General features: G+C 39.3%; 5 protein-coding genes and 1 pseudogene across 13 annotated transcripts; 3 read left to right on the top strand and 3 right to left on the bottom strand.

Moving 5' to 3' along the window:
• Window positions 1-5,220: 5,220 nt before the first annotated feature.
• Window positions 5,221-6,616, top strand: LOC122655481 (annotated as a pseudogene).
• A 16,352-nt stretch (window positions 6,617-22,968) lies between these two features.
• Window positions 22,969-31,621, bottom strand: LOC122656913 (BTB/POZ domain-containing protein At5g48800-like). Its single transcript, XM_043851605.1, has 4 exons — window positions 31,305-31,621; window positions 28,936-29,002; window positions 24,408-25,586; window positions 22,969-23,777 (listed from the first exon to the last, which is right to left on the bottom strand). Exons 1-4 carry the CDS (start codon window positions 31,376-31,378, stop codon window positions 23,259-23,261), a joined length of 1,839 nt encoding a protein of 612 aa, XP_043707540.1. The 5' UTR covers window positions 31,379-31,621; the 3' UTR covers window positions 22,969-23,258.
• A 5,890-nt stretch (window positions 31,622-37,511) lies between these two features.
• On the bottom strand, window positions 37,512-102,841 carry LOC122656730 (protein ALWAYS EARLY 2-like). 4 transcript variants are annotated; one of them, XR_006332153.1, is made up of 22 exons: window positions 102,639-102,841; window positions 102,398-102,521; window positions 101,110-101,208; window positions 100,650-100,712; window positions 98,555-98,632; window positions 96,002-96,191; window positions 87,211-87,473; window positions 86,732-87,113; window positions 75,383-75,460; window positions 72,986-73,272; window positions 72,585-72,647; window positions 60,585-60,890; window positions 60,316-60,494; window positions 43,816-44,098; window positions 42,415-42,648; window positions 41,425-41,586; window positions 40,686-40,832; window positions 40,353-40,571; window positions 39,444-39,746; window positions 38,406-38,601; window positions 37,762-38,005; window positions 37,512-37,582 (listed from the first exon to the last, which is right to left on the bottom strand). XR_006332153.1 is itself a non-coding variant. In XM_043851362.1 (21 exons), the coding sequence occupies exons 2-20, from the start codon at window positions 102,500-102,502 to the stop codon at window positions 38,437-38,439; spliced, it is 3,606 nt and encodes a 1,201-aa protein (XP_043707297.1). In that variant the 5' UTR covers window positions 102,503-102,521; window positions 102,639-102,841; the 3' UTR covers window positions 37,730-38,005; window positions 38,406-38,436. The 4 variants fall into 4 exon arrangements, 3 of the variants coding, with proteins under 3 accessions (XP_043707297.1, XP_043707296.1, XP_043707298.1); XM_043851362.1 differs by lacking the exon at window positions 37,512-37,582 and having other exon boundaries at window positions 37,730-38,005; XM_043851361.1 differs by lacking the exons at window positions 37,512-37,582; window positions 37,762-38,005 and having other exon boundaries at window positions 38,213-38,601.
• LOC122656735 lies at window positions 101,571-120,943 on the top strand. 5 transcript variants are annotated; one of them, XR_006332155.1, is made up of 4 exons: window positions 111,610-111,810; window positions 111,909-112,027; window positions 113,767-113,864; window positions 120,320-120,531. XR_006332155.1 is itself a non-coding variant. In XM_043851367.1 (4 exons), exons 2-4 carry the CDS (start codon window positions 111,909-111,911, stop codon window positions 120,651-120,653), a joined length of 309 nt encoding a protein of 102 aa, XP_043707302.1. In that variant the 5' UTR covers window positions 111,610-111,810; the 3' UTR covers window positions 120,654-120,943. The 5 variants fall into 5 exon arrangements, 2 of the variants coding, with proteins under 2 accessions (XP_043707302.1, XP_043707304.1); XM_043851367.1 differs by lacking the exon at window positions 113,767-113,864 and adding an exon at window positions 120,616-120,943 and having other exon boundaries at window positions 120,320-120,471; XM_043851369.1 differs by lacking the exon at window positions 113,767-113,864 and adding an exon at window positions 120,616-120,943 and having other exon boundaries at window positions 111,905-112,027; window positions 120,320-120,471.
• Window positions 120,944-123,288: 2,345 nt separating this feature from the next.
• LOC122656734 (pyridoxal 5'-phosphate synthase subunit PDX1.3-like) lies at window positions 123,289-124,362 on the top strand. The gene has a single exon (XM_043851366.1). It carries the CDS (start codon window positions 123,355-123,357, stop codon window positions 124,285-124,287), a length of 933 nt encoding a protein of 310 aa, XP_043707301.1. The 5' UTR covers window positions 123,289-123,354; the 3' UTR covers window positions 124,288-124,362.
• A 4,377-nt stretch (window positions 124,363-128,739) lies between these two features.
• LOC122656731 (cyclin-dependent kinase inhibitor 5-like) lies at window positions 128,740-131,029 on the bottom strand. Of its 2 annotated transcripts, XM_043851365.1 has the most exons (4): window positions 130,997-131,016; window positions 130,379-130,952; window positions 128,971-129,174; window positions 128,740-128,854 (listed from the first exon to the last, which is right to left on the bottom strand). In XM_043851365.1, exons 2-4 carry the CDS (start codon window positions 130,906-130,908, stop codon window positions 128,785-128,787), a joined length of 804 nt encoding a protein of 267 aa, XP_043707300.1. In that variant the 5' UTR covers window positions 130,909-130,952; window positions 130,997-131,016; the 3' UTR covers window positions 128,740-128,784. The 2 variants fall into 2 exon arrangements, with proteins under 2 accessions (XP_043707300.1, XP_043707299.1); XM_043851364.1 differs by having other exon boundaries at window positions 130,379-131,029.
• Between the last annotated feature and the right edge of the window lie 13,150 nt (window positions 131,030-144,179).

Genomic DNA, 144,179 nt, shown 5'->3' with positions numbered 1-144,179 from the left:
AAATAAACACAAATACAAGCACCATCATCATTTACCTCTTCTTCTTTTTCGTTTTTTCTTTTCTTTTCTTTTTCTTTAGTCTTCTCTTTTACTTGGTAATGGCTGGGGCCACAAAGCACCCCAACCACCACCGAATCACAACACACATGGAGAGGAAAGAGGGAAGCTGACCTCCAGCCCTGCTGCAATAGGGCAGCAGCTCCCAGTCTCCATCTCTTCTGCAACACTTCTTATATTTTGTCTCCTTCAACTTCTTCTTCCCATTCTACTCTTCTTCTTTCATTTTCTTCTTTACTTTTTCTCTTCCCTTTGATAGCTATGGTTGAGACCACATGGATCTGAACCAAGCACACTCGTAGCCACATGGCCAGCAACCCATGCAATAACAACATTATAAAGAAATACACACAAACCATACCTACTCCTTGCTGCCCCTACACATACTCACACACTCACTCACCCCCACCCCTTAGGCACATCTTCTAATCCTTTCCACAAACCAGGGCCAGTTCATGGGGGTGGGAGGAGAAGGGAACAATTGTTAGGGACTTGGGTAGAACTCATCCTTAAAAGCTCTACCTAGTCAATCTCGAACAGAGAAATAGACACCAAAGAAGAAGAGGGACTGTGGGGGTGAGGGGAGGAGGGAGGGGGAGAGTAAAAATCAATTCTATACAAGGATCCTTACTTCTACAATATCACTTGCATAATTGCAATAAGGGACTAGAGGTTCAGACACCAAAAAATTGTATGTTAAATTACCTGTCCTCAACTAGACCTACTTAATGATTTTCAACTATTTAGATAGATAGGAAGAAATTTGAAGACTGATCAAAGGGAAGGTTGGGTTATCTTTTGGTCTTTTTTTTTTCTTTTTTCTTTTTCTTTCTCTCTCTCTCTTTAGGGACTTGGAAGATTTACGGGTAATGTATATGGAGTTGTTGGATTATTCTACATCTTTTTGAGCTTTGATAAGAAGATGAGATAAGTTTGTACTTGGAAGTTGTTATTGTGTATGTAAGTGTGTCACTGTGCCTCCTCATGACTACAGGCAATTAATCCAAGAAGCAACCTACATGCCCCTGTTCTCAAATCCCTAAACTCCTCCTTCATTGCCTATGTTTATTCCCATCCTCATTGGAATATACAATTGCTTTGATGTTATAGGATCCTCATAGTATTTCAATACCATATCATTGCTATGTGGACAAATTGCTAATTAATTTGCTATTTGATTCAGTAGTGCAGTGTGTCATAGTTTTTTAGATTTGTGGGAAATTTGGATCTGTAGCGCATCTCTTGAGTGATTGCCTATTTGGTTCACATGCATCTGTTGTTGGAAATCTCTGTTAGCTTAGTTGCAGAATCAGGGAAAGGCTCCTTATGTTCCAATTCCTGGTATTTCTTAAAGAGAGATTCTTTTAGAGGACATAAAATTCCAAACACTTCTCTATTCCACTGCTTAAAGTACATCATAACTACTCCATTTAGCTGAACAATCAAATTTTGGTTACCAAGACCTTACCATTTAGAAACTAGAAACTCATGAAATTGAGGATTAAACCAAGTTGCCTGAAAATGAACTTCTTTTTCAAAGCCCAAAGAAGGGAGAGACTGAAGAGCTGCTTCCCTCCACAAGGAGATCCAAGTTGGATTACTAAAACCCCCCATCCAAGAGCATCCTTGATGAGATTTGGGGGATTTTGTCTATTTGCAAAGTAGAATAGGACACTAACAAAGGCAGTTCAGGTGTGTGCTCAGGTATTGGGCAGCAAGGGGGTGTGTGCTCAGTTGTAGGGCGGCAAGGGGGGGTGTGCTCAGTTGTAGGGCAGCAAGGGGGGGTATGCTCAGGTATTGGGCAGCAGGGGGTGTATGCTCAGGTATTGGGCAGGAAGGGGGGTGTGTGTGCTCAGGTGTAGGGCAGCAAGGGGTGTGTGTGTGCAGGTGTAGGACAGCAAGGGGGGTGTGTGCTCAAGTATTGGCCAGCAAGGGGTGTGTGTGTGCTCAGGTGTAGGGCAGCAAGGGGGGATGTGTGTTCAGGTCAAATTGGGCAGCAAGGGGTGTGTGTGCTCAGGTATTGGGCAGCAAAGGGGGGGGGTGTGTGCTCAGTTATAGGGCTTAGTAGCACTCCCTTTTCTTGGGGTCCTACCTGTTCTCTTATCTTCCCAACAGGGAATTGATAAGCTTAGAAAATCTGATATACTACTTTTATTAAGAGGGTTCCTCACCCTTCTTGAAATCCATGAATGAGTTCTTTAACAGTTTTAAGCAATTGGCATTAATAGTGTATGGATTTGGCATTATATAACTGATTATCAAATGAAAGAGGAAGAAAGAAAGAGATTAGTATGAAAATTTTGAATTTTTCTTTGATGATTAAACATATGGCCCTTTTCTAAGCTCCACTCCTTGGATGGAGGATGCAAGCTTGCAATGACACTATCTGAAAGTGAAAAGAAGACAACCATGCTCCCCTTCTCCCCCATTAGTTTCTTTTTATGGGATCCAAGTGGGGGAATGTGAGTTGGAAAGCTTTCAATTGGGGTATAAATCCATGCACTAAATCCGTTTGAGAAAGTGAAATTGAGTATTAGTATCTTCGTAGGCCTACTTTTGTTTTTATTCAACATTTCATATTCTCCTCAGCAGCCTTAGTACCCATTGAGTTAGCTTGAGACAGAGTTAATTAGATTTGAATGGGATGCAATAGCTATCTCAAAAATTGTTGGAGTCTTCCTTGGTAAGTAGGTTTTGAATCTCACTCCTTGGAGTCTTCCTTGGTAAGTAGGTTTTCGCACTTGTACAGAAGTGTTTGTTTCCTTTCTACTGTTGGAATATATATCATGATTCCTTTTTTTTCATTTTTCTGGTTATGTTGTTTGAACTTTATGGAATTGATGTCGGAAATACAACCTATATTTACTTAAATGTGGTGTTAGTGATTAAAAATGGTAGTTTAGTTTGGTTTGGCATTATCAATGAAATTAAAGTGTCAAGATGATGACTTGGAAAGTTGGATATGGTTTGCCACTTCTTAGTGTGAAGATGATGACTTGTCAAGATGATCTCTTTTTGTTTCTTTTAGTCCTTCAAAGGATTTTTACTTATGTGTAATTTGTTCATCTATGTTTCCTTCAGGTCCAATGAAGTTAGAAGCTAGAAAGTTCCAACTATGAAATTCGAAAGGATGAAAATTGGAAGGAGGACTAGATTATGATGTTCTTGATCTGCAATGTGGACAGCAACGGTGATGAAGTACTTTATTGGAAGGAGTACTAGATTATGATGTTCCTTTGCCTAGAAACTTTTTCTCTCTGGGTTTTTTTTGTTGGTGTCAAGATGATTGAAAGTGAATTTTAAAGGAATACTAGCCTTTTGAGTTTTTTGTGTTAATGGAAAGCAATGAATTAATGCAATGTTTATATGGATTTTGTAGTTAATAGTTTTTCTTTTATGGAATGAATATTATATATAGATGTAAATTGCAGGTGAAAATATCCTTTTCTGAATTATAAATGAAAAAAACAAAAAAATAATTTTTGCCGATGGTAAACTTATTACCGTCGCTAAAGATTTATTTTTACCGACAGTTATTTAATTGTCCGTCGTATAAATTAGATTTTCTCTGACGGTACACAAAAGGCCGTCATCTAATATTTACATTTTTAGTGACGATTAAAACCGTCGCTAAAAATACATTTTCCACGACGCTTTATGTTTTCGTCGCTAAATATATATTTATGGCAACGAAAGCATAAATGTCGCCATAAATATATTTTTAGCGACGAAAACATAAAGCGTCGTGGAAAATGTATTTTTAGCGACGGTAATATAAAACGTCACTAAAAATGATTTTGCTAGACGGTAGCAGTTTTACCGTCGCGATTTTCCCCGACGCCAGTTTAGCCGACGGACTGGCTACGGTTAAATTTACCGTTGCTTATATTTTTAGCGACAGATATCTATTTTTGGCGACAATTTATTACCGTCGCGAAAAATCATATTTCTTGTAGTGAAAACAATATCGAACATTGGAAGGCAAAGAGAACATCTCATTTGAGGAAAAGAAAAATAGACATACAGGTGTTAGTGTACCCATGGTTTGAGATATCGGCCGATCTGGATCGATATTGATACAAGCCGATCTCGATACCAAATTGATCTTGTATCATTGGAATGGTAGGTATCAAAGGTAAAATTGTCCCAAAAAAATAAACTTTTGTTAAAAGAAAAATCAGGGCTAAAACCATCGATTCAATTTAATCCGCGTATCGATTTATGTCGATATCGTATCAATTTCCAAGGTGACACTATCACACCGATCCTCAATTTGATACCGTGCATTTAAATCATGAGTTCCGTGCGCGGTAGCTCAAAAGACCTTGTCCTTTCTTGTTTTAAGTTAAAATCTATACCCTTTCTTAATGCATTTTCTGTAAAAGATTTTTTTTTTTTTTTTTTGCAAATTTAATCGGGATCCTCTGCTACTGCTGCCCATGTGGCCGGCTTGCAGCCTCACACAAGCAGGGGGTGGACGGATTTTAATCCTCTCATTGACTTCTGTTTTGTTTTTTGGATTTGGGATCTTATATATATTTCTTTAAGGGGGGTTGGGGAACTGGGGAGCGGGGGCTACAGCTCACCAACTGAACTAGACAATTGTTATTGACTTCTGTTTTTTTTTTTTTTCCTTAGGCGGGGTGGGGGGTGGAGGGTGAGGAAGGTAACAGCTAGGAGACTAAAACTCGAGACCTCGTGGTGAGCATGGGCATGAATCACATCACAGCTAACCAACTGCGCTAGGCAACTGTTGTTGACTTCTGTTTGTTTTTTTTTTTTCTTGAGCTCAACATTGTTGGATATCTCCACGTGTTGACATCTCCACCCTGAACAATTGCACTACATACTTTTTAAGGAATTAGAGAGGATTATTTTTCGGGGTGGACCCTACATGGACCCCACCTGAGCAGAGGGTGCTCCGATAGTGGATAGGGCTGTCATTCCAGCTCTATGTGTCTAAGGCTACATGCCAGCCGCACGGGAAGCGGCAGCAGAAGATCCAAATCCGTGCAAATTTCATTTTCTTTCGTCTTTGGTTGGTTAGTTTAAAAGCGACACGTCAACGACAAAGGTCGTTCTTCTTTGTGGGACTCGGACATAAATCAGTTCCCAAAGGAAACAAGAAAGGGAATATAACCTTAAACCCTTGCGCTGGTTTCTATGGCTCCTCTATTGCATTTGCATAACGGCGTTGTCTGTCATGACGATGACAATAATGCCGTTTGCAAGATGCAAAAGCTCTCCACTTTCATATCTGAATCTGAAATTCGCGAAGAATTCTTGCACCACCAGTCTGGAGTCGCTCGGATCAACAACGGCAGCTTCGGTTGCTGTCCGGCTTCCATTATCGCTGCTCGTCAAAAATGGCAGCTTCGATTTCTTCAGCAACCAGATGATTTCTCCTACAATCATTTAAAGAAAGCGATTTTTGAATCGAGGACTGTGATTAAAGAACTGATAAACGCTGAAGATGTCGATGAGGTCTCCATTGTTGATAACGCCACAACTGCTGTGGCAATTGTGCTACAACAGATTTGTTGGGAGTTTGTCGAGGGGAGGTTTCAGAGAGGAGACGCTGTGGTCATGCTTCACAATGCATTTGGCTCCGTAAAGAAATCGATCCAGGCGTACGTTTGTCGTGCTGGGGCTTGCGTAATTGAAGTCCACTTGCCGTTTCCCGTAAGTTCGAACGAAGAAATTATTGTTGAGTTTCGGAAAGCTTTAGAGAAAGGTAAATCTAATGGCAGGAAAGTTAGGTTAGCAGTAATTGATCATATCACTTCGATGCCAAGCGTTGTCATCCCAGTCAAGGAGTTAGTTAAGATATGTAGGGAAGAAGGTGTTGATCAGGTATTGGTAGATGCTGCTCATTCAATTGGTTCTGTCGAGGTTGACGTGAAAGACATTGGAGCAGATTTTTACACTAGTAATTTGCACAAGTGGTTTTTCTGTCCACCTTCTGTTGCATTTCTGCACTGTAGAAAATCATCATCATCATCATCATCATCAAACTCGTTGAACGTGCACCATCCGGTGGTTTCTTATGAATATGGTAAAGGGTTGGCCACAGAAAGTGCTTGGATTGGGACGAGAGACTATAGTTCTCAGCTTGTTGTGCCATCGGTTTTGGATTTCATTAATAGGTTCAAAGGTGGAATTGAAGGAATTAGGAAAAGGAATCATGATGCCGTTGTTCAAATGGGTGAGATGCTTGCCAAGGCTTGGGGAACTCAGCTTGGGTCACCGCCTGATATGTGTCCGAGCATGGTCATGGTTGGCTTACCTGCAAGCCTGGGGATTTCAAGTGAAGAGAGCACGCTCAAATTGAGGGCCCATTTGCGGGACCGGTTTGGCATTGAAGTGGCAATATATTATCAAGCACCGAAAGAGGGTGATGAGTGGAACCCGGGACAAGAATGATTGTCTAACCGGTTATGCCAGGATTTCTCATCAAATTTACAACAGAGAAGACGATTACTACAAGTTTAGGGATGCGATAAACAAACTTGTACGGAGTGGTTTCACTTCCAAGATGCTTCTCCCTCTCCCGAACTGACTGATAAGGTATGCTTAATTTTGGTCTTGGAATTTTGGTTTCTCCCCGGCCTTTTTATGCTGTTAATTAGCTTTTTGTTAGATATCTCTTTAATTTCTCTTGCCACATGTTAATAAAAAGAAAGGTAGAACGATTAAGTTTATTTTTGCCGACAACAAATGGATGGAGCTTCAGTGATCCATAACAAACACAGTGACATAATTTATTTATTTTTTGTTGGATGAACAGTGAAATAATTGTTATTATTATTATTATTATTATTATCTGGTATGTGACCAAAGTGGTCATGGGTTAATGTGTTTAACGTCAATGGGTGGTTGGTGCAACGGTTAAATGGCTCAGAAGACCTTTTCCCTTCTAGGTTTAAAAGTTAAAATCCATACCTTTTTAAAATGCATTTTTCATAAAAGAAATTTTTTTTTTTTTGGTAAGAGCGCTTTATGTAGAGATTAAAGAGTAGAAATTTTCTACCCAAAAAAAAAAGAGTGCAAATTTAATCAGGATCCTCTGCTACTATTGCCCATGTGGCCGACTTGCAGCCTCACAAAGGCAGGGGGTGGATGGATTTTAATCCTCTCATTGATTTCTTTTTCTTTTTTTAGAATTGAGAACTTATATATATTTCTTTAGGGAGGAAACAGGGGAGGGGGGAAGTAAGGGTGTCAAAATCAAACCAAAACTGAAATCGAACCGTTTATATCGCAATCGTAAAACCATTTAATAAATGGTTCGGTTATGGTTTCAAAATTGAGGTCATTTAATTAAACGGTTTGAATTGAACCGAACCGTTTAATATTCTTAAATGTACATAAATGTGCCAAAATCAAATAGAAACCGTCCCACCGTACCATTTAAAATCAAATCCGTGAAACCGCTTTAATAAATAGTTCGATAATGGTTTCACAATCGAGGTCTTTTAATTAAACATTTTGAATCGAACCGAATCGTGAAACCATTTAATAAATAGTTCGGTTATGGTTTCATAATTGAGGTCGTTTAATTAAATATTTTGAACCGAACCGAACTGTTTAACCAAAATCAGACCGTTTAACACTTCTACGGACAAGGAAATAGCCAGGAGACTCGCATGGGCATGAAGCACACCACGACTCACCAATTGTTAGGGGTGTCAATCAATTGGGCGATTTTGGTTCGGCTTTTCGATTTCGGTGTGACTTTTATAGAGAGTCATGAATCACAATATCAGTTCCGATATCGATACGGCTGATACCTAAACCATGCTCTACTTGTTTACCCAGTTTTTGAAGGGAGACTTGTGACTAGAGGACCAAATTTGGATTGTCCAAACCTGATCTCCTTTATGTTCCATAGGACAAATCTCCAATTTTTCCCCGCCAGCCAAAAACCACATCAAACCAGGCTTGGATTTAATTTCAATTTGGTGAACCCCACGCTTGGGGAACCATCTTACCCTCCCCCTTAGGGAAAGAAAAGGGCTTTCACCCATTATGGAGCTTGAGTCAAGTGGTGGCCATTAGCTGGTTTTAGTACAAATGTACGCAGCCATACCTTTGCTTTCGCACAGAGACTGTTTTAGTAATCGATATCAGTCTCGATCGATACTGATCTAGATCGGACAAATTTATCTATTTTCTTTGAAAATTTTAAATATTTTTACATTTTTACCCTTGACTGTACAGATCCACCGATATGGGATCAGCCAGGAATCGGCCGATCCAATACTGATTCCTCAAACCATGTTCCAGACTCAAAATCCGTGACCATTTGATCATATTAGAGTAACCTTTACCATTGCATCAAGACCCTCCGATCTCTTTTAATAGTAATTTTCAATTGACAAAGTTTTCTTTGACCAACGGTGAAAGAAAATCTCTTAATCCACGGGTTTTGGTGGTTGGATGGGATTCCCGAAATAGTGCTAAACGCGAAAATTTCAGACTTAGTACAAGGTCAAGAAAAACTTTAGCCAATTTCAGTTGAGAATTTTATTATTTCCAAAAAAAAGAAAAAGAAAAAAAAAAAGAGGATAGTTATCCATGTAAACTAACTATTTATGAATGGCTGAACGGGTTTGTTGCCAAAAATAGCGCAAGGGACACCCATCTAATCCACTCATTGCCCATATATAGGAACCTTATTATAGATTTCATTCAGATGAAGATGGGGCCTCAAGCCCAATCTCTCCTTTCTACTGCCACAACAACAGAAAGTAGTTAATATTTAATAACAGGGCGTTTTTCCCGCCAAAGACAGTTTCACTGTTCATATTTTCATCAGTTTATTGTTACAATAACAGAGTGTCGATGACAATGGCATATTATAGTGGAGCATCTCCTAAATAATATTCTTTGTGGGTTTTCACTTTCACTGGAAGGCAATTCCAGACTTCTATCTGGTTTTGCACAATTTTAAAAATTTTCTTTTCTTGTGGAAAATAGTCTTTTTCTGAAAGCAACAACAAGTTTTCTCTTATATCATCTTCAATTCCTCCATGAATGCTTCCCAGGAGAATCATTCTTTAGAAGATCAGAAGTGATAACCCAACGCGTTCTATACGAAGGTAGGCAACTGTGTTTTATCTCCTCTTTTGTTTCCTTTGTTTCATGAATATCAAGAAACCATGGCAACCAGAGCTGTGACGAGGGAAGATGGTGTGCTGAAATTGGTTCACCTGGGTGGGTATGTTGAGCTGTATTGGGAACCCATTACTGCCCATGAAGTCATGGAGAAGTATCCACATCACAGTATCACTCGTCCAGATTTTTGGAGGTACCCGTGGATCGTCATCCAGCCTGATTCTGTTCTGAAACCAGGAAGAGTCTTCTACATCATCCCCAACCATGTAATATTTGATTTGGTCAAAGCTTATAGAATTCGAAATCAGCTTTCTTCATTGAAACATCGATATCAGTCTCCTAGATCTCCTATATCTCCTAAACAATCTCCTAAACAATCTCCCCAACAATCTTCACCGATTGGATCAGGGGCCAAGGTGAATCCAATTTACAGGGATTATGGTCACTGTGAGGCTTCTTCTCCGGCTAGAATGACTACCACCAAACAGGTTGCAGATCGACGTGTTGAGATGAATGAAGAGCAACAACCCCCCATTAGACATCTACTGCGGAAAATTCGTAGCTGGTCTCGGTCCAAGACGGCAGATACATACCAAGAACGTGACCAATTTCTTAAAGAATTCCAATATGATTCCTGCTGTGAGATGGTTCCTAAGCATGAAGTAAATGAACGATGTCTTAAGCAGTGTTCTTCACAGTCTTCCGCATGGGTCGAGTCATGGCTTGAGCTGACCGCCAAGCATCGACATCGTCCGCAAGATTTTAAAGGAGAATCTGTAGATGACTCTTGGTTAGAGGTGAGACCTCCAAACCCCAGTGAGTACGGTTATGGTAATAATGGCAACCGTGGTAGTGAAATTCCTACAAAACAAGATCCTTGCAGCCACGTCCAGGTAAAGAAGTCATGTTTAAGGACGCAAAGTGCAAATTTTGATCGGAAATTGAGTGCTCGTAGGGTGACCTTCGACTTGCCAGGCAAGGAGCAAAAGGAGAGGAAACTCCAGAATTTTTGAACTATAGCCCTTCATTTTATCAGTCCTACTCATGTCATCAACACTTGAACTTAATTTGTACCTCTTTCAAGTTCCTTCCTCTGATTATTATTTCTGCTATGCATCTTGGTGGTGTTGCTGTAAGTCATGCTTTTGGAATCATATATAACGCAACTTCTGGACTGTCATTGTTAGATTCTTGTACGCGAAGAAGAGGCATCGATTAGCAAGAATGAAGATGGAATGCTTCTTCAGACAAAATGTTGTTTATGTTTGTCAGAAAGCAGCTGTGTGATGAATTTAGTGGAGATGTTTCTACTTATTAGTCATTCTTTTAATGTGAAAATGATCTAGAGTCTGTATTAACTTATGTATTTCTTCTTCCATGTGTTATGTATGACCCTCCCCAGACTCCGCAGTGGCGGGAGCCTCGTGCACTGGTTACACCCTTTTATGTGTTATGTATTTTTTCTTCCATATATTTGTACGACAGAAATTATGATGTATTAGATTAGTAGAACATTCCTTTTTTTTCTTCTTCATGATATTACCACTTCTGGACAAATACTAGGAATCAAGTACACCCTAGTTTTCAGATCATGAAATATGCTTCCTTTTCACAGCCCAAGTGTGTTGAAACACTTCACTTTTAGGTATGACATGCTGTCCACTGCCCAAGGACTTAATGACATGGAAGCAATATTGTCAAAACCGAACCGAATTGTAAAACCATAAGGGAGTTTCTATGAACTAAATCATGAATGCAAATTTCAACTGATTTTCCAAAAAACAGGGAAGGTATGAAAACATGAGAAAAAATGAAATAAACAGTAATCCATGTATTTCAATGCATACACTTTATCATATAGCCATGTATTGTTGAATCAATGACTCCGTTCCCATACTGCGACAAGATTGATAGTATAATCACAAATCACCAAGTTTCATATGCCACAAACTCATAAGCATATAAGATCATTTAGGATTGAACAATTAAGAAGGAATAATTAAGTGCACACATGATACCAAAAATGTATAAAGTCAGAAACCATACACAAAATACTCCAATCTCCACAGTTTAAATAACAAAAAAGAGGTTCTAAATCTTATCCCCTCAAGTCTAATCCATGCATAATTTTCCTAACTGGAGCACAATAGTCACAAACTTGAAGTAGCTGTAATCCTTTTCAAATCTTTGATCTCACATCTTTTTGGATCACATTTGATACAAAAAGCATTGCAAAAACAGAATTAAAAATCCCCATAGTATTGAGAGAGATGAAGATTACTTCAAAGGGGGTTTAAAGATGAAGTAACTCCCCAAATCATCAGAACTCTCTCTCCTAGGGTTAAAATAATTAAGTGATGCTTGGGAGAATTATAAAAGGGGCTTAGATGTCTTTTAGAAGCCAAAAAAAAAAAAAAAAGGGGGTTTGATTGACTTTCTCTGAGTCGACTCAGTCTCAAAACTCTGCCAGAACCACAGAATCATTTAGTAGGGGAGGTAAGATAAATATGAAAGCTAAATTTAAACACATTGCAAGGTAAGAACTTGAAATCATGGAACCAAATGACTCCTAGGCCAATCAATCTAGAAGAATTCACCAAGCAGGAGAGGTTTATGTAGCTGGAAAATTTACCTACCATTGATGAAATGCTAATAAATGACCTGATTCTAAACATTTACAGAATGATATGCCAAATAGTCCAAAGCAAAAGGAAATTTCATATTCGTCATGTATTCATTCTGGTCATAGCTCAGAACCTTTCCCTTCTCTAAGATGGACCATAACGAATAGTAGAAATATTGGCTATTTCCACCATACTAAAAGTTTGTGTTTGGGCTGAAGAACCCATTAGTGATAATTTATACCTTCAGGGATGCTCTTAAATGATTTCCTATGAGTCTGTTAATGCAGCATCTAAAGGAAGTAGAATTCTAGACCGTTGATTGACAAAGAAGATGAATCAAAAGTAATACAAAGTGACTTCCAATAAACGGGGCATTTCAAAAGAGTGTGAAGGCTCAAACAGTTATTCAAATGGGTGCCATTTTCAAAAAATGAAAAGAGAACACTGCTAGTGACCACTTGAGTTCATCAATCTTTGTTCAGAGCTGGGTTCTGTAAAGGTCTAGGAAGTCAGTACACTTCATTTCTGAGATCTTGCTGCATTGGACAGTGTTTATTTCATGTATTGAGAATTGATACCCCATTTCAGTAATTCAAATCTATCACATTTTCTGAGGTGCCATTGCAGGCAACATATATTGATGTTAGGTGCTGACTTCTGAAATAGATAAGCTTGTCTGTACAATATCACCTACTTACTCTGATTTAGTAAATCCAGAAAGGGAATAATGACCCAACCGAACAAATGGATAGCAGCAATAACAGTGCTCATCATGGATAATGGAGCTTCACCCCTTGAGGTGCCAATCCGTGGAACAAGTTATAACTCCAGGCTGCCAATAGAAGAGAAACTTTTAAATGGACCAAAATTCATGTATCATGCTAACACAATGATGTAATTTAGGAGTGGCTCCAATACATGATAAGTTGCGAGAAAGTCACTTGAGGTGACATGGACATGTGCAACGGAGGCCTTCGAATGCTCCGGTACAGAGGGGTGATTTGATTCAGTTTGAACGAGCTAAAAGAGCCAGGGGTAGACCTAATGACTCTAAGAGATGTGGTGAGGAAAGATACGTATAGCTTCAGACTAGTAACAAGTATTGCTTTGAGTAGAGCTGATTAGAGAAAAAGGATCCAAGTAGCCGACCTATTTAGTTGGGATAAGGCTGAGTTGAATTGAGTCAGGGAAACAACAAAATATACTGCAATTCCTGTAAATAAGTTCATCAGTTATTTAGATGGTTTGGTCCAATCACATAGTTTGTGTGTGCATGTTCTTGTGCATTCAAACGTGCATGCTTGTGTGTGTTTGAATAAGCAAGAGATCAGAAAAATAGTAAAAAAGGTCAAGAACTTTATCTATGCAATCATCAAAGAATCCAATGCCTATTGACTTTGGCTAATCTTAGACTCTTTGGATAGGGAACGGAAATTATGCAGGTCTAACTAACCTAGAGATTAGCAATGCATGCTACCAAATGCCTTTCCCACCCTTAGAAGGATTGTTTGGAAGAAAATTGGGAATGGGGTAAATACCTTTTGTTGGCATGACCCCTGGGTCCCAACGATCCCAAACCATTGTATCCCCTCGATCCTTGTGAACACCTCAGTGTGCAAGGTAAGTGATCTTACTCTAAATTCTGCATGGAATACCCAATTACTTTTAAATATTTTTCCTCCATGCTTCACTTCTGAAATTTCAAAAGTGTGTATTTCAGACTCTGAGGATCAGTGGAAATGCTCCTTATCAAAAACTGGGACATTCTCCACTCGACAGATTGCCAATTATCTGCATTCCTATTTACAAAATAGACCGCTTCTTTCCAAATGGTGGCGTTTTTTTCTGGAAACTTAAAATTCATCCGAAATTTAAGATGTTTTTTTGGCGTGTCTTACACGCAGGTTTACCTGTCAAGGATACTATCTCACAATGGTTGCCGATCAAGCCTACATGTATTCTCTGTGGTGCTCGTGATGAAACCCAATGGCATCTTTTTATATCTTGTGAATGGACTAAGCGTGTCTGGGCATCTAGGCCCCTCGGCCTGAGAACAGAGCACCTCAGCAGCCCCAATATTGCACAGCTCTGTGCTTCCCTCCTCAATTCTAAAGCCTTGGATTTTCATTCTGCTACTTGGTTTTTTTCTATGTTTATTTTAACTTGCTACTTTGTATGGGATGTAAGAAACAAAGTATCTCGTGGTTTAGCTCTGGCTAACCCAAATATGGTTTTATTAAATATTTCCTGTTGGATGCATTACTTAGAAATTTGTCCTCCCACTTTAACTGCACTCACTATAGATCATGACCAGGGCACACAATGCACTCCTGTTTTCACCCATTTGCCTAACCAAGAAGTATACTTCCCTGTTCTCTGCTGCGCAGGCCTTTCTGAACCATCACTGGGACTAACTAGATAGGGTTATAGCTTTTTGTTAGATGGCCAGAGTGCTTTAACATCTGCAAGAATTTCGTGTTCATCCGACCCAAAGGAGGCTGAGCTGATAGGAATCTTGCAGGGGTGGAAACACGCTCTCAAGGAAGGGATCCATCTAAAAGAGATCTGGATATCTAATTTTAGTCTTAGTAAAATTTTACAACTTGGAGGACTGCCATGTATATCTTGGACACTAGTATCACCTTTTTTTGAATTAGCTGAACTTACCTTTAACTTTTCTGATGTACCTATCTCTCTCCAACACAACCAATGGACAGCAGCCCTTAGATCTCACATCCCAACAACCGTTAGGACTAATACACCCTCCCCCTCCTTTTTGTATGATGTACAAACTTTTCTTTTAATCTAACTTTGGGTTTTTTCTCATAAAAAAAAAAAAAAAAAAGGCTTTCCCACCCTCCCCCTTTGTTATAAGTCATGAATACATGAAACTACCAACCAATGATCAAGTGTCAAAAAAATAAACTCTAAAGGAAATTGCTCAGAGAAAATCTTCAAAATTGGAATTCAAATTAGAGACGCAAGAGGAGAGAAACCCCTAAAAAACACTAAATTATATCTCTAGATTTAAGACGATTACTCTTCATTATGCCTGCATGATAACCTATGCAATTTGAGTCTAGAACCTAAGACTAAAGGGACATTCAAAAGCTCTCAACTTGCAAGGTGAGGAGGTAAAGGATGGTATGGCACTGTACTCAAGATCAGTGCTGATGCAGATCACATCCTTCGGAAGAAGAATTTTCGGATTTGGGTTTGATTCAGTTTTTGTGTCAAGTTGAACCGAGGTTCAATAAGTTAGACCCAAATTTCAGTCCCCAATGGATTATATGGGTCATGGGCTATGTAATTTTGAGTTTTCGATAATAACGGGCCCATTCTATAAGCCCAAATATTAGGGATTTAAAGCCTATATGGGATTAAGTAGGTTAGTTTCAATTTTTTTAGTTTTTAATTCCATGTAATGAGTTACTTAGTGGTTAAGATAGATATTAAGTAGAAGTTTCTAATTTGTTACTTTGTGTTGCAGTTTTAGACCTAGAACAACCAATAAGAAGAATAAACAAAGTAGATGATGAAGAAGAAAAGAGCAGTAAGGTACTGCAAAGAGAGAGAGAGAGAGAGAGAGAAGACTGCTGATAGAATTGAACTGTCTAACTATTAGCAGTCCTCTCATATATATAAATAGGGAAGAAGAACGCTGCCCGGTTGCATGGGCCCTGCACTAGCACGAGGGCCAATGAGAGTACATGTGGGGGCATCGACCAGGGAGATTTTTCATTTTGTATGGGGGCAGAGCGGTCGTTTCAGAAGGTTGTGTCTGGCACAAGGGCCACGCGACCTATGTGTATTAGCGTTATCTCAAGTTCTCAACTAAATGGGGTCGGCTACATGGATCCTTGCCCTCCAATCAGCTCTCTCTCTCTCTCTCTCTCTCTCTCTCTCTCTCTATATATATATATATATATATATATATATATATATATATATATATATATAGATAGATAAAATATTTCAAGCATAAGGACAAGTATACCCTTGTGCAACTTGAGATAGAAGAAAGAGAGAACAATAAAATAAATCTACCGCAGGATATGACAAGTATACTCCTACGGTAGCACATAACAAATCTCAACATTCCCCCTCATGCTAGAGCATATATATCACACATGCCTAGCTTGGAACATCCTTTAAGAAAAGTAGGCTGAAACAATACCTTGGTAAACAAATCCCCCAATTAGCTACGTGTACTAACAAATGGTGTAGCAATCAACCGCTTCATAACAACATCTCTAACAAAGTGATAATCAACCTCAATGTGTTTGGTTCGTTCGTGAAATACTAGATTGCTTGCAATATAGATAACTGTCTGATTATTAAAGAACATATCAACAGACTTGGTAATAGGAAAACCAAGCTTCTGTAGAAGAGACTTCACCCACAACAACTCAGTTGCAGTGTGAGTCATAGTTTTGTACTCAACCTCAACGCTAGACCTAGCAACCATGGTCATTTCTTGCTCCACCAAGTAACAAGGTTTCCCCTGACAAAGGTACAATGCCCAGTAGTAGACCTCCTATCACCAGTCAACATCAGAATACCCAATAAGATTAACATTTTTATTAGGTTTGTATATAAGACCCTTTCCTGGAGCACCTTTGAGATAACGTAAAATCTGACAAGTTGCCTCCCAATCAGCCCGTTTGGGCATTTCCATAAACTGTCTAATAACTCCAACTGCAAAAGAAATATATGGTCTAGTATATGGTCTAGTCACAGTAAGATAAATAAGTTTCCCCACAACTCGCTTGTATTGATGTTTATCTGTAAATACCTCACCATCATTAGCCTAAAATTTATGATATGAATCAATTGGTGTATCAACATGTTTAGAAGCTAACATCCCAATCTCAGTTAGAAGATCAAGCACGAACTTCCTCTGAGAAAGGCTAATGCCTTTGCTACTACTCACAATTTCAATCCCCATAAAATACTTAAATCTTTCATTTGAAAATTTTGTTGCAGTTAAGACTTAACTTCCTCAATGCCAAAGAGTCATTACCAGAGATAATGATGTCATCAACATATATAACAAACTCAACTACCCTAGAATCACGGCAACGAATAAACATTGGGTAAATCCGCACTGAGTAACAACTATATTGAATTTATCAAACCAGGCTTGAGGAGATTGTTTCAAACCACAAATAGCTTTATGCAGTTTGCACACCTTACCAATACTCTCCCCCTGAGCAACATACCCAAAAGGTTGCTCCATTTATAACTTCTCTAACAAATCAACATAAAGGAAAGCATTTTTAATATTGAGCTGATACAAAAGCAAGATTAACAGTAATAGATGTAAGTATCCGAACATAATTCAACATTGCAATGAGGGAAAATGTCTCAAAATAGTCGAAAATATACGTCTGAGCAGCTCAGCAGAGCCATCAGGACTGTACTTAATAGTATGCATCTAACGACACTGCACAACCTCCTTACTTGGAGGCCAGTCAACTAAGGTCCAAGTCTTACGAGAAATAAATCCTCAATCTCCACATCTATAGCAGATTTTCACCAGTATGACAAAGCGCCTCAAGATGGGTTTTGGGAATGGAATGAGCGGACAAGGACAAAGCAAAACTATAAAGAGAGGATGGAAGATTAAACACATAAATAAAGTTATCAATAGGATAGCCAACAACAAGTCCTTGTGTACAAGAACATGTATCTTTGCGCAACGCAATGGACAGGGCATCGGTTGAAGAGGAGAGAGAGATTGGGAACTTTATCAACAGGAGCTGACCAAGAACAGAGCAGCGGAGAAATAGAAGCAGGAACAAGAGCAGACGGCTTATGGTGTCGTTGGTAGACTTGAAGTGGGGCTGGTCAAGGTAGGGATGAAATATCCGAAAAAGGAACCACATCAAGGATTGATGGAGGCTGAAATATGTCAGTTGCTAGCTCGTGACCCTCAACAGAAAAATATGTACACTCAAAAAACGTAACATTAGCAATGACAATTGTTGATGAGTAATGGGGTTGTAACAGCGAAAACCGGTCTAAGTACGTGAATGCCCAAGAAAAACACATTTAATTGCACAGGAAGATAATTTGTCAAAATCAAGTCGTACAACATGAACAAAACAAGTGCACCCAAAACCCAAGGTAAGGAAAATAATTTTGATTGAGGAAAAACAATGCTAATGGGAGACTTATTCTGAAGAAAAGAAAAAGACATACGAGTAATCAAATGACAAGCGGTTAACACAACATCCCCCCAAAAGGTTTGCGAACATTCATATGAAACAATAATGAGCAAGCAATTTCTAATAAGTGGCGAGTTTTCCTTTCATCGACACGACTACACCATTCTGCTGAGGGGTATAACCATAAAAGAGCAACTAGTTTGATGTGAAATACAATGCTCAGAGCAAAAAGAAGATATGGCAGTTTAGGTGAATTCCAATGCATTTGTCTGAATGAAAAACTATAATAGTCACATCAAATTGAGGTTTTATTTCATTATAAAAGGCTTTAAATACAGATAAAACTCGATCCTTCCAACAAATAATACCAAGTTAGGCAAGAATGATCATCCACAAAAGTAACAAAATACATAAAACCAACTCTTAACACGACACGAACCCAGCACATATGAATGGACTAAAAGAAAACAAAGATGAACTCATAGACACATTCCGTGTTGGAAAAGACACATGATGTTTGCCAAACTCTCAAGCTTCACACTCTATTCTTGATGTAAACTTACACTTAGGAACCATTTGTTGGAGCTTGAAGTGATAGATGACCTACCGACAATGCCAATTAAAGGAAGAACCAGAACCAGATGGCCTTATCCCAACTAAATGGGGTCGGAAACATGGATCCTTGCTCTCCAATCAGCTCCATTTGAAGTCATATATGATACAAGTTCTATGTTATGCATGTCTTTCCTCACCACTTCTCCTATGGTTTATTTAGGTCTACTCCTGGCTCTTTTAGCTCCTACAATCTGAATCAAGTCGCTCCTCCGCATTGGAGCATCCCAAGGCCTCCATTGTACATAGCCATAGCACCTTAAATGATTTTCTCATAGCTTATCCTATATCGGAGCTATTCCCAAATCAGTTCTAATATGGTCATTCCTTACCTTATCCTTCCTAGTTTTGCCACAAGTCCATCTCAACATCCTCATCTCCGCTACACTTAGTTTATCTATTTGACGCTTCTTAAGTGCCCAACATTCTGCACCATACTTCATAGCTGGTCGTATGACAATCCTATAAAATATTCCTTTAAGCTTTAAAGGAATACGCCGATCACACAACACTCCGGACATACTACTCCACTTCATTCATCCTATTTTAATTCTATGAACAACATCATCCTCTATATCACCTTCTTTATTTATGATTGAGCCCAGATACTTGAAATAATCACTTTGTGGGATCTCTCTCTCATCAATATTTACCACCTCATTAACTGTCCTAGCTTTAAGGAGATCAATCTTGGAGCCCATATACTCCATCTTTGTTCTACTTATCTTAAGACCTTTTGATTCCAAGATTGATCTCATTGATTCCAAGGTTGATCTCCTTAACTCCAACTTGGCATTAATCCCTGCTCTTTTCTCATCCACCAAGACAATAAACCCCTCCTGTATGTCTCTGGTTAAATACAACAATAGAAAAAAAATCGTCAATGAGATAATATAGACCATCTTTCTCATGCCTTCCACCAATAATCCTCCCTGTCTGAAGATCCTAAACGACACAATAAGAAGGATAGAAAGAAACAGATCAATTTAAGACTTTAATAATTTGACTAACAGATAACAAATTCAATGGTAACGTGGAACATGAAGAATAGAATAGAAGACAATGATAAAAGAGGAGGCGAGGGAAATAACACCATGACCGGAAACCAGAGTAGAAGATCCATTAGCAAGAATAAACCGAGAGGGATGGCTAGTTTTATGAAGAGAAGATAAAATATCAAACTTAATGGTCATGTGATTGGATGCACCAGAGTCAATCACTTAAGTGGTAGGAGAGGAGGAAAAAGAAGCACAATAGTACCTGTGTGGGCAAGTATGGCAAAAGATTAAGGAGTGGAGACATCAAGTTGCTGAAGACATTTAATAAGTTGGTTATAATCATCTTGAGACACAGATATTGTGGACCAGCTTAAAAAATAGAGGCAGTATTGATGTCATTAGATGATACCACATCAGAAGACTAGTCAGTCACAACGAAATTAGCTAACTGTTGGGCCCACTCGGGTTTACAATATTTCGCCCCACACTTGTCAACAATGTGATTGTTACAATATTTCGCTCAACACTTGTCAACAGTGTGATTGAACTTACCACAATGTCGATTGCTGTCCTCAACCATCAACACCATGTCCTCTCCCTCTACTTGAACCATGACCTCGACTAGGAAAGCCTGAACCTTGGCCACGACCGCCACTATTAGAAACAAATGCAAAACTATACTTGGTCGAAGAGGCAGAATCAGACTTAGCAAGGGAAGGAGAGACAATACGCTGAATCTGACAAAATAATTCATTTACTGATGACATCTTTTCTCTACTGAGGAGTTGACTTTCCACAGAGTGAAATTCTGGATCCAAACCAGAGAGGAATTTAGTAACTTGGAACTCTGCACGATGGGACTTGAGTATTTCGAGATCAGTAAATATAGGTTGATAAAAATTCAATTCTTGCCATATGCCTTTAAGAGCACTTTAGTTACACTTACTAACTTCCCACTCTATTTGAAAGAGAAAATCTTTTCATATAAATCATAAATTCAAGACAAATTTTTATCCTGTGAGTAAATCTCTCTCTTAGGTAATCCGAGACACCTTTAGCAGTGGTGTAGAACATCACATTAGCAGCCACGGATGGTTTCATATTGTTCGACAATCAGACAGTAGTGTATTGTTCTCACACATCCAATCCTTATGTTTAACATCTTTAAGGGAAGCTGGGGATGAAGCTAGATAGTCTAATTTTCCCTTGGCATTAATAAACAGTTTAACAGCATGTGCCCAAAGAAGATAATTTAAAACACTATTTAATTTAATGGAGGTGATTAGGACATTCACATTATCCACAAAACTTTTTGAATCCTCCACGATAACAATATGACAAAAAACAACAATCAAATAACAAGATAACACACCAAGGTAAGTTGCAGAGCACAGGAAGTATTTTTGAGACGAAACAAAGACCCCAATCAACAAGGACTAGGGCCACAAGACACTGCCAGCCGCAAGAAGAGAAGCCAACAACAATACCATGCCAGAAATTCAGTTGATGTCAATAACAAAAATATTCAAATCACAATTCAGTACCACAGACAAAATATATCACAATATCAGTACCGTAACCACAATAGATCACAATATCACTACCTCAGCCACAATAGATCACAATAGCAATACTGTAGCAATAATATTAAACCAATATCATTCCACCAATAGCAACCCACAACCACAATATCAACTTTCAGTAACAGAAAAACAGTACTGCAGGAGCATAGAACAAGCAACAAAGAAAAAAATTGTAGCAGCAAATCTAATCATCCGATAAGACCCAGAATATAATCGAATGTAGTGCAGGATATGAGGAATAACCGGTAAAAAAAAAATAGGGGAATCTAATGCCTAGATGATAAGATACGAGAGGGGCAGCAAAATATATACATAAGATTGCAGAAATAGCAACAATCAAGATACACCAATCTACTTAACTGATCGGCACCAAGCTTGGAGCAATAGAAGAGGCTTGTCTGTATGAATGACCCCCAAAATATCTCAAGCATCCACCCGTATAGTTAGGAAGATATCACCACATGAAGATTGCAGCCAAAAGAAGACAACCCAGCCATGTCGCAAGAATCATATCCCAGCAGTAACAGAAAATCTTCATGTGTAATATAGATACATCAATGTACATATTGGAATATAGAACCCTAGTTTTTCATGTTCCAATACTAGGGTTTCATGTACAATCAAATACAGCAAAGCCATAAGAACAGGAAACCCGAAAAAGACTCGCAAAACAGAATATGGATTGAATCTATTGATTGTTCAAAGCTTTGATACCATGTTGCAGTTTCAGACCTAGAACAACAAATAAGAAGAATAAACAAAGTATATGATGAATAAGAAAATAAGAAGAGAAAAGGGTAGTACGGTACTGTTGAGAGAGACAGAGTAAGATAAAGATGAGGAGAGAAAAGAGAAGAGACTGCTGATAGAATTGAATTGTCTAGCTATCGGCAGTCCTCTCCCATATATATATATATATATATATTACAATCACTTGTGGTAAAATATTTCAAGCACAAGGACAATATACCCTTGTGCAACTTGTGGTAGAATAAAGAGAAAACAATAAAATAAATCTACCGCAGGGTATGACAAGTATACCCCTGCGGTAGCACATAACACATCTCCACACTTTCTATTTTGCATGTAATAGCAATGGATCCTATAGAAGGATTCCATCCTAGTTCCTATTTTATTTGCTTTCTATTTTCCTTGTAATAGCTAAGGATCCTTTCTAGAAGGACTCCTTTTTAGTGTTTGCTTGGCAGCAAGTGGCAACCCAAGGTGGTGAATCCTTGGTTTGGGACTGGTGGTGAAGCATTTCCCGCAGGCCATGGGTGGTGAAGCCTATTGGTCATATATCCTTCTTCCCTTCTTTTTCCAGTACCCTACAAGGACTTTAGAACATGAGATCACTTCTTTAAACTTTAACACAGATACCACTCCCCCAAGAGTAAGAGGAAACATTCCTTTTCTATACATAGTGCGAAAACCTGAACATATTATAACTGATAGTGGTTAAAAGAGATAGAAGTGGTAGCAAAACAAGAATATAATATAACTCTGATTGTAGTTAACATAGAAACGTGTATGTTTGTCCACCCAGAGAACAAATTTTACACTCTGCTAAATTTGTATGTCTGTCCACAAATCTGAGCAGTTGTCATCATGAGATTCTAATATAAATGAGAATGGAAATGCAATAACAACATTATTTTCTCTGCAAGCAAGAGCTGAAGTAGTTTGCCTTAGGTTAATAGCTTTTCATTTCTGCAGTGGATTCGACCATTTTATTTGGTTCTTCTCATTTTGTGCTGAGCCTTTTTCACATGAAATGAATAATAGTAAAATGATTCTAACAGAACAATGGAGGAAATTTGTACTTTGATATAAAATTTTAACACTTGATCAGTTGAGATGACTATACATTCATATTTTCTGCATGTATCTGGAAAAAGGCTTTTCATCATGAAATTCTAAGGATTTTAGAGATTTTCCCACAAACAAAACCACTTCAAAATGAAACAAGCCACCGGCTGGTTTCTAGCTGAAGATATCATCACATAAATAAGGTGGATAGAGAGGAACAAGATCAATGGATTATGGCAGAAAGAGAGGAAGGTTCCAGATAAGTATTTCCTCTCCATAGAAGCCAGCTCATGTTCTCCCGAGAACTCTTGAGTCTGTTCTTTGTGAAAACTTTGAGGGAGAACTTGATGACTTGGAAGAACTATGCCCAAACAGATTTAGCTTACTAATCTTCTTTGAGAAAGAGCTCATAAACTTTCTAGAGTTAGATCTCTCCATGTTCTTTTTCATAAATACATGATCCTTCTCCAGATCATTCAGTCTCATCCGTAATCGAGCAAGTTCCAGTTTCAACTCTCGGTTCTCTCTTCTTAATGATGCATAATTGTCTCGGGGTGACATTGCTGCACTGAGTGCACCACTGCTGATCCGCCATGACTGGTGCATTGGTTTATGGTCATCATCTGGATACGAGCAGCATAAGGCATTCCGAAGCCTTATCTGCTCAAAATATAGCACTTGGACAATTGACTGGAGAGGGAGACGTTCATTTTGTGCTGCATGCGCACCTGCTTCTTGTGAGAGCTTTTGGAAATCAATCAGTTTGCAGAGCTTCTTTTTCTCCAAATCTGATAAACCCTGATGAGCCTGAGACACGAGTTCACAAAGTGATAAATACAAGTGTGGCTTGCACAGACAGACAGGTCAATACCCTATTGGAAATTGGCATGTCAATCCGATTGCAAAAAATGTTCATGGATCACCAGTGGCTCCATGAACAATGTAGTTACAAGAAGAAAAAATTAGCAGGTAAAAGAAATATTTAATAAAAAGATAAAGGATCAGCTACCACCATTTTACCCCCAAGACGTTGCACACCTTACCAAAACTTTGGATAACAACGGGGGCATAACCCTGTTAGCCCTATTAGAGCCTAGAGGATTACAGGAGACCCCCTAAAGCAGGAAAAAGGAATCTTACATGGAATCTGAATCAATCCTTTGGAGCTGTAGTCAGAAATAAACCCCAAACTTTTAAACCCTATTTTTCTGGGGTTATTGATGAATGCTCATTTTGCCTTGTGGTATTGGTCACAGTGCCAAATTATGTGAATCTTTCTCCATAGTTTGTTGAGTTTACTATGGTTCACTTACATTCTACAAAGTAAAATAGAGCTGTCTTTCTCTTTCTATTGTGGTTTGCACAGTTGGATTTTCATTAAAAGAAAAAGGATTCGCTTTTGTCATGTTATACAAGAAGATGAAAAGAGATGCTTACCTTGAGGAAAATATCAATTGCTCGGTAAAGACCATCATGAATAGTGCGTGCATGTGCTGGTAAAGACTCTGCAATGACCATGAACTTGGTGAGCTTAAGATTTGCATCGGCAGCAATTTCGGCAAGGTAATTATCCACGAGTTTTGCGACTTTGAGCAATGCAGTTTGAGAGGGTGAGTGAAGGCCATCAGATTCATAACCAGATTCATCTTCCATATCATCTTCACTGTCATCATGCTGAGAGAAGTTAACTAAGATTCTGTGAACAGTGTCAACATCAAATAAAGTGTCGCCAGCATGGTGGAAAGATGGAACCAGAAGATCATCAAGAGTAGCCATTTCCAGTTGTGACCCAATCCTCCTCTCAAGATCAAGCCTGCAAGCAACCGAACAATCAAGCATCACCGCAGTTCGTAAGATCCCAAAAAGAAAAGTGATGGGGACAGCAGGTTTTTCTACAGGCAACAGGCTGACAATCGTCTCAACCATGAGTCTCTGCTCATGGCCAACAGAACCTGCAACCGGATCAACTTTTGGCTGGGTAGATGCACTCCATAAGCTGGGTTTCTTTGTCAAAAACTTTTGGGCATAATTTACAAGTGACACACCAATGCTCTCAGGACGGACCCCTCGACACCTCATTGCTGCTATGACTCTCTGATACAAGTCAATACGAAGAATGGACAGATCTTCAATCCACCAGTCCCCTTCACATTTGCTGGCCTGCTTATTCATGTGCAGCCTCCCTGAGCTGCTATACTCTAAGCGTGAGAAGCTAGAGGCTATCTGCTCTGCACATGCCTTAGAAGCAATAGAATCAGTACACCTGCTGACTATTTTCAGTTCATCAGCAAGAGGGAGTAGATTCTCACACTCTTGCAAAACTTCAACACACATTTCAAGGTTCTTGCAGACTATAGTATCTAGATATGCTTCAGCACGAGAACCAAGGTTGTCTTTTGCATATTCCTCAGTCATTTCCAGGTAATCAGAAACACAACAAAGTTGTGCGACATTTGAGGACGTAATCTCAAAGTTGATGCCATAGCAGAACTTTGCTGCTAACTCAAATGAATCAGCACCACCAGGTAAGTTAACAAGCTCTATCCTGGAAATATCAGAATCTCTATGCTCTGCAACCAGCTTTCGGATTCGCCCACTTCTAGACACCAGAGGAAACTGTGCTCTCCAAATTAAAATAATCAGAACCTTTGCAACATGAACATACAAATGTGAATTATATCCAAAGCAACACAAAATGGGAAGAGATTTGATATCTTCAGTAGAGATTTAAAGCCAGATGCAGCCTATCTTCAAATGAACAATAATGATGGCTGAAGAGAGAGATATGCCAACAAGGAGAAACATTTACAAATGGAATTTAACTTATTCATATGCATGGGCACACCATATGTCTTAGAATATTGCCAAATATAAATATAAATAAACAAACAAATATATATATATTGTCAGAAATGGAGCTAAGAAGATTGTGGCAAAAGTAAGGGTGAAGAAATATGAAGATATTTATAACAATCAAAGTATAAAGGTAGGGGGAAAAGCTATCTATAAGATAGCTAAGATAATGGAAAGGAAGAGTAGAGATTTCGACCGTGTTAGATGTATTAGAAGTGAAGATGGTAAAGTACTAATAAGGGATGAGGACATTACGGAGAGATGGAAAAATTATTTCTACAGTCTACTAAATAAAGAAACTTCGAGTAATAGTGTCCCGGAAGACTGCATTATCCATCAAGACTCCACATATTGTAGAAATATATGAAAAGTTAGGGTGTCAAAAGAAAAAGAAGCTTTAAGGAGGATAAAAGTAGGCAAGGCACAAGGCCCAAATGAGGTCCCAATAGAAGTGTGGAAGAGCTTAGGAATCTGTGGTTTATCTTGGCTAACCAAGTTGTTTAACAAGATTATGAGCACAAGGAAAATGCCAGATGAATGGAGGAAAAGCATTGTGGTTCGATTTACAAAAATAAAGATTATATTCAGAGCTACAACAACTATAGAAACATAAAACTAATAAGTCATACTATGAAATTATGGGAGAGGGATATTGAAACCCACTTGAGACAAGAAACTACTATTACGGAGAACGAATTTGGTTTTATGCCAGAAAGATCCATGACAGAAGTTATTTACTTACTTAGGAGACTCATGGAAAGATTTAGAGATTACAAAAGGATCTCCACATGGTCTTTATTGACTTAGAAAAAGCTTATGACAGAGTCCCTAAAGAGTTAATTTGTCAAGTACTAGAGAAGAGAAGTGTTTCAAGTAAATATGTGGACATAATTAAAGATATGTATGATGGTGTGGTGACTAGTGTAAGAACTGTAGGGGGTCAGGTAGTGAATTCCCAAATACAATTGGGTTACATCAAGGATCAACATTAAGCTCTTATTTGTTTGCGCTTATCATAGATGATTTAACTAAAGACATTCAAAATGAGGTTCCTTGGTGTATACTTTTTGATAATGATAATGTTTTGGTAGATGAGACAAAAAAAAGGGATTAATGCCAAGTTGAAGATATGGAGATCAACCTTGGAATCCAAAGGTTTCAAGATAAGTAGAACAAGCATATGGTGTGTAACTTTAGTTACACTAGGATACATAATGAGGTGGTGAAAATTGATAAGTGGGAGATTCCACAAAGTGATTATTTTAGGTTTTTGATCTCAGTCAAAAATAAGGAAGGTGATATGGAGGATAATGTTTCACAGAGAATTAAAATAGGTTGAATGAGGCAAAGAGGTGCGTACGGAGTGTCGTGTGATCGACGTATTCCTTTGAAACTTAACGGAAAATTTTATAGGACAATCATACAACCGGTTATGATGTATGGTGCAAAATCTTGGGCAGTTGAGAAGCATCATTTAGATAAACTCAGTGCAATGGAGATGAGGATGTTGAGATGGATGAGAGGCCAAACTAGGAAGGGTAAAGTAAGGAATGATCATATTTGAGCTGAATTGGGAGTATCTATTAATGTAGATACATCACCAAAAGAGGCTTTTTTAATGAGAATAAGTCTAGGGTTAGGTTATACGCATGTTGGGCCTTTGGTCCCATGGGTTTTCAATGTAATAGGTCACTTTTGTGGACTTAAAGTAGGGTACATAGGTTGCATACGGGATTAGCTCTATACTTAGTTTATTTTTATGTTTTAGTGTTTTAATTGAACTGGTCCAAAGCTAGTTTGAACCGATGGTTCAATTTAAGTGACTTAAGTCACCTTTTTTTTATTCAATGTAATTTTGTTTTTCTTTGGTTCCACACCTCCCACGAATTAGTCAAGGGAGGTGATATTAGAGTTAGCCGGCTAGGAGTATTTACACTCCTAGGCTGCATAGGAGTAAGGACATTGGCCACCTATATATACTAACAAAATCGTAGGAGGTGCACATTACCTGTGAATTTTTTAAAATTGCCATTGCTGGCCTGCAACTTTGTTTCTTCTTTGAAGAATTGCTTTGTGTTTTATCAAATCTGGTGGGATTGGTGTTTGATCCAATTGACACCTTGCAGTGTGAAGCCCAGGTGGTTCTTTTGAAGCTCTCTTTCAAGTTACTTGAAGATTTCTTTGAAGTTCTAGTTAAAGATCCAATTTTTATTCAAGTTTCATCCTCAAACAAGGTGCTGCCAAGAGTAATCTGCAACTACAGGAAGTTTGAGACATCCCCATCCCCATTCTTCTTCTTCTAATCCTCTACAACCCCAACCCTAGTTTTCCCCTTCGTTGTTTTCGCTATTCCCAATACCTAAATTCTGCCCAGACCAAATCAGCCCGCAAAATCCCTCCTTTTTTGAATCGAACTCTCCCCTCACCATAAGGAAAACTCGATCCAAGTTGCTCCCTCATCCGACCATCATAAACCCTAAAAACCCATCTTTTCCTCTTTTCAAAAACCCAAAACCATAACCCTAACCAAACCCTAACCCTAATTTCATAAAAAAACCCTATTTTGACCTAGCCGATTCACCTGTTCATAACTTGCAGATCCTGGTTTATTGGCTCCTAGTTGGTCTCCTACCAATCTAGGACTACATTAGCTCTAATACATAATAAACTATGAGAAAGTCGTTTGAGCTTGCATGGCCATTTTCAATGGAGGCCTTTGGATGCTCCAATATGGAGGAGTGATTTGATTCAGATTGAAGGAACTAAAGAGTCAGGGACAGACCTAAAATGACTCTAGGAGAAGTGATGAGAAAAGACATGCATAGCTTAGGCCTTCCATCAAGTATGCCCTCGAATAGAGCTGATTGAAGGGCAAGGATTCATGTAGCTGACCCCATTTAGTTGGGATAAGGCCGAGTTGTTGTTGTTGTTGTTGTAGTAGCAACTACGAATATTTAAGATGGTTTCCCCCACTTTCATAATGGATTTCACAGGAAATTTTTTTCCCGTAGTACTAGGATTCATAGGATTATTTTTATTATTTTTAAAGTACTAGGATTCACAGGATTAAATGGCCACACTAAAATTGAAAGATAAAAATGTAGAGATTTACCTTATGTAAAGAAAATGTTCCTCCACTTACTTCTATGCTAATATCACTAGGAACGTCCGAAAAGATCCTGCAATAAATTAATAGCTAATTATTGACAAAAGATACACACAGGAATTTATTAGTAATCCAGAGCACGCTAAAGTTCAAAATCAGAAAATTTCCACATGGATTCTGATACAACACCTTGGAAGGGATCTTGGTGAAAAAAGAGGGAAAAGGGAAAAAAAATTTTGAGGGGCAGTCACTAGGTGTTTAAGAAAATAATAAATGCCATGATCCCCATGGCATTCATGTCAGCTTCACTGACATTATCTAAATATCATGAATCAAAATAATTCTAAAAGTAAATATTGAGGTTACTTGAAATAAAAAACCCAAAACAATAATAACTAGGACACTGTAGATTTATTAACTTACATTCTATGACTCAATTGTTAATAAAAGGAAAAAAGAGTAGCAAGTAAAAGAAAACACAATAAACTTTCACCAGTAAACTGTACCAACATGTTGGAAGAGGCACACTTGTTTGTTAGGAATATGCCATTCATCTTGAAATTACCACTATCTATATTCAAGTAGGAACAGAAACAACCAACTATAAGGCAAATGTTAAGATTGTAAGAGTCATATGTTTGTCAGTTTAAATGCTCCAATCAGTACACATTTTACCACAGGAATCTTCTGTTGACATCTCCAGGTTGCCTTCTCTTCTTGGAAAATTAAATAGTTTAAAAAAAAATGATGCAGTATAACCAATTTGAACTCTACCTGCTACTAATGTGTGGGTAACGCACCTGTTGACAATGAATTGCACTCACCTTTCTTGTGGGAATAAATTTTTCTCCCTCATGTTCCAAGCACAAACTCAAGTTTCCCACTTTCTCAGCATTAACTCAAGTTCCCAAAATTAGTGAATTTGTGCCAAAGGAATCCCATTTCTCAAAACTAACTCAAGTTCCGAAATAAGTGAATTCTTGAGGAGCTCAAATGAACTGAACGACTATCTCAAAGTTGGTTCAATCTTCAGAAGTTAGCATTTAATTTAACAAAAAAATATAGGGAAATTCAGGATCTTAGATATTCACGAGTAGAAATGTGCTTCTGCAGGTTTTGTATGACCAATCCATAGCACCAAACTGGGGGAGTGTTCTGTAAGAGAACAACATGAATGGTATGTTTTATGTTTGAAAAGTAAAATTATGAAGAAACACTATGTTGATGGTTGACATTGTTGAGGATGTCGAGCTGAATGAGTGGAAAGAACAGCATAGGAAAAAAACAAGAGAATTCTAGTCAACTGGGGAGTAATACCAAAAGGTTATAATTCAAGTGGAATAGTAGATTGTGAAGATTTAGACACATACAACAAAGATCAATCAAAGGATCATTGGGAATTAGGGGTTTGATGTAGATTAAAAGCTCTTAGCAAGTAGGGGGGCATAAAGTAAATGCATTAGTCCATTGTGATGTTGAAAAAGATTGGAGGTATAAGAATCAAGGAAAATAAAATTCCCCATTTCCCTGGTCTTTGAAATCAATCAAAATTTGGAAAGTCTAGAAAGAACTGAGAAGGAAAAGAAGAAAACCAAGAGTGATTAAAGCATGTCAGCTTGATACAAACAGTGCTTCTGGAAGCAAGTTAGCGAGCATGTGCAAACGTAAGAAGTGTTACGGCATTTACAATGGGATGAAAAACACAAAATGAAAAACCATGATATCTAGATGGCTGTGGTTCTGGCATTTTAATTTCTTGTTCTAATTTCTACATCTTCTTCTTTGTCGGCTTCAAGGGATAGGGTTTTTTTCCCCTAAAGTCGAATTAAGGGGGGGGGGGGGGGGTGGATGCCCAGAGGGATAGCAGATAGAGACCAGGGGTGATCTAGGATCTTCGATTTTAAAGAAGGGAACCTAAATGCCTCTGCCAATAAATTAATCCCAACTGTTATGAGTCATCACCAATATGAAGTTGAGATCCTGTGGGGGCACCAATGTCCAGGAGATGGCATTTGTTAAAGAGATCCACGGTTAAAATTGCATCATAAGAACTGAGAAACTACTCCATTGAAAGCACAAGCTCCTCTGTGTTTCAGTTGTAATCAAATTAGCACCAATCCAACTCCTAATTCCTACAACTCATTGAGATGCATTACCTACACTTGGTTAATTTACTTATTCCTCTCAGGTATATTTGGAGAACACGCAAAAGCTTCTTCCTAAATTGAAATATAATTACAAAAAAAACCCAAAGCACCCCAACTCATCAAAATGAAAAATTTAAGCTACCCTGAACAAAACACACAGAAACACACAGTGGGAAGCGCATAAGCAGTAAGAACATGAAAGTAGAGAAGGACCCAGAGAGAACAAACCAGTCGTTGGAACGGTGCCTAGAGGATTTGGACAAGCAAAGCTGCTGTGGGTGCTGCTTGTCGTTGCGGTCCATTGGGCAGAAGCCCAAGAGGTAACAGTAAAGAAATGAGGAGAGAAGGAGAAGGAAAGAGTGAAGTGAAGAGAAGAGGGAAGATGAAGTAGTGAGAAATGAAACCCAATAGTTGCTGTTGTTGGGCAACTGTTCCAAGCCATGAATGACACTGTTGGTGGGTCATACAGAGCTTTAAGCTTTTGCTCTTCCCCTGGATTGTCGAAGCCGCTACCCTTCGTAAAGAGGAGCAAAAGCTGGACTTCTAACACTCTAAAGTCAAAACCGAGAGTCGGTTCATGGGGGTGGGTAGCGGGAAGGAAAAAAAGTAGTTATTTGTTTCTCTTCTTTGCTTGGGGGAAAAACCCAAAAAGGGTCAAAAAGGAACGACAAAAAGGAAAAGGAGATCAAGCAAAAAAACTAAAGCAAAACGGGAGTGATTCCGTTTTATCGTGTAAAAGCCCAAATGATAAAGACTCTGTCTTTTCTCAATGATTGCTTTCCCCACGCTAGACTGGCAATGGGTCGGGGTGGGGGTGGGGCTCGGGCTCGGGCTCGGGCATGGCCGGATCAATCCTGGTGTTTGTTCTTGCACTCTGTTGAATTGTTTTGGTTTCATGTTTGATGACTTTGATCCTTAATTTTTTGCATTATTAAAAAAAAATTCAATGAAATTGACCTCTAGCAGCAAAATCTCCAAGTTTATTGAATAAAAAACTCCCCCCTAAAAAAAAAAAAACCCCTCAAATTTTGGAAAATTTTGAGTTTCTTCTCAATTCAAATTTTTAGGGTTCAATCAAAATCAATGGAACCAATACTATGAACCCTGGTACTTGTAGAAAAAGGTATTTTACCTCCTCTTGAGAGCTTCTAGCTAATTCTCCCCTTCCCCAACTTTTTGATGTAACATTCTTTTGTTAGTTGTTTCTCCTTGGGTATTTGTTTCCATCTCTCTCTGGTTTTTATTGTATCATCTTTTTATTAATTGTTTTGTTTTAGTTTGGAAATCCCTAGATGGTTAACATTTTTTATAATTGTGTTGTATTCTGTTTTTTATTGTTGGCCCCATTTGTTTGGCAGAGATTTATGTGGAGTGGAAAAGTGCTATGTGGCATTTCAAAATCTCATCCTAGCCTTATTTGTTTAATCTGGGGTAATGAACTTACAAAAGCTCAGAAAACAACATTAAATGTCTTATCTACTGACGTAATACTTAAAAATCACACTCGTGTCCTATCTAAAATCTCACAAAAAACAAAAGACTTTGGTTACTATTTATGAGAAAAATAAAAATCAAATCCCTATTCCCCAACCCGCTACACTTTGGGACCCAATCCCACAACATCCCCACCCCATCTTACCCGTCAAACAAACAGACCTTACTATATTTTTCATTCATACAAAAAAAGAAAAAAAAAATTCATATGCCCGAGATCTTACCTAGGTGAGTCAAAGGATCGGTTTCATTATGGGTACGGGTTACATCCTGTGGAGCCATCAGCCATCTATCTAAAGGTTACTATTTGTGTGGGGTTAGGTCAGCCCTGAGCCTACACATATAATAATGTAGGTACAAATGATATGATAGGATATGATATTTTCCACTACTACCACCATTCTTTGTCTAGATGGGGACAAGGAAATTTTCAGGGTCAAACATATAAATAGGGTGTGTGGACCTTATTCTCATAATGGTTTTGCCCTAACTTATACGCATGTAGTAAACTTCATAGAGGAACCACCTTTTAGGGGCCCTACCCTATCACTCCTTGGCTTATCTTGTAAGAAAACTTGGCACTTTTTACTCACTAACCAGCTAATCAGGGAGGACAAAAATTTGACCTACCCTATTTCTTAAAAGGGTATATGGCAACCAAGAAATAAGAAACTGTTCAAGACCAAAGATTAACTGTAAGAAGATAATATAGAATGTTAAGACAAATTAGTGATGTATGATTTGGTCATGAGTCTTTTCTTTTGTCCTTTTTCAGGGTTGGAGGTGGGAGGCTAAAGGGCAGACTAGGCTTTGTGGATGTGTCAATGTTATAGAGGACTACATACTCATCTCGCTAGTCAAATTTAATTGAATCAAACATTGGTAATCATCAAAGAATTAGTCTCAAGTTGCATTGCCGATTATCCTTCCATTGTACCATTAAACTCATTTTTAAGTAACTTGCCTATTTTTGACTTTAATTTGATCAATAAGATAGGTGTAGAATCCTCTAGTATGGCTTCAAGAACTGAATTTTTATCTTATGCAGTTACGCGGTGGCTGCAGAGGCCATGTGCACCATGTGAGACCCGCTGTGCCACATGGCCTCTGCTGCACCGCACAATGCAGTACTGCACTGTGCAGTTATAGGAGAGGATAACGATTCTTCAAGAACCCGGATTTGAACATGGAACTAGAATTGGTCGGAACCCTTTAAATTAAAATCAAGAACAAGAAGCTAAGATTTCCTCTCTCTTTTTTTAAAACTCAATAGACATGAGGATCGTGTTATAAAAGGTGAGTTTCATTGATTTTTTTGCTCTTTTTCTGAAGATGAAACATGAATCAAGAGTTATGAACTTTCCCAGGCTTTATCCACGTTTGATGTGAGAAATTGTCTTTCGATAATCTCTTCTTTTGTTGAAAGGAATCCAAGAGGGGATACCTACCTTGGGATGCTTTTTATGTTCTTTTTTAGGTTATTAGTAAGCATGAAATCAGCAAGAGCCAAACGAGTATTGAGACACCCTAAACTCAATGGTCACCACTAAAGCATAAGACAACTAAATTAAAGGGTTAACATTTTCTTTTTCCCTTGCAAGCTCAAGTGTCAAATTTAAAACAAGGGGGAGGATCTCTAGTGGTTCTAACTTCAAAGTTTAATTTAATGCTATTAAATTTTGATTACTCTCATGGATTCATTGCACTTTATTTGATGTCATACAGTCTCTTTTGTGATGTCAATGGTATTATCATGTGAAATGAATGAGGTGGTTTTTTTTTCCCAACCAACAGATCAAGATGATGAAACATCCTTTAACTCAATTGTAATACCATTGGATAGTGATTTGCAAAGAAAATGGCTTAAAGGGGTAGTAATGAGCCTCAGGCCCTCATGGCATGGGTTGTGATTAGTGGCATTTTTTTTTGTAAATACAGTAAGGGAGAGGGTTGGATATGCCACCGGTTTTCAGTTAGTTAGTGGCATACATCAATCAGAGGTAGGGATGTAAACGGATCGGATTCAGCTTGGATACTGCTATATCTACATCCACATCCGATTAGTTTTTGGACGGATTCGGTTAGTGTTAAACGGATATGGACACGAATACGGATCGAATATTTTATCCGTTTACATGTAAATATAGCTTTTCGGATAGCTATAGCCTATCCGTATCCGCATCCGTTTAACTTTCGGATGAATTCGGATAGTACTAAACGGATACAGACACGGATACGGAAACGGATTTTAGCTATTCATTTACACCCCTAATATTCACAGGGGCTGGAGTGAGGATGACACATGTTGGGCACCGTAGTGGTGTGCCCACTCTTTTCTCATAAAGTAAATAATATTTGGAATTGAGATTCTTGTTCGGCTGCATAACAAATGTGAGAGCTTCTTGTGTTTCTCTCTTTACTCCCACAATAGAGGACAATTATGTCATTTGATAAGAGGGATAATAGAGATAACACATGGAAGCACTAGCGTACACTACGCAACCTATCAACATTCTTTCTCCCAAGACATGTAAATATGTAGAGGATCATTCTCTTCTCTTCTCTTCTCTTCGGGTCAGAGGTGTGGGGAGCACATATTAAAGGATCCTGTCTTCACTCTTCACCAACACCCAAATAACTAACTACTAAACTATCCCATCCATTTATATCAAAAAAACAAAAAAAACAATACAGGAAATTTTTTTTGAGTAAGTGCACAAAAGACAATAAATAACTCCATACAATATGTCAAAGTCGGTGTTTAATATGTTTGCGGCTAAAATCGGTTTTAATCAATACATTAACAATATCTTATAAAAAATAATTCAATTTATCAATTAAATTCTTATAGGAAAAGGCTGAGTATGCTAGTGGTATATTGCAAACTAACATCCTATATTTCTCTCTCTCTTCCTCCTTTTGAGGGAAAAGGAATTCATTTCAAAAAAGAGAAAAGAGAGAAATAACCATATAAGGTGTTAGCTTATGGTATACCGTTAACATACCCATCCCTTTTCAGATTTTTATATACGCAGAGAAATGAAAGTCACGGGAAAGGAAAAAAAAACACACTATACAAAATATCAAAGTCGGTGTCTACCCTGTTTGCGGCTAAAGATGGTTTCGGTCAACACATTAACAATATCTTATGAAAAAAACTCAATTTGTCAATGGGATAAAAAAATAAACTACAAAATGTCAAAGTCGGTGTCTGTCATGTTTGTGGCTAAAGTCGGTTCGGTCAATACATTAACAATATCTTATGAACAATAGCTCAATTTATCAAATGGTTATATAGATAGAGAAATAAAAAAATTCAAGGAAAAAAGAACAATGTTGGACATCGTACCTCCGACCTAGACACAGTTCAGAACAAAATGACCGTTATACCCCATGTAAAATGCAAAGTCTCTCTATTGATGCTCCCATACGTTGTGATTGACCCCACGGTGGCATCGGGCCACGCTAGGATGCAGAGAACCCTCTCCTAAAATTCAATGCTAGAGAGACTTTGCTAGATCCACCAAACAAAAAAATAAAAAATTCAATGCTAGAAATATTTTGGAAAATATTCTCACACGGCCACACACAAGGAAGTAAGGATGGCTTCATTGAATAAACCTACTAAAATGACATTAAGGAGAATTTAGTTCATCTCCAGGGAGCTCAGCACGCCCAGGGTGCATCCAGCAATTGAGTTGCACCACACACATCCCTAGACGTACGTCAAAATATATGCGGCACACCTCAATTACTGGATGCCCCCTGGGCGCTGGGCTCCCTGGAGTAAGGATTGTAGGCTATCACGTCACCGAAAGAAAGCTTCAATTAGGAATAATCGAATGAATGAATTAGCGAGTGGGGGATTTGAATGGAAGTCCCATCATAGTTGGTGTGATAGCAGTAATCGAGGAATTACCAAAAGTGGGATTTGAATGCAAGTCCCATCATAGTCTATGACTCATGACAGTCTATGACCTTATTATCAACAAAATCTAACATCGGACATTGGCAGTTTAGTGGGGATTTTTGCTATGCCAATTGCCATGCTGCCTGCCTCCACACTTTTACTTTTTGAGGTGAACAAAATGGCACTTCGAGATGGGTTCTTGAGAACTAGAAAGTGACTTTGTCGACCACAAAAGCAGAAAGTAAAATCGTTCTTAGGGCGTGAAACCGTGAAAGCGTGAAAGCGTGAAAGCGTGAAAGCGTGAAAGCAGAAAAGCAATGGGTGGGTTGTTTTCTAGATGCAATTGAGATCCTTGATTAAGGTTGGATTTGGGATTTCTTGCTACAAGATAAGCCAGTTTTCGGTGCCTAATCCTTTTTGTTTTTTTACTTTTTTGTGTGGGGGAGGGGGAGAAGGCAAAAAGGTAGGATCACTTTGGCTTGTTTTAAGGGCTTCTGAGAGTGAAAGCAGAAAAGCAATGGGTGGGTTGTTTTCTAGATGCAATTGAGATCCTAGATTAAGGTTGGATTTGGGATTTCTTGCTACAAGATAAGCCAGTTTTCGGTGCCTAATTCTTTTTTTTTTTTCTTTTTTGTGTGGGGGAGGGGGAGAAGGCAAAAAGGTAGGATCACTTTGGCTTGTTTTAAGGGCTTCTGAGAGAGGACGATTGAATTAGTGGTATGAAAGGGAAGAAAGTTACATGTAACAATTGGTTCTTTAGATTTATTAATGGCAATATGGAGACTTGTCAATAAAGCAAGCAGCCACCTTTTTACTCTCATAGCAATCCAAACAATTCACTAGGGCATAATGGATGGACATAGGGATCAGCTTAGCCTTAGGCTCAATTAAGGGTGTTTGCCATCAGAGCTAGGCCACAAACCCAATATTAGGACAAGACTAGTCCTCCAATCAAACTAATTGCCAAACAGGCATGGATTTATGCCTTGGTGTTCTATTATGTTAAGCTTTGTAAGTATCCACACAGCTTGCTATCTCCAGTTAAAATGTAATTCCCATAAGGGAATTCTATTATATAAAGGAACATTGCATTTACTTGGACCTGTATAGTCACAGTTACTCAGCAAAATATTTGGCAGAACATAAAATTTAAGTTTTATTTTTTTTTTTTTTGGGGGGGGGGGGTTGGGGTGGGAGGGGAATGCAAGTGAAAATTTCAATTTGATACCACCAAAGGGGATAAAATAAATAAAGCTGGAACTTGGACGATACCGCACCTACCTTGGGATAGAACGACTAGTGCATTATGTTCTAGATTGAGAAATACCTGGATTTAACCAGCTAAACTTTCCTTCAAGAGCTTGGCTGTTTGTATTGTTTCTGAAGTTAAAAACTCTCAAGTCTGTAAAATGATATTGAACTTCCATTGAAAAATGACAGTTATTGCTGTTTCTTTCCTCCCACGCCTTTATTGGACCATAATATGAAGCATAAAAGGCTCTGATCCATATTGACTAGCCAGGCCCTGCATTAAGTTCAAAACGTCAGCAATTCTCTAATTCAGCCCCAATATTCCTCATCCATAAGCAAAGTGTACATAAAATTTTACTGCTTATATTTAAAATAAGAGCAGCAAGGACGTGTTGCTCGACTAAAACCTATAATGTATCCAAACTGCCTGAGTAAATATCAGAACCAGTAGAAACATCTTCTATCATATGCCGACATGTTGTGGAACACATCCTTAAAATATTTTATTAAAAGAAGAAAGGAAAAGTGGGCTAGGGGGTGGGGGGACAAGAACCATTACATTTAGATAATGTTTTGTTTGTACCTATTAGAGAACAAGAGATGACGGTACCGTAAAAGAGATGAATAGAAGAGTTGAAATAAAATATAATCACTTGCTAGTGTTGAATATTTACAAGGTGGACACTAGTGTTGGATGTGTGGGGTTTATGTTGGTATGAGTGCTAAAATCTGGTTCTTGACAATTCCCATGCACCGTTGTATCTCTCCATAAACATGAAGGTTCTGGGAACAACATGGTTTCAAACTTGAAACAGCAGAATCAAGGATCTGGGCCACCTCAGCTGGGGGATACTGTCGCTCTGTGCATGTCTGCATGGTCAGAGAAAAAAATAATTCAGCATTTGGAGATATTAAAATATAAGAAGCTCCAGAGTATAAACATGTAAAGAAATCTCTACCCTTGACCTCTTGTAGCCCAGAAAGCCTATCCTCAGACCTACCAAACTCTTTAAATGGGCATGTACTAACATATCCAAAAACAGGAAGAAGGCAAGGTGGTGTTTGTCATAAACAATCTATACAATTACAGATGTATCTGTTAAGCCTGTGCTTTGAATCATCAGCATCCAGCTAATGCTTTGTTTGAGTCCTAGGAATTCAAATAGCCATGTGAAGCATTTAGTTTGTGTTGCATCAGTCTTGCTTTTGCACCTTGAGGAGCTCTGCCTTCCTTTCCCCACCACACACACACACACACACACACACACACACACCCCAAAAAAAAAACAAAAAAAGCTATTGCAAAGAAAGTAAGGGAATTGCAGGTCTATTGGTTTTTAACTAATCAAACAGCATCAGTCCTACACTTTGAAAATCAATTCAAATACTCAATTCCCAGAAATCAACTCAAAGTATTCATACTCATGCAATGGAAGAGGAGGATGTTTCCAAAAGTAGGTCCTCACTCTTCTTATAATGAAATGTTCAAACTTCAAGGCACAGCCACATATCTTGGCACAATAATTTCTTACAAACATAACATCATGCCCGCTCAGCCTAATTGGGCATAACCAAGAAAACTGTACCAAGCAGACAAGCTCAAACTGCTCGGCTTCGATATTTGATCTATGATGTATTTAATATACAACAAACAAGAAAAATAGTTGAATATTCGGATAAAGTACAGAAATTCAACACCTTCCCCAGTTTACCTGAATCATGAGCAAAGTAGCGACGCAGGATGAGATAAGCTCCGAAGGTATGTTTGCTTCATATAATTCAGGTCCACCATTCAGCTTTGTACCAGTTGGATGGACAACTGTTGTTGGCTCTGGTGTGCAAGAGGATGACAGACCCTGAGAACCCACCAAATTGGCATTAACTGGCTCCAGAGATGTAAAAGATCTTGTAGCTGGTACGCTCGCATCAGCTCGAAAATGCAGATTTTTTGCAGAATCTAAAGCCTCCCCAATCCTTGCAAAAGCATCATCACCTTCCTTCAACGAGGACATTGCCTAAATTTTATAATGACAAAAAGTTCTGATTAAGATACTGGAATGAGTACCAACCCACCACAATGGATGATTAGACTAATAAATGTACCTTTAAGTGAAGAATGAATTCCAACATCTAAAACCAACCCGCTCGCCCCCAAAAAAAAAAAGAAGAGAAGCACCATCTTGGATGATTCAGCCCAAATGTGCCCGTTATGTGCTTCCCATATCCCAAGGAATCACTCTCCCCCCCCCCCACCTCTTGACGAACACTTCATGAAAAGGTGCTACCATAGACAAAAGGTCTAGTTGGTGGTCAAAATCAAGTTAGATCATTTTTCTGATTTTCTAGCAAAAAGAAGCCCAAGAATGGAAAAGCCAGACATGAGCACACGAAAATATGGAAGATAAAAACAACAAAGACCCACCATTCCCGAGACATGTTATGCAGTCTATATTTTGTCAGGCAGAATGGTTTCAAAATTTACTGATGAAAACTAATATCTGAAACATTGGAGTATAAAAGGAAAATGATGGTCACCAGCTCATACAACAGTGTCTTGTTACATAAAACTGAAGGAACAAAGTCAAAAGAAAAAAAAAGGCAGAGCTTAGAGACCTTCGTACCTGCGTAGCCTTGTCTACCATGGTCTTTGCTTTCAATCTTGAGCCTTCAACAATCTCAGCAATATGAGATCCTGATTCCTGAAAGAGAAATCCAGAATGATCAAAGGAGCTTGGTGGCCCCCCAGGGCTGACTGAATTAGCCATTGACTTCATCAATGGGGACTGGGGATTTCTTGGGTAGGTGTTTCGCTGCCTCAAGTAAAGCAGAGCAGAAGAAACCTGTTCATGAGGACAATCAAGTCAATGTTGCTTAGTGCAACTTCAGTGGAGAAATGATACAGAATTGAAGAGTAAAGGTGCAGATCTGGATATGAGCTCATGGAAGCAACGTGCCTGGTCATTGGCTTCTTGTAGCTGTATGAGTACCGAGGCATATTGCTTCTTAAAAGGCTCAAGATCCTTAAGAAAGTTCTCTCCCGTATCTTTCTCGTTTCCCTGTACTTCGTCATTCATGTGTCTCAGTTCCAACAACAATGCTTCCTGAAATGACAATTAAGTATGATCTCATCTCTAGAATAAATATCAATAAAAAAAAAAAAGCTGCTTCTCATTAAGACGGACCAACTTCCAGAACAAAGAAAGCCACCAGGTTTGTAACAAACTAAAATAACATCTAAAAAACTAATGGTTTCGATTAACACATTTAACATCCAAGCAAACAAGTGCAGAAGATGGAACTTCTCAGCATAAATTCAACTTTAAAAGTTAGTGATTAAAAGGGCCATCTTTTCGTAGCAAGCAAGAAAAGGGAAAAAATATTAAAATATATATATAATTAAAAAAAGGCATTGGAAAATCACCTAAATAATTAACACGATATCACATCATTGAGGAAATAGGAATTGAGCATAACAGTTGGAAAAGGGGGCGGGGGGGGGGGGGGTGGGAATTTGCCAGTCAGAAAAAGAATTCTATATATCTTCCATGAATTCTTCGGAATTTGAATAAAAAGTATCATTCTACACAACTTTGTACTGAAAATGTCTTATAAAAAAATCTAAATGGATTTTTATGAAATATAATGCAATTATCATAACAATAAATCAAAACATACTAAGTACGTAAGTATTACCTTTTTATCAAGAGCCCGAGTCAATTCAGAAAGCGCTCGTATATCAGCTTCCCTTGCTTGAATCTGTGGCAGAGTACAAGGCTGAGTATATGCTGCTTCTTGCGCATTAACAATTTCACTAGCTGCAGCTTTAGGTTGTGAAATGCAATTGACTGCATCGACCTGATCAAAATAGTTTCAATCAGATAACTCAGACAAGAAAACCCATCACAAATTGTAAGTTTTGAAAGGTCCAATTTGAGACTATGTTTGGTGCAAGCACAACCCAAAAAACATGAATACTATCTTGGTCAGTTGTAGCAGGTAAGAATTTCATAACAGAGTATTTCTATGGTAAACAAAAGATGGTGTACCAAATACAACCATTTCCAAAAGATGCTTGAGTCATAAAGTAACATTTCCTCTGTAGAAATGGCAAGAGGTGTCAGATACCATTAAAAAATATCTATGATATCAACTTCAGAAAACTTGAAAGAGAGATACTTCCATTCAATAATATGCCACGATATACATTTCTAAAATTAAGTGGTAGTTGGAAGTGCACAATTTATAAAGAATGTACTTAGAACAAGCAGTAGTGGATGAAATTTTTACAATTGGCAGACATAGTTCATAACAAGAGATGTATGAAATACCATCCAACTAAAGCTAAAGCATGCATCTGAGAAGTGAATTCAACGTGTCGTTTCCCATCATATGGAAACATTTTCACACATTCCGGGTGAAATCTATGATTTTCGCCACAAGATTTGAAATTTTAGGCAATGAGCCAATGACCATACCCAAGGTAGGCAAAAAGGAAAAATTAACACAGTATGTAATGGAAGAAATTGCTTATTTATTCAGAGTACATGAGGATACTCCATTTCATTGACAAGATCTTAAGAAGGGTAGGGTGCAATCTGCACTGTTTTATGAATGTCGCAAACTTGCCAGTATCCCCTTAACATATAATGGAATGTATAAATTGGAAGTCTTGGCTTTACTGACCTTTTCCTGCTTTACTAAGTTGTTAATGGCATAAGATGAAGAAATGTGTGGAGGACCATTCAAATTCTCTTGCTCACACGAAGCAAATTTCATGTAACCTCCCTCTTTGCAGTCACTGGGTTGACTCAATTTAGGCTCGTTGAAGTTCTCACAGAACTTATCAACTGTGATGCTCTTTTTGCGAAGAGCCTCAGGCATATTTTCTAATGGATTTGAAGGCATGCAGTCAATATCCTGGGATGAGAAGAAAATTCCATGTCATTGCTAGAGAAGACAAATAATTCTGCAGGCATTAGTCAGCTCAGGAGCAAAAACATGAATAATTAATACACCATTATGGATTTAAAAATAAATATATTATCACCAAGGTGCCTCAGATGCAGAGCAAATTCAAGAAATGAAACAAGGAACGGCCATTGATGCCACTTAATCAACACAAAATTTGATGTAGAACATGCAAGTAGCATTGAAGACAACAGATCATCACACGGATTCATAAGTAGTGACATCAGCTATTCTCAGAAAAAGAAAAAAATTTTGAAGAACCAGTCGCAAGAATTTAAAAAGAATTAGATTGATGAAAAATTAAGAGACGAGAGAAAATCAACACCCACCCCCCCTCCCTACAAAAAAAAGGGAATGTTTTTATGCAAAAAAAAAATGTACTAGGACCAGAACAAAAGACAATTCTAATATATCACAATAGCACTAAGTTTCAGGATTAAACACATATCCCCACGTACTATCATACAACACAAACCTCTTGGTTGGTGAGCTAATGAAAAGAGAAAACTGAACTAACGACAATGCATCGGTATCAATAACACATGAAAAGAAGGAAAATTGGGCAAAGATGCTTTGGACAGTGCTCTGTTCATTGTTAGAAAACCTGAATATGTGAGGAAGATGTCTTTCCAACAAGGCAAGGCATCATCAACAACAGATTAGGTACAACCGACATTAGGAAGTAAGGTCATCCCCCCCCCCCACCCACCCAAAAAAAAGGGAAGGGCACAAAACTCCGCCTTAAAGCCACACAAAAATTTCCACAAATCAGAGACATAAATACAAATATCACTCTTGATAATATCAGGGTCAAGGGCTCAAAGGCTTTTCAAATTCTCAGAATGATCTGGTATTATATAGCGAAGTTAAGTGGTTATGCAAATATACTAAACCTTGAGCCATAAAAAATTACAATGTTTTTTATCAAAATTACCAAAAAAAATTGATACAGAATCAAAATTTGATTTCCTTCTTTTCTTAAGACATTTTTGCACTAGGAAACATCATTCACAAGGGTTTAGACTTATGAGCCAGAGAGCATAGATTTCAAAAGCCTTCGACTTAGACAATGCGAACGAAAATGTGAAAGGAAGTATATTACTAATAACGCATTACCATCACAAATTCAACCCCTAATTCAGGCCTGTCAAACTGAACCCTGCACTTGTTTCGATCAACTGTTAATATACTCCCATCATGAATTTCTCTTGTCCTGGGATGACAAGCAACAACACGTTGTCCCACTGACAAAGGGCGAGCTAGGTCTGTGGGAAGTCCTTCCCTAACACCAGCACGGAGTTCAGTATAATGAGTTCTGACAGATTCACGATACTGTTCAAGTTTTGCCTTCTCTTCACGTAAAAACTGTTGAGATAACCTCCGAGGTTTGCCAAGGGAACTACATCAACAAGAAGCACAATTTTACAAATTACATAAAGGAGCAATTTAACCAATATTCAACACTGGAGAAGAAATATGTATATTGAATTGCAAAAAACACTTCAGAGGTATTAGTCGATGATGTTTTTGGATAAATTTGGAACAATTGATTACCACATTAAATATGTCTATCCCAAATAGATATAAATTTGTGTAAGAAGCAAGAAAACATATTTCATTTTGTCAATTGCAAATGTGCTAGGGAACTTGGAAGTTTTTTTCTCTATGACTTTCACACCACAGGGTTTTCTTAGCGATATTAGGGCTTAGTCATGGAGGGCGCCAATGCCCAAAAAGGAAACATAAAGATTCTAAGAACATGACATACATAGTTGATATTGATTCAAAGGGCCAGCACATAGAGTTTGTTATGCCACCATGGTTCTTTGAAGAGAAAGCTCCACGCCTTGAAGACTTTATTCTTAATGTTTCTGCATCACCAGAGTATTGTTTGGGAATGGTTAATGCTGCTAATCACATGTTGTTTCCCCCTCATCACTACACAATTAGAAGATGAAGTTTTTCAAGCTGGGGAGAGTTGATGCAGATTTATCACCAAACTGGGCTTCTTTTATTAGGAATAAGTCTAGGGTTGGATAATTTACATGTTGGGCCTTTGATCCCATGGGTTTTCTATGTAATAGCCACTTCTATGGGCCTAAAATATGGGTACTAAGGTTACATACGGGATTAGTTAGTTTCTTTTTATTTGGTTAGTTGTCATGTGATCACTTAAGTGATCATGTGACTTGGTCAAGTGGTCATGTGACTATTTAATTATTATTTAAGTTGGGCCGGATTAGGACTCTATAAGTACAGCCATGTTTTGAGTCTATTTCCTTTAGTATTTCAGTTTCCTAGTCAGTTTAAGTTTCTTAATAGTTTAAGGATTGGGTTAGGCCTTTCCTTTTTAGAGTTGGAGTCTATTTTTGAGTCTTTTATATAAGATTGTAAGGTGGGCAAGCATGGTACACGAATTTTGATACTAATGAAAAGCTTTTGCTGCTCTTCTTCTCCACTGTCTTGTGTTTGATCAAGGCTGGTGAGATTGGTTGATCCGGTTGACACCTTGCGGTGGGAAGCCCAGGTGGTTCATTGGTGGGATTGGTGTTTGATCCAATCGACACCTTGCAGTGTGAAGCCCGGATGGTTCTTTCGAAGCTCTCCTTCAAGTTCTAGTTAAAGATTCACTTTTTATTCAAGTTTCCCAATCAAACAAGCTGCTGCCAAGGAAATTCTACAACAACAGTGAGTTTGAATCATCCCCATCCCCAACAATTCTTCTTCTAATCCTCTCACAGCCCAAACCCTAAGATTCCCCCCCTTTTTTTTAAATTTTCCCATAACCTAAAACCTGCAACTAGTCTTCTTCCCTTCTAGAAGGTCACATGTAAGGTGATTTTCGCGATAATTCTGCCCAGCCAAATCGAACCGTTAAAACCTGCTAAAGTGATTGACTCTTCCTCAAACTCTAAGAGAGACTCGATCAAAATTTCATTACCATCCACCCAGCCGATTGTCTGAAATTACTCTTTTACCCCTCTCTCCTATCTCAACTAGGAAACCTCCATAACTCCAAATTTAACCATCTGATTTAGCTGTAATTTTCAGCATATATTCCCCTCCACCCTACCCACATTCAACCTAAATATTAAGCCCATTCAACCACCTGATTTCCTATTATTATAAATCCTAGATTCCATCACCTTCAACCTTTCAAAACCCTAAACCTAACTTGCTGCCAATTCATTCCAGCATACATTGCTCCAAAACTTAACGTAACCTACAGACTATAGTGATAGACTCCCCTACACCTGCCTAGCATAACCAACACCTCAAACCCTAACCCTAACCAAACCTCAACCCTAATTTTGACCTAAAATCACATTTTGCCCCAATCAGACTACATGTTCATAACAGATCCTGGTGTACTGGCTCCTAGTTGGTTTCTTACCAATCTAGGACTACATTATCATGGAATGCAGGGGAGGCATCAGAAGAAGTCAAAAACTTGAGGGGTGTAAGAGTAATTTAGCCTTCTTTGTTTCACAGAATCATTAAGAGATACAAAGGCCTTGTTAGAAAGGGTAGATTGAGTATTCCCTCATCATCCTCTATTGTCAACAAAGGAAGGTAGTCTTAATTGGGAGGCTGCCTCCATTGTCAAATGTAGGTGGGTATTGGGAGCCTCCATTGTCAATAAAAGGAGGCAGCCTTAATTTGGAGGCTGCCTCCAGTGTCAAATATAGGTGGGTGTTGGGTGACTTTGCTTGTACATGGTTATGATGGACCATCTATAAATAGGTGTATTTCCTTCAAAGCAAGAACATGAAATATATCTCTTCCACTTCTTCTCCTATAGACTTGTTTATCTAGATTCTGGTTTCTAACATGGTATTAGAGCGAATCTGATCAAGAACACGCTTCCATTCCTTTCTCTCGGTCCTTTTATTGCTTATACAATCGACAAAAGAAGGTGGGATAGACTCGATCAAGTTTCAGAGACTTTTGGTTTCTTCTCTGCTGCAGGGGGTATCTTACCCCAGTTTTGAAGGTTTGAAGGCTGCCATGATGATTTAAATTTTAAAGACATCGATCATTATTCAAACTCAGGTTCGATGTCTTTTACATTAGTTTATGGTTGATTGGATTTGGACTATTTTGAAGTCTATTACTTTGATATCGATTTTTGGGACTGTTATGCTGCTGGTTTGCTCTCAGTATTGCTGAGATATATGTTTAAATCGATTTTATCGAATTTTTTCTTATGGACTGTGTAATGTTCAGTTGTATGATGGGCAGTGTGATGTTCAGTTAACTTGCTCCATGTATTTCTGGTGATTGTTTGAGGGCTGCTGCTGTTTGTTTGGTATTTTCTTGGTGTTCTTTTTTTTTTTTAAGACATTCATGGGTGAGACATCAAAGGATACAAAGATGGTGACTGAAGTGGTATCCTCTTCATCAAATTTCCTTACTTCCAAGAAGTTGGAAGGCAGTCAGAATTTTCAGCAATGGCACAAGATTGTGTCCTTGGTTCTCACAGGTAGAAAGAAAAATCATTTGACTGGGAAGAAACCTGCTAGCATGGATGCAACTACTTGGGAGATTACTGATGCCCGTATCTTAGGACAGATGTTGAACTCTATGGATAGTAGTATCGTAGATCTTGTGACTCACATTGATACTGTTCAAAAACTATGGGATTATCTAGCTGTTTTATATTCTGGACACAACAATCTCTCCAGAATTTATGAGCTGTCCCAAGAGTTTTATCGGGTTGATCGGAAGGGTCGTCTTGTTACACAGCATTATGCAAACTTTAAAAGAATGTATGAAGAACTGAATGCCTTGCTGCCCATTACATCTGATGTGACACAAATGCAACAACAACGTGAGCAGTTCACAGTTATGGGTTTCTTGGGCAGCTTGGGCCCAGAATTCGAATCTGTTCGATCTCAGATTCTTGGAGGTGTTACAGTTCCATCTCTTGCAGATACCTTTTTTCGGGTTCTACGGGCGTCTCGTGACATAACTCGAGCTTCTTCTGGTGATAGCACTGACCTTGTTAGTAGTGGCCACGATGGGGTTGTTAGCCTGCTAAAAATCCTCCCGCTGCAATACCTGTTAGTACTCAAGATTCATCTAATAAGTCTGATAAATCTGGTCTTGCGAGAACTTGTCATCAATGTGGCAAACCTGGCCATATTCAACGTTTTTGTTGGAAATTACATGGCAGAACCCCCACAGTCCAAGATAGTAACACTGCTAGTACTGAACCGGCAGCCCAATTTGTGCCTATGGAAGACCGTCGTGTGACTTTGACCATGACAGAGGAGGAATATGCCCGCTATAGCCAAGGAAAGGCCTCTCAGGACATTTCTTCCACTTAGGGGTGTCAACGGGCCGGGTTGGGCCGGGCTTGCCCTAAACCCTAGCCCAACCCTGGGGGTCATAAACTCAGCCCAAACCCAACCCGGCCCTGCTAGGGCCTACAATCTCTCAACCCAGGCACAACCCTGCCAGGGTATACCCTAATCCGGCCCGACCCTGATTGACCCTGATTGGACAGGGCCGGGCAAGATTGATCCTGATTGACCCTGAATTGTATTTGTCCTACTTGTTTCTTTAATCATGTTAGTACTACCCAGATAGTTAGTAGCTATTTCAGCTATATTTGTTTTGGACCTATTGTATAAAAATTGGTAGAAAATGATGAAAATCAAAACGAAATATCAAATACTCACTAGAGAACTTGGACCAAAGCAACTCTAGAACACCAAAAAGGATTAGAACTCAAAAGAACGGTCTCGTTTCTCCTGTTTAGTTAATTTTGATGTTACTTAACCCGTTTTTTCTCCTTCTTTAAATTACCCGCAGGAGAGGGTGATATCGATGAGATAATATAAAATAATAAAGGAAAACTAAGAAGAACAATAGAGAGAACTCAATAAGACAGGTTGAAGCAACAGAGAGAACTGAAAAAGACAGGTTGAAGGAATAGAGGAACAACCTATTATTTGTTTTTTTTTTTTTATCTTAAATCCCAAAAATTCCTTACAGTTCACCAAGCACAATTAAAGAGATACCTTCCCTTATCCTCCCTTCTCCCTTCCCCCGTCCCTCACATATTGATCAAGAAAAGAGAGAAAGAGAGGGGGAACAAAGAGACTTACAAACTTCTTTTCGAAGATAAGTTTCATCTGCTAGATGATGGCTGGGAGGTATGAGACTGCAGGTCTTAACAGTATTTAGCTTGGAGGTTGTCTTTTTGGGAAGTTTTCATAGAAAGAAAAATGAAAAGAAAAATAATAATAAATGGGACAGAAAAGAAGTAAAATCTACAAAGAGATAACCGGAAAAAAAGAATCACAGAATAAAAAATATAATCAAAACTAAAGGGGTTTAGCACAACACAGAACCTATTTCAATACATCAGCTCTAGTTTCATGCTTACAGAACTTCCCTGAAAACCGAGGTCCTGTGGTGCGAATTCTAAAGGGATTTGCTGGGTAGGGTTCCTCCCATTTCAGTTATTGGTTCAAAGCTTAAACAAAGGTTTGGTAGTTGAGAGAGAGAGAGAGATGAGGGCTTGAAGGTCGTCAATGAAGCTTAAAGGAGAGTAGGAGACTGAAGGAAGCATCCGCGGCTGAGCCTTTAGCGATTAGAGATTTTCAGATTTAGGGTTTGGGCATTTGGCTCTACACAATGGCTTAATACAGAATACCATTGTATATATATTTGTTAATTAATGTTATAATACAGGGTCGGGCTGAGCCGGGCCAGGTCAGCACTAGGCCTTAACCCAGGCCCAACCCGGCCCTGCCAGGGTCATGAAAATATTAATCCCAAACCCACCCTGCGGGCTGAAAAACCGGGCCCAGGCCCTGTTCGGGCTCAGGCGGGACGGGCTTTTTTGACACCCCTACTTCCACTGCTACTTTTGTTCAGACAGGTAATGTCATTGCGTGTCTCACCATCTCTAGGCCCTGGATTATCAATTCAGGGGCCTCAGACCATATGTCTGGAACCTCTGGTATCTTTTCCTCCTTACAGACCTCTAATTCCAGTGTTACTCTTGCTGACGGTTCCTTTGCTACAGTAAAAAGCACTGGTACTGTTCAGCCCACTTCTTCTTTGTCATTATCTTTTGTATTGTATTTACCCAAATTTCCTTTTAATCTCTTATCTGTTAGTCAACTCACCAATGCCTACAACTGTTCCATAACCTTTTTCCCTGACTCTTGTGTTTTTCAGGATTTGCAGACAAAGAAGACGATTGGTAGAGGCAGGGTATCCAAGGGGCTATATCTTCTTGAGGGCACACCTTCGGTTGCCTGTTCGAGTACATCCTCCCCTCATCAGATCCATTGTCGGCTTGGTCATCCTTCCTTACAGAGTTTGCAGAAATTTTTTCCAAGTTTTCATTCTCTTTCAGTTTTAAATTGTGAGTCGTGTCAGATTGGAAAGCTCCACCATGTGAGTTATCCCCCTCAAATCAATAAACAGGCCACACATCCTTTTTCTTTAGTTCATTCTGATGTGTGGGATCAAGGTTCAAGAACTCGGGTCTCGGTGGCATCTCGGCTAGGCCAGAAACCGAGTCGAGCCGAGATCTCGCCGAGATCTCGGCGAGTTGGTGCAATTTTTTTTTTTTGGACTCGGACCCCCAACTCGGTGGGTTGTACACATATTTTGGGTCTGAAACTTGGTATCCAGCCTATTTCAGGCCATTTAAACACAATGGCATGCCCAGATTTGCCAAAAAACAAGTCCAAATATGAGTTTCACTTTGGACCATAGGTTGGTAGGCGACGAGTCGTACTAAAAGTCTAAAACAACATAATCTATATATAATTTAGTAAAACATAGCAAATTAGCAATCAAAACATTCTAATTAGCACACATCAATCAAAACATTCAAATAAAATGTACATTACATCAATGTTCACTTAATTTGTTACATAAAATGAGATTGAACAAGAAATTCATCCCTATATCGATCCACATATAATTCCCATGTCATGGAATTGCTATAGTGTTGCAAATAGTGTGACACAGCTTCCATATAAGTCTTCTGATCAACATATACCAATCTCCCTATCTTAGGGTACATGGGAGGTTTGTTGGTATGAGGTGTAAGATCCATTCTCTTGTCATATTGAGTTTGAGGCATGTATGACTGGTTTGGGACTAGGAATGTATGCCCAACACTGACCTAGAGCTTTGTTGTCATACTCATTCTTGTTGCCCATACGACCATAGGCACTATAATCGAACCGGTGCTCTGCTGGCCATAGTCATAGCCATGATGATGCTTGAGATGATTGCCATGGTCGATGCTCACTAGTAGTATCTATACTCATGCTTCGAAACTTGTAAGCATGGTGTTCATACTCTTTGTTGTCCTCCTCCTGAGCATATGACTGATGTGAGTGTTTGCGACCCTTCTTTCTGTTGTATGTTTTAGGGTAGCCACCATGGTCTTGATCTTGAGTGGCATGCGTAAACTGAGACTCACCGGTGAAACGCACAGGGTCCTCCTGCGTTCCAACTTCTTGCTCGTACTGCTCGCGCATCCCCTCATGACGATCATCATAATAACCGCCACTCCGCATGCCACTAGCAGCAGCAGCTTCACCACCATCACCATCACCATCACCATCACCATCACCATCACTAGCATCACCAGTGTCATCACCACCACCATCATCATCATCAGCAGGACTTCCTACAGCAGGCGGCTCAAAAGGTTTCGGTGACTCTGCATGTGCACGCCCCTCTTGCGTCGACATATATTCATCAACATCAGTGCCGGTTAGAGACGCAATGGTGGGGTCGGGCCTACCCCCCAGGTTGATCCATATCAGGTGTACCACGATCCCTCACCCACTGGAATAGGGGATCCTCATCGTCATCAGAGTCCTCTTGAAAAATGTTGGACAGTTCAATGGGTTCTTTATCATTGGCCTCAATTCCTTCACGTATGTGCCTCATCCTTAATCTCATATTGTAGTGCACATACACAAGCTGCTCCAGTCGTTCGCTACCCAACCTATTCCGCCTCTTTGAATGTATCAATGAGAATGTACTCCAGTTGCGCTCACATCCGGAGGATGAACAAGTTTGTGAGAGCACTCTCACTGCTACCTTCCTCGAGGTTGGGTGAACTTGTACCATAAAGCACCCACCTGTCATGCATTACAAATATAGAATAGTAAGAATATGTACATTATAAAGAGATAAATTATAATTCATAAATGTAATATCATGCCACCTACCAGGGTCCGACTTTGTCTACCCTCCACGCAAGCTAGTCGACCGAAACTTCTGAGGCCTCTCTCAAGTATTTGATCTATTTTCAATATGAGGCATTAGTATTTCCTATTTAGTAATTACATTCATAAAACCAAAGTGCCAAAGTCCCATACTCTCACCTCATCGTTGCGAAGACTTGTGTCTTTGGATGGGGCTCCAACTTCGAGTAACACTTGAACGCCTCTAACAATTCTATGTCTAGCCCAAGATCATGGGAGTAGTGATACTTTGGATTCAAATAGTATCTTGGTAAAGTAAACACCACAAATATGATTTGTTAGTGACTTAATCGCTTTAATGCCTTTAGGGTTTTGAATATGTAAATGTAAAAAAGTTATAACATTTAAAGTATAAAGTATGTTGAACTCACCACCTTATCGATGGATGACTCAAGTGCTTCTCCCACCGCTCATTAATGATGTTAGTGTAGGACTTTGCACTTCGAGGTATAGCAGCTCTAACCATTTCCTTCATTTTTGGATGGCAAGATAAATGTGGCCTAAAGTAGGCTTCTTCTCTGTATCAACCATCCTCGATCGCCACCACTCTCTAATATGCCAACCACTTTCCCCAAGTCCTTCCAAAATCCATCATTTGCAATGGTCCATTGTGCTACCTTTGCTTCTTCGACTTAGAACCTTGCCAACCAAACCATTCAGCGACTTGCAAACATACACCTTAGACCTATCGTCTTACTCGAAAGCTCTTGAATGCAATGTAATTGGTGGCAAATCGAGTGACACCAGGCCTCACTAAATCTCCATTGCATTTCTCCCTCATCAAGGCTAAAGCATAAGAATGGTTGTACACAAAAGTTGTCACTTGTCTTGCCCTATTTACCACACCCGCCACCAAAGTCTTTTTCCCCATGTCCTTCAAGATTAAATCAATAGAATGGGCTGCACATGGGGTCCAAAAGAGCCGGATCCTCTTACTCTTCTTATTCATCAACTTCTCTCACCTTTTTATAGTTGGAACCGTTATCCGTCACAATTTGGATAACGCCCTGTCCTACCTCCTCCACCACTGCTTGAACTCCTTATACAAGTATGATGCATCCTTTATATGCTTTGATGCATCGATAGACTTCAAGAATATAGTCTTTCCATTCGAACTCACCATGAAATTTATGATGGACAGCCTAGTAGGTCCATCCAACCATCACCATAAGAGTAACCCCATATGTCTCCCACATTGGCTTCAAACCATCAATGTATTCTTTTAGCTCCTCTACCTCCCGAGGCAAATACACATTGTATAATTCAAATGGTGAAGGTCCTTCCATCCTCGCACCGCCCTCCTGCACATCAGGAATGCATCATAGTATGTTCCTTGTGCTACATTGGCTGAATGCCATGGTAAAGCATGAATTTCTTGAAGGCTTTTCGTGCTTTCTCTTGTTTACCACCAAATACTTGTGGGATGGTTGGCTGGTAGGCATCTTGTTGCCTAAAAGTGGTGGGATCCTGCTCAAAAATGGGTTCCGGACCTTGTACTCGTGGTCGGGTTTGGGGTCGTGGTATATTTCTTGTCCCAGTGCTTCTTCTCCTCTCATCTTCTTGCAGACTGTGCATGAGCCAGATCCACCAGCTCCTCTTGCTTGCTCATATGCTCTTATATTATCAAAATGAAAACTTTGTCTACTCTAGCCAAAGTCTGCTGGTAAATTCTCCATTCAGCCTTTGATTGAAACTCACCAGGTGGAGGCCCAATGTCAGTATCATCTTCGCCACAAACCTCTGCACCAGCCCTCTCTAGTATTGCCTCATTAAACTCTTGTTGCATTCTTTCCCTCTCAGATTTTTTTAATCTTCCTCCTTTCAAATGTTGTGTCATTGCCACTTTCACTTGGATAGGAACATTTGGGCATGATGAAACATCCTTGCATGTACCGCATAAGTGTTGCTTTAACCTGGTGGCTCCTCCGGATAGCAACTTCCCACAATAATTGCATTTGGACTTCTTTTTGTCTCATGGACATGGGAACTCCATGTTGCCATGCTATATCGGACATTGAATACAAAATGTCTTATGTTTGACATTTAAATAAAAAGCATGTATTAATAACCATGGATCACTTAAAGTAAGGTATTCAAGACTTAAAGTATGCTATTCATAACTCTTAAACGTAATGTCAAGCTACTAGAACTATGAAATAACTATATCTTATTTATCCCCTAACCCAAGTATTTATTTGTTAATTAAAAATAATATTTTGAATTTTTTTTAAAACTATTTATACCTTAAAGTATAAGAAAAATATAATGTAATGATGAATTTGACACCATTTGAAGTTGAATATTATGTACATATGTTGTACATAATTTTCCATAACCAATAAGTATTTTTCCTTAATATTATATATATTTTTTTAATTTTTATAATATATTTATTAAATCTGAAAAATAAAATAATTTTTTTAATGGGTGAAAATAAAAAATTAATCCATGGGGCTGTAGAGCATCCCAAGTAGTTTAACATATATCAAAATCATTTTCAAACAATCACTATTCATCCTATTTTTTTCATTTTCTTTTTTCAAATAAATCATTTATTTTTCCAGAAATTATAATAAATAATTTATTAACTGAAAAAAAAATCCGACTCCATGAAGTGATAGATCGGGCAAAGATGTTCAACATATATTAAAACCACATGAATCTAACAAGGATTACAAAATTTTTTTTTGGAAAAAATAGATTTGGGGAAGAAATAGAAAACACCTTTGAAATCTTGCAAATAGGTGATGATGCTCCAAATTGGCACTTGAATCTTCACTTTGGCACTTCAATCTAACTCCAAACAGTGCATTCCATCCAACAATCGAAAGAAAGAAGAAGAAATTTGAAGGAGAGGTTTTTTCCCCTTGGTTTAGAGCCTAAGAACTTCTGTTCCTGCTCTCTCTTATGTTGGAAATGGTTTTTGGGTGAAAATTGGGCTAAATACAACTAACTAGCATCTTTGGGCCCAGCCGAGATCTCGCCGAGATCTCTGCGAGATATTGGTTTTTTTGTACTAAAAAAACCATGATTTTCACCTTCGAGATATCACCGAGATCTCGGTCGAGAAATTGTAGTTTTTTGTACCGACTAGGAACTCGACTCGGTTTTGCCCAAAACCGAGAAACTCGGCGAGATCTCGGCGAGATCTCGCGAGTTCTCGAACCTTGTGTGGGATCCTTGTCATGTAACGTCCACACTGGGCATTAAATATTTTGTTACTTTTGTTGACGACCATCCTCGTGTTACTTGGTTATATTTAATGAAATGTCGGTCTGAATTGTTTTCCATCTTTTCCTCATTTATTGCTGAAATTAAGAATCAATTTGGATGTTATGTTAAAATTTTGCATAGTGATAACGCACGGGAATATTTTTCTGCTCCTTTTTCTGACTTTATGACCACTCATGGAATCATTCATCAGTCTTCCTGTTCTGACACACCCATAGTTGTCAAGGCATCGCCTAGGCGTCCAGGCGGTTTTGTTGGGGCATAGGCGACCTTGGCCTTATTGCAAGGCACCTTGCACTGTTTTTTATAGGTATCGAACCGGGTATTGGCCATTATTTATGCCAAATATCATTTAAGTAAATGTTTTATATTTGGTATTTCATTTACCTAAGATATAATTCATAAATAAGCAAATATCCCCCTATTTGAATCCAAAATCCAATAAAAATAGTTAAAAAATCAAATTCCAATTTTCAAAAGGATAAAAAGTCACCCCCCCCCCGGTTCAGGAACAAAAACTAGATTTTCGACAGTAGGTAAAATTTTTAACTTTCTAATGCTGGGGTTTTTCTCGAATCTAAAAATTCTATAAATTTTAATATGGTAAAACATTGCTAAAAACCAAAAGTGCGGTAAAATATTCATTTGTTTAGATATCTAAAAAAATATTTTCATTCAGAGCGATTTTGACAGCATTCGCGCATACCAAATTAGGTTTGACCAAAACATAACTTCTTTAATATAAATCAGATTTAAGCAATTTTGGATTAGTTTGAAAGCTGGATTTGTGCTCTACCTAGTACAAAAAGTCTCATGTAAAAATAAAATCATCTGACTAGTCAAACTTGTTAGAGAACAAGAACATTTCTCTATATCGAGAACAATTTAATTACTAATAGATAAGATCATATTTTCTAAGAACAGTATAAAACAAATGTGAGACTCGTAAAAACCAAATGTATGTTTTATTGTTTTAAACTTCCAATAGCTTGCTTCTTCAATTTTGTTGTCTTCTAGTTCTATGTTGATTTGGATGACTTGATGTGGCTTAATATTGATTTTTGATGACTTTATGTGACTTAATGTGGCTTACTGTTGATTTTTGATGATATAAGGTATATATTGTAGCATACTAAATAATGTTAGAAAAGGGGGAATCAAAAAATAACACTTGGGGGCACCTTCGTCGCCTAGGCGACACCTAGGCGGGCGCCTTGTCGCCTAAGCGCTTAGACACCCATCCAACACTTAAGATCGCTTTGCCACCTTGACAACTATGGACTTAATTATTATAGCATATGACCATAATAGTGGACTTTATTACAACAGTACTCATCTAGACACTACTTGTCGTAGATATACACAAAATTAGGGTGTCTGAAGTAAAAATAAGCTTTAAGAAATATGAAAGTAGGCAAGGCGCTTGACGTAGACGGGGTCCCAATAGAAGTATGGAAGAGCTTAGGAATCTATGGTTTAGTCTGTCTAACCAAGCTATTTAATACGATCATGAGCACAAAGAAAATGCCAAATGAATGGAGGAGAAGCATTGTGGTCCCAATTTACAAAAATGAAGGTGTTATCCTGAGCCTCATTAACTATAGAGGTATAAAACAATGTGGTCATACGATGAAGTTATGGGAGAGGGTTATTGAACTCCACTTGAGAAAGGAAACTACTATTTCGGAGAACTAATTTGGTTAAATGCCAAGATGATCTATGATGGAAGCTATTTTCTTACTTAGGACTTTAGGAGACTTATGGAAAGATATAGAGAGGAATAGAAGGATCTCCATAAAGTCTTTATAGAGCTCGAAAGCCTACGACAGAGTCCCTAGAGGGTTAATCTGGCATATACTAGAGAAGAGAAGGGTCTCAAGTAAATATGTGGACATAATTAAAGATATGTATGATAGTGTGGTGAGTAGTGCAAGAATCGTGAGGGTTCAAGGTAGTAAATTCCCAATTACAATGGGGTTACATCAAGGATCAACCTTCTCAAGTCATAAAAAATTAACAATTGTGAGTAATGTAAGAATTGTGAGGGTTCAAGGTAGTAAATTCCCCGATTACAATGGGGTTATATCAAGGATATTCCTCTTTGTGTTATTCAGTCTCCTTTGCAGCCTCCTGTTATTAATATTTACCGCCGTTGTCCAAGGGAAGAAGCTATTGCCCCCATTGATCCTCCACCTGATGCCGCGTCTTTGCCGTCTGCTGATCCTACCCCCGCCCCTATTCTTTCTGACTTGGACCAGCCCATTGCTCATCAAAAAGGTACATGTCAGTGTGTTCAGCACCCTCTATCTTCTCATGTTTCTTATTTTGGTTTATCTTCTACCTTTCAAACCTGTCTTTCCACTGTTGCATCTCATCCTGTTCCTAAGACAATTGTAGAGCCATTATCTATTTCTGGCTGGATGACAGCCATGGAAGAAGAATTACAGGCTTAGGAACATAACCACACTTGGGATCTTGTTCCATTGCCTGCTGGGAAGTCTGCAATTAGTTGTCGTTGGATCTATGTAGTCAAGGTTAATGTTGATGGATCTCTTACTCGCCTGAAAGCTCGCTTGTTGGCCAAACGCTATGCACAGGTGTATGGTGTAGATTACTTGGATACATTTTCTCCGGTTGCCAAGCTATCCTCTGTTCGTATCCTAATCTCTCTTACCGCCTCTCATCGGTGGCCTATGCATTAACTAGATGTCAAGAATGCTTTCCTCTATGGTGATCTGCAGGAGGGGGTGTATATGGAGCAACCTCTCGGGTTTGTTGCTCAAGGGGAGTCTGGGTTGGTTTGTAAATTGAAGAAATCATTGTATGGATTGAAACAGTCTCTGAGGGCCTGGTTTAGCCTCTTTACAGAGGTAGTACTTGAGTTTAATTTGTCACGGTGCAATAGCGACTACTCTCTTTTCTCTCATCAGACCAGTACCGGCAGGATTTTTCTGATAGTATATGTCGATGACATCGTGATTACTGGCGATGATTCTATAGGAATTGATTGCTTGAAAATTCATCAACAACAAAGATTTCAGACTAAGGATTTGGAAAAATTGATTTATTTCCTAGGAGTTGAAGTAGCTCAATCCAGGAAGGGAATATCTCTCTCACAGTGGAAGTATACTCTTGATTTGCTTACAGAAACTGGGATGCTAGGGTGTAAACCTCTTGATAATCTAATGGATCCCAATGTCAAACTTGCTGCAGATGAGGGAGATGCTCTTGATGATCCAGAAAGGTACAGAAGGTTGGTTGGAAAACTGAATTACTTGACATTCACTCGGCCTGACATCTCATTTTCGGTCAATGTTGTGAGGCAGTTCATGTCATCTCCTAGGGCTCCTCATTGGGATGTTGTCATTCAGATTTTGAGATATCTCAAGAAGGCTCCAGGACGCGGGTTAGTGTATACTGATCATGGACACACACGAATTGGGCCGGATCACTGATTGATCGGAGATCAACTACAGGTTACAGTATATTTCTTGGAGGTAACCATGTCTCATGGAAGAGCACGAAACAAAGTGTAGTGGCTAGATCAAATGCAGAGTCAAAATATCGGGCCATGGCACGTGCTACTTGTGAGCTGGTCTGGTTGAAGATGTTGTTGACTGAACTTGGGTTTGAGATTTCTCCACCGATGCAGCTGTGGTGTGACAACCAGGCAGCAATACATATTGCCTCAAACCCTGTATTCCATGAGAGAACTAAACACATTGAAGTGGATTGTCACTTTGTGAGAGAAAAACTCTAATAGGGCATAATCTCTCCAAAGCATGTCAAGACTGGAGAATAACTTGCTGATATTTTTATTAAGTCTCTAGGGAGTGGGAGGGTTGGCTACATTTGTAACAAGCTGGGCATGATTGATATATATGCTCCAGCTTGAGAGGGAGTGTTAGAAAGGGTAGATTGGGTATTCCCCCATCATCCTCTATCGTCAACAAAGGAAGGCAGCCTTAATTGGGAGGCTGCCTCCATTGTCAAATGTAAGTGGATGTTGGAAGCCTCCTCCATTGTCAACAAAGGGAGGCAGCCTTAATTGGGAGGCTGCCTCCATTGTCAAATGTAGGTGGGTGTTGGGTGACTTAGGTTGTAGATGATTATGATGGACCATCTATAAATAGGTGTATTTCCTTCAAAGAAAGAACATGAAATATATCTCTTCCTCTTCTCTCTTCTTCTCTTCTTCTCCTCTTCTCCTATAGAATTGTTTATCCAGATTCTGGTTTCTAACAGGTCTCAAACCATCTTTTTCAATCTTACTGCTCAGGGTTCTATCATAAAAACGGAAGACTGTCCTAGTACCTTATTCATTATCTTCCACATGTAGGGTTTATAAGGTTAGGACCTTTCGCGGAACATCCTTTGAACATCAGGGATTTTGTACAGTTTTTCTCTGTACATCCAAGAGGACGCTTCATAAGGAAAAATGAATAATCAGATATTGATATTTTTATCAAAATTGGAATTTTATCTTCAGAAAACACCAATTCTATTCAATCTCTTGATTAAGATTCATAAAATCCAATTGTTTGGTTTAATGAGGGATAGTATACTAAGGAGCTTAAAACATGTGCCCTGGACAAATTTTAAAGTGATTCAAGGCCTATGGGAAGGCAGACTCAGATAAGGAAGTTAGTGCTCTACAAAGCCCTTAAATTCACCCGTTTATTTAGTCCCATCTAGTTGGAAGGAGAGTCATGCAATTTCATCGAGGGGGTAAAAGTAAAAGGAATGAGCCGGGTCCTTAGCCATAATATTGCCCATATGAAGGACATAGCTAGATGAGAGACTATGATCTTCCATTATATACTAACAGAAGGAAAGATACTTTAAGTTCATTAGCTCAAAATGCTGCATCCTCGTAGTTTCTACACTATTAGTACTTAAATATTATCATGTTAACATTATCTTGAACTATCCATGTGGCTGAGAGCCCTCCCAGGCCACGAATAACGACGCAATTATCAGGGGTACGCTCTATCACTGAGCTAATAGCCCATCGTGCAGGCACCCAGTGGAAGCCCAATATGCCAAAAGCAAGAGTGATCCAATCCCTCTCTTTCCTTTTTGCACCCCTAAGATACAAAAAGAAAAGGATAAACAGTTGGAAAGGAAATACCTCCTTATGACACCCCATTCAACACGGGTTAACCTTGGGATGTGGCCCAATCCAACATGATTTAAGTATTCCACAAATTCCCTTTTAGCAAACCACGGGTAATCAATAGCACTATAGAACCACTCATAAGAACACCATCTACGAAGCAAGCGTGACGACAAACCATGAGAAAGCTTTTCCTGCAATAAAAGAATATGTTATGGTCAAAGCCTCAAGAAAAAAATGAAATTTCTGCCATTCCAAATGTGGAGGTTTAGAGCATTCCTAACCTTAAGATCAAGTGCCTTGTCATGAAGTGGAAGAGCATATTTAGTAGGTTGGTCATTTCCAACACTCTCAGAAGACTTCAACTCCTTTTGCATTTTCCGCCTACTCCTTACTTTAGTTGGTAAGTTAACTGGATTTACAGTAGGAACCTGCCCAGATGATGCAGCTGAATCAGCCCCCGTCTTTTGAGCCTCAGTACCAGAAGAGGATTCTGCAGGTCTGACCAATTTCCCTTGTTTTGGTGGTAGAGCAATTTGATTAGTACGTTTAGCTTTACTAATGGATTTCTTTCCTTCCTCAGCCAAAGCCTACAATAAGTATGTATGAGATAAAATCATCATTTTTCTATGGCCAGGGGGTGTGAAGCTAATGCAAACTATAATTACACCCCCACAAAAAAAAAAAACTCATAAAAATGCAAGCATGGCTAGAAATTGAAAAAATTAGCGACATCAACAAACAATAACTACTAAAAAATGTTAAAAAAATAAATAAAAGGATAGGGGAGAAGATGAGGTAGATTATCCAACAGCAAACAAAAGCCCCTAAAATCATCCAGAAACAACATATATTCATTGTTGCTGGATTACAAGATAGCACCACCTGGGGAAAAGAGTAAATAATAACAATAAAAAAAAGCCCTCAAAATGTAGAAAATCTTAATGGATGGGGGGTAAATGAGGTGAATTTCCTAACAGTAAACCAAAGACCCTTAAATCATTAAGCTCCCATCATAGTTCAAAACTTCAAATTTTCTGGAAACTAAATATATTGATTGTTGCAGGATTATAAGAGACCAAAATCAGCCAAAGTATAAATTCTAACAAGGTAGGACATGTGCCTCCATCTCCAAACACACACATACACAACTTGTTGTAATATGGGTACATGGGTAGAATTGTCATATAGGGGTATTTTAGTCTTGTACTCATTCTAGATTGTTCTCCTCTGTATTAAAAATAAAGCTGGCCTGCGTCCCATTAGACACAAGTCATATTCATTAAACCAACATGGTATCAGAGCTGATGATCTGATCTGAAACCCTAACCGCAGCTGTCTTTCTCCCTTTCTCGACTTTCACGACTCCACCACCCAAAGCCGAGTCTCTCTCTCTCCTCTCGGTTTGCATCTCCCACCACCACCACCTTTCTAACTGCTATCGGTGGGTCTCCCCAAGTCCACCGAGAGCCTTTTCTCCCCTCTTGGCGATGCCTCTCAAGATCTAAACATACACGGGATTATTTTCCCATGATTTGAGAGTTTTTATTATTTTTTCACAGGTTCTCTTATGTTTTTCCTTCGATCTACAAGGCAAACCCTGTATGTCGATTTTTCAGGGCCAATCCCTGCTTTTCTTTCATCAAAGCTAATTATCGGTTTTTCAAGGCCAACGCTGTTACCGATTTTTCCAGGGACCAGCTCTGCTTCTCGGTTTTGTTTCCTGGTCCCGTTCCATCACAGGACCATTACTGGTTGTCGATTCCACTCAGGGCCAACCCTGCTTCATCGATTTTACAGGGTCCATACTCTGAAAAGTCGATCTTCTCAGGCTGCTGATTTTTTCTTTTGCTCTCTCTTGCAGCTAACACCATGACCGGCTCCTCTGAAATTTCTACTGCCTCCACTGGGATGGAAGGATTGACTCCAGGGAATTTTCCTTCTTTCCCACCGTGTTCTGTCAAGCTTGACGGTACCAATTACCTGATGTGGTCCCGTTCTTTCTGTATCTCTATCAAGTCCCGTGGTTATTATAGTTACCTTACCGGCGATAATACATGGCCTACTACTGCAGATTCAGCTGTTGATAAATGGGAGTGTGAAAATTCCCTGGTTATGGCATTTCTTATTAATTCTATTCAGCCCCAGATTGCTCGTGGTTACCTCTTATTGGATTCTGCTGCTAAGATATGGAAGGCTGCCCAGGTTGGGAATGATGCTCAGGTTTTTGAACTCCGAAAAAAGGTTCATTAACTGAAGCAAAAAGAGTCGACTCTTTCACAGTATTATTCCGAGCTATGTTCTTTGTGGCAAGAGTTGGCTTTTTATGAAGAGTTTCAGCCTACTACCACCACTGATGTTGCTGGTTTCAAGAAACGGGAAGACAAAATCAGGGTTTAGTGCTCACGTTTGAGTTGTGACCCCTTTCCCACTCTGAAGCAGGCATATTCCATGATTCAGCTTGAAGACAGCTGTTGTACCACTATGTTACCACAATCTGTTCCAGCTCCTCCAGAGCGGTCAGCCCTTGTTTCCGGCCCTCAGCCTTGTGGCGATAGTTCACGATCTGGCAGCTCCTCCACCAAGGCCCATGTTAAATGTGAATATTGTGGTAAGGAGCGGCATACCAAAGAATACTGCTGGAAATTCCAAGGCCGTCCTTCTGATGCTTCTGGTCTAGCCGTGGTTGAGGTCGTGGTGATTCCAGCTAGGCAATACCTGCCAGGCCAACCATACTGAGTACACCAGCCTGCTCTTCACTATCATCGGCCGAACTCCTTGCCTTTCGCCATCTTCTGACCCGGATGGAGCCACCTACAGCTGCATCTGCCACTTCTACCTCCGGTGTTGCTTCTGCTGACTCCAATCTTGCCAGTTCAGGTATCCCTTTTTGTGCTCATACTGCATATGTCCCCACATCCCCTGTGGATTATCGACTCTAGGGCATCAAATCACATGACTGGTTCTTCAAACCTTTTCTTTCAGTACAGTAGTACACCCCCTGCTCTGGTAAAGGCAAGGTTCGTTTAGCCAATGGATCTTATTCCGCCATTTCCGGGAAAGGTTTTGTTCGGTGTTCTCCTACTTTGTCCCTTTCTTCATGTAAAACTCTGGGGCATTAGATCACATGATTGGTTCTTCAAACCTTTTCTTTCAGTACACCCCCTGCTCTGGTAAAGGCAAGGTTCGTTTAGCCAATGGAACTTATTCCACCATTTCCAGGAAAGGTTCTGTTCGGTGTTCTCCTACTTTGTCCCTTTCTTCAGTTTTACATGTTCCTGCTTTTCCTATTAATTTATTATCCATTAGTAGTCTTACTTCCAATCTGAATTGCAAAGTCACATTTTTCCCTTCTCATTGTGTTTTTCAGGATCTAGTGACAAGGGCAACGATCGGCTCTGTTAGAGTGCGCAATGGTCTATATTTGCTTGATGGCTGCTCTTCTTTGATTTCCGGTCAAGCTCTTCAAACATCTTCTTCATCGCCTCCCTTATTCAAGTTACTACAGTGGCACTGTCATTTGGGACATCCACCTTTGGGGACTTTAGCAAGGATTTTTCCTTCTTTTAAACAATATAATTCGAGTCAGTTTTTTTGTGAGGCATGTGTTTTAGCCAAGCAAACTCGAACTAGTTATTCTATTTTTGATAATAAGAGTGCCACTCCTTTTTCCTTAATTCATTCCGACATTTGGGGTCCGTCCCATTGTGTTTTTGTAACTGGCTTTCAAGGGTTTGTTACTTTCATTGATTGCCATTCCCAAACCACTTGGGTCTATATGATGCGCAATAAGGGGGAGGTTTTCCATTGCTTTCAGCACTTTCATCGTATGGTTCAGACCCAATTTTCGGCTATTGTGAAGATTCTTTGGAGTGACAATGGCCGTGAATATTTTGTGGGATCTTTCCAGTCTTACCTTCCTTCCCATGGGATTGTCCATCAAACTAGTTGTGTCAATACTCCTGTTCAGAATGTAGTTGCTGAAAGGAAGAATCGCCATCTACTGGTGGTTGCTCGATCCCTCATAAATGAGATGCACATTCCTCCCCAATATTGGAGTGACGCAACCCTTACTGTGGCCTTTCTTATCAACCGCATGCCCTCTCAGGTCCTTGGCTTCCACTCTCCTCTGGATGTTCCCCAGGGCTCTGCTGCATTTCTAGTTCCTACTAAAATTTTTGGTTGTGTTATGCTCAAGACCATCATTCCCATGGAAAACTTGACACCCGTGGCCATAGTTCGAGATCTCGACGAGTTTCTCGGTTTTTTGAGAAACCTAGACAAGTTGGCATATAAGTTGCAAAAGTGCATTGAATATCATTTTTCATGAGTCTGCCACCTACTATCCTGCGACACCTCTTCAGGGGGAGCCTTCTTCCACAGTTGAAGATGTGTCGTCACTTACATTGAATGTTCTGCACCCTCATATTCTTGTTCAGGAGGAGACTGACAATACTACTCCGGTTCAGCAGAACATACCACAGACGCGTGTCTATGTTCGCATACGGCAGCAGACCCAGACCACTACTGCACCTACTCTACCATGCCAATTGTCACCTCTTTATCCTGATCCAGTTTACATGGATTCTGGTAATATTCTACCCATTTCTGATGTTGATTCCCTTGCTGATCCTACTTTTAATCTACCTATTGCTGTTCGCAAAGGTGTTAGGTCTTGTCACATTACATCCTATTACTACGACTGTTCTTATAACTCACTTTCTCCCTCCTATTTTAGTTTTGTGTCCTCTCTGTCCTCTGCTTCTATGCCTTAGAACTGGCAGGAAGCTATTGCAGATTCACAATGGCATGCAGCCATGGTTGAAGAAATGCAGGAATTAAGGTAGAATGACACATGGGATCTGGTTTGTCTTGCTCCACAGAAGAAGACAGGTGGTTGCAAGTGGGTATTCACAGTCAAGCAGAAAGCTTATGGTACAGTGGATCGTTATAAAGTTAGGCTTGTTGCCAAGGGCTTTACCCAAACCTATGGGATTGATTCCCAGGAGACGTTTGCTCCGGTGTCTAAGATGAATACCATCCGTGTTATATTGTCCTATGCAGTTAATTTGGGATGGGACCTACAACAACTGGATGTGAAGAATGTGTTCCTTCATGGGGAACTTGAGGAGGAGGTGTATATGGACATTCCTCCTGGTTTTACATGCTCAAAAAACTCAGGGAAAGGTATGCAAGTTGAAGCATGCTCTATATGGGCTGAAGCAGTCACCTCATGCCTTGTTTGGGCGTTTCCATAAGGCTATGGTCACTGCAGGTTATTCTCAAAGCAATGTTGGCCATACATTATTTATCAAGCCGGTCCGGTGGAAAGATTGTTGTTTTAATTGTATACGTGATGCAGTTATACGTATGATTTAGGATTTATCTTTTGAATTAAAAATTGTAATTTTCTTTTATTCTTGATAGAGTCGTCCGTAGTGAAGTAGAGTTTTGTTCAGTTTGAGTCTCAAAGAGAGCTAAACTCTATTCAGTTTCAAAATAATAATAGGATTTGTTTTCTTTTAAAAGAGCATGTACTCCCACGGTGGAGATTAGAGTGTTGGAATGAAAATTTATTTGGGTTGGAAGCCGTAGTTGCTGTGAGTTGCGATTTCCCTTCCTCTTCTTCTCTTACCTTCCCTGTGATACTCCCTTCTGCTGTTCTTCTTCTTATCTCTATTCTCATCTGTTTCCCCAGTTCAAGGTTTATCACTGCTCACTGGGTTTTCTCTCTGCTGGGTGGTACTACCAGAACCAAGAAGAAGCTTTGCTGAATCTTTAATCATTGTCGATTGACTCTGAGATCTGGGTTGAAGGGTGCCTGGCCATAGGAGATTCAAGTCTCTGAAGATATTCTTCGAAACCTTCCTTCAGTTGTGAGAGCCTAAGCCTGCAACTGAACTGCTGCAACTTCTACCGCCTGCTGCAGCTCCAGTCCTTCAATCTCAGAATTTGGTGGCCTATTGGAGCTCTGTTGGGGTGTAATCCAGAGGCATTTCCATCATCTACTTACATATAGAACCCTAGGATAAACAAAGCATTCCCCGAAGGAGTTCTTTCCTTCAAAACCCTGCTGGATTTTCCGCCTCTGGTTTGTGCTATAGGTAGGAGACGACCTCTTCAACTCCCCCTTTCCACAATTCCTTACCTTTTATTTTAGTTATCTAGTTTCCCTTAATACCCCTCCCTTTCTTCCATATTCTTCTTGGTCCTATTTTATTTCTAATTCCTAGTTTACCCTTTCTACTCTAACGTTGAATCCTTTGCGTATGTCTTGAAGTCCTAACAAATTACATTTCTGCTGCCTATTTATAAACTTCTTATTTACAGAATTGTCACCTCTATTAAACATTGAATTATTTACTGTTTTGCTATTTGTGCACTTGATTTGAGCTATCTAACACTTGGGAGGGCCCTGTAAGTGATCCGAGTAGGGTTTTGGGACCCTGGATCCACATCAATACGTTGATGATATTGTCATCACTGGCAATGACATTGAAGAAATTTCTCGCCTCAAGAAATATCTGGGCAAGAAATTCAATATTAAGGACCTTGGACAGCTTCATTACTTTCTTGGCATTGAAGTTGATAGGTCCTCTAGTGGCATCTACCTATCTCAACGGAAGTACGTGCTCGATCTTCTATCAGAGAATGGAATGTTGGGATGCAAGCCAGCTGATACTCCTATTGATACTAACTATCACTTGGTTAGCAAGGAAGGTGACCCCGTTGATAAGGGACGTTACCAGAGATTGGTTGGGCAATTGGTTTACCTCTCACATACTCACCTTGACATCGCTTATGCAGTCAATTTGGTTAGCCAGTACATGCATGATCCTTACTCTACTCACATGGAAGCAGTATTGCGCATTCTGCGTTACTTGGAGTCTGCCCCAGGTCGTGGCATCCTCTTTTCTCAATTTCTCCTCATGATCATCTTTGAGTTGAGGCTTTCACAGATGTTGACTGGCCCGGTTTCCCCAATGATCGGAGGTCTACTACAGGTTATAGTACCTTTGTTGGTGGCAATCTTGTCACTTCGAGGAGTAAAAAGCAAGTTGTTGTGGCTTGGTCTAGTGCTGAAGCAAAGTTCCTTGCGATGGCTCATGGCATCTGTGAACTTTTACGGCTTCAGAGTCTTCTCACCGATTTGGCTGTCCCTGTCACACTTCCTATGATGCTTTATTGTGACAACAAATCTACAATCAGCATTGTTCACAACCCTGTCCAGCATGATGGGATGAAACATGTGAGCTAGATCGTCACTTCATCAAAGAGAAACTGGATTCGGGTCTTATATGTGTGCCTTTTGTTTCTAGCAATGAACAATTGGCTGGCATATTTACTAAAGGTCTTAGTGGAAAAATGTTTCATCCTATTGTTTGCAAGTTGGGCATGTGTGATATATATGCACCAACTTTAGGGGGAGTGTTGTAATATGGGTACAGGGGTAGAATTATCATATAGGGGTACTTAAGTCTTGTACTCATTCTAGATTGTTCTCCTCCGTATTTATAAAAAAAATCTGGCCTATGTCCCATTAGACACAAGTTATATTCATTAAACCAACACAACTCAACTCAGCCTCATCCCAAATCAGCTCTATTCAAAGCCATACATGTTACAAGTCCTAAGCTATGTGTGTCTTTCCTCACCATTTCTCCCAAAGTCCTCAGCCACACACACTAAAACATTAAGCTCCCATCATAGTTCAAATTTTCTAGAAACTAAATAAATTGATTGTCGTGAGATTATAATAGACCATAATCTGCAAAAGTATAAATACTAATAAGGCACATACACAAACACACACAGTGAGAGATTCTAACAGACCCATGCATCGCATGCAATCTCCATCCTTTTCCCTTTTTTCTATGGTCTTTCCATTCTGAAAGAAACGCACATTTAAGTAGACCATACATCAGATACAATAAACTCTCCCTCCCTTCCCCACCGCCTCTCACACACACACACACTCATTAAGACAACCGAGCATTGTATGCGATCCCTCTCCCTCTTATTTTTCTCCTTCCCCTTTTCAAAAGGAAAAATACATGATGTGTCCAGCAATGATGATACATCTGTTAGCATCAGACACATTGATATGACTACAAAAATGACATATAAGTGTGTCCTTGTTATATTGGATGAAGACAAAAAACTTCAGTATTTAAGACTAACATAACAATGTGCTATTGTAAGGGCAGGCCTTGGTGCAACAGTAAGGTTGCTCCATTATGACAAAGTGGTCACGGGTCTGGAAACAGCCTATCTGCGAAAGCAGGGGTTAGGCTGCGTACATTATAAACCTCCCCGGCAAAGCCTCGTGCACTGGGTACACCCTTTATGACAATGTGCCATTAGTGAGACTCAAACCCTTAAACCCCCCCCCTATAATTCACCCGCCACATAACTTGCTACCAAACTACCACTTCAAAATGTACTATAATAACTTATATAAAATGTGCCGAAAGATCCACAAATGTTAAAGAAACATTAAGATATGCTATCAGTAGGCCTGATTGTCTGAACGCTTACGTCGTCACAATTTCACCTACAATGTCTCTTGCAAGAAAATACCACATCAATAATGATTTATATTGACTTACAACTTCTATATATCTAATGTCCTTGAGCCTGACAATTTTAACCCAGCCCGGCGTAAAAAATTGAACTGGTGACAAGACGTCATTCAAAAGAGTCTGTTCTTCCCCAACCAACTCTGGCAACTTCATATGAATTCCAACAGAACTCTAAAGAAACCATGAGCACCAGAAATCCTGTTTTCTAAGGGAAGATATTAAAGATTTTCAACTGCAGTGTGAATGATCATTTTTTGTCTGCCATTGCAGGAGGAAGAAAGAAGAGATATAACAACGAAGGTGCATGACTTTTCTCCAACAATCTCTTTGATTGCAAAAAGAAAATTATACAATGACTGACAAGGAGAATCACCTTCAGTTGCAGGGTCACTGAATGGAATACATCGTTTTTACTGGCTACATATCTTGAGCTACAGGATCTCAGTGGGATTTATCATCTTTCTATGCAGGTTACAGTTAAAAAGAAATATAGTTCCATATTTTATGACTGGCTTGCTGCAACAGAAGATTTTTTTGACTGGTATGACCTGTCTGAAGAGGGGAAAATGAAGTAAGTCCATGCTAAACTTGTCAGACCAGCACGTGAGTGGTGGAGAACTGCTGAAAGAGAGATGGATTTTAATGGTACTGCACCCCGCACTTGGGAAGACATGAAATATGACCTGAGTATGCAATACTTACCAAGGCACTTCAGGTCTCAGCTACAGGATCAATTCAACTCCCTCCGCCAAGGAACCATGACTGTGATTGAGTACATGAGGAAATTCGATGCTCTTTCTTCTCACACTGGCATTAGGGAGGAGGGCATCCAAATGCTTTCCCGGTTCAGGTTGGGTCTGTCAAGTGAGATCAACAGGACAATTGGGGTGGTTGATGTTGCAGACGTTCGAGATTGTTTTGAGAAGGCCTTGAAAGCAGAGGAGCTATTAGCTTCAAGTAAATAGCCGGGTTCTACTTCCAAGCCGGCCTACATCAACACTAGCACCTCAAAACAAGGTTCCTCTATAGGCAGCACCTCTTGCCCTGCTGTTCCCCCATGTGTGGATGATAAGGGCAAAGCTCCTATGGGCCAAAATGACTATTTCACTTGTTATTACTGTCAAGACAAGGGGCATATTGCTAGGGACTGCCCACATAAGAAGAAGCCTATCAACGTGGCTGAAAAGGAAGAAGTTCAAGGTGAAGATGAAGACCAAGGTGCAAATCATATTCATGCACTCCCTCCTGATGATGAATATGATGTGGCTAATTATTTTGATGATGATGATTTACGAGGTGTTCATGTGGTACTTCAAGAGGCTGCTGCCCAGCCAGAATTCCAGCCTTCTTCATCCGTCAAAGAGCTGCTGTCCGCATACAAACTTGAACCATCCGCTGAAGATGAACTCAAGAAACTTGATCCTGATTCGGAAGACCATTGTGTGATCTCCAGCCATTCATCGGAGATGAATGCTTTCAACACGGGGAGAGTTGATGCAGCTCCAAGTAGGAAGAAGAAGAAGAAGCCCTGAACTTAGGGCTTGATTAGGGAGCCATAGATTAGGATTATTATTTTCCATACTTAGTTTATTTTCCTGTTTTTAGATTGAACCGGTTTAGAATTGATTGCACCCAATTGGTTCAATTGGTCTAATTTAAGTGAAGTGTTCCTATTGGTTAATAGGTCCTTATATCCTATTGGTTAGTATAGAATCTTCTTTTAAATTAGTTGTTTCAAGTTAGATTCTTTTATTTTAAGTTAGTAAGGGTAGTTGTGTCTTTTTCTTTTAAAAGTTTTAAGTTGTTTTTATTTAGTCCCACCCTTCCACGATTTTGTGAGGGAGAGGACTTTATTTTGTATTAGGACTTGGCATCAAGCCATCTTATAAATAAAGAAATCGTGGAGGGCTCCCCACATTGAATTTGAATAAAAAAAGACTGTTTCTACTGCTGGCCGATTGCTGCTGCTGCTGTTCCTGCTCCTTTGTGAGTGTATCCTTGTGGATTTTAAGGTGGATAGGGTGGGTGGATTCTTGCAACTCCTTGCATCGAGACGATCGGGAGGTTCCATCAATTATCAAGCTGCTGCCGGTGGATTCCTGCTGTGAGTTTGAGTTTTAATTCTGTTTTTCCATTCATTCTCCTTCCCCAATCGATTCCCCCTTTATTTTCTGTTTCAATTTCATAAACCCTAGTGTTCTAAATTCTGTCCAGCCATATCCTATCATCCAAATCCCTTCAAACTTCAGACACAGCATCACTACATTAACCCCTCCACTTGACCTAGCCTGCTGCCCCATCTTCAATAGCTAAACCCTAATTCCCCTTCATCTCCCACAAAACCCAAAAAACCCTAAGATAGTCTTAATTCTGTCCAGACCTATTCCCTCATCAGAATCCTCTCATACTTTGACCACAGTTCCTCCTCAACACCCCCTATACTCGATCCAAGCTGCTGCCCCTTCCCATCACTCAAAACCCTAGTTTTGGTAGTTTTCATAATTTCTAAAACCCAAAACCCTAACCCTAAATCTGCAAAATTATAAAACCTAATCAAATCCTATTTTTTTTATATCAAAATAATCCCCTAGACCTGCTGATCATTACCATGTATCACATTCATCCCTAACCCTAGCCTAAACCCTAAATTTGCCCCCAAACTGCCTAGCCAAACCAGCAGCCTTATTTAGATCCTGTTGCTTGGCCTCTAATAGGAACCATCTCCTATTTAAAGCTACATTACCTTCTATTCCTCTCTATATCTTTCCACAAGTCTCCTAAGTAAGAAAATAGCTTCCATCGTAGATCTTCCTGGCATTTAACCAAATTAGTTCTCCGAAATAGTAGTTTCCTTTCTCAAGTGGACTTCAATAACCCTCTCCCATAACTTCATCGTATGACCACAGTGTTTTATGCCTCTATAGTTAATGAGGCTCAAGATAACACCTTCATTTTTGTAAATTGGGACCAAAATGCTTCTCCTCCATTCATTTGGCATTTTCTTTGTGCTCATAATCGTATTAAATAGCTTGGTTAGACAGGCTAAACCATAGATTCCTAAGCTCTTCCATACTTCTATTGGGACCCCATCTACGCCAAGCGCCTTGCCTACTTTCATCTTTCTTAAAGCTTATTTTTACTTCAGACAACCTAATTTTGTGTATATCTACGACAAGTAGTTTCTAGATGAGTACTGTTGTAATAAAGTCCACTATTATGCTCATATGCCATAATAATTAAGTTTTTAAGTCCACAACTACTCTTACAACCATGTATAACTAATCTATATAGAGTAGCAAGAGAAGAGTAAACTAATAGTCTTAGATGTTGATCTCCTGAGATGGCTACATTACTCAGAAGTTTATAACTGTTAAGCTTTGAAGCATGTCAAAAGGACATTTGGGCATAAAGCCTGCCTTTTTTACCCATTACCAAGTGCGCATTTTTTATCAAAATAAGAATGTGGTCAATGAACAAGAAGGCTTCAAAACTTACCCCATAAAGATAGCCTGGTTGAATAGTTATTGAGGCACCACAGTGAACAACATTAACTATTTTACAGTCCCAGCAGATCATGATATAATACATTGAGTAAAACCATAGACGTAATAAGCAAACAAAGAACATTAGAGCATTGTTTCAGACCAGAAACATCCATACTTCCATAATAAAATGAAATGTCAAACTGCTTGATCTAGATACCTCAGTCTTTTGATGTTCATTAAGAGAAGAATCATCGTGAACTTCAACTTTTGGAATCTGCATCTGGTAAACAAATTGGAGATAGTTACCAAAGATAATCCCATTATGGACAAGAAGATTAAAAATATATAATAGAAATCTATTAAAAATATATAAATGCCCCAGGAGAAAAGAAATATCTATCTAGTCTACGTTGTAATAGAAGCTAAACCCGAGCCATCTTTATCTTCCCCTTCTTTTTTCTTTTTCTTTTTTTTTTTTTTTTTGGGGGGGGGGCTCTTTTTATTACTGTTCCGATAGAAAATGGAATGAGTTCAGGAGAAATGAAGGAAAAGGAACAAGATTAAAGAAAAGTCCTGCACCCAGGAAAGGCCCAAAGGCCACCCAACCCCAAATCTTACTTTTGATGCCAAGGACTTGCATTTCCTTTTCCTCATATTAGGGGTAGACTGGAAAGCTGGTTGCTTTGCTTCAGAGAGAGCACTAACATTGAAACCTGAATCCCTCCCTAGCTTGGCACTTTTGTGGGTAATGACTTCAACTCCAACCGTTGATTGATGTCCTCTCTCCTTAGCAGCTGTGGTTTTATCTTTTTCTCTTTTCTGATTCGCAGACATAGTTTCAGGTGCACTAGCCTTATTACCAACTTCCAAAGTTCTCTTTCCTTCCTTAAACTGCACAGATGACTCTGATACGCAAATAAAAACATCAAAACAAGTTAGATCTACACATAAATTAGCAAGGATATCGAAAACTTAAGTTTTTCTAAAGAGAACGATATTTTTTAAGAGAAAAAGAAACAGAAAAACCAAATTCAATTGAAACTGCAATTTTGTGGCAAACCAAAATGAAGTAGAAGCATGAGTTAGCACAAAAATGGATGATACCGGAAATTTGAAGTTCCTTTGAAGTAGACAACAATCTTCTTTTAAGATAAATGAAAGAAAGACAAAGAAATGTGAATTGAAGAAGACATTGTTCTAGTGAGAAGATGCAAGATAACTCGGAAACTGAGCATGTCATTAATCTTCTTTTAGTTCTCAAGAACCCTAATATTGTTCTTTATTACTCCCTCCGTCCCACATAAATATTCATGGTTGAGGTTTTCTACTGTCCCAAATATTTGTCCATTGTAAAAAACAAGATCTGAAATGTTCTTAAACTTCCAATAATGCTCCTATTTAAATCACCTACATGTTTATTTACACCCACTGACCACAAATTAATGGGGGGGCAACATTTAGGAAAAGGGTTTGAAGTGGTGGATGGTTTATGTATTAACGAGACAGCCTTTGTGGGACAGAGGAAGAAGCATACTAAAAGCAGTGGGGCAAACCTGCTTACAACATCTTATTCGGCTCTTCAACGAGAACCATAAGAATGTTGCTCTAGAGTTGAGACTTCAAGTTTGATGAATTAGGGGACATCAGACTTTTGGGAAACTTCAAACTTTTGCAAATCATGGAATTGAAGATATTAAGGTCTTAGGTTAACCCTACATCAACTTGACCAAACCCTAACCCTAATTTCACAATTTTCACCTATTTTGACCTAGCCGAATTACCTAATTCATAGCAGATCCCTGTTATTGGCTTCTAGTTGGTCTCCTACCAATCTAGAACTACATTACTGATTTATCTCTTGCTGGTAACTGCCCATCAACTTATCTTGTTGATCAGTTTCTCCATCAATTGAAAGAGTTCAAGTTGTGTCTATTTCTTTAAAATATCCTAACTTTCTGGGCTGACCTGTCCATTCAGTGTTCTGTGCAGCAAAAGATTCTGTTAGCTGTCTGGATCTTCAAAATAATCCATTAATTGATTCTCATTTGAACTCCTATAAATCAGCCTTCAATTCTTGCTGGTCAGCTGTTTCAAGAGTCCCAGTATTTAAGCCTCTAGATCTGTTTATACCTCTGCTAAATCACAGCAATCCAGCCATTGGATCACCATGATCTTTTGAAGTTAGGTTCCTATTTCCAAGCATTACCTTCGACAAAGTTTCAGCCAGATCAGGTTCTCTGCTCTGCTGATCGGAATCTCCCCTAAAAATAGGATCTAGTACTGCTAATTTCTGCTTTGACTCATAAGACAAGATCCCACTGTTGGATGTCATTGAACTTTTGGGACTTTGTTCCTTCATCTGAACACTACACTTGACCAGATTTTCTTTCAGATTGGAGTCTCGGATTTGAGTTTATTAAGATTCACTATAATCTGGTTTCCTAACTTGTCACTGCATTCCTATCCTGTGGACTGCATCTAAATCTACCCTAATGTTAATCAGATTGCATTACATGGGCTGCATTCATTTGGGTCCAAGGGAAAAAACTTCAAGTGATTAATTCCACTTATGCTGAAATGGGCTATTTGGAATGAGTGAAATAGATGACTTTCTGTAGATACAGAATTAGAGGGACAAATTCCAAGAGTTCGCTCATTGCTGGTTTGTATCTAATAGACTAGGTTTGTGGTTCAATCACTAACAGAACTTCTTTAGGAGCTGATTGGTGTTCTATTTTGGAGTTTGGCCCTCTTTTTTCCCCATTTTACATCCTCTACCCTCATGTCAAATAAGATGCCTCAAGATCTAATATTTACTTGTACATGCTTTTTACCATTGTAATGATTCCCATTCAACATTTTGATTAAGAGGACAATGAATTCAACTCTCAGTGTATCAAAAAACATGCATTTTAAAACATAGATAAGCCCAACATATTGACTCCTAACCATTACATATCTAAGACATTTCCTTATATTCTTAACAAATAAAACACAAGAGCAGAAAATGCTTACCGGATTCAATAGTAGATGATGGCATCAATAAAGACAAATCTGCCAAAGTTTGCAGAGCATCCAAAGCAGAGCTTTCATCTACAAACAGAGAAAATAGGAGCAATAGAGTGGGTAACATTCAACAATCAGAGAGAGAAGAGTAACTATAAAAACCATTAGAAGATTCACATGGTAGAGGACAGAATTGACGTTAATATCAGAGCTCAACAAGGATGCTACTAAATCCTTTCATCACAAGAATGGCATAGTAGTTAATTTTCAGATAAAGAAATATTGCAAAACTACTACATGATGCATAGAAAGATCCATCGGATTGTATGAAGGGTCCACATAGTTAGCCAAAGACAAATATTTTAAAGCCACGAAGTGTTGAAAGAAATCCAAGAGCTAAAAAGGGAGAAATTAGAAATCAAAATTGAAGTTGTGTTTTCTAGGATTCTTTTACAATCAGGATTTCCCATTAGATAGGATTTTATAAGTTTATACACTGGGTTAAAGAAACTTTCGATATATTAAGTGATTTAGAAATAATAAGCAGTCAAAGTTATCTGAATAACACTAACAGTGTCATAATAAGGAAATAAGATTATTAATATGCGTATGGGCCCTGGGTTGGGTTGGGTTGGATTTTAGGTTTTATAGACCTATTCTTTTGTTGCTTTTCAGTGGACTGAAATAGAGTTATTTGAAGTTTGTAGAGCTTCTAAAAATGCATTCGACATTGAGTCAGAGTTGAGCTTGTTGTTGACAATTAATTATGTTTTCCGTCATTGCAAGCATCTACAGGCTTGTACCTGAAGAACAAATTTAAACATCAACCAAGTGTTCTTCATATAAAAGCTATGTGCTATTTCTGTGTGGATTTAAAGTTTCATAAAGGCATATCCCTTCATACCCTAGGTTGACTACTAGAGTACTATGGATTTATTTGACTTCTTCCCAGTTGAGGAGACTGAGAGAACAGAAGGGTTTAAGAGGGAGAGTAATAGCGGGGGGAGATGGAGTGAGCGACATAGAGGAGGGGAGAGAGAGAGAGAGATACAGAACTCAGCAAATCCAAAATCAGGCAGCTTCAGCCGGTTCAGACTGTCAAAGAGTATGTTAGCAGGCTTAATGTCACAGTGAACAACACAGTACCATAGTTGTTGTTATCGTGAGCTTGGTATTAGCACAAGGAGCTAATACCGAGAGAGGTGTGAGGAGGGTAGTTTAGTATTTTGAGGTGTTTAAGTTATTTCTTTTATTTTTTATTTTGTTTCCTGTTTTGCCCTTAAGTGAATATATATATTTGAGGTTTATAGGAGAGTTACACATATCGTGTGACTCCCCAAAGTTACATATTCTCTTCTCCTCTTCTCTCTCTCGGTTTCTCTTCTTCTTCTTCTTCTTTTTCTCCATTAATTCACATGGTATCAGAGCTGTAAGGACTGCTACAGATTTCGTAGATCACTGCTTCCCTTATCTGCAGCACTCAATTGAAGATTTAAAATTTTTTTGAAGATTTGAAGACCCTGCGGTTTCTTCTATTTTCTGTTTGAAGGGGTGCAGCACCCTATGCTGTGTTTTGGGATTGTTTTTGGGATTGTTTAGAGACTAGTTCATGATATAAATTAAGAACTAGGTCTCTCTTTTTGTTTGAGGAATATTTGAAGGAGTTTCTCGATGAAGTGAAGGCTTTGTCAGGGTTTTGGTTGAAGGGATCGATTGCTGCCTCTACTATCTGTATCGATTTTTGTCAGGGGTTTATTTGAGGGGATTGATTGCTACCTTTGCTGCATCTTTTGACCTTCATTAGGATTTTATTTGAGGGGATCGATTGCTGCCCTTGCTGTCTCTATCGACTTCTATCAAGGTTTTTCACCTTTGTCGATTTCTGTCCCTGCTTCCAGTATTCTTCATTCTATTTATCCTTCACTTCATCAAGTACTATCCTTCACTTCATCAAGTACATAATGGGTGATGAATTAAAATCTGCCTAAGGTTCAAAATCAGTAACAACAGAAATTATTTCTTCCTCTTCAAATCGTATTACCGAGAAGAAGTTGGAAGGGATTACAAATTTTTTGCAGTGGAAGAAAATTGTTAGGCTAGTGTTGACTGGCCGTGATCAGCAGCAACACCTTTTCAACACTAGGCCTGAGAATGACCCTTCGTGGGATACAGTTGATGCTAGTATCTTGGGACAGATGTTGAATTCCATGGATCACCAAATTGTGGATTTGGTAACACACATTGATACAGTGAAAGAGTTATGGTAGTAGCTTAATGTTTTGTATTCTGGACAAAACAATCTTTCCCGCATTTATAACTTGTCCCAAGAGTTCTACAGGGTTGATCGAAAGGGTCGTACTTTGACCCAATATTTGGCTGATTTTAAGAGGATGTATGAAGAGCTCAATTCCGTACTTCCTATCATTCTCAATGTGGAACAGATGCAGAACCAGCGGGAACAATTTGTTGTTATGGGTTTTTTGGGAGGCCTTGGGAAGGAATTTGACTCTGTTCGTTCCCAAATTCTTGGTGGTGACAAGGTAGCCACTTTGTCTGAAACTTTTTCCAGGGTTCTTCGTGTTTCTCGGGAGAATACTACTGATGGTGATACCTCAACCCTGGCTTCTTTCCCATCCACCCGTTGGCCCAACAGTGGGGCTGGTAGTGGTGGTAATGTCAGTTCTGGTGGTGGTGGTTGTGGTGGTGGCCGTGGCCGTGGTAGTGGGGCTGGTTCTTCTAATAAGGCACCTACCTTGAGTACTCAAGGTAATCCTGATGTTTCTGGTGGTTCAGTGCGCACTTGCCATCATTGTGGTCATCCGGGACATATCCAACGTTTCTGTTGGAAACTTCATGGCAAACCAAATCAGCAACAGTTTGCCAACTCTGCTACAGTTGATTCTCCTGTATCTCCACAGCCGGAAGGTAAGACTGTGAAGATGTCTGATGATGAATATGCCCGCTATACACAGTTTCAGATTTCTCAGTCAGCCCAGCCTCCAACTGCGACCTTTGTTCAGACAGGTAATGCCACTGCATGCCTTTCGACTGTCTCTTCCCGTCCCTGGATTATTGATTCAGGGGCCTCTGAGCACATGACTGGCGTTTCAGGTATACTTTCCTCTTTTCAGAAATCCTCTTCGAGTGTCACTTTAGCTAATAGTTCCTTGGCTAAAGTGACTGGTACTGGTACTGCCAATATTACACCTTCTCTTTCTTTGTCTTCCGTTCTTTATGTACCTGATTTTCCTTTTAACCTTTTATCTGTTAGTCGGTTCATTAAAACCCATAACTGTTCTGTAACCTTTTCTTCTGACTCTTGTGTATTTCAGGATCTTTCGTCGAAGAGGATGATTGGTAGAGGTCGTGCATTGGGGGGACTTTACATACTTGAGGACACTTCATCTATGGCGTGTACCGGTGTGGCGTCACCCCACCAGATTCATTGTCGTTTGGGTCATCCTTCGTTGGAGAGTTTGAAGCTTCTTGATGGTCGTTTTCGGTCAATTTCTAGTTTTAATTGTGAGTCATGTCAGTTTGGAAAACTCCACCGTGCGAGTTATCCTCCTAGAGTCAATAAACGGTCTGACCAACCACTTTCTTTAGTTCATTCAGATGTTTTGGGTCCATGTCCTGTCGTTTCCACTTTGGGTTTTCGTTACATTATAACTTTTGTTGATGATTATTCCAGGGTTACCTGGATCTACTTAATGAAACAGCGTTCTGAGTTATTTTCTATCTTCTGTGCATTTGTGAATGAAGTAAATAATCAATTTTCACACCCTTTGCGTGTTCTTCGTAGTGATAATGCTAAGGAATATTTTTCTGCTCCTTTTGCTGATTTTATGACTCAGTGTGGTATTATTCATCAGTCCTCTTGTGCTTACACCCCACAGCAAAATGGTGTGGCCGAGAGGAAAAATAGACATTTGATGGAAGTTACTCGTTGTTTATTGTTTGAAATGAAGGTAACTAAATCTTTTTGGGCTGATGTTGTTTTAACCTCGTGTTATCTTATTAATCGTATGCCTTCTTCAGTCTTACGTGATGGTATTCCCTTTCTTTGTTGTTTCCTTCTGCACCACTGTTTGCTTTGCCACCTCGTGTGTTTTGTTGGTTATTCTCGCACTCAAAAGGGTTATCGTTGTTATTCTTTTGACTTGCAAAAATATTTTGTTACCGTTGATGTTTCTTTCTTTGAGTCTACACCGTTTGTTCATTCTTCTAGTACTATGTCTAACTTAGATGATGATATTCCTGTTACTGTTGTTCGGTCTACTGTTCACCAAGCTCCGCAGGCTGCCTCATTACCGGCACCTCAACCTAGTATGTATAAACGTTACCAATGGAAAGTATGTGCTTGGACCCCTGCTACATCGACTTCTACACCATCTTTTCCTTTGCCGACAGATTCTGCAATAGGTAATGATCCTCCTCCTTTGGCACCTTCTTTTGATCTTGATGTTCCTATTGCTCGTCGTAAGGGGGTTAGGGCTTGTACCCAACACCCCATTTCTAACTTTGTTTCCATGATGGTTTGTCTTCCACTTTTCATTCTTGTTTACATACTGTTGAGAACCATCCTGTTCCTAAGTCTGTCACAGAGGCATTGTCTAGTCCAGGTTGGAGGGCTACTATGGATGAGGAATTATTGGCATTGGAAGAAAATCAAACTTGGGATCTTGTTCCCTTACCTTCCAGAAAGACTGCTATCGGTTGTCGCTTGGTGTCTGTGGTGAAGGTGAACCCAGATGGGTCATTGGCTCGCTTGAAAGCACACCTAGTTGCCAAGGGTTATGCCCAAGTATATGGTGTGGATTACTTGGATACTTTTTCTCCTGTGGCAAAACTTACTTCTATTCGTATTTTGATCTCTCTTGCTGCCACTCACCATTGGCCCCTATATCAGCTTGATGTCAAGAATGCATTCTTGCATGGTGATTTGCATGAAGAGGTTTATATGGAGCAACCTCCTGGGTTGGTTGCTCAGGGGGAGTCTGGCTTGGGGTGTAAATTGAAGAAGTCTCTATATGGCCTGAAACAATCCCCTAGAGCATGGTTCGGCAGGTTCACTGAAGTTGTGTTAGAGTTTGGGCTGACACGGTTTGATAGTGATCATTCTGTATTTTTTCGCCGTTCTGAGGCTGGAAAATTGTTTCTTGTGGTTTATGTTGATGATATAGTTATTACAGGAGATGATGTTTCTGGAATTGATGATTTGAAGACACACTTGCAGGAGAAATTTCAGACCAAGGACCTGGGAAGGTTGAAATATTTTTTAGGCGTGGAAGTTGCTCAGTCAAACAAAGGGATTTCGCTCTCACAGCGGAAATATGTTCATGATCTTTTATCAAAAACAGGAATGCTAGGTTCTAAACTGCTAGATACTCCTATGGACCCTAATCTAAAACTTGTTACAGAGGATGGTGAGATCTTAGGTGATCCAGAGAAGTATCGGAGGCTTGTTGGAAAATTGAACTATCTCACAGTGACTAGGCCTGATATAGCTTTTCCTGTTAGTGTGGTGAGCCAGTTTTTGTCTGCTCCTCGGACGTCTCATTGGGAGGCTATTATGCATATCTTATGCTATCTTAAAAAGGCCCCTGGACGTGGTCTTCTCTACAGTGATCATGGTCATGGGCGGATAGTAGGTTTTTCAGATGCTGACTGGGCTGGATCTCCGGTTGATAGGCGATCCACTACAGGTTACTGTGTATTTGTTGGTGGAAATTTGGTGCCCTGGAAGAGTAAGAAACAGACAGTTATTGCTCGCTCTAGTGCAAAGTCAGAGTACAGGGCTATGGCACATGTTACCTGTGAGTTGATGTGGGTAAAACAATTAATGACTGAACTTGGCTTTGTTGATGGTGCTCCAATGAAATTGTGGCGTGATAATCAAGCTGCTGTCCATATTGCTTCAAATCCGGTGTTTCATGAAAGGACGAAACATATTGAGGTTGACTGCCATTTCTTTTGAGAAAAGTTGCAACAAGGTTTAATTTCTCCTGGCCATGTCCGTACAGGAGAACAACTTGCAGATGTGTTCACAAAGTCTTTGGGAAGTGCAAGAGTGGATTATATTTGTAACAAGCAGGGCATGATTGACATCTATGCTCCAGCTTGAGAGGGAGTGTTATAGTGAGCTTGGTATTAGCGCAGGGAGCTAATACCGAGAGAGGTGTGAGGAGGGTAGTTTAGTTTTTTGAGGTGTTTAAGTTAATTCTTTTATTTTTTATTTTGTTTCCTGTTTTGCCCTTAAGTGAATCTATATATTTGAGGTTTATAAGAGAGTTACACATATCGTGTGACTCCCCAAAGTTACATATTCTCTTCTCCTCTTCTCTCTCGGTTTCTCTTCTTCTTCTTCTTCTTTTTCTCCATTAATTCACAGTTGTCAAGGCGTCGCCTAGGCGTCCAGGTAGATCTCTAAGGGCCTAGGCGACTGCCGCCTTAGTGTAGGGCACCTTGCACTGGTTTAATTGGTATCTGACCAGGTTCTTGCACTTATTTATGCCAAATAACATTTAAGTAAATAGTTAAAAAACCAAAAGGATAAAAAGTCAACCCCCCAGCTCAAGAACAAAAACTGGATTTTTTGGCGATAGGTGAAATTTTCAACTTTCTAATGCTGAGTTTTTTTTCAAATCTAAAAATTTCATAAATCTTAATATAGTCAAACATTTGCTAAAAACCTAAAGTGTGGTATAATATTCATTTGTTTTGATATTTAGAAAAATATTTTCATTCAAAGCGATTTTGACAACATTCACGCACACCAAATAAGTTTGACCGGAACATAACTCCTTCAATATAAATCAGATTTAACCAATCTTGGATTTGTTGGAAAGCTGGTTTTGTGTTCTACCTAATACAAAAAGTTTCGTGTAAAAATAAAATCATTTGATCAGTCAAACTTCTTAGAGAACAAGAACATTTTTCTAAAGATGTTCAATTACTTATTGATAAGATCATATTTTCTAAGAACAGTATAAACCAAATGTATGTTTTGATTGTTTCAAACTTCCAATAGCTTGCTTCTTCAGTTCTATTGTCTTCTAGTTCTATGTTGATTTTTGATGAGTTTATGTGGCTTAATATTGATTTTTTATTACTTAATGTGACTTGATGTTGATTTGTGATGACTTGATGTTGCTTAATATTGATTTTTTATGACTTGATGTGGTTTAATGCTGATTTTTTATGATATAAGGAACATATTGTAGCATACTAAATAATGTTAGAAAAGAGGGGAAATTGTTACAGATATTCACTCTCTCAAGTTGAATGGGGCTCCTGGGCCGGATGGATTCAGTATGGGTTTCTTTTTATCTTCTTGGGATATCATCAAAGAAGACCTCATTAAGGCTATCAGAAGTTTCTTCCTCAACCCAAGTCAAATCAAAGGAATAAACCTCACTTTTCTCTGTCTCATCCCTAAGAAGGAGGGTGCCTCAGTAATGTCGGACTTTAGGCCTATTGCCCTTTGCAACCTGCTATACAAGTTTATTGCCAAAATCCTTGCTCTTAGAATCAAGACTGTTGTGGATCTTCTTGTCTGTGAAAACCAATCGGCCTTCATTCCAGGCAGAAATATCACTGAAAATATTTTGCTTTGCAATGAGATTGTTTGAGGATTTGAAAGAAAGAACCACTCCCCAGCTGCCCTGATGAAGATTGACATCCACAAAGCATTAGACTCCTTACGTTGGGATTTTATTGACAAGGTACTAGTCAAGATGGGTTTCCCTCCAGCCTTCATCCATTGGATCCATTGCTGCATATCTTCTCCTCGGTTCTCAGTTCTAGTCAATGGTAGCCCAACAGGTTAATTTGCTTCCATCGGTGGGTATACGTCAAGGCTGTCCCCTATCTCCCTACATCTTCACCTTGGCTCTTGAAGTTTTATCTCGTGATATCCAAATCTGCACTGATCAGCAGCTCATTTCTCCAATCCGCAAGTGCAAAGCCCTCAAGCTCTCCCATTTGGCTTTCGCAAATGACCTTATGATTTTCTCTAAAGCCTCCGTCGCCTCTTTCGAGGCTATTATGCAATGCCTTCAGCAATTCCAAGACCTTTCGGGCCTCCTGATCAACCCAACAAAGTTTCTCCTATTCCTTGTTGGAGTCACCGAATTGGAAAAAGAGGCTATGATAGGAAAATGTGGGTTCCTTGTTGGTCAGCTTCCGGTTAAATATTTGGGTTTGCCTTTGATACCGGCCAGGCTGTCCGCTCATCACTGCACTCCAATGCTTGATCTCATCAGGAAAAGGCTTCAACTTTGGAAAGGCAAACTTCTTTCACTCGCGGGGCGATTGGTTCTCATCAAATCAGTTTTGCAATCTTGTTACATTTATTAGTCTGGGATCTATGGGCTTCCTCACTCCACCATCAAGTTTCTGGAATCCCTTATGTCCTCCTTCCTTGGGAAAGGTTCTGATTCTACAAGATTTCTCCGGCCCATTAGTTGGGATTCAGTTTGTCTTCCGCTGGAAGGAGGAGGTTTGGGCATTAGAAGGATAGGAGGTGAATTCCGCTGGCATAATCAAGCTGATATGGAAGATTGCTTCTAGACAAAGGAGTATTTGGGTGGATTGGATTTACTCGGGCCTCCTCCGATCCAATTCTATTTGGACAGTCTCAGCCTCTTTAGATGCTTTTGAGTTTGGCGCAAGATCCTATCTAATCGCTCTTCTGTTCTTGGAGCTATCCACTCTTGCATTGGTGATGGAGCATCCACCTCGCTATGGCTTGATCATTGGCACCCTTTGGGAATTCTTCTTCATTAAGTAAGCTCTAGAACTATCTATGGTTCTGATCTCTCTCAAACCTCTTTGGTGGCTGATATTCTTGATCCGAGTGGCTGGTCTGCCCAGTCCTCCTCCAGCCCTGCCCTTAATAATATTTGGAATATCTTGCCTTCTATCTCTAGGAGACCCCATAATAGAGGTGCTTGTGTTACTTGGCTGCCGAATTCTTTGGGCTCCTTCAATTCCAAAGCTGCTTGGGATCACATCCGCTCGCGCAGCCCTCTTGCCCCTTGGAGGAATCTGGTTTGGTTCAAGCACCACATCCCCCGCCACTGCTTTACGACATGGAAAGTTTTTTCAGATTGTCTTCCAACGCAGTCCTTCCTTCGGCACCAGCATATTGCGGTCTCCCCAAGCTATGATCTTTGTTGGAATGCGGTTGAGGACTCAAACCATCTTTTCTTTGCTTGTCCTTTCTCATCCTCTATATGGAAAGGCATCCTAGCAAAATGCTGGCCAAGAAACCGTAGGATTCTTCCTTTTGACAGAGAACGGGTTTGGGTTGATATGACTTTTGGTGGCCATTCCCTTCGTGACACGGTCGGAAAACTGGCTTTTGTGCTGTCATCAATCAAATTTGGATGGAACGCAATATCACGAAATGGACTAACAAATCCCACTCTCATCAGCAGATTTGGGATTCCATTTTCTTTGAGATTAAAGCTAAACTTAGCTCGTCTGCCCCCTCCACTTGTGTTGATACCCCAAGGAACAGGTTCATTGTTGTTTCCTGGGAGCTTACCTCTATCTCTCTTCGGGCTTCTAACTCCTCTGCCTGAGTTTTTGCCTATTATGTACTTTATTTTTTTTCTTCTCCTCTCCCTCCTAATTTGAGGGCTGCTGTATTTCTCTTTCTCTTTGGTAATGAATTTTTTATTCACCCAAAAAAAAAATAACACTTGGAAGCCTAGGCGGGCGCCTTGTCGCCTAAGCGCTTAGGCACCCCTCTACCGCCTTAGGCCGCCTTGCCGCCTTGACAACTATGCAACACACCTCCAGTGGCAATGAGCAGTGGCCTCCATCAAAGGAATCATAATAGCAGCATCTTCAACAACAGAGAAAGTCAAGGTTGTAGAGGTCGGAAGAATTGCGGCTGCTTCAGCTCCAGTCTGGCAACGTTGCTCTCACAGAATCAATCCCTTTCTTTCTTCCTTTCTGAAATTATCCATAGCACATAAATCTGAGAATAGAACACAACAGGAGGTGGCCCAGGGCCTGGATTCATATTTCTCAGATCTTAAATTCTGAAAAGGGGGAAGTGGAAAAAAAGGAAAAACGAAGACATGGAGAGTAACAGAGTCGGCAGTGGTGTTGGCGTCATCGTCACCCAAACTCATCAACAAACCCAAGACCAGGCCAAGAACGAGGCCAAAGATCAACAGAAATCTCTCTCTCTCAGCAGAGGGTAATAGATGGGGAATTTACAGGGGATGGGGGGCCGGAAGTTGTAGGAGAGGGAAGAGTGGGGGTGCAGTTGGAGTGGTCGGACTGAATTAGAGTGCTGACGAAATTTGATCGGATGAGAGAGAGGACAAGGGACATTGGAGCAGGAGTTGGAGGATGCATGCGTGATTTGAGGAGGGATAGGAAAAAGATAGTAAATTTACATCCTTAGCTCTTTTAAGTAACTGATACGTCAACTCATAGGGGGCAAAATTGTATGGTCACAAATTCTGTTTGTAACCTTCTTCGTTACAAACAGACACACCCAATAGAAAAAGAGGGTGAAGAATAACATAGAAAGGGGAGTGGAGAGAAATGGCATCCTTCACATGACCACCTCATTTCCTGACAATGATAACATTTGTTTTAATATATCATCTAAAAACCACAACCCCTATCTACCAAGAAGTTTGAGCGATGACAAAAAGTGGCACAGACAAAATAAGTCACTAGAACCATGCATTAAGTTATCTAGGAAACAAAAAAAAGATCCATTCTAAGCCCTAAAAGAAGGAAGAAAATAATAATGTCGCAAAATCAACAATTATTTCTGCCATTATATCATACCAATCTTATTTATTTGTCTCTTTATCTTAATAAGCAGAATATGCAAAGACTATTGTTACTCTTAATACTTTTCTTGTTTAGTTCTTACGAGCTTCAGATAAAAAGAGTCGGAGGAAAATGCTAGTTTCCAAAGAAGATAAGAGTGTTCTGTGCATGAATAAACCATACTGCTTTTGCATGTAAAGATGTCATAATGATCATTTATTTTTCAACTTTCAGTTCAAGAAAGAACTTCAGAAAAGAATAAGAAAATTACATCCAGCAGAAGATGGAGATAGTTGTTAAGAATCTCCTTTTCTTTAACATATGAAAAATGATATGCGTAATCAAATGAAAGCAACAAAAAAAATTGTAGACCTAATAAGTTTTGCTCTACTGAAGGTGAAGGTAACGTTCACCAGTATCAATAAATATGCACATAAACAAGCAAAAGAAAAGCTGATATCAGAAATAAAACCATCCACAAAAATTGGAAAATAGAAAGAACAGAAATACCAGTTTCATGAGAAATTCAAAACTCAAATGGGATACCAAGCATACCTCCAAAGAAGAGCTGCCTACTTCTCTTCCTAGGACCTTGAGAAGAGGACCGCTCCGTTTTTGCATTTGTTACTTCAGTTTCAGTTTTTCCTTTAACATTACTCAAACTAAGTCCTTCTTCAGTGCCACTACATGCTTCCCTAACATCATCAAAATGATTGTTATCAATTTCATCAACTTTTGGCTTCTTTCTGTGAATCTTTTTCCCTTTACGTGGAACTTCTACCGTAGCAGCACCTTCAGCATCCATCCGGTAATTAGCATCTCTGATGAATTCTCCATTTTCTGCTTCCCTACTTCCAAGACTTCCTTCCAAACAGTCTTCATCCGTTGCAGTTGCAGTACCAACAAGCTTTGCACTGGCCCTCTCTGATTCAGCATGCTAAAATCCATAGACAGGTTGTAAAGCATTTAACATTTTTTCAGCAACATTAGCAGACAAACTAACACAACCAATAGCTGAAGAAGCAAATAATTACCATTCTTTCACCATTCTGTAAAGATGATCTCATACGCCCTATTCTTCTATTTGGTGTTTGAGAAAATTGAGGAGAGCTGCCTCTTTGTGAAGCCTCTGCTAGAGCTAATGCTACATCATGGGCAACATCATCGTCATTGGCATCTACATATGATCTCAGACCTTGTTTATTTGGTGATAGAAACTTGTCCCTGTCATCTCTATTATAGGTAAATGAAACGGGGAAGCGAGGGGTCCTTTTCCCCTTAGCACGAGGTTGGCTACCTACAAAAGATTTAAGAAGCAATGCATATAAGCTAGAACACCTTTATAATTCAATTAATATGATAGAGAAATGAAAGTTACTCCATAGATCACCTAACATATGACAAGAACAAAGGGCACAGTTTATTTACTTCCTAGCAAGGAACAAGAAGAGCGCTGAAATCTCAATACGAAAAATTTCATAACCCAGCACACAATTTGCTCTCTATGCTTTCATGAGGGAAAAAAGCTACATTATGATATTCAATAATCGCATGTGCACAATTTATATATAAACAAAAAGCAACATTCTTTAGAGCAGTATTTAGAAGTTTAGCAGCATTTCTGGGTTAAGGACATACCTATCCAAGAATTCTTTTGCTAGGGTAGGTAATGTCGGCCAGGACATGATTTAGAGTGGTGTTAGTTGTATGATATTTAGAGCTACACAGATTCCATTTGATTATATTCGGATACGGATTGGGATCAGTTCTAGATTAATGTAGAAGGGGTTCACAAAGAAGTGAAGAACCACTATACAGTAGGATTGTTAATAGTTACAGCAGATAATCAATAATGGAAGCAAATCGGAACTAGAAGGTAAACACCAAAATAGAAGGTAACAAATGCTAGGTAATCCAGCCAGCAGTTTGGAATCAAACTAGAATCGAATGGAGCCAGGGCTGGGTAGGTCTTGTGTTCCAAATCTCAGCCAGTTCTGATGGCTAACAAGGGAGATATAAAGGGAATCCCAAGATAGAAGGTTAGGACAGATCTCCCAAACCAGTGGAATTTAGAACACCAAATTTGGGATCAAGTGTAGCCCTGATTGTGTGATTCTGCTCTACAAACCTCTGCTGAGTATGAGCCTTGGTTGTAGAGATATTAGCACTTGAAGTTTGCTGGAAAATCTGGGCAGAAACTGGAATCGCAGGACTGCATCCCTCTGTTGATGGGAGGCACTAGCAGCAATTCACAGGGATGATTAGTGGCTGATTAGGTCTTCAAGAGTATCGCACAGTAGCAGGTTGGAGTGTCTCAGCAGCAGCAACAGCAAAGGAGACCGAGTAGGGTAGGAGGAGAAGATAAGGGGGGACAAGGAGATTCGGCTCTCTCAGCCCTTCGGGTTTCGGCTCTCAACAGCCCTTCATGTCACACACTTTGACAGGAAACTTTCTCAAAGCAATATTCAACTTCATTAAATCGTGGGGTGGTTGGGTCCTAAAAGCCTTACATATAAATAGAGGGCAATAGCTTGCCTCTCAAGTTACAAAGAAATATAAACTATCCTTGACAATGTTCAAAAATTAGAAACTAGGAAATAGAAACTAAACTAAGAATTAGAAACATAACATGACAAGGTTTCTAAAATATAAACTATGAAATTAGAAACAAATAACTTAAAATAGAAACTAAACTAAACTCCTAAATCCCCACGCATAGACAAAATTGACCCTTCTAAAAAAGTCTTCACACGATCTGGTCTTGGGCCCCACAGGTCTTCTAGTAGCATTCCCACCAAGGCAATATGGGGCTGTGACACTGTTCACGTGAACAGTGTTTTGGCCTCTTCTTCTTCATGTTTTGATCTACATCTGTTAGAATATATGGGCCAGAATACCGTAGGGGTATTCTGGTCCTTTTTCCCACTTTCTCCCTCTTTATTTTCTGTTTTTATTATTCTGTAATTTGCCTTTTATTTCTGTATTTTTCCCCTTGTCAATCTCTATTAGAATAGACAAGGGGAGCACTCCTAGTTTGACTAGGAGTGTGCATTCCTAGTTGTTTCTATTTCTGTTATTAGCACTCCTACTTTGATTAGGAGTTGTACTCTTTGATTCTATTACTATAAATAAAGGGCTAAGTGATAGGATTAATCACTTAAGCATTAATCAACTAGTTATTCTCTCTACATGGTATCAGAGCAGGCAGGGGTCACGGTATCGAGTCCCCCTGGGAGCGGGCAGGTGTTAAAAAATTATTTATCCACCCGTGTCCCCTTTTGGATAGTCCGCCGTGTTAAAAGCTCCTGTATGATATACATATTGTTTCCTCTCTTTCCTACAAGGTCGGCCTTTTAGAGGAAGCGGTTTCTACATGGTATCACAGCCACGATTGATCTAACCTAAATTTTTTTTTCCCACCCTCCCATCGTGTTCTCTTCTCCGTCCCCTCCCTCTCGCTCTCTTTTCTCTTCCTTCTCCTTGCTTCTTCTCCTTATCTAAGGGCAGCACTGCAGAGGTGATCTTATGATCTAGTTGCTGCCCCTTCTCACCTCTTTTTTTTCCTAATTCATGACCTAATTTTCCTGTTCGATGGCTGCTGCTGGTTCCCTCTTGCGGAAATTAGAGCTTCCAAATTTTATTGCAGATCAGGCCTGAGTTTATTGGGACTGCTTCTCCCTATATTGGAGCACTTCTGTGACACTGGACTACTGTTTTCCAGCCTCATATTGGTACTGAAGACCCCTTCTCCCATTCGATCTCTTGTTTTCAGGGTTTTCCTACAACAAAACCCTGAGCCTTATCGATATTGGGATTAGGGCTGATTACAGTTGCTGTTTGTTTTTGGTTTTATTCTTCATCAAAGGCATACCCTGCAGGCTCTTGGACTGATTCACCTGGCTTCATCTGCAGCATAGTTTTTTGGTTTACTCTCCCCCCATCGATTGCTCTTTTTTTTTGGGTTTCTTCCAAACCCTAACTTAATCAATATTGGGGAGGGCTCCTTGTTTGCTGCTGGTTTTTTGGGTGGTGTGTTTTCCATCCCTGGTTTGGCTTCTTCAGTGGCTTTCTCTGCTGATCAGCTCCTCTCTGCACTATGGGTGACTCCACTGATATCTCCACTGCCACATCTGATCAGGTTACCAATGACAAGTGTGATTTTCGTGATCTCCACCCTAACCCTATCAAGTTAGACGGCAGCAACTATCTTCTATGGTCTCGATCAGCCTCTTTTGCTATTGCTGGTCGTGGCCTCACTGATTATATTGATGGGATTATTCCTATGCCGACTACCCCTGGTGCTGCCCGGACTAAATGGCTAGCCCACAATGGTCTTCTTATGTCCTATTTGGTTGATTCTATGACTTCAGATCTTGCACAGGGTTTTCTTTTACTTGATACGGCTTCTCAGATTTGGGCAGCATGTAAGGAGACATATGGGCAGCTTGGTACTGATGCTCAGGTTTATGAGCTTCGCAAGAAGGTTCTTCATACTACTCAAGGGGACCTAACTGTGTCTAAATATTATGCCACTCTCCGCAGCCTCTGGCAGCAATTGGACCATTTTTCAGATTATCACCCTGATACCGCTGCCAACATAGTTGCATATAAGAAGCATGTTGACAAGATTCGGGTTTATGACTTCTTGGCTGGGTTGAATGTTGAATATGACCAGATACGTGTTCAGGTGTTGGGCCATTCACCTTTTCCCACACTTGAACAATCCAATGCCCTGGTCTCTTCAGAAGAAAACCGCAGGGCTGCTATGTTATATCCTCCTGTTTCGACAAATCGGCTCTCCAGACTGCTGCCCCTATTGGTACGTTATCTGTTGGTAGTTCTACTTCCAGTCCTATTACATGTGACCACTGCCACAAGCCTTATCACACCAAGGACAAATGCTGGAAGCTTCATGGGAAACCAGCTAACTTTGAAGCCAAGCGGGCTCCCAAGAAAAAACCTAAGAGCAAGGCACATCAATCTGAATCTGTTGCTACAACCCCAGCTACGGACATTGCTCTATCCCAGGACGATCTACAGGCTTTCCTGCGTGTACTAAGGTCTTCCGCTGCTGCGGCCTCTACTACTTCCGCTGCTACTGCCAATTCCTCGACTCCTTCAGGTTCTTATTTTGCCCGGTCAGGTATCCCTTTTGGTGGTCATTGTGCTTCTGTAGCTTCCCATCCCTGGATAATTGATTCCGGAGCTACGGATCACATGACTGGCTCTTCTAGCTTATTTTATAGATACTCTCCCACTTCTGGGAAAGACAAGGTCAAAGTGGTTGATGGTTCCCTTTCCTCTATCTCTGGAAAAGGGATCATCAACTGCACTTCAAACCTCCCTTTGTCTTCTGTTTTACATATCCCTAATTTTACTACTAACCTCCTTTCCATTAGTAGTATTACTCGTGATCTTAGCTGCAAGGTAACCTTTTTTCCTTCCCATTGTATTTTTCAGGATCTGGCGTTTGGGAAGACGATTGGATTGGGTAAAGTTCACAGTGGGTTGTATCTGCTTGATGATGGTCATCTCTCTCCACCGCTAACTTCTCCACTACATCAGAACTCCTTGGTCTCTTCTGAACTTTACCAATGGCACTCTAGATTAGGTCACCCTCCATTAGGAATTTTAGCACATTTATTTCCTTCTTTAGTCACCAAATGTAATAAGGATAACTTTTTTTGTGAGGCTTGTGTTCTGGCCAAACAGACACGTGCAACTTTTTCTTTATCAAATAAAAGGAGTTCTTCTTGTTTTAATTTGGTGCATTCTGATGTTTGGGGACCTAGTCGTAAGACCTCTATTTCTGGCCACCGTTGGTTTGTCTCATTTATTGATTGTCATTCTCATAATACTTGGATTTATCTTCTTCAGTCTAAAAACCAAGTTTTTTCTTGCTTTCAACATTTTCACAAAATGATCCAGACCCAATTCCAGGCCACTCTTAAGGGTTTACGGAGTGATAATGGCACTGAATATAAAGAATCCCAATTTCAACAGTACCTTGCTGATCATGGGATTATACATCAGACTAGTTGTGTTGATACCCCAGCCCAAAACGGTGTGGCTGAAAGAAAGAATCGCCACTTGTTGGAAGTGGCCAGAGCTTTAATGTTTACCCGCCATGTTCCATCCCAATATTGGGGTGATGCTATTCTCACTGGAGCTTACCTTATTAATAGGTTACCTTCACGGGTTCTGGATTCCCGTAGCCCCGCTGACCTTTTACTTGGTGATTCCTCTTTTGTGGTCCCTCCCAAGGTCTTTGATTGTGTCTGTTATGCTAGGGATACTCATTCCCCTGGCAAACTTGAACCCCGGGGGTTGAGGTGTATTTTTTTGGGTTATTCTCCAACCCAGAAAGGTTACAAGTGTTACCACCCTCCTACCCGCCGTACTATGGTCAGTATGGATGTGGTTTTCCATGAAACTCTATCCTATTATTCTTCTCCGCCTCTTCAGGGGGAGCACTCTAGTGAAGATGTGGTTCATCCTCTTGGGTTTCCCTTCCCAGCATCACCTATAGCCACCAACCAGCCTCCCATAACTGCTGTCCAGCCTCCCATGGCTGCTGCCCAGCCTCCAGTGGCTGCTGTCCAGCCTCCCGAGGCTGCTGTCCCTTCACCTGGGGGGATTCCAATACAAGGGGAGACCTTGGAAATAGGTGGTGGTAATGTTCCTACTCAGGGGGAGCTGACTCCAGTACAGAGGACCATTCGTAACTTTCAGAGGACCATTGACAATTCCACCATTCTCACTTATAACCGGAGATGTTCTAACAGAGGGCAGAATCAGTCTATTGCAACACCGATACCCATCCAGTTGCCGCCTCAGGATCCAGATCCTCCTCCTGGTGAGCCCTCCTCTTCTGATCTACCCATCGCACATCGCAAAGGTACCAGGACCTGCACTTTACATCCTATTTCCCATTTTGTTTCTTATAGTTCTCTTTCTCCTTCTTTTCGTACTTTTGTTTCCTCCCTTTCTTCTGTTTCCATTCCTAAAAATTGGCAGGAAGCATCTACAGATGGGAAGTGGAAGGCAGTAATGTTGGGAGAAATGAGAGCATTGAACAAAAACAATACGTGGGATCTTGTAGCTCTTCCTCCAGGGAAAAAACCAGTGGGTTGTAAATGAGTGTTTGTGGTCAAGCAGAAGGCAGATGGTACAGTGGATCAGTACAAGGCACGTCTAGTTGCTAAAGGCTTCACTCAGACATATGGCATTGACTACCAGGAGACACCGGCAAAGCAATGCTGATCATACCTTGTTCATCAAACGTATGGGTGATAGGGTTACTCTCCTCATAGTTTATGTTGATGATATTGTAGTGACCGGCAATGATGGTGATGAGATAAAAAGGTTGAAGCTGTTTCTTGGCCGTGAGTTTGAAATTAAGGATCTGGGGACTCTAAAATATTTTCTAGGGATAGAGGTTGCTCGCTCTTCAAAGGGCATATTTCTGTCTCAGAGAAAGTATGTCTTGGATCTACCATCTGAAACTGGGCTGCTAGGGTGTCATCCTTCAGACACTCCCATAGAAGCTACGACAAGACTCAAGGAGAAAGAAGGCACACCAGTTGACAAAGGTCGTTATCAGCTGTTGGTCGGCAAACTTATTTACCTATCTCACACTCGGCCAGACATTGCCATTGCAGTTAGTATGGTCAGCCAGTTTATGCATGACCCTTATTCTTCTCATATGGAGGTGGTTCTTCGCATCTTACGATACTTGAAGTCTGCTCCGGGCCAAGGAATTCTTTTATCTTCCAATGGTCATCTGAAGGTTGAAGCATACACTGATGCAGATTGAGCTGGTTCATGTGATCGGAAGTCCATCTCTGAATATTGCTCTTTTGTAGGAGGTAACCTCATCACCTGGCGTAGTAAGAAACAGAATGTGGTGGCTAGGTCCAGTGCTGAGGCTGAATTCCGTGCGATGGCGCATGGCATCTGTGAATTGTTGTGGCTTAAAGGGTTGTTGCAAGATATTGGGGTTGCTGTCCAACTTCCAATGATGTTATATTGTGACAATAAGGCTGCCATAAGCATCGCTCATAATCCTGTCCAACTTGATCGTACAAAACATGTGGAGGTAGACCAACATTTCATCAAGGAGAAACTTGAAGCTGGACTAATCTGTGTTCCCTATGTGAAGTCTACTGATCAACTGGCTGATGTGTTCACAAAGGGTCTGAGTGGCAAAGTGTTTCGTCCTTTTCTAGCCAAGTTGGGCATATGCGACATCTTTGCACCAACTTGAGGGGGAGTGTTAGAATATATGGGCCAGAATACCGTAGGGGTATTCTGGTCCTTTTTCCCACTTTATCTCCCACTTTCTCCCTCTTTATTTTCTGTTTTTATTATTCTGTAATTTGCCTTTTATTTCTGTATTTTTCCCCTTGTCGATCTCTATTAGAATAGACAAGGGGAGCACTCCTAGTTTGACTAGGAGTGTGCATTCCTAGTTGTTTCTATTTCTGTTATTAGCACTCCTACTTTGATTAGGAGTTGTACTCTTTGATTCTATTACTATAAATAAAGGGCTAAGTGATAGGATTAATCACTTAAGCATTAATCAACTAGTTATTCTCTCAACAACATCATAGATGCTCCCCAGTTTGGAACACATCATTTAGACAAAACGGAGAAAAGGCTAGCTGTATGGAAGTGGGGCAGTAGAAGGACCTTGAACATGTTACGATTTACCTTAGTGTTTAAAACCCTAATGATAGTTAAACTGGGGCCAATAGAATAGACATAAGGTACACCTAATGTTTTAGGCATTAACTTCGTATTGGTCATGGATGAAATGAAACCTAGGGAGGCCCAAGGTCGAAACCCAGTGTCGAAACCTCGAAACGAGATCCGTCATGACTCAATTTCGGCCCTCATTGAAACCAGGTCCAAAACCGAGATCTCGATCGACCAATCAGAGATCTCCTTTGGGATGGAGTTGATGATAGGAAATGAGAAGTTTCTTAAATTTAAAAGGTAAAAGTTTGTTTTAAAACCTACAAGATTGGGTTGTTCAGTTATAAGGCTATAAGCCCAATGCAAAAATTGAATAATGTTCTCATGCCTGTATGTTTATATAGGTTCAACAATAAGGCTTTATCTCCTTGGAAAGAAACTACACTATGCAAGTACAGTGTCTAATGGAGGGTAGGATTCTGAAGGAGTTTGTGGCCCTCATGGTCATGGTTTCAATCTGGAAAACACATTATGACGCATTATGACGATTTTCTATCAAGATCTGCTTTCCAGGTGTGTAAGAGACTAAGAGTTCTACTGTTCACTTTTGGGGTGATAAGTGGATACTGGAGGTCCGGATGGTAGATTATAGGACCTATTTCCCCTCGTATGGAGTCAGGCCACAATGAAAAGGGCCATGGTTAGTCATGTGCAAGATTTTAAGTATCGGTACACATCATACTACATCGGCCAAAACATATCGGTGGGTATCAATATGATACTTAAAAAACAAAAAAAGAAACAATTGTATCTTCCATGTATTGGCCGATACGGTACGATACAGGTAAGATACACTCGATACACCTCCTTTAAACCTGCAAAACAGAATTTGCAGGTTACATAGATACATATATTTTGTATTCTAGTATATTCTTGGTTTTTATGCACTGCATGTATTTTGATATCTATCACTAGAATTTTCTGATTAAAAATAAATTTGCATTCCTGGAATGTTCAAGTAGCAACCAATTTGAAGCAAAAAAGTAGGAAAAACATAAAAAACGTAAATAAACCACGAAAGAAAAGTTTGACCCAAACCAAATATTAAACTATGTTATTTGATTTTACCACCAGACCGCCGCTTCTTCAATAATGATAGGCACCCATAACTTGATGACATCGACTGGGAATGCAACAAATCTGGAAAATTTCCATCCGGCTTAGAGACATTAAGTTGAAATTTTCCTCGAGCATGTTTTTGAGGTTTTCGAGATATCACCGATGCATCATTACTTTCCCGATCACTATCACTCCCTCCCTGCCATTTACGATCCATTAACTTTAGATAATGCTATGAGGCAACAGCCCAAAGAGTAGTCAAGTATTAAAATGACTCAATCAGAAAAGCATTGGCCCAATACAAAATCTCAGATCAATTTTATATCAACAATGTGCTCCCTGAATACCAACATTATGGTAAGCAAATATTACAAATGAAACTGAGTGACTTAATCTATTGTCGTTTCAGAAAATCAAACAAATGAAAACATAGTGGTAAATGCCTATTACAAAGCCACAGAAAAAAACAAAAAGGAAAAGTAGGGAATATCAGACACATGTAAAGAGAAAGAAAAGAGTAGAACTGTAGAAGATCTAAACCTAGAAAGGATGAAACCTAAAAAGGCCTGGCTGTGAAGCGACAAATGCCCAAAAAGAAGTCCTATCTCCATATAAAAACACTGATACATAATTGACAAACCAATGAGACCAGTTACCGTAGAAATGGCAATACATAGTTGATTCATAGCCAAAACCCATAAAAAGGAAGAACTTTATAAAGTTGTTAAGTTCCATTTTGACATACTCCTTGCACCACATTTAAGGCATAATATGCTGCACCTAGTTATGTTCTCAGATGCAGTACTTTGACTACTTTCTCGGCGGAAAAACACTCCTGAACTGCAAACTTGAAGAGATTATAACAATAAACATTACAATGAGTCAAGTGCAAGTCAGTGTCTAGGGGCAGATCCATCAACTATTAAATCTTGGTATACAGGAGAGTACCAATATGGATCTGCTAACTAAGTGACGGGCACAAGGGCATATCAAATACAATGATTCTACTCAATTTCTACAGTAGCAAGCATGTTGATACTCTAGATGCATTTATTATATATATATCCAAAAATGAAAAAAAAAAAGTATACAATTAGGAACTAGTATGAAATTCTTCATGGTCCTCAGGGGTTGGTTATTTGTAAAATGCTGCCTTCCATGTTTTTTTTTTTGAGTGAATAAGAATTTCATTACCAAAAGGAAAGAGGGAAACAAGGGGCCACGAGGGGAAGAAAGCAAAATAAAAAGCCGGGCCCTAGCTTAGCTAGAGGCCAGCTGTAGCAACCATGGTACAAAATTTCGCGACATATCGCCGATATATCGCGAAATTTCGGTAATTTCAGTAGGGCCGAGACGAGATGGGCTTCCGAAATGAAAAAAGTTCAAATTTCGGCGATATTTCGGTATATTTCGGTAAATTTCGGTAAATGTCGGTATATTTCGGTAAATTTCATAGAAATACTTTGTGTATTGAGTATTGAACTATTGACTATTATGAAGTTTATGAGTTATGACTTATGCGCTTATGACTTTATGAGTTTAAACTTTAAACTAAAGGCTAAATTTGACTTTATTTTTGTTTCATTACTTTGTTTAAATTTCTTATTATGTCTTTTAGTACTTAAACAATATGTATTAACTATTTTATACAACAGGGTTCGACCGTATACAGTCAATCAAGGGTGCAAACCCAAAACACCACTTTGAGTTCATTTTTTTTGCAATATGAAGGTTTAAATGTGTTTATTTAGCTTAAATAAGGGTGTCCATGAAGTATTAGGCCTAGATATGGCCAAATACCCACCGAGATGGACTCCCGAAATATTGCAGAAAAAATACAATATTTCGACGAAATTTCGCTAAATTTTGGATATTTTGGATATCTCGGTAGGCCCGAGATACCGATATATCGCGAGATATAGTACTATGGTAGCAACAAAAGAAACATTTGAGAGGCCCCAGGAATCAACAATGAGCCTGTTCCTTGGGGTGTCAGAACAACTAGAAGGAGGAGCTAGCGATAACTTTGCTTTAATTTCAAAGGAAATGGAATCCCAAATCTTTGCTGCCTTCCATGTTATATTGGCATATTTTGGAAGAAGCAAGCCAAATGACCTTTTTTATGACCAGTCCCATGATGTGCAAACGGTAAGTGCATACATTGGGTCCATGCTTACAGATTGAGCTCCCTCTAACAACAACTCAACAGGAATAGTCACCAATGCTTCAGTTTCCCCTGCTCACACATTGGTGATTTTTATTATGAGAACATAAATTACCATTTGTAATTGTTACCGGGGGGGAAAAAATTAAAAGAACTGAAGATTCCTTCTCAATTTCCCAGAATTATTCTTAATTCAGCATAAAACCCCTAAAATAACCCAATAATATCTCTCACTCCATCGGTTCGATGTTCGAAACATGGGTCATCATCTCTACATTTATCAAGTAGTTAAGACTTAAGAAAGTTATCATGCTTCAACATTGCACTCATAAGCATGTCATAAAAATTTTGAATAAAAAAAAAGCATGAAAAGCCTTCATTGAGATCTGATTACCCACCAGAACATTATAGTGATCAGTCATCATTGCAATTAGTCCAACCACAGATGCTGCTCCCTCTGGAAGTGACAAGTATGCCTGAAAGCACAGCACATAGTCCAAGCTTTTTAAAAAAAAAAACGAGACCAAAGTATACCAAATAGATAAGCTCTTGGCTCACATACTGCCCATAATTTTTTAGTTTTCTCAGAACTTTTATGCAGGACCAAACTAGAAAAGTTGCATGAGCTTGTTTAAAAACATGCATGTGTTTTATCCACCTCTAAGTGGCATGTACCAAATGTTCAGTGCAGTTTGGAAATTCCAAAAAGGAGTCTTGGTGGACTAGGTTCAAGTCCTGCAGTATGGTTGGGGCCCAACTTTTGGTGTCAGACTTTGCTTTTGCAACTAAACAATGAGGCACACTGAACCTTGTAAGAAGAAAGCCAAAAATGAAATGGTCTAGTTCAGCACCATTATGTGCCAAAGCATATTTCAAACAGCTCCTTACAGCTCATAAGTGTGGCCGGCTATCAGGAAGGGGCAAAATAAAAGTCTTATTTTCATAAGCAATATAGTGCTTAAAAAACAACACAATGTTGGTAATTGTGCCAAACTGCCAATGGTACCACCTTGGGATATTTAGAAGTGTTTAATTCCTTATATGGTCATGGAGTTGGGGATTTCCATTCTCTGGTTATCTATTTTCTGGTTTAAGTTTAGTTGAGAGCATTTTTGTAATTTTGGAGAGGTGGGTTCTGGTAACTGAACTAATTACCAAGTTTCAGAGGGAGGCCTTTTTTTCCTGGATGAACAAAAGGGAGAGACTTTTGTTATTTAGAGTCAAATTAGAGAGAGTTCAGTATCTATTTTCTTTCTTAGAATTTAGAATCTAATTTTTATTTAAGTACTAGGTACCCATGGTTTTGGTACCAAAGGGAAATAGAATTCTCTCTATTTCCCACTGAATTTTTCCTCCCACTGTGACTTAAAACTTTCTTTCCATTGCAAAATCAAGGAAATCCCAATTAACGTTGTCAAAGACCACCTCAAGATCCAGTCTACAGGCAATCCTTGTCTAGATAACATACTCATGTCTTCAATGTATTCAATAGCCATCAAAATTTAGTCCAAAAATTTGATTTCCTTATACTATATTTTATCAACTATTACACAAATAGAAAAACTAGAAAGCTAAAAGGACAACTCATTTTGTTGTTGTAAAACACCCAATGCAAAAGGCTGCAGCCAACACCAGACATGAGAAGCAAAATAAAATAAAAAAATATTACATCAGAAAATGTGTTACAACTTACAACAATAATCTTGATATAGCTACTGATTACCATAGTTGTTAATGCTAAATTGAATCATAGAATCTAAATGAAGTCATATTGAATATAATCGGCATTCAAATCATAAATTATAGGATTCATAACAATTCCCAAAACAATAGGAAAGATACAAAAAAAAAACCAGAAATAAAAAATAACTAATTATCTACCTAATTTAATGCAGCACACTCAACGCAAGATCATGTAATGAAGACTCATACATGTATTAGAACATTATCACTGGGTTGTGAAGAAGAAAAACTCCAAAATCCACAATTCTTGCTCTTAGGAAGTCAAAAAAGGTAAATAGGATTCCTAAAACCCTTAGACAAATGTTTGAAGAGTTAAAGGAAGGAAAACAATAAAAGAAATTTAAAATAAATTTTTTGCATGACCAAATTTGACACATTCCAACTGAATCAACTCAATTAGGGACTCGGTTGTGATCCGTATAACTCACAAAAACCATCCAAATCGGACTGATTCAGTGTCTGAGTCTGAGAATGGGTACACATTCAAAGGAATCCTCTAAAAAGTGATTCAACACGGGTCTATGAATTTTTTGGGCAGTGAGCCACTGATTCACTTTGAATCATAGAATTCATCATCTAAATCGGTGGGATTTAACAAGAGAGCTGATTACAGGATAGAGGAATACTCCGCATTACACAATCATCATATTGTATCTCAAAATTTGAAAGCGTAAAAAAGAATAAAAATTATGAGGAGTTTTGTCAAATCTAGTCCATCGTATAAGGGAAATAATCAAGAGTCATGCTTACTTTATTCAAATTGTAAAGGGCCTCTACCATTTCCACAGATCTATGGCGTACCGCAGCAGCAACCTGTAAACCAATTTCAGCAATGATTACTAAAAGATTCCAAAATCTAAAATAACTAATTCATGAGAACAGACATGATCCTGACTTTACAAATAAGTAAATTTATCACAATCTACAAAGGAAACTCATACACAAGTGTAAACATTTTCTTTTAATTCATGCCGGGTACTTTTACAGAAACAGATAATAATATATATATATATATATATATATATATATATATATATATATATATATATATATATATATATATATATATATATATATATATATATATATATTCAAACATAATTGTAAAATAAGATAAAAAGAATTTAACCCCAAAAGGAGAGGAAAAACACAGCTGGCAATCCAATCTTTTGAAGTGCAACAATTCAAGATGACAAAAGATAGAGCGAACCTTCTTCCAATCTTTCCCATACTTCCGGTAGGCTTCATAAAACCGCACAAGCTCCTCCCTGCTCCACTGAGACCCTAACATATCAGACAATTTCCTCTTCTGCACGTTAAAGGATTGTGGTCAACATTATGGTGTGTTCATAAAGCCAAACTACTTTACCATTCAGTTGATCTTCATCACCCTGGAGTGCATAACAATCTACCATATCCAGAGGCTCCAATGAAGATCATCAGCATAAGTTAAAAGGCATTCTGACTAACATTGGACTCAATGATAGGGAGACAATGTGTCTGAAGAAAGAACCAGGGAAAGAGACCACCAGTTCTATATAACCAAATAAGCATAATTCTAGAATAAACACACACGCACACACACACACACACATAATGAAATCCCAGGGAATGAGATTTCTTCATAATTGGCCCTTCCTCCTCTTCTTTTTAGCAGTATTGACCACTATATATCATCGCAGGTAGCCTATCAATGTTGCACAACTCTCTTGTTCCACAGGCCCAGTTGAGAAGGTATGAAAAAATGAATCAACACACAGGATAGAATTATCTTCAAATGCCTTTTAGTTCCTCTCTTTCCAAATCACACCCATGATGAACACAAAGGGGATCAGTCACCTTACAGCTGTAGCCATTGAATTTCAGTGATGTAACAGAATTCCTTTTTTACCCCCTTTTATGAAAAGGGAGGATACTAGCAATCTAAAAATTAGTAAAGAATTTTCTAGAAAGATGGATGTTTGAAATATATAAATATATAGTCTCAAATAGTTTCTCCAGAAAATACGGATAAAAGCTCGTAAATTTATCAGAAATCTCATACAGGATTAAATTCTTGAAGTAATTATCAAATCCTCGGGATTGTGTCACTTATCAAAGATCAATATAAGATTTACTCAAAATATAGCAATTCCTTTTGGAAAAAAATAGGATAGAAAGAAATTGTAATCTGCAACATAGTTAACAACCCTATCCAACAAGTCACATCAATTCATTCAATACTCAGAAAATGCTACTCGTTAAAGCTAGACATAACAGCCATTTCTAGGGGATTTTCTTATTTTGTTCTTTTATTATGGGGTTGTTCTTTTTACTCAAGGATCAAAACATCGACCTTGGGCAACACCAATCATAACCAGATAAATGGAAAATTGCTCGGCACATCAGTGAGATACGACTATACGAGGAAGATTAAGTATCAGATGAAGGTACAAAAGGTTAACTTTACTAAGTATTTAATCTCCATGAACCTCAAGTCATCTGAAGCCAAAACTTACCCGTTGCTTAGATTTGTTCCCGTTGCTTCCACTCTTATCAGGGGACTCATCGTTAACATTCAAAAACCGCTTATTCACGCTTTTGGATTTCTTGGAAGGCGCCATGGATAAGTTTCTCAAGTATCTGACAAAATCCAGAAGTGAAACAAAAAAAATAGTTAGAAATTCAGTCAATTTCCTAATAACTAAACTCAGATCAGAATATAAAAAGATCTAATTCAAGAAATCCTCCTTCACCCACCCTAAGAAAATAAAAATTTATTAGATTTTCATCTGCCCTTCCAGTTGCAGGTTTCGTTTCATCGTCTGTCGTCTTCGAAGGATGGAAAAAGTGACTACGGCCGCCACGGAACAAGATGAGGCAGCTCCACACCCACACTGCGAAGCTTTCCCCAAATCCGATATGTTTGATTCAATTTCTGGAGAAGACCAAGGAGCGCAGGGATTTCAAAAAACAAAAAGGGCTGGATTGGAATAAGCCCAATTGAAATTGGCAGATTTCAATACAACTAAAACCGCGCCAAACACTTAAAGTCCACGTGCGCATATTGCGCGGATTTCAGGGGCAACTTCGTAATCTGGCTTCAAAAAATAGAGAGAAGTTTCGGTTTAACCTGTTTTCGGTTTTCCTCGTTTCTAAAATTGATTTTAATAATTTCAATTTATAATTCCATGAAATTTATATTATGATCCCTTATGCTGGTAATTGGAATTATAAATAAAACTGATAATCAGAATATTGGAGTTAGAAAGAAAATTGGTAATTGGAAGAATTCGGACTCGAGAACCCACCATCACCGATCCGTTTAAAGGAAAGTCTATGTTTGGCTACAAGGAGGCCACATAGATCTTCTGGTACACTTTACACTTTTCCCCCTTAGGATCCCTTTTTGCGGGTGGTCTTGAACAGTGACTCTCTTACACATACAAGATAAAGATGCCCACTTAATACCCCATTTGGTTTTAGTTTAGTGAAGGTAAGTCAGTCAATTTTGCTGTCATGGAAAAGTTCTAGGGTGATCGATATGTTTATTTCGCTACTTCATCATGCACAGAAGATTTAGACTAGATAATATATTTGGTTTGTTCATTTCTTACGTGTATAATTAGGGATCAGTTTGTTACTTATCATGCATGCGACAATGGTACGATTAAAATGACAAAAATCATGAATGCAAAATTATCAAGAGTGGGATTGTATAGATTCACGTGTTTGATGGGATTGGGTGAACTTTGACTGAGGCTAAACATATGTCAGGTATGAAGGAAAAAAAAAATCTAATTTACCTGGGAACACTGGACTCAAGCATTTATAGATGTTCACCTGAATGTTGAGATCTCAATATTCTAAACGGGTCAATGGGTCATAGTTGTGATGCAATGGTTTATTTATTCACGTAGAATCCTTGTGCACCACTGTTCCCTAAATCTTAACACACCACCTGTAAAGGTCTACCGAGACTCACTCTAATACGTCTTTTGGATCGAGTGCACAAACAAGAGACGTAAATCAAGTGAACAATAATGCAAAACACATGAGAAATTTACTGTTGTTCGACATGAATGTTTAAGTACATCCACTCGAGAGAACCAAATAATTTTTTATCAACTAAAAAAGACTATACCTCTCTCCACCTCACTATATACTTTTTTAATATGTTTTTCCTAAAGAGATAATGAAAAGGCACCCTAAAATTCCTAACTCTCACACAATTACACTTTTGTTATTGTACATGTAATGAACCTGAAACAGACCCAACAAATATTTACAAGTCCGTAAAATTGTGTGGCTATGAGAACAATGACCATCGATTTGTTTGAAACAATATCAAGGTTGAAGTCTCAATGACACAGAGTTGCCACCTTGGGGTCTGAGACCCACATTATAAAATATGATTCCATTCGAACAAACCCAATATTGTAATTGGGTTGTGTCAGATTGTGGACCAAGGAAGATATTAGACACCTTGGTCCTCCTAGTTATACCAAACTTCACACTCATTTGGTTTTCTTAACTCATTATAACATTTCATGACTTGTCTTATAAGAATAAGAGTAACGTATACAAACATTAAACAAGGGGGAAAAGGTAAGAACTTACCTTTATATATCTATGTTTTGACACGAGGGTTAGTATATATAACAAGCAAAGTGATATGCAAAAGATATGTTAAGTTACCATTGGTTAATAACAGTACATCAAAGCCTTGATTTAAAGATGAGCTATATAGTAATAATGTCAATCTTGGTAATCAGCATAAGACAATATAAAAGAATGAAAATGAAAAATAAATCCAATGATTACCAAAGTATCCTTCAATGACATCAAAGCTCACAAAGAGAGCAACGTCAGACTAAATGATGATGACCTAGAAAATTAAAACATGTAAAGATAATCATATTGACTATCATACCTTTACATGCATTACCTAATCCAATCATGCTCAATAAAATTAGAAAAATCTATAGAATAATAACTTATCCTATTATGGTATATTTAACATCATGAACCTATATGAAGGTTATAAAAAAATAATTATTAAAATTTTGTACATAATGAAAACCCTAATTTATCGTAATGCACACGTGCATAAAATAAACAAATAAAATCAAAATCAAATATACAAAATTATAACGATGAAGGAACTATAAGGAAATTATTAAGTACTATGAGAACCAAGCTCTCCATCAATTACGACTAAGATCCTTAACAAAAACACACAAAATAAAAACCTAATATGAAGAACATGTAATTTGTAATATGGTATGAGCAATTAAAAAAAATAGAAAAAAATCATCAGAATAAATCAAGAAATAAAGTACTTAAATTATACTTGCAAAATACACAAAAATATCTATCAAAATAATGCATTAATTTTATGAATTTCTAGCATGTTTTCAACTTTTCATTACCCTACTAAGGACAACAACAATATACCAATACTTGTAACGAAAGTTCTTAAAGCACACTCAATCAAATTGAACGAGATTAAAAAAATAAAATAATGGAAGATTACTTACTGGATAAATTTTTTTCAAGAAGAAAGTAGTAATTTTGCGGCAGGCTAGTCATAGGTAATGAAGAGTTTAAGTCTGCAAGTATTTGAAGGGTCTTGCTGCAAACTTTTTTGAGTATCTCTTTCTGTCTTCAAGATTGTCCCACAACGTGTTAGGGAATCTATATTTATAGACTAGAGAGTAGCTAACAACCTTAGTGATACCTTAAATCAAAACTCCTCAAGATCCTTAGAACTGAGAAGACTTCAGATCGCTTATAGCCTATCAATGACAAAAATCTGCGCTAGATTCCTATATGCAACAAATTCTAGCTTTGTAATTGACCAAAACTCAATTGATTTATTCCATTACATCCCTTGGAGGGTTTTGGGTAAGGTTGAGTCAGTTATTAGGTCGGTAAGAGCCATATAAGGCCTATCCAAATGTTGGAATTCATAGACTAAAGAGTCCAAAATTTTACAACTAACCAAAAACTAATGTCGAGATGGAGCTTCTTGATGTGCAATGAAGAATCACCGACGTCGGTGACTAGTTGGCTGACCTGTCAACGACGTCAATAGGTTCCTCTTGGATGCCTGCTCGAGCTAGTTTCATTCCTTATAATTTGCGCTACCCTGAGGCTTAAGCTAGGGTCTGGTTTGGTATGGGTCCTAGTTCAGGTTTGGGCCAAGCTTGGATCTATGTATAAATTCCCTTGAAATGCACATAACTTTTTTATTCAAGATTTTATTATCATGAATCAAAATTCACTTGAAAGCTTGTTCTAGATATTTTTAAATTGGATGAAAAATTATAAATCATTGATCGAAAATACTTAAAGCAGTAAGTCCTGCATGACCAAGAATGGAATCTTTTGTAAAATAATTGCCAAATTAAAATATTTTTTTTTCAAACCATCCTTAAGTACCAATGGTTAATCATGCAATTTAGTCCAATTCAAGGATGTTGACCCAGTCAAACTTACAAGGGTATTTTGGTCATCTCCGAAGCTATTTTCCTTAAATTTCATAATGATCCAAGGCATCACTTAGTCAAGGAGGAACTTCTAGAGCCATAAAAATAGAACCCACAATGTCTTTCGAACACTTGTTCATCATTGCCAAACCAACATGAGGTGTCTACAAGACACAACACCAATCTCTCTCTCTCTCTCTCTCTCTCTCTCTCTCTCTATATATATATATATATATATATATATATATATATCTTTGCCGAGAAGGAGTGATCAATTAGGAACACTAAAAAAAGGCTAAACCAGTATGGTATCTCTTTGAATCCTGAATATGGTGATACCTTTGATTGTACCAACCTATATATGTCTCTCCCCCATCAATTGGTGCTAATTTATTGTCATTATGATTCCTTGACTCAAATTTGTTCGATGAGAAATGCATAATAAAAGAGGATCATCCTATTGACAATTAGATCCTGCTATTTGCCCCCCCCCCCCTCTTCACAGAAAATGGAGATATGAATTGATCGATTCATTGACTCCTAGATCAGGATTGAAGGGGCTCAAAGATATGAAGCATTTCCCTTGGGTTATTTTCTATGTATTGAAAATATCAATGATTGAGAAATAAAATATAGAGAGAGAAATAGATAGATATATCAATGATTGTCCCCCATCAAAAAGGGAAAAAGAAAAAGAATGTTGCAATGACGCTTGGAATAGATTGAAGAGGGATTTCCATGCCAATAGTATTGGAGGGGAATTTCTTACCATATACCACTCACGGTATGAGAAACATCGTCTAATAGGGGACCCACATGGTCAAGGAGGAAAGAAAGAGAGTGCCAACGTGAGACCCACGTGATCAAGTTGTGAGAAGGCGCGGGGATCTGTTTTCTTAAAAGTTTTTGGGGTTTGCTTTTTGACCAGTTTGGTGTAGACTAGGGTGGGATAGGATTAAAATTATTTAGAATCAGTCTAGTTTGAAAGAAAAAAAAAAAAAACCTAAACCCTAGTTTATGTACAAGATCGGTCCAATCCGGATCAACTTCTACTGATTCTGATGTGGAGTACTCAAATCAAGCGATCCAATCCAATTTTTCAAACCCTAGATTCAATTTAATATGATTGACTAATTTCATGTCAATATTTAGATAGATGATACACCAACTCAAAAATAGAAAAATACCACTTCACAACCTCACTAAAGTCCTTAAAATTATATCATATGGCAGATTGATGGACATTAGATAGATAATGGATGGTTTGGATATGTCACTTATTGGATTTTAGAGTCGAACCATGTATTGGCATCATATATGCCTATGCAGAATTTTGGCACTCCGGCCACTGGTGCACACTCTTCCATAGTAATAGATCTTCAAAACTCAATTGTACCACTTGGCAAACTTCGTTTGGGTAAAAACTTGACATGTGAATACATGTAACTCGCATCCTTGAATGTGGGAGCAGTGGAAAATGGAAGCCTAAATGGAATTAGAATCAAGCCTTCAAGCCCTCGGCTTAAGCATTCCTTCTTCGTTGATGACTGCCTTATTTTCCTCAAGGCCAATCATGGTTCTCTCAGAAGCCTCTACGATGCATTATCTCTCTACCGTGAAGCCTCCGACCAAGTTGTCAATGGTCAGAAGTCTTTCGCCTCCTTTGGTCCAAATACTCCTCTAAGGTTGCGGCGCATTTTTGCTATAATTAGTACTATGGATGACTTGGTTCACCCGAGAACCTATCTTGGTCTTCCCTCAGAGATTGGCAAGAACAAGAAGGCGGTTTTTTAGAACTTAAAGGATATATAGAACCATTGCCAAGATTGCTGGATGGAAGGAAAAGCTGCTCTCTCAGGCTGGAAAAGAAGTACTTATTAAGGCTGTGGTGACAACCACCCCTTCCTACCATATGTCCCATTTTAAGCTGCCTCATGGTCTTCTTGATGATATTAGTAAGGCAGGTTGTAGTTTCTTGTGGGGTCAAAAGAAGGAGGAGAGGAAGATTCTCTGGATGGGAAAGGATTGCCTTCACCTTCCAAAGCTCGATGGAGGGCTCGGCATCAAAGATCTAAATATCTAAAACCAAGCTCTCTTGGCCAAGCTTGGGTGACATCTGATTATTAATGATGGTTCTTTGTGGGCAAGATTGTTGAAGAGTATATATCTACTTCCCGACGTCCGCTTTTTTGGCGGCTCAAGTTGGAGGAAGGCCCTCTTGGGCCAATAGAAACATCTTGCATGGTAGGCGGCTGTTGGGCAAAGGTCTTATGTGGATTGTGGGAAATGGTCTCACTATTCACATTTGGGATGATCCTTGGATTCCAGTGTTGGAGGGATTTGGCTTCACCTTTCTCGTCCTCCAGATTGCCCCTTCCATAGAGTATCTGGCCTCATTGATTCCTATGCTAAGTGGAATGTTGTGAAGCTGAGAGCATTCTTTATGCCTTTCAAAATGGAGTGCATTTTGCAGATCCCCATTAGCTATGAGAGATGTAATGATAAGCTATGCTGGGGCTCCACTCCAAATGGTATTTTTTTCAGTCAAGTCTGTCCTATGTTAGTTAAAACGAGAACGGCAAAACAAGTGTTCGGTATGGACGTGTTTTAAACGTTTCAAGACGTGAACGGGCCGATAAAAAAATGGTCAAACTTTTAAAAAATGGACAATACATGTTTTAAATGTTTAAATCTGAATGATACTGTACTAAAAAAAAGGGCAATACACACGCATAAATTGAGAAATTATTAGTTAACTACCTTTGATCAAAAGTAAAACCTACGATAAATTTAATGCATTAAGCAATTTAAATACTTTTGTGTGTTTCTCCACGTGTATAGACACTACACATTAAAAAAAACCCTACCATTGAAATCAGAATTTCCTATTTAATCTTCTTATTTCCTCCGTTGAGATTGGTTCTCCACTTACTTTTGCAGCACGTTAATGTTGCTATCATGCGCCTACTGCCTTATCGCCTATTTATTAGGTTTAGTTGAATAGAATGGTTATCTTGGTGTGAAGAAGAAATTGGGAAAGGCGAAGGAGACTTATTAGGTTTAGTTGAATAGAATGGTTATCTTGGTGTGAAGAAGAAATTGGGAAAGACGAAGGAGACGGAAGTTGCCATGCCGCTGTAGGTTCTCTCTCTCTTTCCATCCTTCGAAACTCACTCAGAGTGCCGCTGCTGCTCTGGATCTTGGTTTTGGAGTTTCGGACCTTGGCCGACTTTGACTGTTGGCAAACCCAAGAGCCACCGCCGCTGGGAGAGTGGGCTGTTCTGAATCTAGACTTTGGAGTCTGCTGCTGGCAGGGCCTAGAGCCACCGCCACTGGGAGTGTGGGAGTGTGGGAGGAGGAAATGAGGGAAGAAGAAAGTGAAGTTTCAGGGGCAAAGTGAAAGGGAAATGACGGTTGAAAGCGAGTACATGGGATCAAGCAAAAACTCGTTCTTTTCATGTTTAAAAAACGGATTCGTGTTTAAATCACGTTTAAAACTTATTTTCCAACCAAACAAGTATTTTTCCATCTCTTTGAGGGCAGTTCGGTAAAACACATTTAATACGGACAAATATGGAATGGTCGAATAATACGCGTTTTAACTAGCAGAGTCTACCTATAGATTGGGTACCCAACTGCTCCAATGCTCTTCAAAATCAACGGTGAAGGCCCTCTCTACTCTGAAAGAGGTGTGGAATTGTATTTGGAATTCCCTTGCTCCCCCCAAAGTGAAGTCCTTATTGTGTAAAGCCTGCCTTGGTGTTATTGGGGTTTTGACAAATCTGAAACAATGTTGTATCATTTACTCGGATGTTTGTGTTGGGTGCGGTCTTGATGCTGAATCAGCCGAACATGCCCTTTTATATTGTCCGCTGGCCAAGCAGGCTTGGTTTGCCTCAGTAGTTGCCTTGAAAGTGGATGCTTACCCTTGTCTTTTCCTCTTGGATTGGGTCTTCAAATGGAGTAATCTTCCTAGGGCTTCTAAGAAGGATTGCCAGATCTGTTTCACTTCCCGTGCAATAGCTGTTTGGGAAATCTGGAAGTTGAGGAATGCTCGTTGCTTCAAGTCTTTTGTGCCCCTTTCCGAAACTGGATTGCCTCGGTTAACAAGGAAACTGAGGAAGTTATCTCCTCCTCGAGCTCCTCTTCTTCAACAACTTGTGGGAACTCAACTACGGTTCTCCCTCCTCTCCCTTTGGGAGCCATATCTTTTTTTGTGGATGCAACTACCAGTTTCAGCCTTAAAGCCCTTGGAATTGGATGTGTTGCTTTTGATCTTGGTGGAGATGTTTGCTTGATTGTTGCTGAGCATTTTGCTTTGGTGCCGGCAGTGGTTGGTGAGGCATTGGCTGGCTCTCTCATCTACTAGTAGGCTGGAGTCTGTTCGATCTTAGTATCATCAGATTGTCTCTCCCTCATCAAATGCTTATCCCCCTCTCCTCCCTCCTCCTCCTTGCATCTCTTGTATTGTTCAGTATATTTGCATCCTAAAATCCTCCTTCTCTTTTTGTAATTTTGTCCATATCAATAGGTCTGAGAGTGGATTGACCCATAATATCTCTAAATGGGCCCTCTCTTGTCCTTTGAGTTGCTTCAGGGAGCCCCCCTTTCCAGGGGGTCTCATGAACATTGTAATGCCTTTTTTGATACACCAAGGTGAATAGATTTCCTCATATCAAAAAAAAAAAAAAAACAGGCATGTGGCATAGTTTTGGACCAATTAAATAAACTTATCTAGATGAATTACCCAAATTACCCAAATACAAAAAGGAAAAATAGAGAATAATAGAACTATAGTAGATTTACCCGATAGTGTCAATCCATGTTGAATTTAGGTTCAAACATTGTTTTAAAAGTCAGAATCGGGATCAATTGAACTGACCGTTGATCTCAATTATAGACGTTTGGAAGTGGGCCAAGTGGCTGATTCTAGGGTTTTTTGAAAATGGGATCGCTGGTTTTCAGACTTGAGGGGCCAATTCTAGGGTTCTTACGGACCGATTCCTAGATCAAAATCAACAGGATTGATTCAACCCGCGATTCCAGTTTAAAATCGTTGGGCTCAACCCGACCAGCCTCGAGGCACTAAGCTGATTGCCCGATTATCATTGAGAAGGCTGTAAGTGCTGAAAAGCACTAACCCGGTGGTTTCTGTTTTCCGAACGGCGAGCTGTTAGATCCTTATCTCCGCTCGCTTAGGAAGCTATTGCGGTGCCCGTAAAGGGGTTTTTTAACCAACTAGATGAGCTTCTCGTCCTGGCTTCGTCAATCTCTTTCATGGAAGAAGAACAAATCACAGGCAGCTACAGCTCCCATTCGTAGCAAGGGAACTTATGGGGTTGAAACCCTCACAGAAGACCAAGAGTTTGGAGTGACGGAGCAGTTGAAGAACTTCGTCAAGTCCTTCACTGTTGATACCTTCAAGAATTTCCCCCTCGAAGGTGACAGATCTCTAAATTTTCTAAAAAATTTAAAATTTGTGCTTCTCTTTTCTGCTTTTGTTGTGGTTTTTGGATTGTAATGGATTTAGTGCAGACAGATGATTAGGGAACGGTCGAAAACGCCGGTGATTCAGCACCCACAACCTCTTCCAATAGCCGGAATGATCTGTCGACGTGGCAGGAGCGGCATGCAATTCTCATTCTCTCTAGGGTCAAGGTTAAGATGACGCCTGACTTCCCTTATAATCCTTGTTCGTTTCTTTTGATTGACTGATTGTGCGTATGAAGTTTTTGTCTATGATTTAATTTTCCTATTTTGCGTGATTAAGTAATCAACATACGAATTTGTTACCCAATACAGACCTGATTAAGCATGTAATCAGTTGGATTGGACCAAAAGGAATAGAATCCATGTCGGATCTTGTCAATCCGAGTTTTTCTTTGCACTTATTTTCTATAGTTTTGTAGGGGATGGAATTAGTGAATATACCCAGGTCGGTTACCTATGACTATTCCCTGCATAAGCAGTTCAAATTGAGGAAGTGCAACACTTTTCTTCTTCTTCAAAGATATTGGCTATTATTTTGTTGATTGGGTTATTACCATTCTCATATATTTGAGATTTTGAGACCAAAAGGATGTGGTAGAAGCAATTCTTTGCACAATAGAACTTTTCTTGGATTCTGGCAATTAAACATTAAAGAAGACCTCAAACAACTAGGACACAAATCTCCAATTCATTCCAAAAAATGATGTATCGATCCCAAGGAACTGCTTAGTTGTAAATGTGCAATCAAGTAGGTAAGCCCTAGTATTTGTGTGGCTTCTTAATCCTCCAACACATCCAATATAATTGCGAAAGGAAACATCCCCCAAAGTATGCTGCTTCATACCCAAATAAAAACTTTGTCCATGATTAGAGAAGACACTGGATGCCCCTTGGGATCACCCAATCTACTTGAAACAAACCATAGTGGTACTAGGACAACAAATCTCCAATTCATTCCAAAAAATGATGTATCGATCCCAAGGAACTGCTTAGATGTAAATGTGCAATCAAGTAGGTAAGCCCTAGTATTTGCGTGGCTTCTTAATCCTCTAACAAATCCAATATAATTGCGAAAGGAAACATCTCCCAAAGTATGCAGCTTCATACCCAAATAAAAACTTTGTCCATGATTAGAGAAGACACTGGATGCCCCTAGGGATCACCCAATCTACTTGAAACAAACCATAGTGGTACACCACATAGACATTGCCACCCTGTAGTGTAGGTAAAATTTGCTGCATTCTTTGGTTTGCTGTTTTAGTGGGAAAGAATAATATATCTTTTTTGTGTTTGCTTGACTGGAATTAGATGCACATAACCTAAAAATATAAAATATAAGGGGCAAAATTTAATGCCGAGGTAGGGGTGGATTAATTGATTGATAAGGCATTGAACCATGTGATAATAGAGGGATAATCAACAAATACTATAAAATGTTTGTGGTATCCTTTAGAAGAGCTTTGGCCGTTATGCGACTATCTGAGATCCATTTGGCATATAGTTTCGGTGATTAATTATTGTTTAAATGGAAGCTAGAAAGTGCTAATGAGTTAGCAAAGTAGGGGGGGGTTGGTCCATACTAGACTATGTTATGGGAATTCCGTTCTTTTGTGTGTTTGTTTTAATTCCATCAGTGGTTCTTTTCCTTGCATTTGTTTTGGGTTAGCTCTTTGAGTTTGTTTCACCTCTTTGAGGGTCTTAGTGCATTATTATTATTATTTTTCTCTTTCACCAATGCGTTATTAATCTTGAAGAACTTGTAAAACCAGACTTCTTTTATTTTCATGCAACCCGAGGTATTTGGGAGAAAAAATTACATTCCTCCATGGAAACAGTGGTTAAATTGACTTCATGAAAGTAACTGGAGATGCTCTGTTTATTAACTTTACAATTGTTTGTTTTTGTAGGAAATTTCACAACTTAGATATATTCTATGCCCTCGCCATTTGAAGGAGAGACAATTTTGGAGAGTATATTTCAAGCTTGTCAGGGATTATGTAGCTCCGTAAGCATCTTTCCTCTTTAGTTTTTAAAATTTGTGTTCGTGAAATTTTGAAAGAGAAGAAAATCAGTGGAATTGGACAAGCATTTTATTGGAAATAAGAATTGGCACTATCCGAAAAGTTGTCCACACCGATTTTTAAAATTAGATTAGATATGATAATGAGTCCTGATACTGCAGTATCATTTGTTTCCCATCATGGGATAACAACTTTTTATTTTACCTAATATTCTGCTGCTTGTTATAAGGAGCATTGCTTTTGTATACGATATCTGAACCCAGTGAAGTAGATATAGTCTCGACTTTGGCCATTGGGTTGCAAAATTTCAATTGATATACCACTCGGTTTCAGAGTAAATATGTGACTGCGTTAGAATTGTGAGGGGATAGGGTAATGAATTCCCAACTACCGTTGGATTACACTGAGGTTCAGCTCTAAGAAATGTAGAAGGAGTTCAACTAAGAACCACTCTACAGTAGGATCGATGACAGGCTGCAGCAGAACATCAGAATAGCAATAAACCAGAATTAGTAACTTAGAAGGTAGAGAGAAAATCGGCCAACAGATGGCTACCAAACTTGGGTCGAGTGGAGGTGATGCTGATCAGGTCCTTTGCTCCAAATTACAGCCAATTATGATGGCTGAATGTTGAGTTATGAAGAGGACTTGAAATTAGAAATCAACCTTCAAAATAGAAGGTTAATGGAGAAACCAATCTGGCCAGCAGTTGGGGAAACCAAACAGAGTCGATTGATGAGCAGGCTATACTCTCCAAGTGCTTCGAATATGGCCCCAATAGGTTCAGTAGCTGAAGAGATCTCAAGCCTTGGAAGTTGCAGTAGAATCAGCAGAGAAACAGAGCCGCAGGGTGCAACAGTCTTTCACTTTATGTGTAAACAGCAGCAGCATCACTTGGTGTTGATTTTGGAACCGATTCAGGTCTTCAATGACTCTCCAGCAGCAATAGTTGCAGACACAAGAGACAGCAGCAAGCACACTCGATTCGGAGCAAAGGAATAGTAAAGAAGAGAAAATAGAATAGGAGGGAAGGATAAGGAGATTTGGTTCTCACCAGCCAGGCCTCCCAGCCCTTCAACTCATACACATGGACAAGAGAAAATTGGCTCAAAGCAATAATAATCAACTTCATTAAATCGTGGGGTGCCTCTATGGGCAGGTTACAATATATAAATAGACTCAAGGGGATGAGTCAAAAATAGAAAGAAATAAAATAACAGTCTCTTATATGGCTGAAACTTACTTTACAAATAATGAGACCAAAATAGAAAGTAACTAGAATAGAAACTCTAACTCCGCTAAGCAACTAAAATAGAAACTCTAATTTAGAAACAAATAACTAACAAAATAGAAACTAGATCTATACTAAAATAGAAACTAAACTACTCCTAATTCTCGACGCATAAAGGACAATGCAATCTGATCTTGGGCCCCACAGAATCTTCTAAAAATATTCTTACCAAGCCAAAATAAGGGGCTGTGACACTGATCACGTGAACATTGTTTTGGCCTCTTTTTCTTCATGTTTTGTCCTACATCACTAAGCTTGTATCTGTTTGCTCTAATCATGGATGAGTTGAATAGAGACATTCAAATTGAGATCTCTTGGTGTATGCTGTTGCAGATGATATTGTTTTGGTGGATAAAACAAATGAGGGGACAAGCGCAAAGTTGGATTTATTGAGAGCAACATAGAAATCACAAGGTTTTAAGATAAGTAGAACAAAAACATAATACATGATGTGTAACTTCAGTAACAATAGGACTGAGAGTGGGGTGGTGACGATATGGAGTTGCAACAGAGAGATAACTTTAGATACTTAGGTTCAATCATGAATAAAGAAGGAGAAATAGAGGATGACATCATACAAAGAATAGGTGGATGAAATGGAGGGGTGTATCTGGAGTGTTGTGTGATCTACGTATACCTTTAAAACTCAAAGGGAAATTTTATAGAACAGTTATACGACCAATATTGGTTTATGGGGCTGAATGTTGAGCAGTAAAGAAAAAACATTTAAACAAACTTCATGCGGTTGAAATGAAGATGTTATGGTGGATGAGTAGTAAATTTAAAAAAGATAAAATAAAGAATGAAGAAATTAGAGCAAGCCTAGGCATTGTCCCGGCCCTTTATTCATGATAAGTTGCGAGAAACTTGTTTGAGGCGGCATGGACATGTGCAACGGAGGCCCTTGAATGCCCCAGTACGGAGAAGTGATTTATTTCAAATTGAAGGATCTAAAAGAGCTAGAGATAGGCCTAAAATAAAAATAGGAGAAGTGGTGGGGAAAGACATATATAGCTTAGAACTGGAATCTTGTATGGTTTTGAATAGAGCTGATTGGAGAAATAGGATTCATGTAACGAACCCAATTTAGTTGGAATAAGGCTGAGTTGAGTATACCGCTCAGTTCTTTCCAGTACTCGGTGGGGGATTGCTAGCATATCATGAATCTAGTGCAAACAGAAGCACTTGGTAAAGATTGCATTATTCACTGTGGCATACATCTATTATAGGGTTGGATAGTTAGTTACCTTGTAAAGTGGGATTTCTTCCCTGTTATTCCCTCGTTCACATAGGTGGACTGTCATGCTGGTGTTCCTCTTAATGTTGGTTTCTGCTTTTTTTGTTGATAGAAATTGATGCTTTCACTTTTATTTATTTATATTTTGAATACTGGCTCCAATAAACAAGACAGTGGAGGGGGGGGAGGGGGCGGGGGAACTGGCTTTTTCCCCCTTTTTAATTTTTTTGCCGTCAAGAGACAAACGGGGTAGGGAAATCAGTTCTAAATGAAGCCAAGGTTTTGTCCCCTCTCTATATGATATTGTACTAGGTTGACTGTGTGTGTGTGTTGAGAAAGATTAATAGGTGACCCACCGAGCCACACAGCCCACACTCTTGATTGTAGTCGTACATGGTGTTTATGTATAGCTAATTTGATTGTTGGTTAGGGAGGGAAGCCTCTAAATGGACTGGATTGGCCACATAACAAATTTCAGAATTCACCACCATATATTAGACTTATTCCCTTGTAATCAGCTATCAAACTACTTTGAACTGCATAAAAGAGGACAAAATAAAATTCACTATTTTTCAACCATTTACCAAAATGTTATCTTTGCAACCATTTTTCGAAGTCTTCTTCATGCATGCGCTGTTACTTAATATTTACACATAATTGATCGTGACTTGTATATTATGGTGCACAAATTTGAGCTCCAAATGTGCTGTCATGGTACCAAAAAAGAACACCGAAGCTTGTTTTAGGCTTAATAAACATATTTAATTCTTCAAATTGTAAAAACAAGCACCCAATTTGGTTGTTTTGGATTTGCACCCTTGGTTGGCATTAAACATCGAACCCTTATGTAATATTGCCTATTCTACACATTGTTTGAGTGCTATCAGGCATAATTGGCAAGTAAAGCAAATAAATTATGCAATAATGGATGAAGACACATAATGTTGAATAATTATTTAAGAAATAGTTAAAAACTTAAAGTAGAAAATACAAAGTACAGTGAACAATACATATTACATAGACACCCAAGTATAGTGAACAATACATATTGTCATAGACACCCTAGTCTTCCATGTCCCAACAATACACTACTGTGAGTCTGTAACTATCTACTGATATAGTGATGTGAACTATGACGTGCTGAATCGTCACTCATGGACCGATGGAGCCAACGTGCATTGTCCTCTGCCTGCATGACATATGCATGCCACGTCATAGTGTTCGAGAAGAAATGAGAGTAGTCCTCCACAATTGCCCTCTAAATGGTCTCATCTACATACTGCATGTAACCTATTCTAGGGTATAGGTCACCGTAATGTGAAGAACCAGCCACTGAGCCACTTTTATAAGATGGGAACGGGCGCATGTACGACTGCTGGGCTGAGTAGGAGAAGAAGTTGTCGACAAAGGACGTTCTAGTATGTCCCTGTGACTGTGAGTAGGCATCATACTCAAAATTGGGAACAGATGAAGAAGGTGCATGCTTCCCCATGGCAATGAAATGACCGTATGCACTGTGCTCCTACAAATTGCTCTCTAGTAAAGGATGGGGCACGCCAGTGCCCACCCCTTGTACTGTCCCCTAAACTCATGCCTCCAAGAGTGATAGACAAGATATCAACATCCATGCAATCAACCTGCTCATTTTCTCTGAAATTTTTGGTGACGATGCCTTCTCGTGTAGTCCGCACAAGTGGCTGAACGTGCTCCATGGTCCGTATCCTGTGTGGAATGATCAAACTGGGTCTCCCCAGTGAATCAAACCGGCTCCTACATCTCCTCTGCCTGGTCATATTCCTCTTGAAGTCCTGCATATCTATCACCACCATCGCCGTCTTCATCATCATTGTCGCCACCACCATTGTCGTTGTCTCCATCACCTTTTTGGAGTGATGTGGCAACCCCCAGCAGTGTATTCCACTAGTATGGAGTGGTGATGTGGCAAAAAAATAAAGATTTCAGTAATTTTCCCCTTCTCCAGGTCGAAACCAACGAAAAAGTTGAAGTGCTGTCGAAATTTCGAAATGATTCGCAAGACCATGCCTTTTTATATAAGACTTTGTATCATTTTTGGCGATATAGTACAAACAGTACCGAAATCTCACCGAAATTTCAGTTGAAACTGTTCAAGTCTTATATTTCGTATGTAATTTCGTTTCGAGCAGGTCGAGATCTCCGAAATTTTTGAAGTTTTCAAAATTGTGCTTGGAACCCCTTTATAACCTAGGGTTTCAAAGAGAGGAAACGGAGCTAGAGAACTTGGAGCATGACTCTCAATCCAAAACTGTGGGTTCTGATACCAAGTTGGAATCTAAAGGTTGCAAGAGAACAAGAGAGAAGAAGAGAGAGGTGGCGGTAGAATTGTGTGAGAGAGTATTGATCTACTCTCCCCTATATTAATTCGTTTAGCCAATAATAAAAGGGAAATTACATGCATAGAACCTCATGTTAATGTAAGGTGGCTAAGAGAGGTAGAAAGGTAAGAAAATAAAAGAACAATACAACATAATATATCCCAGTACCCGAAGTGCCCTTATTACATGAACTCTAACAGTCACATGACAGAATTAGGCACATTTGGTTGAGTCAATTCAGCCAGAAAATAGAGAGATGGAAGGTTGATACGGCGGAAATGTCTTTAAGTTGTCGAGGTTCGATGTTTTTATTGGTTCCTCCCATAGTTCAACACTGTACCAGAGGACGAATCGAAAAGCTGCCTGGTTCGGGTTCAGTCCAGGTCATACAAGTTCTGACAAAGAGAACCACAGTATTGACTAAAGGAGGAAAATAATAAAGAAATGCTAAAATTGAAAAAACAATAATAAAAATAAAACCACTGAACCTAACCGGACAGTTCACAAAAAAACTGGATGATTTTCAAAAACTGCTGGGGATGGACCGAAAAAGAGGGTGGTTCCGTTTTTCAGTTCAACTGCCCATCAGCCGGTTCTGTCCGGTTTTTTAAACTATAGTTCCTCCACCCTCAAAAAAATAAAAGATGTTCCTGGTTCTTTGGCCTCTACACCTGGCCCCGGCCCCCCTGCCAGCTGATATAAAGCGTATTAAAAAGCTTATTCAACTACTAGATTTGGCTCCTCTACCTATCCAAGGGCACAGTTCATGGGTCACATTGATGTTGATACACTTGCTAAGTACTTCCCAGGTTTTCTGGTTAAAATCAAGCACACATTGGCTTTATTACTACTTCCCAATTTTGTCTCTTTATGGTCATGTTATTTTTTCTGCATATTGTAGTTACTCATATGAGAATTAGGATGATGTCTGGGGAATGTAACCTGAGTTTCTCCTACTTAATAGGCATAGATATTGTGGTATCATGGGATTGCTGCCAAGAATGCCACTAAAGATAGCTAGACGTGATTTACCTTTTCGTGTGATGTAGAGCTCACATGAACATATCCAACATCTGGGCTGAGGAAGTGTGGGTGAATTCTTACCTTGAATAAAGTAGATTTGTACACCTGACTTGGGTACTCACATGAGCAGTTTTGGTGACATGCAACTTCCTTTGGAGAATATCAAATCCTTGACAGTACTACATTCTTCTAGGAAAAATGAATAATTAGAATCATTTGGTATACGACCTATGCTTCCCCCCCCCCAAAATTAAGTGTGGTTGGAGGACTAGAGGAAGTGTAAAGGTGGGGAATCCCAAGACCTGGCCACAACTATACAAGGTCCCTTCCTGCTGGGGTATGCCGCACTCCGATTCAATCCAAAACCTATGTGTGGAGCATGTTAAGTTTTTAGCATAATATAATGCAGTACTGACTTTCTCCGATTTGTAATCCACAAAGTGATTCCTTTTCCTCAGTACTCTGTGTTTGTTTTTTTTTTGTCTGCTTTTCCTGTCTAGAAAATATACCACCTTGACATTTGGTGAATGTCAGATATGAGATACGTGCAATACAGAGGGCAAAACTCAGGAGGATGGGGATGGAGGATGAGAAGTCATTGACCATGAGTGCTTCTGAAGTGGAGATGGCAGAGCCAAATCAAGCAATGAGTGCGTCACATCCTGCTTCTTTGGATAATGACTCAGGTTCCTTTCTTTTCCGCTGAATTCCTTTCACAATTGTCTTGTTGTGTGGTGCTTAGCAGATATTTTACTGGGATTATCTTGATACTGGTTATCAGGTGGTTCTAATGGCTGTTTTTTTCCCTTCTCAAAATAATTTTTGATTAGATGAGATCACCAGCATTGGTGATGTTGTGGTGAAGTGAGTTATGAAGGAAAACATTTTGCTGAGTCTCAGTCATTTTTATCATATGAAGACAAATTTCTCCGGCAATCCAAACTTGCAATCATTTGGGCTGGTTAGAGGAGACGGATTGAACCTGCAGGGACTGTGATTCACCGAGCCGACTCTATACTTATCGCTGATTAATTAGTTTCCTTGCAATGTTATACCGAAACAGGACGAGCAGTTTGTAAATTGTCAAAAGCATGACTATTTTATTCCTCTTATCCATCATCAAGATAATTGAAAAGTGCAGTGGATGGAGTTTTTTCATTTTCTATTAATTGATATAGTGAGTGCTTCAGGTCTTAAAATTTAGGGTTCCAGACAACCACCTTGCAGGCAACGGATCCTATATTCATTTGCAATTGTGGTTGCTGATTAGTTGAATCTGTAACTTAACAATGCATTTCATTTAGGGCTGTAAACGGATCAGATTCGGCTCGGATGGTGTTATATCCGCATCCGCATCCGCATCCGATTAGTTATTGGACGGATTCGGATAGTGCTAAACGGATACGGAACGGATATTTTATCCGTTTATATGTAAATATAACTTTTCGGATAGCTATAGCCTATCCGTATCCGCATTCGTTTAGTTTTCGGACGGATTCGGATGGTGTTAAACGGATATGGACACGGATACGAAAACAGATTTTGACTATTCATTTACACTCCTAAAGCTCCGTTTGGTTACAAAGAGAATTAAAGGGAAGGGAAGGGAAAATTTTCAAACCTAAAAAAAGTAAATTTTGTAATCATTACTTCATGTGATTGTATAGACTACTTAAATTTTTTACCATATCTAGTAAAGATACATTTTACATGTAATATTTATTTTACATTTTAAATCAAAGGGAAATTGGTGCAAAGTAAAGTGAAATTTAATAATCAAATATGAAATGATTTGGAGTTAAATATATTGTCACATGGTGTCACATGGGGTAATGATTAAAAAAATTCTTTTTCTAAGTATGAAAATTTCACTTTCATTCCCTTTAATTTCCTTTGCAACCAAACGGAGCCTAAATTTTCATTATCTTGAAATCTGATTCTAATTCCACAAGTCCCAATCTTCCCCTAGCAAATTTTTTTCCAGAAAGTGAAGCCCTCTCTTATTCATTAAAACTTAATGATGTTTTTGAAGAAAATTATCATCAGAATAACTGATACCCACTTACCCGAAATAAAGTAGTGAAATTACCTTATTTTTATTACCATAAGGTTCTTCTCTAAGTAGAACACATGGGCATTGTGTAGTATAAGAAACCATGATAGAGTCCTCTATTCTTAGATCCTCCTACAAATTGGATTGGTCGTAGATCAGGTGAGGGATGAATCACAATCCAGAGGGAAAGGGAAGAGCGGCCGATCCACCAGCAGGTGATACGCGTGCGAGACTATTGGTGAACCTAGTCAATCCCTTTCCGCTTTGCACTCCGGTTCTTGATTCCTTGTGAGCCCTTTCCAACCACGTGCGATAGCACTCCTTATCCAGAAAGAAAACGGATGCGCTACCGCGCAACGGCTTTCGTGCTAGCCGTTGCTTGGTGGAATAGATTCGTTACAAGTAAAGCGGCCCTTCTTCTCCTTATCCTTATCTTGATCTTTCTCTTGGCAAAGTTCATTTCTTGATTCAATTTTTCTTATTGTCGCCCTTTTCTCTTGAAAGAGGAATTCATTTTGTGAATCAATCGGCCACAGAAATGAGTTTCAAATAGAAGAAAAAGGTTCTTATGCAAACCCATTATCATTCTCGTTGTCCTCTGTTTAAACTCACATACTGATGAGAAATTCAACAGTATTTGAATAGTATTCGATCCTGATGGATGTTAAGATTTGGATAGAACTAATTTTAAAAAGCTAGTTGTTAAGAAGAGGGTGCTGTAGTACTTGTAAGTCTCCACAATGGGCTACTCACATCTGATGTTGAATTATTATTTTCGTCTTTTATGATCCCATTTTGCATGATTTGAGCCGATCATTGATTGTTTCTCTAAGGTTTAGGTCGATTCTTATCAGTTACTTACTGATTCCGACTAAATCAAATGAAATCGGTGGAGTCAAGCCCAGTGCTGACCATGGTTGGGCCAGAGGTGAGTATAGATCTTAATTAGCAAAAATGGAAATGGCAAAAAAACAGTCTTTCAGTACAAGTTTTAAACGATAAAAAGTTGCAAACGAACAATCATAAAAATAAAAAATCATTAAAAAATAAAAAATAAAATAGATGATACTGATTTTAAAAGTTTATATTTCAAAAAAAAGAAACAAAAAAAAAAGACATTAGAAGGCAGAGTACCGAAGCTTCTACACATCACTCGTAGTTAATGGTGTTTCCAAACACCGTGTCTTCCCCTTCATTCGTCGAAGCTTCTGGAAGCCCAACAATCCCACCGTCACAAAACAGGACACCTTCCTCCCCTGTTCTCTACTTGTCCGGAAGACACTCACACGATTCAAAAAATAGCAAAAAAGATAAAATAAATACTTTAACGTACTAGAAAGATCCACAAAGCCGAGCTGAGATATTCGTTTTCTTTTCGTCAACCGCTTCATTTGATTATATTTATTGGACATGGTGGCAAGCAAGCAAGGCCCAAGTAAGGCATTTGTAAATTGCAAGTGATCTTGTGCTCAGCTTCTCTCTGGGACAAAACGTTGAACAGTTGGAAGCAACAACAATGGCCGACGACGGTGTCGTTGCAGTCTACAGCAACAACGCCATCACCGATGCCACCAAGAAGAACCAAAACCCATTCTCCATCAAAGTCGGAATGGCCCAAATTCTCAGAGGAGGAGCAGTTTTCGAAGTCACCACTGCAGAACAAGCCAAGATCGCAGAGGAAGCAGGCGCGTCTGCCATCGTCGTCTTAGAGCCACCACCTTTTCAAGGAGCTGTTTCCCGTATGGCTGATTCATCTGTTATTAAAGAAATCAAGAGGGCTGTCTCAATTCCTGTAATGGCAAAAGCCCGTGTCGGCCATTTCGTAGAAGCTCAAATCCTGGAAACCACTGGGGTCGACTATATTGATGAGAGCGAAGTACTCACCCCTGCTGATGAGGATCACCACATCAATAAGCACAATTTCAGGGTGCCCTTTGTCTGCGGATGTCGTGGGCTTGGTTCGGCGTTGATTAGAGTTAGGGAAGGAGCTGCATTGATCAGGATTGAAGGGGATGTATCTGGATCGGGAAACATTGCTGAAACTGTTCGTAATGTGAGATCTGTGATGGGTGATATGAGGGTCCTCACCAACATGGACGATGACGAAGTATTCTCGTTTGCGAAGAAGATCTCTGCTCCTTATGATCTGGTGGCCCAGACAAAGCAACTGGGTAGGCTCCCTGTTGTGCACTTTGCCGCTGGTGGCATTGTCACTCCTGCCGATGCCGCACTTATGATGCAGTTGGGATGCGATGGAGTAATTGTAGGCTCTGAAATTTTCAATTCTCCCGATCCTTACAAGCGTACTCGTGCTATTGTTCAAGCTGTGAGACACTACAACGATCCCCAAGTTTTGGTTGAGACTAGTTGTGAGTTGGCTGATGCCATGGCTGGACTTGATCTTAGTGAGAACAGGGTCGAACAGTATGGAACTGAAGGTATTTACTAATTGCCGTTCCATGATTACATCTCAGTGTATTTTTGTTTTTTCGTTTCTCCCCAATCCCAGCATTAGGCAAGTCAAATTGGAATGTAGGCTGATCTGATTGGTCTGTTCTGTGTTTCTTTTTCTCATTCAAACAGTTGTAAGCATATAAGTAAATCTGTTCTGCTTGAGGTTTGATCAACTTGTTTGCTACTAGTTGCTACATTCAAATTCTGAAAGCAAATCATATTGGTTTACCACCTTAGCAGTAGCTCTTTCTTCAAAGATAGTGATGGAAATTTGTTATTTAACTCAGCAATTATATGAAGTGGAGATGGGGATAGAGGATTGGAAATCATTGAGGTCAGTCAGATGCATATGAAGATGAGTTTCTAGGACAAAACAAACTTGCCATCAGTTGGGTTTGCTTCAGTTGATAGATCATTCAGATGTACAAATTGGACCTACAGCCTTGCTGATGCTCCAAAGTTGACTCAATATTAGTTTGGGGCATTTACCATCACTCTCCTACACTTGACCTAAATTTACTCAAACTCCTCTACATCAAATTTCCTTTCTTTTTGTTAAATTACCTTAACAATGCAATCTTTCATCTCTCCTCCCTTGATAATTTAACTGCCACCCCTCTTCTCCAGCCGTATTCCCCTTTCAACAGTCCACCGGTGTCTTATCGTCCAGATTTGGGTAGAGAGAGAGAGAGAGAGAGAGAGAGAGAGAGATTAGGGTTCTCTTTTTCTGACTCAAAATGGTCTTCTCTCGAAAGAAGAGAGAATTGGCTTGCAATGGATAAGGTAAAGGTTTGTCCAGATCTCTACATTGATTCAAAGTTACATGTTCGGAAGGTTTTACACGGATGCAGATCGTCTATGTCGCAGCTGTCCATCTTGCTTGTGTTGTGCAACTATAGGGCTGCGCACAAAGACCGCCTTACCCCCACTCAAGCAAGACGTTTGGGCAAGGGTTAAGGCAGTCTTTGTGCGTGGCTCTGTGTCTACGTAGCACAGGCAGGACGGGCAGCTGCACAGTAGACGATCCCAATCTAGCCCCCACCCAATTGGAGGTAAATCTAATGTATATAAAGTAGTTCAAGCTTACAAGAGGAGATAGATGCATATTTAAGGGACTGAATTTTACTGTCACATGGCCAATTTGCTTACGTATCCCAGATGGGGGATCAAGTTAGACGTAGTTCGGACATGACATGGCATACGGGATAGCGGTTGATCTAATATAAGCATGCATGGTACAAATTATCATAATGATTTAATGTGTTTATACATGACGGATATTGAATAAATGGAGAGAGATTACATGCATGGGGAGAATGAACTTGGCAAAACTTTGCCAGGTTGCTTACGTATCCTTACTAGTGATTAGGTCAACCGTATAGATCGCAGCTTTGTTAAGATGCTAGTGATGATTGGAGAGTTATTCAGGGTTTCAACCACTGGTTTTGAATGTGTGTGGGGGGGGGGGGGGTCTGATGACATAATTTTGGTGTCCTCAATGGTCGACACAGTACTAATCCTATATATAAGGTTTGATCTGAACCAAAATAATAATCCCTAGAACTGATCATAACTCGATAAGGAGTTAAAGAACATAATTCTCTTTTGGGAAAGGGTTCTCTAAGCAAGCAGGGTAGGATACAAAATATGCACAAGAGGAGAGATAAAAATAAAGAATGCCGGCATATCCTACGTTGCTTGTTTAGAGAACCTTACCCCTTCTCTTATTCTTTTAGGGTTTAGACTTTGAAACCATCCTTTGCAAGAAACTGAATGGAGTAGATCAAGTCTCGCAACCAAACATTCTGCAGAAACCAACTGAGTGTCAAGAAAGTATCAAGTTTATTCTTCTCGTAGATGCTTCTGGCCCAATTAAAGATTCAACACAAAGGGCACAATTTACTTGATTGCGACCATCTTCCTTCCCTTACAAGCCCAAGCCCCAAAGTGGTCTCTATCCTTTTCTTAAAGGACACCATATGATCCAATGACATATCCTTTTCAACCTTTTTTCAGCAAAAAATATGCAAATTTGATCACCAATGGGTCATATTGTCATAACATGTAGCAATCCTTCCCCAGTAAACCCCCACAAATATCATCTAAAGATCAAGAAATCACCAACCTTCCATTGAAAGTTTGAATGGTAAGTTCCAACAACCAGCCATATATGTGTGGGCAGGGTCTTAAAGTACCAGATTCAGACCGATATTTTTTATCGGAATCGGTCCATTTCAGTATTGGTATCGATCCCTACTAATTGTGTCGGATGATTTTGCTTTCAAAGATACCAACATCATAATGTATTTTGACAATTTTTACCTTTGTCCATGCTGTGTCACCGATCCGTATCAACCAAGTATTGGTATCAATGTCCGACGATTTGATACCAATACCTAAAACCTTGTGTGTAGGTATGTATGATGTTGGTATCAACCAAATATCGGTATCAGTGTCCAACGATTTGATACCGATTGGATGCTTTGTTTATCATGGTTTCCAAAAATCTGATTCAAACAATCAACCGCTGTGCATTTACACGACCAGTATTAAATGCAGTTAGATTGATATAAATGCTGATTCAAAATGACATAAATACCTTTACCCCTTTATTTGACAAAATTGATAGGGAATCTCCCATGTGTGAATGTGAATACCTTCTCTTTCGAAATATGTCATAAATGCATTTTGATCTGTACTTTTGTTTTTTTTTTTTTTTTTTTTTTATTTAAAAAAATAAAATAATAGAAAATCAATGAAACTCAACCTTTTATATTGTAGCGAATGGTGTCAATCAGTTCAATTTTGATTATTCGATTCAATTTAAAATACGAAATGCAAAAGCTAAAATCAAATCGAATTGAATCAAATTAAGAAAAAATTCTACCTTTTGAACTAAAAAAACAAAACCAATTTGCTTCAATTTGGTTTGGTTCGATTTTAAACAATCAATTTCAGTTTTGATTTTTTCGGTTTCGATTCTAAATCGACACCTTTAATTGTAGCAACCAGCATGTTCAGGCTGTGTTTGCCTATTTGATATGCATTCTCGAAATACATTTTAGGTCAATTTCACATTCTCGAGGGATTAAAACAACTATTTTTATCATCTAAGAATGCAAAATCGACTTAGAATGTATTCCAAGAATATATACCAAATGCTGCCTAATCTATTAAGAATAAAAAAATTCCAAAAAATTATGAAAATCTTTACTTCTCAATTCTTAATTCTAATTTTTAAAGATTTCAACTAATTTCAATCCATTCAAATCAGAATCATCCCAACCCAACCCAACCCAACCCATGTCCATTTAAATTTTCTAGTTTATAGACAACCATTATTATGCAGAATCCTATCCACCGCCCCTGCTGCCCAAGGAGACAAGTCTCTGTCCATCCCACAATTACGCACATAAGTCAAAGTAATGACTCGCCGAAGGAGACCAAAAGTATTCAAATACCATAAAAATGGGTTGACAATAGACATACCTACCCCTCCCCCCAACACTTCCACTTCCAATCCACCTAATCAGAAAAGAAATGAACAATCCAAGTTCACAGAGGTTCAGAAGAGATGGTAAAAAAAATAGCTATTTACTTGCAAAAGGTCTATCTCTGACATGATATTAATCACTACAATCCATCAATGAAAGTATGGAACAACGTCCACTTGCAGAAAAACTAAATGAGGGCTCTTATCTCTTTCACCACCATAGCTTTAAACAAAGAACCTCAACCCTGTACAATATCCAATCAAGAAACCAGGGTTTAAGCAACCCCACCACCACAAACTACACATTTCTCATATCAGGTTAAAAAATATACATGAGGCCCACTTAGATATCCATAGAGTAGTATCTCACACCATTACAAGTCTTAAAAAATGGAAGAAAATTTTAAAATAAAGATACCCACTTGAGCATCTTAGGGATTACAAAACTTGGGGTCCATCTTCATCAATCCACATCTATAAACTTGATAGAAAGTGCAGTGTTTCATGATGTAACAATGAGCAATAATTGAATAGTGCAAAAACTAGAGAATAGAGATGTTGATAAAGTAGAAGACAAAAGGAAAAATGATTCACAAGTTTATTTCAAAAAAGTTTTCATCAAGTTCCATCAGTACCACCAGTATAGACAAAAAGAAAAATTAGGGGAAGGGAAAGTTCAAAAAAAAAAGAGAAAAAAGTAAAAAAGAAAACTGGTAATTTCCTTTTGTACTCCTTACACTGGTCTACCTAATTGAAACCTAAAACCTAACCTCTTTCTATTCCCCCTCACAAATGATCTGTTAAGAAAGGGGCTTTGGGTTTATACTTGTTGAGTAACTCATCAGCTCTGTTATGTTACAGACCATTAGACTACACATCCTCTTTTTACAAAACAAAGCAAGAAATGGTGGTAGACAATGGAACCAACCATCACCACCATCATTCATACTCGACAAGCTGGTTGCAGAAAAAGAAGCTTTGATGGAATACCAACCCCACTTATGGTTTCACTCTCACCCATTCATATCGTCCAGGAAGAGGCTTATCATTCACTGGATCAAAATTGTATCTGCACAAACAGATAATAAACACAAATAAAATTAGGTACGAGGGGAAGACATGACACCTCATGTTAGAATTAATCAACTATAATAAACAGCTTGAGCCTGAGGCATAAGTGGTTACTTCTCGGTGAACAGTCTCTGTTGCTGTTGCTCTGCACCGGCGAAGAACTCCTCCATCTCATGTGCTGTTGGGATGATTCTCCTCATTGCATTCTGTACTCTTCGATTTGTTGCAGTAGAGTTAGTAGGCCTAGTAGTAGAACCAGGAGTTCCTATGGTGTCTGAATCCCTTATTAAACTGCAGGGTGTAGTTTCCCTCGTGCTCCTGAGTATCCAAACAAAGTCATAAATAGAGAAACAAAAACATGATTAAGGATCTATAGAAAAACCAAGATTATATAAGTGTTAGCAGTGCCCAATTCACATAAAGACTCTGAAAACAACCCCCACAGCTTTAAGTGCCCGTAAGAATTAACACCAAAAAAGTAGTACAATAACAATAACTAGAAAGATGGTGGTTCTTTTTTTTTAAGGGGGAAAATGAACTCAGAAAGTGTAGCAGTGATGGATGTAAAAGGAAAATAAGATCTGCTATTTCTGCCTTCATTAGCAGCTCAAAACATAAACTCTCATGTCTCAGTCAATAATACTTGAGCAAATCCAAGAAAGCATATGACATACTCCCACCCCACAAGTAGAACTAGAACAAACACAAGTTTTAATCATCAGTTTCAACCCCAGATTTCATCATGCAACTGCAGCAAGGTTTCAGAAACAAATTTTTTTTTTATAGAAAACTTACTTTTCATGCATGCCCAAAAAATAAAAGGGAATTTTTCTTACAAAAGAAATTATTCTAGTACTTTCTATACAGAACTGTTTTCTTTAGTGTGGAGTAAAAGAGAATCAAAAGAGAAACTAAAAACATTTTTGAAGATGAAAAATATTCTATTAGCCAAGAATCCCTGAATAAAGTGGGTTTCTTTTGGGTACAACTACAAACAGCGAAAGAAATCCCCTTTTCAGATTGAAAACATACTCACCTATCGAGCATAGCAGCTTTAGGGCTCCTTAGCACCACCAATTAGAATAAAAACAGAAAGAACAGAGAAAGGAACACAAAGAACAAAAAAATAAACCATTAAATCTTCTAATTAATTTACCAAAAAAAAACCCTTCTAATTATAAATTATAAAAGAAAAACCAAGAGAGGAAAGACCCCAAATCGAGTTTGAGGCCTATTAGCTCGTCTAACTACTACGGTCAAGTCTGTAATCACAGAAGTACAAGAATAAAGATTTTAAAGAAGGGCCCCATGAAAAAGTAAAGAAGTCAGCCAAACTTACTCTACTTAAACCCTAAGAATATTCAGATGGCACTACTCACTAGAGTCAGAGATCATTTGGGACAGAAACAGATACAGATTATGAAGAAAACCATTTTTTTTCCATTTCAAAGCTCTAACAGAAGATGAAAAATCCGGAAAAAAAAAACTACAGAATTTTAACACAGAAATGGAGAAAACCCACCTTTCTCTCCCCTCGTTTTCCAAAACATTCTCTCCAAATGAAGCCTCTATACCCCCATCGTTGTTGTTAAGGTTGTTATCCTGAGAGACCACCTCGATTGCCACAGGGGTTTTCTCCTCGGTCGAAAACTCCTCTTCATATTTTGAACAACTCACCGAAGCAACAGAGCAAGAATTTCCAGAATCCGCCACCAACCTGGAACTTGTTGGAGAATTAGGGTTAGGGTTTGCTTTGGCGCTTTCCTTCTCTTTATCTCTTGGTAGTGGTGGGTTTTGTTGTTTCTTCGCTTCATGGTTGCTGGCCGCAAGCAGAGGAGGTTTCTCAAGCCTCCGACTTCGGAGCTGTAAATAAGAAGCCCCGGAATCAACCATCGATGCCGTCGTCGATTTCTGGAGTCTCTGCAAGGCTAGGGTTTTGGCTCTGGTCCGAACCCCCAGAGACGACTGAGCGACTTCCATGACTGCAACCTCCCCTGTGATTTTGGCTTTCCTCATGTACTTCCCCATATCCCTCTTCAGCTTACACAGCATTCACGGAAGACCCAAAGTAGATAACAAAATAGCAGGAAGATGCAGGGACAGAGGAGAAGAGAACCCAAGTGGAGGAACTGAGTAAGAGAGAGAGAGAGAGAGGAGAAGAAGAAAGATATGCTCAGGTGGAAGAGAGACAGAATGAGTAAGAGAGAGATGGTTCGTTGGTTAGATATTGAATAATTGAACGGAGGCAGAGGGAGGGAAAGGGCAAAGGGTGTATTTGTACCTGTAGAAGAAAAGGAAAAGTAGGGTTGCCTTAGGGTACTTGGGGTTTTGGAAGAGCTTCTCTACTCTCAATTTCTCGCGATATTTTCAGTTTATATCCTATATAGACACACTCTTGAGGTCTAATAATATCCCCTATTCTTAAAAGACAAAAAAGAATAAAATCCACTCAGATGAATAAGAAATTTACATTATGATCCATTTCGGACCATTGGATGGTTGAACTGTCACATGTCAATAGCTCCACCTAGCACTGTCGTACTATCGAACTTTAGGAAATTGGAGAGAATAATTCCTATTATTGAGTTGTGAAATCGAATCTAATTCAGGTGATATATCATGTTCGATTAATACAGCAAAGTAGTCGGTGGATACTCTTATTGATTATTTTGTTTTTTATCCAATATGTATAGGTAGGTAGACATTATTAGCTAAAAAATGAGTATTGATTACAAAAATCTTGTCAAAATTTTTTTTTTAATAAAAAAATATCAAATTTAGGCAGATTGTAGATATATTTATTTTGATTTTGTAAAAAATAAAAATGATGATCAAGGTTTTTCTTTTTCTAAAAGCTTGAAAAATTATTTTCTTTTTATAAAAATTTTTATTGATAACTTTGCATTTAAAATCTGCATCTAATGTAAGAAACTTGCTCTTTTGAGTGTTAACTTCAATCTGAAATAACAGTGTAAGAAAGAAGTAAATAAATCTTTAAAATACATTAAAAAAAAAGTAAATAAATCTGATCTTTCAAATCAATCTTTCTTAAGATTTGTTCTAGAAATAGACAAGTCCACTTAAAGCCACATTCAATTTCTCACGATATGAGTAGCAATAGATGTTTTGACTTGAGAACCAAAGTCATTGGATACCCTTCTCCTCATGGTGGACAGGTGGAAAGTGCATATTATTTGTTCATTCTTGTCTCCACTGTTCCCCTAAGCTTAAAATAAACCCATCTCCTCCTTTTTCATGTATCAATAAACTAATGCAAAGTAATGGGCAAAGCTCAAATGGCCCTTAGCTTGGCCTACTTGTGTCTCTACCCCTCTTGTGAGGTTGAAACTTGAAACTATTCCAAAGACCAAAGTAGTGATTTCCCTTTAAGTAGGGGTGTAAATGAATATTCGAAATTCATTTTCGTATCTGTGTCTGTGTCTGTTTGTTTAGTACTATTTGAATTTGTTCGAAAGCTAAACGGATGCATATACGAATAGGATATAACTATCTGAAAAGTTATATTTATATGTAAACGGATAAAATATCCAATCCGTATCTGTTTCTGTATCCGTTTAGCATTATCCGAATCCATCTGAAAGCTAATTGGATGCAGATGCAGATATAGCACTATCCGAATCGAATCCAATCCGTTTACATCCCTACCTTTAAGTGGAATTTCATTTCCAATCTCCAACTCTTAACCATTCTAATGGAATGGTTAAAAGAATCTTCAGATCATGAGTTTTACTTACATGTGGCAAGCATGCATAGGTTCAGAGATGATATTGTTTTAAGATGATCAGGGCCTTTCATTTTGGCTTGACAGATTAAAAACCAATAGACCAATTAATGGTCAGAGATTAGCACAAACCATGCCCAAATTTAATGGAATTTTTTTAATCTATCAACCAAGTTGTCAGTACTGTTGAGCTCACAAATAGACTTGGGCCTTAAAACACTTTCATAATTGTCAACAAAGGAATCAAATCCTTAAATACTCATTATAGATTTCATGACTTTTATGTAGGGGTTCAGCAGGGGAGTCAAAGTCTGAAACGAACCGGTGAAACCGGACCAAACCAAACCAAATTAGTCGTATCAAACTGAACCGATGCTTATTGGATCGGCTTCAGATTGGGGTATTGTGAAACCAAACCCAAAATGGACCACACCAAAACCGAACCCAACATGAAAAAGAACCAAACACCAAAATGAACCGATCAAATATATGTACATGCTTGTCAAACCCAAATCGTACTGAACCCCATATCAAATCGATAACAAATTGATAAGAGAGATCGATAATAAACCGAAAGCAAAACGAACTGATCAAAACTGACCGAAGCCGAATCTTTTGTTATTGGTTTGGTTTCAGATTCACCCATTCTCACACCATAATAGATGAATGGGACCAAAATGAACCATTTCAGTACTAAGCATGGCTTCACAATTGTTTTTATAGGATTATAGGGGTGTCAATTGGTTGGTTCAGACCGGTTATGGTTCGGTTTGAGTCGGTTTCGGTGTGGGAATGGTGAAACCGAAACCAAACCAATAAGGAAAGTTTGGTTTCGGCTTGATTTGATTTCGGGTTTACATTGGTTTGTTATTAGGTCGATTTCGGTCTGATTTGCGTTCGGTTTACCATACACATTATATAAAACTATAGGGAAAAAAGGATTTTTAACAGGGTTCGGGTTGTTATCGGTTTCTTATTGGGGTAGATCGGTTTGATTTCGGTTTCAGTCCAAGTTTTGAGCCGGTTTCGGGTTCTTTTGGTTTTGGGATCGTAATCCCCCCAAACCGAAACCAGCTCAATAAGACTTCGGCTTGATTTGGACTGGGCTATTTTGGTTTGATTCGGACCGGTTTATCCTGTTCGGTGCCAACTTTGACACCCTTAGGATTATAGAACCACATTTTTCCCACCTCAATAATGAAGGGTTTGAAACTTTGATTCAGTTTCTGTTAAAACTTCTCCCTTGTAACAATTACTTCTCTCACTTTTTTTTTTTTTTAAACTTCAGACCTGGAGGATCCTACTTATGTTTCAAGTCACCATTCCCAAACCAAAAACCACTTGATGATTTTTATCAAACTTTTTGTGAAATGGTTAGCTCCCAGACAGAAACTTTCAACTAACATCCAATTTTAGAAAATTCCATTAAATTTTGGGTATTATTCTTCCGTGTGTCATGTGTACTGTTCTTATAATACACTTTTCCATTTTAACCCACCACCACCACTGGCCTTTTATGAGCTTCTACAAATTGCATCTCATTGGCTTCAAAAAAATGGCTAGGAATTCAGAGAGAAGTGTTTTTCAACAGTCAGATTGGAATCTACATATTTTCGGTTGATGCCAATCTAATGGTGGTAAAGTGGGTGGCCCCTCCCAGGAGAGATTTATCCCCACTTGAGTGACAAATAGCCTCTAAAGAGTAAGAAATGATGATGGCATGTTATTTGGTGTAGGAAATGAATGGTACGGCCAATACCTTTGTGACTGCATGAATGAAAGGCTCCATCATAACTATCATTGAAAAAGTGTCCCCTCCTGTGAAGGACAAATTCATTTATTAACAAACCTCTTTAAAAATCCTCATAACTACAAGTTTAAATCATTGTCCTTTGCATCAAATTGGTGACCATTGTCAATGAAAAGTGGGTTTCAGGTAGATTTTAAAGAAGGGGTTTCAAACAATTGACACTAAATAGAAACACCATGGGAATCCAATTTCGGATAATAGTACCAACCCCACTTCAATCTTCTTAATTATACCAAAGAGCGTGGTGGAGAGGGAAGAAAATCAGAATGTGTAGGGAAATCAACTATTTGGAATACTATTCAATATATATATATATATATATTGGTTTTTGGGAGATGGTTGGGCATGCTGTCGGCTTTCCGTAAGTTAACGGCATACATCAATCATAGGACTGGACACAAGAGGGCAATGGGGTCTTTTTCAAAAGAGGAGGAGAGAGGATGCCACATGCTAGGTATTCTGGTGGTATGCCCAACCTTTTCTCACTCTCACTCTCTCCCTCTCTTTCTTTTATAATCAAAGGGACAAAATTCCATTACTAAGAAACACATGAATGGAAACTCCATCCATGGAAGGTAAAACAGAAGAAATGAAAAGAGGGACAACAACCCATGATTACCAAACAATGAAATTGTTAACAAAAAGAAATTAATTTGCTAACTTGTAGAGCCTCAAGTGTTGCTCCTCCTCTTCCAAATAATGGTTCTTTCACAAACAAGCACACAGGGATAGGAGTTCCTGATCAATTCGCTTGGGTACACCGAAAGATCTTCAAATCAATCACCAATCTTCCCAAGAATCAAATCCACAATTTTCAACAAACCAGGGTCTCACAATACCCAAATCTCAAGATCCAAGAACAAGTACTAATCATTGTCGGACATTGGCATAGAACTTACCTAAGTACTAAATTATTAAGGACTAATCATTGCCTTGACAATTCCAACATAATATGCTCATTTCCCCTAGGGTGGCTAAGATAGGGAGCCACCCATCCCGTTTGAAGCTAAGAACACATATCAAAAGAAGTTATACACCAGAAAAATGCAACTGTCGCTTCTTGGCTATGGATTTTTTTCGTTGCTTTGGCGTATGTTACTCAAGAAACATTGGTTTTGAGTGAACCTACCAACATTAGGGGATATACATTGGTACTTAAAGTTTTGGAGAAACAGAATAGACATTTTAGATTCATGTGCCTTAGAAGGGAGGAATCAACAACCTCCATTTTTTCAATCACCTTAGAAGAAGGCTTTATAGGGAAGCAAGAGGCGTACCTTCAGTGACAAGGACTATTTTTTGACATAGTTGTAAGTGCCGAACTCACCAGCTGGGGAGTTAAGGAGCCCACAACAAAAGAGGAAAGTAGAGAGTGCAGATCAAAAGAGGGGATCATAAACAGCTGGGCCGTGAGGCCCAAGAGCCCCACAGGAAGGCCCACAGGTAGAACTATCAAACCAAGATGGGCCCATAGAAGTCTCCGTACTTAATAGTGCACAGGGAGGATCCAATATTGGTGGACACTCCTTTAAACAAGGCCTAGTAGAGCTTAACCATCCTTAGATGGGCCCCCATGCATAATTCAGTGATAAATCCCAAACGAAACCAAACATGATAAGGTCTAGCTATGTTAAGTAGTCCATAACGGAGGGTCGACCCATCATCATGTAAAGAGAACATTGGATTAGAATGGATGAGCCCATCAGTCTGGTTCGATTTAGGAGATCGATTGATACCATGGGAAAAGCCACTCATAGAGAAGATTCTGTCATCTTTTAGGCCCCGACATTGAATGTTCACAATTTTTTGGACATAAAGCATGTTAATGATTATGAATTTTAGCCATTTGTACAGACGAGCAATATGATTAGGGAGTTGTGATGTGCCACGGGCGAAGTGGCACCAGTCGCCGTAACTGCATCACCCCTGCCCAACCCACCGCTTGCATAAGTATTTCTTCTGCCCAAGAGCAGGAGCAGGAGCGGCGGCGATGGCAACCGTCAGGGCAGGGGCAGGGGCAATGGTAGCAGTACTTTGGAGTTCATCTATATGGCCCCATAGAACATCGATATCAATTTTCATTCGGTCATACTACGCAACATTACACCAATATACAACCGTATTGTTTCCTTAAAGTTGGAGATGATTAGACTACCACCTCCTGAAGCACCACCACCACCGCCATATAGCTGGACCATTTCCATTGGGGTCAATAGAATATTGTCAGGTAATGGATTTGAACTGGAGCTAAAAGGGGATTCCACAAACATGGTTTGGAGTTGATCAATAAATTGGCGTATCAAATTCATACGATTTTCCACCCTATGGAACTCATCCCCGCAATTATGGAAGAGCTGAGCAAACCGGTTTCAAATCAATCACCAATCTTTCCAAGAATCACATCCACAATCTTCAATAAATCAGGGTTTCACAATACCAAAATCTCAAGATCCAAGAACAAGTACTAAACATTGTCGGACATTGGCATAGAGCTTACCTAAGTATTAAATTGTTAAGGACCAACCATTGCTTTAACAATTCCAACATAATATACTCAGTTCCCTTAAGGTGGTTAAGATAGGGAGCCACCCATCTCGTTTGAAGCTGAGAACACACATCAGAAGAAGTTCTACACCAGAAAAATACAAGTGCCGCTTCTTGGCTAAGGATTTCTTTCATTGCTTTGGCATATTCTACTCAAGAAACATTGATTTTAAGTGAGCCTACCAACATTCGGGGATATACGTTGGCACTTAAAGTTCTGGAGAAACAAAATAAACATCTTATAATACTGGCATTTTAGATTCACGTGCCTTAGAAGGGAGGAATCAACAACCTTCATTTCTTCAATCACCATAGAGGAAGGCTTTATAGGGGAGCAAGAGGCATACCTTCAGTGACAAAGACTATTTTTTGACATAGTTGTAAGTGCCGAACTCACCAGCTGGGGAGTTAAGGAGCCCACATCAAAAGAGGGAAGTAGAGAGTGCAGATCAAAAGAGGGGGTCACAAATAGCTCGGCTGTGAGGCCCCAGAGCCCCACAGGAAGGCCCACAGATAAAACTATCAAGCTAAGATGGGCCCATAGAAGTCTCCATACTTAATAGCGCACAGGGAGGATCCAATATTAGTTGACACTCCTTTAATCAAGGCCTAGTAGAGCTTAACCATCCTTAGATGGGCCCCCATGCATAATTCAGTGATAAATCCCAGATGAAACCAAACTCGATAAGGACTAGCTATGTTAAGGAGTCCATAATGGAGGACCGGCCCATCATCATGTAAAGAGAACATTGGATTAGAATGGGTGAGCCCATTAATCTGGTTCGATTTAGGAGATCGATTGATACCACGGGAAAAACCACTCATAGAAAAGATTCTATCATCCTTTAGGCCCCGACATTGAATGTTCATGGTTTTTTGGACATAAAGCATGTTAATGATTATGAATTTGAGCCATTTGTACAGGCGGACAATATGATTAGGGAGCTGTGATGTGCCATGGGTGAAGTGGCACCAGTCGCCGTAACTGCATCACCCCCGCCCAACCCACCGCTTGCATAAGTATTTCTTCTGCCCAGGAGCAGGAGTAGGAACGGCGGCGGCGGCGGCGGCGGCGGCGGCAGCGGTCAGGGGAAGGGCAGGGGCAACGGTAGCAGCACTTTGGAGTTTATCTATATGGTCCCATAGAACATCGATGTGAGTTTCCATTCGGTCATACTCATGCTTGCAAAGTTTGAAGAGGGAGAGAAGTTTCGTTAATAAGTCGTAAGCCCATACCTCTCCATGAATCTCCCACTACGCAACATTACACCAGCATACAACTGTATTGTTTCCCTAAGTTGGAGATAGTTAGACTACCACCTCTTGAAACACCACCACCACCACCGCCATATAGCTGGACCATTTCCATTGGGGTCAATAGCATATCGTTAGGTAATGGATTTGAACTGGAGCCAAAATGGGATTCAAAAAACATGGTTTGGAGTTGATCAATATATTGGCATACCGAATTTATGCTGTTTTCCACCCTATGGAACTCATCCCTGTAATTATGGAAGAGCTGAGCAAATCGGTTTTAAATTAATCACCAATCTTCCTAAGAATCACATCCACAATCTCCAATAAACCAGGGTTTCACAATACCCAAATCTTAAGATCCAAGAACAAGTATTGAACATTGTCGGACATTGGCATAGAGCTTACCTAAGTACTAAATTGTTAAGGACCAACCATTGCCTTGACAATTCCAACATAATATGCTCAGTTCCCTTAGGGTGGTTAAGATAGGGAGCCACCCATCTCGTTTGAAGCTGAGAGCACACATAAGAAGAAGTTCTATACCAGAAAAGTGCAAGTGCCGCTTCTTGGCAAAGGATTTTATTCATTACTTTGGCGTATGCAACTCAAGAAACATTGGTTTTGAGTGAGCCTACCAACATTAGTGGTTATACGTTGGCACTTAAAGTTCTGGAGAAATAGAATAAACATCTTATAATACTGGCATTTTAGATTCACGTGCCTTAGAAAGGAGGAATCAACAACCTCCATTTCTTCAACCACCATAGAGGAAGGCTTTATAAGGGAGCAAGAGGCGTACCTTCAGTGACAAAGACTACTTTTCAACATAGTTGTAAGTGTCGAACTCACCAGCTGGGGAGTTAAGGAGCCCACATCAAAAGAGGGAAGTAGAGAGTGCAGATCAAAAGAGGGGTCACAAACAGCTGGGCCGTGAGGCCCTAGAGCCCCACAGGAAGGCCCATAGATAGAACAATCAAGCTAAGATGGGCCCATAGAAGTATCCATACTTAATAGCGCACAGGTAGGATCCAATATTGGTGGATACTTCTTTAAACAAGGCCTAGTAGAGCCTAACCATCCTTAGATGGGCCCCCATGCATAATTCAATGATAAATCCCAGACAAAATCAAACTTGATAAGGACTAGCTATGTTAAGTAGTCCATAGCGGAGGGCTGACCCATCTTCATGTAAAGAGAACATTGGATTAGAATGGGTGAGCCCATCAATCTGGTTCAGTTTTGGAGATCGATTGATACCACGAAAAAAGCCACCCATAGAGATGATTCTGTCATCCTTTAGGCCCCGACACTGATTATTCATGATTTTTTGGACATAAAGCATGTAAATGATTATGAGTTTGAGCCATTTATATAGACGGACAGTATGATTAGGGAGTTGTGATGTGCCATGGGCGAAGTGGCACCAGTCGCCGTAACTGCATCACCCCCGCCCAACCCACCGCTTGCATAAGTATTTCTTCTGCCCAGGAGAAGGAGCAGGAGCGGCGGCGACGACAGCCATCAGAGCAGGGGCAGGGGCAGGGTCAACGGTAGCAGTACTTTGGAGTTCATCTATATGGTCCCATAGAACATTGATGTGAGTTTCCATTCGATCATACTCATGCTTGCAAGTTTGTAGAGGGAGAGAAGTTTCTTTTATAGGTCGTAAGCCCAAACCTCTCCATGAACCTCCCACTACGCAACATTACATCACCATACAACTGTATTGTTTCCCTAAAGATGGAGATGATTAGACTACTACCTCCGGAAGCACCACCACCACCACCACTACCACCGCCATATAGCTGGACCATTTCCATTGGGGTCAATAGAATATCGTCAGGTAATGGATTTGAATTGGAGCCAAAAGGGGATTCCACAAACATGGTTTGGAGTTGATCAATATATTGGCATATCGAATTCTTATGGTTTTCCACTCTATCGAACTCATCCCTGCAATTATGGAAGAGCTGAGCAAATTGGTTTCAAATCAATCACCAATCTTCCCAAGAATCAAATCCACAATCTTCAATAAATCAGGGTTTCACAATACCCAACTCTTAAGATCCAAGAACAAGTACTAAACATTGTCGGACATTGGTATAGAGCTTACCTAAGTACTAAATTGTTAAGGACCAACCACTGCCTTGATAATTCCAATATAATATGCTCAGTTCCCTTAGGGTGGTTAAGATAGGGAGCCCCCCATCCCGTTTGAAGCTGAGAGTACACATCAGAAGAAGTTCTATACCAGAAAAATGCAAGTACCGCTTCTTGGCTAAGGATTTCATTCATTGCTTTGGCATATGCTACTCAAGAAACATTGGTTTTGAGTGAGCCTACCAACATTAGGGGATATACGTTGGCACTTAAAGTTCTGGAGAAACAGAATAAACATCTTATCATACTAGCATTTTAGATTCACGTGCCTTAGAAGGGAGGAATCAACAACCTCCATTTCTTCAACCACCATAGAGGAAGGTTTTATAGGGGAGCAAGAGGCGTACCTTCAGTGACAAAAACTTATTTTCAACATATTTGTAAGTGTCAAACTCACCAGCTGGGGAGATAAGGAACCCACATCAAAAGAGGGAAGTAGAGAGTGCAGATCAAAAGATGGGTCACAAACAATTAGGCCGTGAGGCCCCAGAACCCCACAGGAAGGCCTATAGATAGAACTATCAAACTAAGATGGGCCCATAGAAGTATCCATACTTAATAGCGCACAGGTAGGATCCAATATTGGTGGATACTCCTTTAAATAAGGCCTAGTAGAGCTTAACCATCCTTAGATGGGCCCCCATGCATAATTCAGTGATAAATCCCAGATAAAATCAAACTTGATAAGGACTAACTATGTTAAGTAGTCCATAACGGAGGGCCGACCCATCTTCATGTAAAGAGAACATTGGATTAGAATGAGTGAGCCCATCAATCTGGTTCGGTTTTGGAGATCGATTGATATCACTGAAAAAGCCACCCATAGAGATGATTCTGTCATCCTTTAAGCCCCGACACTGAATGGTCATGGTTTTTTGGACATAAAGCATGTAAATGATTATGAATTTGAGCCACTTGTATAGACGGGCAATATGATTAGGTAGCTGTGATGTGCCATGGGCGAAGTGGCACCAGTCACCGTAACTGCATCACCCCCGCCCAATCCACTGCTTGCATAAGTATTTCTTCTGCCCAGGAGCAGGAGCAGGAGCGGCGGTGGCGGTAGCCATCACAGCAGGGGCAGGGGCAGGGGCAAAGGTAGCAGCACTTTGGAGTTCATCTATATGGTCCTGTAAAACATCGATGTGAGTTTCCATTCGGTCATACTCATGCTTGCAAAGTTTAAAGAGGGAGAGAAATTTCTTTTATAGGTCGTAAGCCCATACCTCTCCGTGAACCTCCCACTACGCAACATTACACCAGCATACAATTGTATTGTTTCCCTAAAGTTGGAGATGGTTAGGCTACCACCTCCGAAAGCACCACCACCACCACCACCACCACCGCCATATAGCTGGACCATTTCCATTGGGATCAATAGAATATCATCAGGTAATGGATTTGAATTGGAGCCAAAAGGGGATTCCACAAATATGGTTTGGAGTTGATCAATATATTGGTGTATCAAATTCATACGATTTTCCACCCTATTAAACTCTTCCCTGCAATTATGGAAGAGCTGAGCAAATCAGTTTCAAATTAATCACCAATCTTCCCAAGAATCAAATCCACAATCTTCAATAAATCAGGGTTTCACAATACCCAAATCTCAAGATCCAAGAACAAGTACTAAACATTGTCGGACATTGGTATAGAGCTTAGCTAAGTACTAAATTGTTAAGGACCAACCACTGCCTTGACAATTCCAACATAATATGCTCAGTTTCCCAAGGGTGGTTAAGATAGGGAGCTACCCATCCCATTTGAAGCTGAGAACACACATCAGAAGAAGTTCTACACCAGAAAAATGCAAGTGCCGCTTATTGGATAAGGATTTCTTTCATTGCTTTGGCATATGCTACTCAAGAAACATTGATTTTGAGTGAACCTACCAACATTGGGGGATAGACGTTGGCACTTAAAGTTCTGGAGAAACGAAATAGACATCTAATAATACTGGCATTTTAGATTCATGTGCCTTAGAAGGGAGGAATCAACAACCTCCATTTTTTCAATCACCATAGAAGAAGGCTTTATAGGAGAGCAAGATGCATACTTTTAGTGACAAGGACTATATGTTGACATAGTTGTAAGTGTCAAAGTCACCAGCTGGGGAGTTAAGGAGTCCAAATCAAAAGAGGGAAGTAGAGAGTGCAGATCAGAAGAGGGGTCACAAACAGCTGGGCCGTGAGGCCCCAGAGCCCCACAGGAAGGCCCAGAGATAAAACTATCAAGCTAAGATGGGCCCATAGAAGTCTGCATACTTAATAGCGCACAGGTAGGATCCAATATTAGTGGATACTCTTTTAAACAAGGCCTAGTAGAGCTTAACCATCCTTAGATGGGCCCCCATGCATAATTTAATGATAAATCCCAGACAAAACCAAACATGATAAGGACTAGCTATGTTAAGTAATCCATAACGGAGGGCCGGCCCATCTTCATGTAAAGAGAACATTGGATTAGAATGGGTGAGCCCATCAATCTAGTTCGGTTTAGGAGATCGATTGATACCACAAAAAAAGTCACTCATAGAGATGATTCTGTCACCCTTTAGGCCCCGACACTGAATGTTCATGGTTTTTTGGACATAAAGCATGTAAATGATTATGAATTTGAGCCATTTGTACAGATGGGCAATATGATTAGGGAGCTGTGATGTGCCATGGGCAAAGTGGCACCAGTCGCCGTAACTGCATGCCCCCCGCCCAACCCACTGCTTGCATAAGTATTTCTTCTGCCCAAGAGAAGGAGCTAGAGCGGCGGCGACGGCGGCCATCAGAGCAGGGGCAGGGGTAGGGGCAACGGTAGCAACACTTTGGAGTTCATCTATATGGTCCCATAGAACATCGATGTGAGTTTTCATTCGGTTATACTCATGCTTGCAAAGTTTGAAGAGGGAGAGAAGTTTCTTTTATAGGTCGTAAGCCCATACCTCTCCATGAACCTCCTACTATGCAACATTACACCAGCATACAACTGTATTGTTTCCCTAAAGTTGGAGATGGTTAGACTACCATCTCCTGAAACACCACCACCACCACCACCACCACCACCGTCATATAGCTGGACCATTTCCATTGGGATCAATAGAATATCGTCAGGTAATGGATTTGAACTGGAGCTAAAAGGGGATTCCACAAACATGGTTTGGACTTGATTAATATATTGGAGTACCAAATTCATACGGTTTTCCATCCTATGGTACTCATCCCTGCAATTATGGAAGAGCTGAGCAAATCGATTTCAAATCAATCATCAATCTTCCCAAGAATCAAATCCACAATCTTCAATAAATCAGGGTTTCACAATACCCAAATCTCAAGATCCAAGAACAAGTACTAAACATTGTCGGACATTGACATAGAGCTTACCTAAGTACTAAATTGTTAAGGACTAACCACTGCCTTGACAATTCCAACATAATATGCTCAGTTCCCCTAGGGTGGTTAAGATAGGGAGCCACCCATCCCGTTTAAAGCTGAGAACACACATCAGAAGATGTTCTACACCAGAAAAATACAAGTGCCGCTTATTGGCTAAGGATTTCTTTCATTGCTTTGGCGTATACTACTCAAGAAACATTGGTTTTGAGTAAGCCTACCAACATTAGGGGATATACGTTGGCACTTAAAGTTCTGGAGAAACGAAATAGACATCTTATAATACTGCCATTTTAGATTCACGTGCCTTAGAAGGGAGGAATCAACAACCTCCATTTTTTTAATAACCATAGAAGAAGGCTTTATAGGAGAGCAAGAGACATACCTTCAGTGATAAGGACTATTTTTTGACATAGTTGTAAGTGCC

Source organism: Telopea speciosissima, chromosome 3 (assembly GCF_018873765.1).
Source record: "Telopea speciosissima isolate NSW1024214 ecotype Mountain lineage chromosome 3, Tspe_v1, whole genome shotgun sequence".
NCBI lineage: Eukaryota > Viridiplantae > Streptophyta > Magnoliopsida > Proteales > Proteaceae > Telopea > Telopea speciosissima.
This window is presented reverse-complemented; position numbering and strand designations above follow the sequence as displayed.

Excerpts from the sequence above, each read along its gene's own strand:
- LOC122656735 (XM_043851367.1), top strand. The coding sequence starts at position 111,909 with ATGATTAGGGAACGGTCGAAAACGCCGGTGATTCAGCACCCACAACCT. Across the intron at positions 112,028-120,319 it reads TCATTCTCTCTAGGGTCAAG|ATATGAGATACGTGCAATAC; the intron begins GTTAAGATGACG and ends GGTGAATGTCAG. Across the intron at positions 120,472-120,615 it reads TTCTTTGGATAATGACTCAG|ATGAGATCACCAGCATTGGT; the intron begins GTTCCTTTCTTT and ends ATTTTTGATTAG.
- LOC122656734 (XM_043851366.1), top strand. The coding sequence starts at position 123,355 with ATGGCCGACGACGGTGTCGTTGCAGTCTACAGCAACAACGCCATCACC.
- LOC122656731 (XM_043851364.1), bottom strand. The coding sequence starts at position 130,908 with ATGCTGTGTAAGCTGAAGAGGGATATGGGGAAGTACATGAGGAAAGCC. Across the intron at positions 129,175-130,378 it reads GAAAACGAGGGGAGAGAAAG|GAGCACGAGGGAAACTACAC; the intron begins GTGGGTTTTCTC and ends TTGGATACTCAG. Across the intron at positions 128,855-128,970 it reads CAGAGACTGTTCACCGAGAA|ATACAATTTTGATCCAGTGA; the intron begins GTAACCACTTAT and ends CTGTTTGTGCAG.
- LOC122656730 (XM_043851362.1), bottom strand. The coding sequence starts at position 102,502 with ATGGCGCCTTCCAAGAAATCCAAAAGCGTGAATAAGCGGTTTTTGAAT. Across the intron at positions 87,474-96,001 it reads GAAGAAGCGGCGGTCTGGTG|GTAGCCAACCTCGTGCTAAG; the intron begins GTAAAATCAAAT and ends AATCTTTTGTAG. Across the intron at positions 60,891-72,584 it reads ATGAACATCAAAAGACTGAG|GCTTTGGCTGAGGAAGGAAA; the intron begins GTATCTAGATCA and ends TACTTATTGTAG.
- LOC122656913 (XM_043851605.1), bottom strand. The coding sequence starts at position 31,378 with ATGGACCGCAACGACAAGCAGCACCCACAGCAGCTTTGCTTGTCCAAA. Across the intron at positions 25,587-28,935 it reads GAACATTTTCTTTACATAAG|TTTCCTCTGGTGTCTAGAAG; the intron begins GTAAATCTCTAC and ends TGGAGAGCACAG. Across the intron at positions 23,778-24,407 it reads CAATTGATATTTTCCTCAAG|GCTCATCAGGGTTTATCAGA; the intron begins GTAAGCATCTCT and ends CTCGTGTCTCAG.